The sequence below is a fragment of the Gymnogyps californianus genome, chromosome 1, assembly GCF_018139145.2.
Source record: "Gymnogyps californianus isolate 813 chromosome 1, ASM1813914v2, whole genome shotgun sequence".
Lineage (NCBI taxonomy): Eukaryota > Metazoa > Chordata > Aves > Accipitriformes > Cathartidae > Gymnogyps > Gymnogyps californianus.
Window position 1 is genome coordinate 22,164,412 of NC_059471.1, and position 144,179 is coordinate 22,308,590.

At 40.4% G+C, this 144,179-nt stretch overlaps 2 protein-coding genes across 5 annotated transcripts; one reads left to right on the plus strand and one right to left on the minus strand.

Annotated features, from left to right (window-relative positions):
• The first annotated feature begins 1,251 nt into the window (after positions 1-1,251).
• On the plus strand, positions 1,252-77,387 carry WASF3 (WASP family member 3). Of its 4 annotated transcripts, none has more exons than XM_050897317.1 (11): positions 1,252-1,312; positions 25,168-25,260; positions 25,996-26,067; positions 48,827-48,969; positions 56,122-56,256; positions 59,617-59,770; positions 61,889-62,006; positions 68,120-68,295; positions 71,192-71,455; positions 73,096-73,466; positions 74,771-77,387. In XM_050897317.1, the coding sequence occupies exons 4-11, from the start codon at positions 48,837-48,839 to the stop codon at positions 74,926-74,928; spliced, it is 1,509 nt and encodes a 502-aa protein (XP_050753274.1). In that variant the 5' UTR covers positions 1,252-1,312; positions 25,168-25,260; positions 25,996-26,067; positions 48,827-48,836; the 3' UTR covers positions 74,929-77,387. The 4 variants fall into 4 exon arrangements, with proteins under 4 accessions (XP_050753274.1, XP_050753266.1, XP_050753290.1 ...); XM_050897309.1 differs by lacking the exon at positions 1,252-1,312 and adding an exon at positions 5,245-5,287; XM_050897333.1 differs by lacking the exons at positions 1,252-1,312; positions 68,120-68,295 and adding exons at positions 5,245-5,287; positions 70,161-70,327.
• A 35,915-nt stretch (positions 77,388-113,302) lies between these two features.
• Positions 113,303-114,705, minus strand: GPR12 (G protein-coupled receptor 12). The gene has a single exon (XM_050908825.1). The coding sequence runs from the start codon at positions 114,703-114,705 to the stop codon at positions 113,701-113,703; it is 1,005 nt and encodes a 334-aa protein (XP_050764782.1). The 3' UTR covers positions 113,303-113,700.
• Positions 114,706-144,179: the final 29,474 nt, after the last annotated feature.

Below are 144,179 nucleotides of genomic sequence, written 5' to 3' on the forward strand. Positions count from 1 at the left end.
GGGCAAAGGCCCCCGCCGCCCGCCAGCCCCCCGCCGCTGTCCCAGAAGCAAGCCCCGCTGACCCCGTCAGCGTTAGGGTGTCTGTCTGTAAAAATACGAATCTCTTTGGAGCCCGGATGACCAGAAGTTGGATTCAGTAGGAATTGGGTCGCAAGGGCAGGCAAAGGGCAAGGGTGGTGGTGGTGGATGCCCGTGGCAGTCAGGAATGAGGGCAGAGGCGCTGCGGGGGCCTCCTGCAGGCAGAAAAGGGGCCGTGGAAGTGGGTGGGTGGGTGGGTGAGAGTGCAGGCCCCATGAGCAACGTGGGGGACACAAGACGGCCCTCCTCGCTCTGAGGGACTGGGCACGGGTGTCCTGAAGCCAGGGCGCTGGGTGGGTAAGGGGCGGCCGGAGAGGTGTGAAAGGGCCACAGCAGCCCGCGCTTCGCCCCTGCGTGTGAGAGGAGAGCGCAGCCCTCAGGGAAGGGGGGATCCCTGCTCGGGAGCCGGCACCGGGGTCAGGCTGCTGACCCGCCTGTTGAGGAGCGGGGGTGAGGCCGGCCCCGCGGCGGGGCAGGGAGCAGGGCCGGTGTGGCGCCGGGGGAAGAGGCGGCTGCTCCTGAGGGGCACGTAGATCTTGGAGGGGGGGGAGACAGCCCCGCGGCGGCCAGGCGGCGGGAGCCCCAGGGCAGCCTCCACACCCCGCGGACTTCGGCGGCCGCACCGCGAGGCGGGAGCGAGGCCTGGGTTGGCGGGGGAGGGAGAGGCGGGGGCGGCCGCGCCGGTCAGCGGGAGGAAACTCCCCTCCCCCGCGCCCGGCCTCTTGCGAACCCCAGGTAGGGGCCGCTGATTGATAGCTCTCCCCGCCCTCCTGGCGTTGTCATTGGATGCTTCTGACGCCGATCAGCAATGTGCGCGGCGAAGCCCTGGCTCCCATTGGCGGGATTTGCCCCGCCCCTCTCGGCACGGGCCAAAAGGGAGGCGAGGGGGCGGGGCTTGAGGCTGGCGGGGCGGGGCGGCGGTGGGGGGCGCGGAGGCTTAGCCCGCGAAGGCGGTCGGCGGCGGCGCGGGATGGGACGGAGAGCGGCGCCAGGTGGGTGCGGGGCCGTGCTCCCGCCTCCCTCAGCCGCGGCGGAGGGCGGGCGGGCGGGCGGGCGGCGGCGCTCAGGGGGTCCGTTCCCCCCCACCCCCGGCAGCCCGGCGGGCGCCGGGAGGGGTGCTGAGGGGGAGCAGCCGCTTTTTAACGGTCTCTCGCCGCCCGCCCGCGGGGATAATCTCGCCGTTGCTCTGTGGGAGCCCCTTCAGCGCGACGGCGCCTTTCTCCTCACAGCCGCGGTGAGCGCAGCGACGGGTCTCCTGACTGTCCTCCGGCCCGGGCTGAGCTGCCCGTCCTGGGGCCCTCTCGCCTCAGCCGGGAGGAGAAGCTTTGTTTCTAGCCCTCCTGCCGGCCTCGGCCCCTCGCCAGTCCCTAGAGCCGCGGGGCGCGTTCCCCCTTTCCTCTTTCGGTCTCGGGTGGGGGTTGCGGAGCCCCCCCCCCCGCGTGGGGTCGGGGAGCAGGCCCCCGGACTTGCGGTTCTCGGGGCTGGGCGCCGTCTTCCCCGCAGCCCGGACCGGGGAAGACGGCGCCCAGCCCCGAGAACCGCAAGTCCGGGGGCCTGTTCCTCACTCGTGTTTCCCCCCCGAGTGGCCCCTGTACCAGCACGGCGGCGTGGCACCGGCAAGTCTTTTCTGATGTCCAGCGGTCTTCAAGTACTTAAAAATTGTTTTTAAGTCTTCGGCTTTGAAGGGCGCTGGGAGTCCTTGACAGCTCGGGAACTTTTAACCCCCCCCCCCCCCCCTTTTTTTTTTTGCTACTCGTGTTTTTTGCAGATTAATTGTTTTTTCCACTTAGTTCTTAAGTGAATGTGTTGCTGAGAAGGAGCTGGGAGTCTGAGTGAGTGCAGGCGTGTGAAGGCAGGGATTTATTGTAACTGCTGAATGTCTAATGCTAGCTGAAAAGCGGTTAAGAAATGCTTTATTTATTCTCTTCTCGTTTCTGATACAGTTCAGTAATCGTGGCAGATAACTAACGGGGGAAGGGCTGATAGTTTTAGGCTGAGCAACAATCTGTGAAGTGGGGCCAGTACTTGAGTGATGGGTTATTGGATGCAGTTGTGAGACTCCTTGATAGAAAATACTTCAAAGCACAAATGGTTTAGTTTCTGCGCTGTTTGTGCAGGAATAGGAAAAAGCTGTCTAGCTGTGGTTCTTTGTGCCTCTTTTGTAAACTACAGGGAATGAGGGGAAAGTATTCCTATTAGAAAAAGATGGGGGCAAATTATGAAAGCAGCCAGGAACTTCAAGAGACTTGAAATCTGAGGGTGAGAAGGAGGAGGTTGTTTTGCCTTGCCTATCATGCAAGACCGGCTTTTTTTTTTTCCTTCTTTTTAAAGCTTTACTTAGGGAATCAAAAAGTATTAAGTTTATAGGAGACAGACTGTTGTTTTGACTTTGCCTGATACAGTATTTTCCATAGTAGCTAATAGTGTGTGTGCTTTAAGAAAGGAATGAAGTAATGGAATAAGGTTGCAGTTCTTATTCTCCAGCATGCTCCCCCACACTACAGCGATCTGTAGCTCAGATGCTGGGTTGTGTGGCCTCTGACATATGGAGGTTGATGTGATACGGAATAATTACATAGACTAATACCCAAGTTGGAAACCTGTTAGATTAAAGTTACAAGTTACAATGCTTGCAAACTTAAAGATTCGAGATTAAACCCTGTATATGAGCCGTGGAACTGAGCTTTCTTAGATGTTATGTTCAGTTACAGCTTACTTTTGCCTTTAAGTTCTCATCAGAAGAAAATACACTAAGATGGAGGGACAGTTATCTGCCTACACTAAAATAAAGGCCCTAAGTCATTCTTACTCAGTAAGAATGCAGCTTTCAGTAAGTCCTGTAAGAAGGATGTTTTATCTGCAGCTTTTCAGTTGAGACCAGGACCAGACCATGTTCCCCTTGAGCAATGTGGAAGCTTGATTTATTTCCAGCTGAATTTTGGGGACGAGTTGTCCAAAGCAAACTTTTCTTATTGCTTGCTGGAGGGTTAGTTTTGTGTTTGTATTGCTAGCGGCAGTGTGAATGTAGTTATTAGGTGGTGAACACAGAGGTTGTGTTCTACATGAAATAATATATAATTGAGCCAGTCCTTTCTTCTGTTCCATGGCTATTTTCTTCAAATAAAGAAAAAATAGAAAACACTTTTTGATTAGATAGATACTGAAACAATAGTCTTGATTATACACAATAGTTACTGACATTGTATGGTCTTTGCTAATCTTCCTATTTGTCTATGGAAGTAATAAAAGATGACTTTATATGTCAGAAATAGAATAGCTTGTGCTTTAAAAAGGGGCTTTCATAGCAGGAATAAGTTATTGAGGCTTCACGTTTGATTTATATGGTACAACACATATGACATTTCATAGTTAATAGCAGCATAAACCTGCTTTGTTTTTCAGTATATGCCTTGTCTGTACAACATGCCTCAAAGGATTATGATTTTAGGAGTAGTAATATAAACTTCTTATAGACCAGCTGCTCTTTGGTGTGACTACTTTAGCTCAGGTTTATTTACTTTATTCTTCAGTGAGAAGGTACATGCCATGTATTTCTCTGAAACAATAACAGTGTCTGCAGGCAATGTTCCTGTATGGAGAAAAGAGGAAGAAAAGCCATCGAGTGACAGATGATAGGAATTATTTTGAAGTTTCTTATATACAGTGATTAGCATGACAGGACTTCTAAAAACCAAACCAAACTAGAGCAGATGCTTTGGTGAAGAATCCCAGAAGAGCTGATGGTAGCTGAGTGTTTAAGTCACTATGTTAGTGTCACCTGGACAGTGAATTAGCTTTCATGCCTTTGCAAGTCTTCCCGTTTTGATTAAACTTCCTGCATGGACAGTTACATCTTGGTGTAATTTGTAGTAATTGGAGTGGGAAAGAGCCTTGAGAGGACTGCATGGAGGACTCATGATGTAAAAAGATAAATACATACAGTTAAATCTTTGTTCTTTCAAGCCCTCCCATAGCACTGTCTTCCAGAGCTCTCTTGACTGCTTTTAGCGAGGAATGAGCAAGAAATGTTGCAGTTAATTGCAGTCTGCTCTTGCCGGCCTGTCTTTAGTTGGTGTGTACTTGATATGGTCTTGTAACTGAGCTTGAGTCTGATACAGGTTGTGTAATACAGCACTTTTTGGCCTTTTTACTTCAGTGGTGATGTATTGGTTTCTTCCTGATTCATGTGTGGCTCCAATTAAGATTTTTGGACTTCTTGTGGTCGTTACTGTGACTTCTTTTTATTTTATTTTTGCTTGCATAGGATATTGAGCTACAGGCTGTGTATCAGGTGAATTGCACTACTAGCATAAGTTACTGACCAGGCTATGTGTGTCTAGTGGGTTATAATACTAAGTTTTGCGAATTACCTCAATAGCAGAAAGATATTAATTTACAGTACTGATGGGGAGAAGTTGCTTTTATCAGGCTCATTTCTTAGTTCTCTAATCTTAAAGCCATTCAGTATATGAAGATCATTAATAGGATCAGATTACAAATACATGTCTTCCAGCGTTATATACAACTGTACGTTGCCTTCAGAAGCTTCCTTGTATAAGGAATACTACGGGTCACAGATTGTAACTGCTTATTCTCTTAAAAGAACAGATAGAGAAAGAGGTAGAGGGTGAGTATTAACTTCTCCATACGGAAGACTCACAGAATACCTGTAATGTAAGAAAATCAGTTACTCAACTAAGAATTAAATTGAGGCATCTTAGCCTTAGATCTGTAGCTGAACTGCTATAGCACTTACATTCTCTCCTGAGAACTTAGTCTGCCTTTAGTGGTAATGATGAAAATAACCTGAAGTTCCACCAGATTTATTTTTTCAACTTTAACCTGTGAGTGCTTTCCTTCACACTTACTGTTACTTACATCTGACTGTTCAGATGAGTTGTAAAAGCTGTTGAAATGTTGCACTGGGGTGTTTTTTTAACTCGAAAAGCACTGTTGTTTTTCACCCCTCTTTTGAAAACTCAGATAACTGAAATATTTTTAGCTGCTGATAGATGTCATTTCTTTTTCCTTTGCCAAAAGGGGAAGCAAAACATTTGGGAAGAAGTTAAGAAATTTGTGTGTAGAAACAGCTGGAGATCAAAGTCTTTGTGCTCATTTAGGCTGTAAACTAGGGGCTTATCTTGTTTGATTTCTTTATTTTTGGCAGGTGGGATAGCTGGAGAATTTTTGTTGAAGGCTTGTTCATATGGTAAGCATTTGTTGGATTTGCTTGTTTGTTTTTTTAAAAACAAGTCCAAATTTATTTGTGTTAGGGATTTATAGGTGTTCTGAATTTCAACACACTGCAAATTAGTTTTTCCTTTCACATACTGAAATACTCTGCCATTAAACTAATAGTGTTTTCTGGGTCTAGAATTTATCACTGTATGTGTTTGGGATTTTTTTTTTTTGGTGGACCTCTCCATTTAGCAGAATTTTACTTTTTTTTCAAGATTCTTGGAGCTCCTTCCTACCTGTTGGTTACAAATATCACCTCTTTTTTCTTATAGAGGTTTGGTAGCCAAATACAGTGATAGGGGACAATGTGTGTTTCTATTAAGCGTAGAACATCTTTATGCCAAATTTATTTAGTTTTTGAATATTCATTATACTCATGCCACTCAAAGGTATGCTTCAACACTGAATTAATAATCTTTTGTATTTTAAAATATATATTTTAGAAGCAGAAAAATTGAGCATTGTTCAGGTTGAACTTGATTGATGTTTGTGTTTGTTTTAAACACAGACATCAGTCTAAACCAAAAACAATAGAGGAAAATATTTCCCCATCATTTGTATACTATCAAACAGATTATACTTAATGTGGAGGTTTTCTTCTAAACATTCATAACTGCAAAGCTCCTTGCAAGAGTGTTTTGGTAAGAAGTACTGGAAAGAACTGACACAGACAATTGAGTGCTGAGTTAGAGAATTGGCTAAGCATTAGTGAACATAATAACATAACTAAAATAAGTGTCTTGGACATGGCTGGCATGCAGATATTTTTGCTTTAGTTTTTGAATTAATCTTGCATTCTGTAGATACTTAGGTTTTATAATAGTCTTCAGAATATGATGCAACCTTTAAAATGCTGGTAAGTGACATAGATAAAGTATGTATAGATATCAGTGGTAATTTGAATCTGCTCAGAGTTTGTATTTTACAGTCATCATAATTGATATAAATAGAAGTAGTCTATGCTAAGGCAGTTGTAACTTCCATTAATCTGTCAAAACCAGAATTTTTGGTTGACTTAAATGTATTTTTCTCCAGGACAAGAAAAAATGAGGTTTTCAAATGTTGTGCACAGAATTACAGCCTGGCATCTTTTCTCTCTAGTTCCATAAATCAAAACTCTTATTTCACTGTTTCTTTGGCACGAGGTTTTATTGCACTTCCCTGTTGTTGAAATCTGCCCACTACAGAAACTGCAGAATAATTTCTTGTGGTAAAACTCTATCAAGCATTGTTCATTTACACAGCAGTATGTACGGATAAATTCACATTGATGAAAAACATTTATCATTATTAATTTTGAGTGAGACAGACTTTTTGGAGGCTTATGCAGTGGTTAAGTTTCTTCCTGTGCTGGTGTAAAAGCATAGTTAAGGTTTGTTTGGCTGTTGTAACTATGCATTAAAGTGTTTTTGGGGTGTTTTTTTGGTACCTGAATATGCACTTGCTTTAGAGTTCTGTATATATTATGGTGATTCTCAAGTCCTCTGTCAGCCTTGTGTTTGCTGACAGAACTTCAAAATTGGGAAGGAAAGTTTAAATTATAAACAGTGAAAATACTGTTTAATGCATGATCTAAATGAAATTGATAAAAAAATTCTTCAACTTTCTAGAAATTACAATTTTTTGGACATTTGAAATTTTACATAAGCCTGTTATTTGATACTTTTAATTAGGTGAAGAATGCTGAAATACTTTGCTGTCATTCAGAATTTTCTAACTGTTTTCCATTGAGATTTTCTTGAAATTGGCTCCTTCAGCCTTTCTAAGGTAATGTTGTCATGTTTTCAGGTGCCTGGCTTGTCTATGAGCACATGTAACTTTTATGTATATTTAAGCTGTTTGCTGAACAGTTAAACATTAAAACAGGATGCTGTTCGGGCTGGCGCTGTGCTAGTAAGGTGTAGAGGCTACTGCATCTTGTTGAGTTGAAGTGCTCTGGTTGGATGGCCACGCTCAAAGGCTGCTGCATGTATTTTCCTGTTGGGTTACCTGAGTGAAAGCCCTAATTTTTTAGGGGCATGTCTCTTAATACTGAACACTTACTGTCTTACTGTTAATATGTTAGATTCCTCATTCAAGAAACACTTGTATCTCCTTGTTAGGAATTGGGATGATGTTATATTTTTCTTGTAATTCTTGTGTCTTTCTGTAATTTGCTACTTCTCGTATTTGTCTGTGTTCTTCTTTAGTGTCTTGTCCTCTCAGTTACTGGGTAATTAGTTGTAGTTACTCAGCATACAGTAATATTCTGGACTAAATTAGGGTGCTTTCTTCATGATTTACGAAGCCTGTTTGATGGTCTTAATGTGTTGGTAGATTATGAAGGCAGAGGTTGTTGATGGAATGAAATATACCAGCAGTTTTGGGCTCCACAATATAAGAAGGATACAAAAATACTAGAGTGTTTCCAAAGGAGGGCAACAAAGATGGTGAAAGGACTAGAGGGCATGACTTATGAGGAGCAGCTGAAGATACTAGGTTTGTTCAGCTTGGAGAAGAGGGTACTGAGGGGTGACCTCATCACTGTCTACAGCTTCCTCATGAGGGGGAGTTGAAAGGGAGGTGCTGATCTTGTCTCTCTGGTGTCTAGTGATGGGGCACGAGGGATTGACTTAGAGCTGCATCAGGGGAAGTTCAGATTGGCTATTAGGAAAAAGTTCTTCACTGAGAGTGGTGGTGAAGCACTGGAACAAGCTGCCCAGGGAAGTGGTCATGGCCCCAAGCCAGTCAGGGTTCAAGAAGTGTTTGGACAATGCGCTTAGGTATCTGATTTAACTTTTAGGCTGCCCTGTGTGGAGTCAGGAGTTGGACTTGATGATCCTCATGGGTCCCTTCCAACTCAGGATATTCTATGATAACATGAAAGGTATAATGTAATAGTATTTTAGAGGCCTTAGAGGACTTGAGTTTCACCAACTGTTTAGAAGATAGCATATGCAAAAATATTTCCTTTTATTGTTTATATATTCATAGAAACTAAAAGTGAACAAAGCACCTCATCAGTGAAGACTGAAAAGCGTGTATAATCTCAGGAAAAAAATGTTTTATTCAAGTCTAGTTGCCAGGGCAAAGAGAACATAATGTTAAGGCTGTGTGTAAAGGACAGTGAGTATAAGTTGGGAATTACTGGAGCTCTGCCATGTTTATAGGTGGAGAACGTTATATAAAATGTGACCATCAGGACTTCCTTCCATGTACTGGTTAACCAGTTATCTGCTTGTCACTTGCTGCAGAGTGAGATACCATTGACAGGGCTGTTAGTAGGGGCTGGGTTTCAGTTTGAATCTGGGGGTGAAATTTGTTCCAGTGCTGATGACTGTAATGGCCAGCTGAGTTTGAGTATTCCCTTATTTGAGGCTTTATAGTTAATGTATGCAGTCATAGCTGATGTATGCAGCTGTTGCCCACTCCTTCCTCTCCAGTAGCTTTTTCTTGTGGCCTAGTACTGCTGTTCTTGTTACAGTGCCTTCCTTTGAAGGTTAGAAAGGGCTACCTTGTCTTTTCTGTTTTGTGCTTCTGATGTCCTGTAAGGTAAGGACAGTGGTGTTTGGGTCATTGTTGTACACCTGAACCGAGAGGCCGGTTAGAGCAAGTGAGCAGTATATAACCCTTGGATCCATAATTCGCTTCATGAAAAAAGGTTGGCAAAGGTGTAAACAGATTCTCTTCTGCATTCCTGTGACTTGGAGAATTAAATGGCATTGGGACACATACTTCCGTCATAGCCAGAGACCTTAGTTCTTCAGCTGATGGATCCCAGGTTTCTTGTGCATCTTCATAGTGGCAACCACTTTGCTTGTAACAAGTAATAGTGGGAGAGCTTGTGTATGTAATGAGTGACAGGCGCAATATAACAAGACATGTTAACAGTATTCCAGCAAATGTTGGAATTGAGTTCTTGATGTTTGTTTTGAAACCCCATAGTGGAAAAGGTCAGTATTCCATGATGCCAAGGAAAACCATTCATCTGCTGTGGACTTGGTTTTGTCCTAACAGAGCAACAGGCAGCTGTGGGACTAGTGTGCTACAAGACAAGGCCTGGGAAGCTTGTTTTATTTTGAAACTTCAAACAGCCTTTGGAAACACTTCTTTGAGAAGTTTTTCAGCCTCATTACATGTGAAAGAAGAAATGAAGTTTGAACTTCTGAATTAGAAGAGGGGCTTTATTGAAAATGTGGCTTTTTAGTTCTTTCTTCTACAGCAGTTAGAGTGTGCTGCTGCGTTTTCTATAGAATGTTGAAATTCTCTGGAACTCATATCAGCACAAGTTTATTGTAGAGTTATTTTCTGGGAAAGTACTGTTTTTCTTTTTAAAGCTTGGCTGCTGCTTTGAATGCTTAAACAGCTTGAAAATGCAAACATGGAGGAGATAACACATCACTTCAAATGAAAGCCTACGTTTGATTTTATGCTGAATTTGAAGACACTCTCATACATATATTACTGGTTTTTTGCACACAGTTTGAATGTTGAAGTTTCTTCTAACCTCTGCCTGCCAACTCAGGAGCTGGAGTGGGGCTGCAGTTAACTCTAAGTCGTATTTAAAGAGGATGTCTTGGTACAGTTATGCAAGTGGTTTGGTTACAGTTTCAGGTTATCTAACTGTGTAGTACGAGAAGGGTATTTGCCAGGCTATGCTAGACAAGCAGATGTGCAAGCCACGTGCTTTCTATCCACCCTTCTTTTTGCAGAAAGAACCAGGAACTAGCGTTTCAGCAGCTTCATTTTTTTTTTTCTAGATGGAGGGCATCCTGTCTCCTTCAACTCAGTCAGCTTGCTTCTCTTGACGCTCTCCATTCTTCAAATCCTACAGGTCTTGTACATCTCCACTGTATCAATCACTTTATAGCAAGTAAAGAGTTGTAGAGCTTGTACATGGCAAGCGTGAAATACCTGAATGTTGAAGTGACGAGGTACAAATGCCTTCAAGAGGAGTGTCTGAGAATGCACTGAGGTATAGTCTTCCAGCCTTCAAATGAAATATAGCTATTATAACATTTGCCTCTGTCATCACACACTGCTCATACTCTTGTAGACTATCTTGAAATTTGAAGCATCCTTTGTTTCAGGGTGGGTAATTCTACACAAGTGCGTAGAATAGATTAGGAGCAACACCTAGTTACAGCTCAAGCTAGTAATGCTGTAAAGACAGACCTTCATGTCTAGTTGCTGAATTTCTGTGCTGGATTTGCACTGCTAATGACAGGAAAAGCTTCCGTGTTGGTGGACTAATAAGCAGTTGGGTTTTTAACCTTAAGGATTTTTATTAGCCTGAAATAGCTACATCTGAAATACTACTGTAAGATCATTGGGATTCTGACCTTATTTTTCTAAAATATTTGCTATCCTACTGGAGAAGGTACATGCTTTGCAATAATGTTGTTCTGGTTGCCATACTAACAATTCTGAGGGCCTCTAAGCTTGCATGGATCTGCAGCTTGCTGTTGTGTAGATTATATTCTTCTTTGTCACTGAGCTGGCTGAAGTGTTGTCTGACTAGTTGGCTTGATGTTGGAGCAGGTTTAGCAGCCTTCAGGAATTTCTGTTTCTTGGAGAGTGATGGCAAGGTTCTGTTCAGTGGGATTTATAAGTCTATTTGCAAAAACTGCTGGGAAGTGGCAAGTAAAACTCCACGATTGGGGAAAATTCCAGAACTTCTGTTGTCTTGGATGCTTCAAGTCAACTAAATATTTTATGTTACTTAGTAAATTGGTCCAGTTACTATTTCTGTGAGTTACTAATTAATGAAGGATGAAGTCAAATATTGTAGCAGATAGAACCCTTGTCTTAAAATTGTGGTTTTCTGAAATGTACAGAAATAAGTCTTATGCAGTATATAGTCCAATTTGCATGTTTCTATTACCTGTTCTGTTTCTTAATCTGAAACTATTGAGGCAGCAGTGAAATAACCACCTTTATTGGGCAGGTAGTATTTTTGCTGCCTGTGACAACAGCAGCTGAAACCTCAAATCCATCTCCTTCTCTCCCTGTCCTATGTTTTAAGATGAAGCAGTTCATGTTCTGTGTGTGCTACTTCCTCATTTGAATTTTCTGTTCTACTTCCTCCTGCTGCAGACTTTTCCTATGCGTTTCTTCTGAAGTCGTCTTTTACTTCCCTTTCAAACTCTCTCTTTTATATCCTAATATTCCCCGTAAGAAAGAAATGCATTGTGATGAACTTCTGCTTTGTGTCATTTCTGGTAAAACCCACAGATGCCTTTTTTTTTTTGAGTGAAATGCTTGGAGATGTAAAAAAACCAAACCACAACAAAAACCTTCCCACTGCCACATTCATCCCCAAAGAAACTTAAAATGGAGGGAAGTAGATGCAAGACATGAAATGTAAACCCCTGCCAAATGTAAACCCTTCTTCCCTCAACTGAGTGAACTGCCTACTATCAGATTTCTTTAAGCCACAGAATGTTATTTTTGGCAGGAACATCAGAAAGAGTATTCTTTCTTTTAAACAGTTGTTGTTTGGAAAACAAGCATATGTCTGGCATCATCATGGATTTCTAAAAGAGGAAAAAGTGATTTTATTTTCAAAACATGTAGTAAAACTGTATTTTCAGCAGAATCAAATGTTAAAATGCTTTTGGAAGCTTAAATTTAATGGTGTGTCCTTACAGTTGGTTGTCAAGGTTGAAACAACAAGCATGATTAGCCCTTAAGCTGCTAAATGCTAATCATAGATTGGCAAGAGTTTTCTGCAGCCAAGTTACCGGGCTCCAGAGAAACACAGACAGGCAGCCTGTAGGATTTCTTTGAAGTTTTTCGAAGCTAAACTTAAATGTTGAGGTTCAGATATAAATAAATAAGGCTTCATTTTATGCTTATGGTAACTGTGATGTTAACTGTAAGATTATAAATATGTAGTTTGAGTATCCCCACTCTTGTTCATCTTGGTAGAATTATGGCTGTTAATGCCTTTGAATATGAAGCATTAGAAAATACATTGAAGTGAGTTTTGTGAACCTAAGGGATGACAGTCTAAACAGTGAACAGCTTTGATTTGTTGGTCAAAGATAACTTTCTTTATGCCTCATTACAGAACAATAAATACAGCATGGAACAGTCCCAGTTACCCAAAGAGGTTCGTCTAGGTTTATTCAATTACAGGGATAGGCTAAGAATGGTGAAAAATCATGTGCTTTAGCACTGAGTGGGAAACATTAGGGGGACTTAACTGTGAGGGTAGGAAGTATGGGTGTTGAATCTAGAGGAATAAAACTAGTGAATTTAATTGAGGGTTACTGAAAGTTATTATATTCTCTTTAAGATGTTCAACCTGATATTTTAGAACTAAAATATATGGAGGAAAGCTTGAAACAAAAGCTTGTCTGAAATACAAAGCTTGAAGGACAAGTGTTCTTTTGTCGGAAGTGTATTTCTGAGTCTTCTAAATCCACTTTGGACAAAATACTAAAATAAATGTAACTGTAGGAAAGATAAGACTGTAGATATAATTAAATTCCACTGTGGGTTAGTTAATTTGCATAATATTAGTAGTGTACTATAAAATATGCCTTCTATGCTTTTTTTGCTCATTTCTGCAGGTGTGTAATGAGGTGTTGATCCTCTTTTCTGGTTCAAAGCATGCAGGACTTACTGATTTAAATCAAATTCTTATTGAGTGTTAAGAATAAGCTTGGCCAAAGTGGGAAGCCTGAGTATTACATTTTTCTGTAGACTTGAAACAACTTCTGGTGAGTCTGAATAGAAAAGAACGTGACCTATGGAACAGCTGGCCCATAAGGATGCAGTAGCTGCAGGTACCCTGTCCTCCCCTTCCACCTTAAACAAAGAATGTTAGTTGTGAACTGTTTATGTAAGATTGGGATTTACAGCAGTTTTATCCAGGAACAGATACTGATACGCTAAAGGCTTAGGAGAAGGTAAAGTTCTCTTCCTTATTAATGTGTAGTCTCTGCCAGATAGATTCTTGGTAGCCAAGAAGAGGCTTTCTAAATCTCTCAACTGATCTAGTAATAGTTTTCACCTACTCTTTATTTATTTTTTACCTTTTGTTCCTAATGCACAGATACATTGCTTCAGAGCTGATTGTGCTTGGGGATGAAAATTATTTACTGTTGATAGTATAATATCACTTCCAGCCATTAAATCAGTGTTCCTCTGTTATGCAGAAAGAGATGGCAAAGAATGTAAATTGCAAAGGGGCATGAAATCGGAACACATGCCTCTTGTGTGTTCTCATGTGCTTTTGTTTGAATTCTGGCTAATCCCTTTTATTTTGCTTTTTATTTCTTCAGAAGTGCATCTGGTACAAGATTTAATGTTAAACTTTTTTCTTATAAGTCTATTTACTATTTAATAAAAAACTAGAATGTAGTAGAGAAATATTTATCATCTGTATTGTAACTGTACAAGAACTTGGAAAGTTTAGTCTTAGTTTAGGCCTAGTTAGTTGTATCTTAGTTTACTGGACTTGGCTTAAAAAAAGTGCCATAATCCCTCTAGAGGGAAAGGAGGGTTGTGCTAGGGAGGAGAGGTCTTGTATTTGTGGGACTAGGTATTGTGTGGCTTCCCATTGCTGGTGCAGTATCACTCTGTGTAATAGTCTGTTTGGGTTTAAATTTCCCAAGAACAAGTCCTAATTCTTCTTCAGGCAAGTTAATTTTTCAAAGAGCAAGAAGCTGGTACGGGAAGAGAGTGTTCTGCTGATACCTGAAGTCCCATTAACCTGTTGCCCAAATTTTATGCAATATTGTGGTGGTACTTGTTATTACTCAAATGATGTTGTCCATTACTAGTTGTTAATTACTTGAATAAAAGCAGAAAAAGAGTGACTGACTTGAAGTGATCAGATGCAGAGAGTCTGATGGAGAAGGGTTTTTGAGATTAAAATTCCACTTAATTGTACAATCCAAAGTAATGTGTTTTTTGCACAAAATCAGTGAGTTATTTGCCTGAACAATCCAGCAAAACGTTACCAGTGGAGGATTGGTGCTGGTGTGTGGTTGGACTTTTTATTCTACTTTTTGTTTTGCTTTGTTTAGGGGAGGACATTGCTATTTTCACAGGAGTAAGATTATATCTAGAAACCTGTCTTGATCCAAGTTGTAAAATCTTAAGCCCCAGTCTTTCAGTGGGCCACATGAGGGCAAAGATCATTGTGTGGATACCAGTTATTGTTACTGTGACTTTTTATTGGGAGAATACCCTCTCGCAGTGACTGCCTACTTGGTCCTGATGGTTGATTATTTGTTTATTTTTTTAAGCACTTGAACATGGGCTTGTCCTAATAATAGCTTAAGTTGTCTACTTTAAAGTTGCAAGAGTCCCTTTTAAAGTAGTAGTTCTGGTGCAGAACATTTAGTTATTTACATGTTAACCTGATAATAGGCTACTCCTAAATAAAAGCCTTTCTCAAGGACAGGGCATCTCTACTATTGTCATGCTTGAAAATGAGGTAGGTGGAAGGTTTTGTTCCCTTTGGTTTTCTTCTGTGTATGCCAGCAGCATGGCTAAATCTCACTTTCTGGTAGTCTTGACTTCAAAAAAAAAAAAAAAAAAAAAAAAGACATCAAGGATATAGTTAGTTGACTGGTGAAACTTAGGCATATTTAAATGCCAGTTTTACGTTTCCATTGGTGTGAATGTCCCAAACACATAAGGATAACAAAGTTAAAACTTACTGAGTATCTGCAGTTCTGAGATCTGAGCTTGGATCTTCCATGTGTGTCAAAAGAGGAGAGAAAATCATTAATGAAACCTGGTTTGAAATGTTTTGATTTTTCTAAAGTAGACCTGCATGGAGGGAGTAAAACTGGTGAGACAGGAAGTGTGTTGCCAGTAGTTTATGGAAATGCCACCTTATGCTGCTAGTTAATGGAATATACCATTATTTCTGCAGCCAGTAAGTTCTGAAAACATAGGATCTTAAAAGTGTTAATAGGGGCAATAACCTCTTTAAAAAAAAAAAGTGTGATTCCCATGGTAATCTGCAACAAGAGTTGCTAAAATAAGAAAGCCAGTATGCATCTGTACTGTGCTGAAAGAAAAATTGTATTATGTGGGATCAGGTGATACTTTTAAGTGGTTCCTCATAAAGGAGGCTTTGAACCACCCCCCCCAACAACAACAACAATAAAAACCCCAAAACAAACGAGGTTCCATGCCTTCTTGGATGATCTGTTTTAGTTTGTTGTACTTGATGCAGAATTTGCCAGGAATTTTGTAACCTGTAATAACATGAGTGGTCAGCTCAGATGATTGTGGTGCTTATACCACCTCACTACATATTGGTCATAGAGGTCACCTATGAAGAGCTACATGAGCATTTCAAACCAAGGTCACTTATGGTAGTAGAGAGATAAGGCATCAAATTCTCAATCTGATGTGGCTTTACTTGCTAGCTTCCACACACCTGCAGTGCATGTGCTTGTGTTCTTTGAGCAAAAGCTTAACACACTGAATATCAGTAGTTCTCAAACTTTTAATTGAACCTCCCTTTTTGGTAATAGTTTGTTCCTCTACTGCTTTTTTGCCGGCACCAAGCAGCTGTTAAATGAAGAGGGAAAGAGGAAGCAATGTGTCACGGCTGTGTGGCTCTGGCCTTGTCCTCTGGGAAGTGGAGCTGAAGCCCCAAAGTGGTGTGCGGTTTCTGCTTTCCTGCATGGAGGTGGGAAGAGGTGGATTTGAAGCTGTGCCAGATTCCCTGCTGTCCCTTCTCTCTTTCTTCCCATCCCAGAGCAGAGTGGTCAGTAATAACCAAAATATCTGGTTGCTTCCATTCCCGAGCGTAAGCCACACATTACTTTGGAGCTGTCAGCTGCTGCCTGGGCAGGCATGGTATTGCCTTGGGATGTGGCATGCTTCCTTTCCTGTGATATGTTCTGTGCCTCCACTCCTGTCTACATAGTGTTAAAGAGAATAGCTTTTGCTCTTCAAATGGGAAAAAAAAAAAAACCAAACCAACAAAAAACCCCGACTACCATGGATTTCTTGGCAGCCCATGCCTTTCAGCAACCAGTTGCCACTGTTTCAAAACATTTAAGATCTGGGTTTTTTTTTCCACAGTCAAGATATTTTGCATCTTACATGATGTAAATCTGTATTTAATTCTTTGAAATAATCTACATTATATGTAGTTTTCAAAATCTTCAATAAAGGAAGGCAAAGGGAGCAGGACTTGAAAATGTATTTGAAATGGGTATTTTATGGTTGTTGGAAGACTGAGGAAGGGACACAGGCAAGAAACTGAGAGAGAATAGGATGACATACCTGCAATCACAGTTGGTGAATTATGGTATAATTATCACCAATCAATTATGAAGTATTAAGAGAGATCTGGGATGTATGTATATACATACAGCATTGTATGTATTAAGAAATTTAGGTTTTTTTAGACTTGGTTATCAGATCAAGATTTTTTCATTGTTTCAAAACCTCTTCATGGAAATTACTTTTGTAAGATGCTGCATTTGTGGCAGCTAGCTGCCTCCCCCCCCCCCCCCCCCCCAATAGAAAATACTAAATATGGATGTGAAAATGATACTGAAGTAATCTGAAGAATAGGATTTATTGAATTTGTGAGAATATTTAGTGGGAACAGGCAAATCTGATCTCTTGAGTTAGTATCAACTGCTTGGTGTTGAGTCTGATGGTAAAGCATAACCTGGATGGGTTATGCGATTAGGATAATGAAGTTCGTACTTTTCCTTACCCATATTAGACAGTGTGAAGTAAAAGTAGTTTTAAAATTCCCCTTTATGAAAGCAGGTCTTAATTAGAACTGTAAAAAATCTCATGGTAACAGCAGGCATGATGGCTTTAAGCCACTTCAACCTTCTTTTCGAAACAAAAAGTGGACTTTATTTCACATACTTCTGGATTTCTGTGATTTGTTTGATCTTCCTAAACTGCTAAGCTCCTCTACATTGAACGAGATTTGAGGTCACAAATCCATGCAAAACTGCTTTAGTTTAACTGGCTTATAAATAAAAGTGTTAGTAACACAAAAAAGACCCAAAAGAAACAAACAAAACCGCCTGTCTCATCTGGCCCTTTAAAACCAGGAGGGGGGGAGGGGGGAGGATGACCCTTGAGAAATTGGGATAAACTTGAACCATGTAGTTAATACTAGAGTATGCTAATCTCTTTCAAGAATAGCTCTCCAGCTGGAGTGTAAAATGGAATAATTAAATACATAATTTTCACCTGTTAAGTGCTTTCATTTCTCTCCCTCCCTTCTCACCCTCCTTATTTCTTTACAATGTAATGTCCTCAACTGAACCTCATAGGTCAACTGTAAGGAGTCACTAACTGTTTAATTCCGTTGAGTTTTAATTTTATAAATGGTGGCTCTTTAGTGATTAATCTGTGTGATACCTATGTCTGTCTAAATTTAAATGCTTTTTGAGACTTTCAAATTGGGGAAACCCCACACTTTTCACAAATATTTTCCAGTCTGTGTCCCACTGAACCTTTATAAAAGTTTTGTGTAGAGAGATATGTATCTATAGACATGAAAGGCTTTATAAATAGTGAGAACTAAACCGCAATAGTATATATATCTACATGCATACCTAAGTATGTACATGAGAGAACTGTTTATTAGAATAGAATATTTCAGTTGCAAGGGACCTACAATGATCATTTAGTCCAACTGCATGACTACTTCAGGGCTGACCAGAAGTTAAAGCATGTTATTAAAGGCAAAGTCCAAATGCCTCTTAAATACTGACAGGCTTGGGGCATTGACCACCTCTCTAGGAAGCCTGTTCCAGTGTCTGACCACCCTCTTGGTAAAGAAATGCTTCCTAATGTCCAGTCCGAACCTTCCCTGACACAGCTTTGAACCATTCCCATGTGTCCTAACACTGGGTACCAGGGAGAAGAGATCAGCACCTCCCCCTCCACTTCCCCTCCTCAGGAAGCTGTAGAGAGCAATGAGGTCGCCCCTCAGCCTCCTTTTCTCCAAACTAGACAAGCCCAAAGTCCTTAGCTGCTCCTCATAGGACATGCCTTCCAGCCCTTTCACCAGCTTTGTTGCCCTCCTCTGGACGCATTCGAGTACCTTAATAGTCTTTTTAAATTGAGGGGTCCAGAACTGCACACAGTATTCAAGGTAGCGGCCGCACCAGCACTGAATACAGCGGGATAATCACCTCTTTTAACTGGCTGGTTATACTGTGTTTGATGCACCCCGGGATGCGGTTTGCCCTCTTGGCTGGCAGGGCATGCTGCTGACTCATATTGAGCCTGCTGTCGACCAGCACCCCCAGATCCCTTTCTGCAGGGCTGCTCTCCAGCCACTCCTCTCCCTATTTATACTTGTGCCTGGCATTACTCTGTCCTAGGTGCAGAATCCGGCATTTGGACTTGTTACATTTCATCCCATTAGTTATAGCCCAATGCTCCAATCTATCTAGATCCCTCTGCAAGGCCTCCTGTCCATCAAGAGAGTCAACAGCACCTCCCAGCTTGGTATCATCAGCAAACTTGCTAATGGTGCCTTCAACTCCTGCATCCAGGTTGTTGCAAAATACATTGATTGAACAGAACTAGCCCTAGAATTGCACCCTGAGGAACACTGCTGGTGACTGGTCCCCAGCCAGATGTAGCTCCATTCACTACAACCCTTTGAGCCCTGCTCTTCAGCCAGTTCTTCACCCAGCGCACTGTGAAGCCGCTCATCCCACAGCTGGACAAATTGTCCAGAAGGATGCTGTGAGGGTCAGTATCAAAAGCCTTACTAAAATCCAGAAAAACTACATCCATCACCTTCCCTTCATCCACTAGATGGGTGACCTTATCCTAGAAGGATATCAAATCAGTTAAACAGGACTTTCCTTTTGTGAACCCATGTTGACTGTGCCTGATGAGTGCATTATTCTTTAAATGCCCTTCAATAGTACCCAGTGTAATCTTCTCCTTAATTTTTCCAGGAACTGAGGTTAGACTAACAGGTCTGTAGTTTCCTGGGTCTTTCCTCATACTCTTTTTATAAATTGGAATAACATTGGCTAGCTCCCAGTCATCGGGGACCTCCCCAAACTCCCAAGACCTTTGGTAGTTGATAGAGAGGGGTCCCGCCATAACATCCACTAGCTCCTTCAGAACTCTGGGATGAATCCCATCAGGCCCCATGGACTTGTGAACAGCTTATACAGCTAGTTGCTTACAATTTCGGTGTCCACAAATAGAAAGTCACTGTTCCCACACTCATGGTCCTTTGACTCAGGGGACTGGGCAGCCCAAGGTCTATCAGTATTATTAAAGACTGAGGAAAAAAAAAGCATTGAATGCCTCCACTTTTTCTTCATCCCTATTAGTCAGATCAGCATCTTCAACAAGTATTGGTCCAATGTTTTCTTTAGACCTCTTGCTATTAATGTACTTAAAAAAGCCTTTTAAGGGATCATAGAGCATTTTACAAAGGAAGCAAGCTTCATATCTCAGATGGATTTTTGAGCAAAGAATGTGGCCTCTGAGGAGAACATAATTACAGGGAAGGTGAGATTTTTTCATGAGCGCAGGTCTATACCACAAAGCATGGTTCTGTCTGCTAGGGTGAAGGATGTGCCTCCTATTCTCCAAGCGTTGAATCTGAATGCTCTTCTGTTCTTCCATTTCTCTTTCACTTCCAAGCTGTAGGGGAATTAGCCATAGTGATGCGAGTGGTTACTTTCAGCTAGATCCAGAAATAAAAATAAGTCTTGCCCCTGGATGGGGGGTGTGCTAGGGAGAGCAGCTGCTTTCCTGATCCAGCCTGTGACCATCTGCATAATTCTGATTCCATGGAATTGAAGCTGGCTGTCAGCTATGGCAGTGCTGAGTAAGATACCATTAAGGTATGACCTTGCTGCTGCCTCCTTCCCTGTTGCACTTCTTTATAGATGTGATATTTTTGCCCTTTTAAAAAATTACATCAGTACTGTTTAATTTGCCTTTTTTTATTAGGCATTCTGAAGCCTACTAAATTTCATTTATCAATCTTAGTTGGGTGTCTCATTTTAGTGGTATATATGTGTACATGGGATGTTTTTGACTAACACTTTTCAGTGGGGTTCTGTGTCCTGTGCTGATTCGTGCTTCTCTTATTCTGCCACTTCTCTCTAATGTTACGAAACAGTAGGGTACAAACTGCATGGCCCTCTACTACTTATGGAGAAGTTTGAGCTAAATAAAAACTTAAATTTTGTTCAGGACAGGGTGAAGTCCGCTATTTGCTTTGAATGTTGACTGTTAGCTATCTGACCATATTTTTATATTGCTCATGTTACCATATCCACTTTTTTAGTGAAGCATTTAACTTGAAAGCCTGTACCTCTGTCTTTCCCATCATCTAGCCTTGGACTAATCCCTTTAACGAGCCCACAGGTTTTCTCTCTGTCTGGGGTACTAATTTATACAAAGCATCTGTCTAGATGTTCGTGCTTTGTAGCAGTATCTGCTAACCACAAGAAATGAGGTTGAATGCTCCAGAAAGTAGAATTTAAGGGACCTTTTTATTTTAAGAAGCATGTTTTTTAAAATCTTATTAGCTGACAAACTATGCTGTATAATACCGCCCCGTCTGGGTGGGCAACAACTGAAATTACAGAGGTTCTGTCTGCTGAGGAAGGTCCGTTTTTAGTATTGTTACTCAAGTGGATCTCCACTTTGATGTAAAGCCAGCAGCATTTGTTTATGTAAAGCATTAGGGAGACATCTCTGGGTACTGGGAGTGGAGCTAGGCAGGAGCTCTTTGCCTTTCTGTGAAGATCTATGCACCAAACTTCTGGAGAAGAGCGTGGGGCTATATTGGGAGAAGGAGCAGGCTGACAGTACAGAAGACTTGTACCGTGAGATTGGGATTGTTACCTGTGAAGATTTATGGATGGTAAATGCTGCCAGCAAACCTTTTCAAGTGTTTGCAAACATTTTAATATTGACATCCCAGCTGAACTTTGTTACTTCTCAGAGATATTAGGCTTATTTCTTTGTCAGTGATGGGACAATCTTTTCTTTTTAGATGGAAGATGAGAGAATGAAAGAGCTACTCCCTGTCTGTTGTGGTTGGTACTAGTCATTTGTGGTATAGCCTTATCTTTACACTTGGCTTCACTTGCAGTAAAGAATCAGTGCTGACGATTAAGGAAGAGAGCGTTGTCCTGGGCAAGCCTCTTACCGTTGAGGTACCAAAGAGGTGAGGTGTGTGGGGGCTGGTCAAGGCTAGCATGCTTCTTATCAGCCAAGAACGTCTGACTAACCAGTGTTGTTACTGGCTGGCTCATAGGCTTGATGGGCTGTCTTTTGTAGATCGCAAAATCTCTGAAGATCACTTGTTTAACCTCAGATAAATTCCACAAGATGTTTAGGATTTTGCCAGCCTCCAGTTTAGATAGGTCTTCTCTGTCCAATACTGAAGGACTGGTATATCAGTCAAGCAGTGAATGTTCGTACCATAATCCAGTGAGTGAAAATGAGTAAAAGAGATACCAGGTACTTCACAACAGGTTGGATATTTTTACTTTGCTATCTGCCTGTGCTTTAAAGGAAAACTCCAAGAGCTTGAACTTGTTTGGAAGGAATTGGTGGCAGAGGACACACTGGGTGCTGTGATCAAGTCTGACCATCAAAGTGGTTCTTCGAAAGATCTGGAGTAGGAAATTGTCCCTTGAGGGCTTGGCAGAGGGCAGATTGCTCTCCACACTCCAAGGACAGTGTGTGTCCTAAGTAAGTCTGCATTTCTGGATGTCTGTGGAGGCTCAGAGTTTGGGCTAGACAACAGCAATTGAATCTTAAATTAAAGACCACTTGGAAAACATGAACTGCTGTGTCTTCCTTTATGCTGCTCCTGTTACGTGCACAAGTTTAAGACTGGGATCTGGATCAAGCCTAGTTTAAAGATAAGAAACTTTCTAGTTGTCTTGATCAGTCTCATGAAAGCTGCTTAGGATGGGCCACCGAGAGGCCCCTGGGTTCTAAGTAATTGATTGTATGACTCTTACAGAAAAGCCCCTCGTCCCACTGTAGAAGTACTTCAGACCAAGTGAGACCTAACCACTAATTGATGTGTGGTTCTGCTTTTTGAAGACTCCAGAAACTGGGTTTTCCACATGTCTGCTGTAGAGTTACAGTAGTTTCCAAGATTTTACTTTCATGCTTTTAAGATTGAATACACACAGGAAGTTTAACAAGGCAAATCAGTATTGAAGGTTTAAACCACTTCCTTTTTTGTGTGTATGCATTGATAAAACACTTGCTTTGTAATTCAAACTATAGTAGTAAGCTTTGGATCTCCACATATGAAACCATGTTTTAAACCCGCCCCCCCCCCCCCCCCCCCGAAAGCAGACTTTAAAATAAAATCCTTTTTTCACCATTTTGATGATGACCTACCATTTGGATACTTTTAATCCTCAATCTGTATAAAAGTTATGTCTTGCATTAAATCCTTTGTGGTTTTTTTTCCCCTTGTGGATTTCTGAAGTAATCCTCTGTGTGCTATATAGCTTGTTCTTCAAATTGCTTGCATACAATCGCCTCATTTGTAGGAGTCCTGTTTAGAAAGTTTTAAAACATTGATTTTAAACAAAATTCAGCTGGATATACATTTCTAACCGGAAGTCAGCATTATACATTCTGCATTTCAAACCCTATCCTGTTGAAACTGTTCGGTACTTTCTGTAATTTAGTCAGTGAATATGAGTCAGATGGGGCACTTGGCAGGGGAGTCAGTGATGTACTTGGTAATGAGTAAGAATCTTTTTATAATGGCTTTCATTGGGATTTCTTTCCTCTTGAAGATTTTATGGGAAAGAAGGAATCCATGCAAAAGGGAGTGTGTATATTCACAGTTATGCCAGTAGATAGATATTGCTGGACTGTTAATGGTGTACTGAAATGTATTTTCTTTTCTGTATCTGATGTTGCATGCATCTGTAGTATTTTTTTCATCTTAACTATGTTTCTTAAATTTAGAACATGTAGTGAGAGAGTCCAGCATTTCTTCTCTGACTTATCATGGGTCTTTTTTTAATATTTTACTTTAAAAAAAAAAAGTCAGGAATATCTGATTAAAAAAGATATAAAACTGCTTGGCATTGGCCATGACTTGATGTCTTTAACCATGTAAGGATTTATATTAACCCCTGGAATATATGTCAGGATAGTTGATCTCATTTCACTGAAAACTCTGCAAGAGTCTCATCCTCACTGTTCATGCAGTAACTATCGGCTTCCTTCCCATCCCTGTATAGGTCACACATATTGCTGACCTGAGTGGAGAGTTCTTTCATCACAGGATGGATTCAGTGATCCTGTTTATGTAGTGCAGCACTACAGACGTCTTGACGTAACTGATGGAAGCGATGAACTGCAGTGCATGGACAGGAACAAGTAGCTAATGTGGGGAACTGAGAACCTCATAAGGTGCCTTTGCTGCCGAGGCTAATGTAATGTGTAAATGTATCCTCAGCCACCCTGATAGTACTAGAGGGTTTGAGTTCTATATAAAGTTCCAGTCACCTTGTGCTAGGCTAGTGCTCTACGACACCTATTCTGTAGTGTTTTTAAATCTAGTGCTAATTGCTCTAAAGCAGATTTACTGTTTCTTGAACCACAGGTATACTTGAATAAATCACTGTTGGTTCAGATCACTTAGGTTAATAGGATCCTGTCTGACATAATTTTAGTCAGGATTGTGAAGCTGTATTTGGAAGGCACCTTCTTCCCGATATAGTACACATCCTGGTTGTAAGATAGGGAGACCTCTGAATGTGAATGAACTGTATGTACCTGAGCCTTTTACAATGTGTGACTTCGGAATGGTTCCTTCTGTAAGCACATAAACACTTAAGTGAGGACCAAGGCCTTGGCCAAACTGGTAGATCTTGGTATCAAGCTAACTAGAGGGCAATATTATGTTTGGAATAGGTGGCCACTGCACGAACGCTTACTGGAATTGAGGTGAGGGCACCATGATGTTAAAGCTCTAATATTTTGAGGGAGGATGAAAGAAACTTAGAGTGGTGACAGAGAACAAAAGGTGTTGTCTAGGACACTGATGTCTTGCCTTTGAGAAATCTGTGTGTGGTGACTTGCTCTTCTAGATGCTTTGACTTTGTTATAAATCCTGTTTTATAAATGTGTCCTTGAAATAGAGGGTTTTTTCTCTCTCTTGTAAATTTTTATTGTCTAAAATGTCTAATCAAGTTCCATCAAGGAATGTATAGCAGCAGCCTTTAAAAATATGGCTGTAATATTAGTCTCTTATGATCAAATGATCTAGTTTAGAGATCATCTTTGTACAGTTCTTGCAGAAAGGGCAGCTGTGTCTTAACCACAAAAACTTATTTTATAAAAATTAAGTGTATGACTAAATGTTCATCTGTAAGTCAGCATATTCTCTTGATGCTATGATCTGTAACATTTTCATGGAAACATCTCAATACTTAATTTTTGTAAGAGATTCTCAGTGCTTTTTTTTAGTGTGTTTGTTTTGTTTTAGTGAGTTTGTGTTTAGTAATATTTAACTTACTGTGAAGTATCTCAGAGGGACTCAAACCTTGTGTTTTATTATGCTTTACTATAGGCCATTATCTTACATTTTTCCATCCCCACAATCTTTAAGTGCGTAAGTGTTACCTTCTCTGCAGATATTTCCAATTAAAAAAAAATGGACATTGATTATAAAATAACACAAGCTATTTTTACCTTGAAAAAATTTGAGCTGTGACATGAAATAATGTTTAGCTCCAAACAGTTAAAAGTGTGTCTAGATTCTACCCATGCATGTTTCAGTAAGTTTTTTTTAACCTATCCGTGAACCTGATTTTTTAATGCATATCTTTAATTATTATATTACTGAAAAGCTAAGTTGAAATTTGTCTTTGTTTGCAGATAAAGCCACTTGAGTGTGCTCGCAAGTTACAGAACAGCTGTCTTCTCAAACGTCTAAACAGAAAGGATATTCTCTACTCCCTTTCTTAAATGGTAAGTTGTTCAAGGGAGCTCTTACTGAAAGTACCTTGTCACTTTACATTTGTGTGAATCTGTTACAAATAGCTTTGAAAACTGTGGTAAGTCCTTAAAGTGAAGACCAATGATGAAGTTTGGAAACTGTCCAGAAGGTTTTGAGTTAGCATTGGGAAGGAGGTTTATCTTTTTGTGATGTTGAAGATATGCTGTATTAGGCCCTGAAACAAATTTCAAAAGCACTGCTAGCCCAGGAGACTAGTATCATTTAAACACTAATCTTGTTGTGTAGAAAACAGAAATAAATTTACTTTATTCATGGATGTTCATGAGATACTGGATTTATAAATTTGCACGTGTTAATTACTTTTACCCTGTATAGTCTGTACTTTGCTGATGTGTCGTCTTAGAGATTTGAACTAAATCTGCTGAGGTTAAATGTTTGACTGTTTGCCTCAAAGTGCAACGGATAATAAAAGATCTATATTTATTGATATTAAACTAGCTTTGGGGGGAAAATCCTCCCACCCCCCAGTCTGTCTCAGCTGCAACACGCACACCACAGACTTTTAGATGAGGAATATCTGTTGTGTTGGTGGAAGAGTATGAAAACAGCTGTGTTGCTCTTCCTTCACTGTGTGACCTAAGATGTGGGCCACACTGGGTGGTGCTAATGAAGGACTACTGCTAAAGTGCAGACAATTTTGTTAGAATCTAAGTAAAGCTGAAAATTTTTTTTTTTTTTTTTTTTAGGGGATTGCAGCTTGTCTGCTTCTGCAGTGGGAAAGAGAAACCTTTTAAGCAGGGGAAGAAGCTGGAGAGCAGGTTTGTTGTTCCTCCTTCTGAGAGGATGAGGAGATTAAAAGTAGTATTAGCTGCTCATAGGAGAGACGGTGTTCTTCCTGCATTGCATACCACAGTGCTGCCTTCGGCAGAAACTGCAGCTAGCCTTGCTTCAAGGCCTCTGAAATAAGCAAAATATGCAGCAGTGCTTTAGGATACTGTTGACTTTGCCTATGTCCTAAAGCTGACCCTGGCTATAACCCTGGCTATGATCCTTTGGCACACTTTGTTGCCTCAGCTGAAATTCACGTATGCTTATTTTAATTTTGAGTTCTGATTATATGCTTGATGATATTCAAGACCCTTATCAGTATATATGTTGTGAAAGAGATTGCACCTTAAATGAGGAAAAACTCAAAGAACGGAGTTCTGGAAAACTCTGCTGTGTATGCATGCATTCGCAATGTCAAGTAAGAAACTATTGTGAGGGATGAAGGGATGAGGAAGCAATATGGTGCACACAGAAATGTGAAAGATACAGCAACAGCCTTGGAAGGGGAAGGATGAAAGAAAACTCATTCTTTTCCCCTTCTGCCCCTCCTGCCATTCCTATTAAATGGTAAGGTAACTTGATACTTTCAGATATATACTGAAATTCTTTGGTAAGATCACTTGCTGTAAATTTCAAAGGCAGAGGACGTGTGTCAGGGAAAGTAAATAGTCTGCAAAAAATTTGGTAAGCCAAATGGACATATCAAAGGCTGAAAGCATGCTTCACTACTCGATTATTGGATTAGCATACTGCTTATTATTTAATGAAACAGTGAGATTTATTCCTATTAATATAGGTATTTACAGTGTCCTCAGGTGTCCTGTTGTCACACAGGTGTGTGCACACGTGAACGTGTATGCAAAGGTGTCTCCAGTAGCTAATCCATACCTATGGTCACTCCAGTAGCTGACTTTAAGACCTCTGATCTCTCCAGTATCTGGCCTCCGGACTTACGGTCTCTCTAGTAGCTGACTTTACAGACCTCTTCTCCTGCTCTTGGGATTAAAAAAGTCACTGCTGTCATACTTTAACTTCCAGTGGTTTGTTGTTTTTTTTTTTTTTTTAAATATTACAAGCTTAACAATTGTTACAGCCCTGTTATGTTTCACTTGCATTTCATGGAAACATCATTGCTTGCTTTTATTCATGGGAGGTTGTAGAGATTAGTTGTTACAGGAATAAGAACCTAGGTTTAGGAATATTTTACCTAGGTTGTATTTATTCATAAAACTTCAAAAATTATTTTGAGATATTTGCTGTTCATACTCAGTGTAGTATTATCAAATGTTTTCTACTTCCTTGTGCAGGTTAAGCACAACTTTCATGTAGAGTTTAATTGAACAGTATCTAGCGTTTAATAGTCTGGAGTTTAATGTAGTTGAAGGGTAAAGACAGAATGCTGAACATACTTGAAAATAATCAACCTTTGATTTTTAAAAAAATGCTAAAACCTAATTTTAGTAAACATAATAAATTCTAATTTTTGGTTAAACACTGATCATTCATCTATCACAAACGTTCTAATAGGACATGCAATTTGGAAACTCTACCTGGTCAATAAAATGACAAGGTTGTATTTAAAATAATGATTGATTTCTACAGATATGTAATATTTTTCTTTTTAAATTTCTGCTTCAAAGAATTTCACTTACAATTCATAATTAAAAATTTAAATGGCTTAATTCGCCTGTTTTGCATGCATAGTAAGGCATTTTCATTTTAAATCAAGTCACTCATTTTGTCACTTCGATTATAATTGTGCCTTGTCTTTTCTTGCTTCTCTGGATTTCCTAGTGTGTTTTGCTAATATAAATGCCTCCAAAACTTGTCAAGTTGCTCAAAGTAAAATACAACTATTAGATGTTTGTGAAAGCTGCCGATTCCTTAACATGCCATCCTGTGTTAAGTAGCATGCGCTGGCTTTTCTGAACTTCCATTGTAATCTTACAACACTACACTACAAAAGTGTTTCCCACAAAGAAAGTTAGTGAGTGTGTAGTCAGGAAGGAAATACCAAATGCAGGGCTTGAAAAAGGACCCTGATGCTTACCAACCCCAAATGTCAATTCACTAGACCAGCTGAAGAACTCCTTTAGAATTGCTTGTATGTGATGACAAGAAATACGTGTTTATAGTTAGTTTGGCCTATAAAAATGTTGCATATTCAGTTATATGTTTTGAAGAAAGATGTTAAAATTATGTTTGTGATTGCTGTGTGGATAAGACTGTTCCAGTCTTCAGAAATACTTTTATTGTGAAAGCAACTTAGATATTTTTAATCAGGGTTAAACCAGATTTATTCACAAAGACTTTTGCCTGTACTATCTGGCTCTTCAGTCACATAACCTGTATCCCTTGTGGCTGGCAAATTATAGAATTATTTAGTAACTTAAATTCTTGATTTAAAACAAATTATTTAGAAAAGCTTCCTCTGAATTTTCTTCAGAAGACTACAGTTTGCATTTTCCCTGAAGGAAAGAAGCTTTTCAGAATAGGAGAGAGTGAGTGCGAAAGGTAGGTTGGGCAGGAGAGAGAAGTAGTCTTCTGGAGAATGACAGAAGGTTTTTGGACTACTCGGCCAGCCAAAAGCTGAAGGTCACTAATTACCTAGCGGTGGATGGGGGGAGAAGGAGGACAATGTTTCCCAAATGGTCTCGTAGGGCAAAAAAAAAGCCTAGGAGAGAGAAAGTATCCCAGAATCCTTGCATTACAAATGGTAAAGCCAAAATGAGGTGGAACTGGTTTGGGGAGAGACTGACTTAAAACATGATAGAGAAGTCTGATCACAGATTCTGATCTTAATTAAGCGGTGCATGCATTTTCCATGAGCTTTTCTTGGTTTCTGTCTGATTTTGATATTAGAAGAGGCTGCATATTTGGGCCCAACTCCTGCCTGTCTTGGGTTAAACTCTATTCAGTGTGCATTTATTTATGTTTTGGACTTCACTGCATGGAGTTGAGGGACTTTGTATTTTTAAATTGCAGCCTGGCAAAATGGGTTTGATGTTAATACACAAGGAGGAGTAATTTGGTAAAACTGGCATCTGTGCATTGAGAGCCGTAGCATGCCCATCATGTTTTCCAAGATAGTGATATGAACGCATACAGAAATATTCTTCATTACCACTGTCTGAGACTGGGAAATTCAGTGCTACTTCAATACTGCAAATAAATGCAGTCGTTGGCCTCTTCTCTGAACTTTTTCTGTGATTGGCATCACAGTAACTTCCCTTCTGAATTATGCAGCTAGTGCGTAGGGATCTGCTTGAAGATGAGGTTTAAATCTTGGTTGCCTGTGCAATGATTAACTAAATCAGTTTCTAAATTTAACTGCTGTAGTTAAATTGCTTCTTGAACTGTGTGTAGATTAGTCTCTAATGGCTTGATTTTTTTTCCATACATGCAGCTTGTAGTCTCTGTAGATTACACTGACTATTTTAAAGTGTAGTTAAGAGCAATGTAAGTATTGATGGGTTTGTTACATAATTTGGTGGGGTGTGTGGAAGATCCGTGTAATCACAGATAACTTTAAATGACAGTCTTTGAGAATCGGAGTCAACGCGTTTGTACCTAGCATTACCCTAGCAGTCCACAAAACCTCTGGTTTCCAATGCAGTTGCACAAGTTTTGCTCAGTTTGATGTGAATCTTGAATTGCCACAGGTAGGGTGCCAAGAACCATAGTATTGCCTCCTGGAGTCTCATCACAGAGATGGCAATAGCAGTTGTCTTTTTGCTCAGCAGCCAGCTGGTTACAGCCGTAGTCAAGAAATCTATTCCTCTTCGATTGTGGAATCTCATCAGCTCAATGGGTTTTAAACTAATAATTGCATTTCACAGGAGAACGTTTTATCACCAGGATAACAGCAACAGCAGTGCTGGGGTGGAGGCAAGTTTATAGTAAGTTCACTTCAGAATTCTGTATCTTTCTTTGTTTCTGTTGTTTAAAGAAAAACAAGAACATCCTGGACATCAACTTTCTAGGATTTAATTTTTTTTCCATTGTTTTCATTTCAACATGTTTAGCTTCAAAATCTACTTACTGGTGTTAAGAATGAACATCTACTTCTAGGAAACTTTTTTGTTCAAAACAATTTAATGATAGATCAGTATTGAAAGTATTTTGGTCCAATATGCAAAACATTTTGAAGCAAACTCATGGCAAACATTGTGGAACTGGAGTGGGGAAAATAATGAATTTTTTTTCGAAACAGGCGTTGAAATTAATTTCAAACTGCTTTCTTTAAGTTCACAAGAGACTGCAGTGATCATCAGGATCTAGATGTTTGCCCTTTCCTCTTTAACTTCAGGAATAAAATTAAAGCGTGTTTTGTCAATGCTTATTGTAGTCATATACCTTTTCTTGTAAATAAAACATTAACTTGTAAAGCTTCCTCATGTTTTATGTGCAGTTTGTATATTTACAGGATTAAACAGACTGCCCTTAAACTCTGTTCATCTGGTTGCAGCTACATAGCTTCTTTATGTAGCTGGCTCAGCTATGCATTAAAGCAGTTTAAAAATAGGTATTAATGGCTCCTTGTACTTTAAAGAAAAAAAAAAAAATGGCACTGAGAATGTTTGCAGACAGCTGCCTGATCTGTAGCCTGCCAGCATTTAGTTAGCTAGGTACATTTTCCCCATGATTTGGGGAGAAGCTGCATTTAGTCTTGAGGGGTTGTGGAAAGAGTTGATATGTTATGGGGCCTGTCTGAGGAGTTTTCATATTCAAATAAGAACATAGTATTTGAATAAGATATTTTTCCCTGACAGTGGGAGAGGAGTTTGGGACGTGTGGGGAGTGGATAGGAAAGAGGGAGGAGCAACTACCCTGTTCCATTCTTTTAGTTACTGGACTCTTTTTTGAGGGTAAGAAAGAGTCTTTAGAATCTTTACTAGGACTAGTAAACAGTCCTAATTAAAAAAAAAAAAAAAAAAAAAGAGTTAAGAATGAGGTTTTGTAACAAATAGGCCTTGTAGGCAAACATTGGAATGTAAAACTGCGGAGGGGAAAGGGTAGTTGGAAGCATTAGTTTATACCTCCTTAGTTACCAATGCCTCCAACCAGTTGGACCAGCTGGCAACTTCTGACGTAGTAGTGAGACGTGACATTGCCAGAAGTGAGGTGTGCAAAGCAGAGTCCAAGCTAGTAAACTCTCTCTGGTAGAGGAAAGCAGCTGTAGGATGCATGAAGGACACAACAGCCTTCCTTGCTGTATTGGCAACTGGAGTAGAGAGTATGCAAAAAGCAGTGGTGCTAGAAGTGAAGGAGAAGAGAAAGCACTGTCAGTAGGGCTCCTATAAAGGAGGAAAGGGTTGGACTATGGCTCTAAAATGTGGGCAGGGCATCTTATCATCAGTATAAAACTCAATATAAAAAACTGAGTATAAAACTGAGTGGCTTCTCTTCAGGTGTTTGGCTACTGAATTTTGATAGATGGGTGTTTCTCTCTAAAATTATGAAATATGAATGTGATCTGTTCAACATGCAATCTGTTCGTATACTATTTTATGACATTTATGGTTAAAGTAATGGGAAACAAGTAAATAAATACTCTGTTCTCTATGAATTGTAAGAATTAAGACTTTTTAGATCCAAAACATATGGAGAATAGGTTCCTTTGATTTTTATTTTTTTTTTAAATAGTTTGTCCTTGATTCCATCTTACTCTCTTGGAAAAGAAAAAAGGGACCTTCACAATTTACCAGGAGCTAAGAGTAACTGCTTTTCTTGAGATGTGATGGTACCTTTCATCAGATTGATGACTTGTTGTTCCTGAGAAGAGGATACCAATTTTTTGCTGAGTTTCTATCCACCCTTTCAGAGTACTGTATATTATTAAAAAATTATCCTTTAATACTTCATGCTTTTAAAATTAATTTGGTCTTAAATATTTATGGGTATATGCTGTTTTTTCTTTTTGTAAACAATCCACAGAAATCAATGTATACCAAGTTAGCATTCACCAAAAGCATCTTTTTATGAAAAAGACGGAAATGATGCAGAGTTAAACTACTTATGTGGCTAACAAGGTAAACAGAATTTGTAATGCATACATGAGATGTTATGTAATACAGTCCTTGGGATATGACATAGCTCTGTGAGCCTGAGGAATAAATATATAAGAAATGTTTATTTTCTTCTATTCAATACGATTTTTGACCTTCTCAGAGTTTGCTGGGACTCCTACATGATTTGGGGAAATGTGGCAGCAGAGGGTGACAGAAAATTGCAACAGCTCTGAGCTCTTTAGTGTCATACATCTGTATTCTTACCAATAAAATGGACTAGGACTAGAGGGCATGACTTATGAGGAGCAGCTGAAGATACTAGGTTTGTTCAGCTTGGAGAAGAGGGTACTGAGGGGTGACCTCATCACTGTCTACAGCTTCCTCATGAGGGGGAGCGGAAAGGGAGGTGCTGATCTTGTCTCTCTGGTGTCTAGTGATGGGGCACGAGGGATTGACTTAGAGCTGCATCAGGGGAAGTTCAGATTGGCTATTAGGAAAAAGTTCTTCACTGAGAGTGGTGGTGAAGCACTGGAACAAGCTGCCCAGGGAAGTGGTCATGGCCCCAAGCCAGTCAGGGTTCAAGAAGTGTTTGGACAATGCGCTTAGGTATCTGATTTAACTTTTAGGCTGCCCTGTGTGGAGTCAGGAGTTGGACTTGATGATCCTCATGGGTCCCTTCCAACTCAGGATATTCTATGATTCTATGACTAGACTTAAATCCTCTTTCTATGACAATATTGATGCCATTTCTTGTAGAAAGCAGTTACTAATATTTCAGGTCTAGTTACCACATTTTAGGTAGTCACTTCTGCTTAGCTTGCTATTCACCTACACAACTAAACGCTCTAATTGGTCTTTTGAATGCCTCTGTCCTGTTTCAGTGTGAAATCGGAAGTTAGCTTGAATTGCTGGTTTGGGTTTTTTTTGCTTTGTGCTGAAGCAGATTGTGCTCTCACTATCACTTGTGTTGTCTCAGCTATAAGGGCAGTAATTCCATAAACTGCTTTGACTTCTTTCCTCTAGATTAAGTTTCTGCTCACTTCCAATCTGATTCCAGCCCTGGAAGCAGCTCAGCCAGGAGCAACAGCTGTGTAGCAGAAAAGTTGAAACAGGGAATGGGGAAAGGAATCCATTTAATTAAATCAAGGAGTGGTTGGCTTACAGCTGTCTTAAAAAGCACAACTTTAAGTGGAGTGGATCCTAAAGCAATAACTGGGTTTTGCTTCTGAGAAGGAAACATAACTCATCTTGTGGTTGAAGCATTTGTTGCTAAGTATTGGTGTGATCTAGGTCCAATTTCCGATCCTTCTACAGGCCTTGTGTACTGGCCAGCATCATCAAGTAGCATTGTGCCTCTCAACTTTATAGCTGAGATGCTGCTTCTTGCCTTGCTCAAGTTTGGAGAGTAAATTTAATGTCTAGGTGTACAGATATTGTAGTAACACAGATACTGTAGTAACACAGGTATTATGTAACCTTACTGTAATAGGCTTTCTGATGCTACTTTGCAGTTGGAACCTTCCTAGGTTTAGGCAGTCCGTTCCTCCTTCAGTGGGTTTTAGTTGGCTGTATTGCCAGGAATTTGGTATGTGGTTGACTGCCAGCTAGTGAGGAAGATGAGATCCTTCCCCAAGTGTTGGGTGGCTGAGGGCATTATAGGGAAGGAGAGGATAGATGAAGCTCTGACTCTTGTGCATAGAGTGTCTTTATTCCCTCCTTTCCCATGGAGCCTTCATTCGTAAATATTGGAGGGAGCCATAATTAAAAAATACTGTGTGACAGGTTTTCAGCCTTAGGATGACTGGTTTTTTTTCAACCAGTATTTGCCTCTTTTTTTCCACCTTGTCCTCATAAAATTAAAATAAAACCGTTCTTTTTCAACCTTTATGTAGTGAATTAAAACATGCCAAGACAACAGGCATTTTAGGGTGCATTATGCTATCAGTTTGGTTTGGATCCAGGAGTATATTTATGATGCAGATTCCCCAGTTGTGGAGTATATGAACTCTCCTCCTTTCCGATGAGTCTAAAAACAAAAGGTGCTCTCTAGGAGCATACCTGATGGTGTTCAGCATCTAATGGGCCATGAGACCAGGCGAGAGCTAGTTTGGAACAAATATCCCTGCTTCCCTACCAAAAAAATGTATATAAGATGGACACACGATCATCAGCACCAATTATTCTGCTCTGCAGGTCTCTCTGCTCCTATTGTACCACACAACGTGCTAATGCAGTCTTTAACCTTAGTTACCTTTTTCATAATTCCTTCTGAAGTCTTTGAACATCCCCAGACGTCCACAAGTGGAAAACCTCTGATGGATGGTACTGTTCTCTTTCTTGTGGACTCCATGTATTCTGTTCAGTTCCGATTTTGTTATACTATGTGATACTATTACACTATTTTCCCTCCCAACTCACCTACACTTGGCATTCATCCACACTTGGCATTGACTAAAAGAGGAGAATTATAGAGATAGCTGTAAATCAAGATGATACTTCCAAATGTTCAATGTTAGGTTCTGAAACTTCGTAGACTCTTAAAAAGCTACATTTATATTTTCAAGACATATATACATATATGTCTTCAGGAAAGACAGAAAGACTTGTGTTTACAAAAGGTTCCACAAAGGATATTTAAATGCACTGATTTGAAATGCCGGAAGAAAGCAGACTTTAAAAATTATTTAGGATTATCATTGGTAACCTCTGTATCCCCAGTAATCTTAGCTAAGATTTGATGATTTTAGCTGGGAAAAAAGTTACTTAAGCCTCTTTTTAGTGATTGATTATGCATGGTAAGAATGCTTTTTTTTTTTTTTTTTCTTGAAGCTGGTTTCTGAAGCACTTCTAGCCTGCCAGCTCCATGGAGATCTGTTGATACAATGCCAGATTTCATGGAACACAACTTTTCAGCCTTCAAGTCTTGAAAGGGGATTTTTAGAGAAGACTAACTGCTGTATTTGGTCTGAGACTCACTATGGTTTTATAGTAGCTTATTTGTCTCATAATGGGAGTTACTGTATGTGTAACGAGGAAATCTAATGCTGCAAATAAGGTTTTGTAAGCCAACATTACTGTATCAAAACATGTTACTTTTATTAATGCCTCACATTGATTTTAGGCTTTATTTAACACCCCCCCCCCCAACCCCCACCCCCGCCAAAAGAAAACCTGAGACAAGGATTATACATTGAATTATTAGGAAGTTAATGGTGGGCAGAACTTTGACATCTGAATTTGGGATGCTAGTAAAAGGGAGGATCTGTCACAAAAGAGCCAGAAACACCAAGGGAAAGTAATATTTTATATTTGGGCAGATGTAGCTGCTTTCAGTCTTGATGTGCTTCATATATTAATAACATATTAGACGTATCAAGTGTATTCAGTTTTATTTTTTTTTACTGCAGTTCTATTTCTCCTGGTATTCTGTTCCTGGTGAAAGGTATAAAGGGATATCTGTCCATCTAACTTAGTTTTTAAAAATATCCTCAGCATCAATAAGGCTAGGAAAAGGAGTATGATCCATTTTGATTTCTGCTGGACCTTGTGTTACTTGCTTGTGATTCAGTTGTCGGGGTATATGGAGCTCCTGTACTTCTGATAACTGGATGTTCTGCTGTGCCATCTGTAACTATTACTATTTTATTTTATGAACTGGAAAACTACAAATTGCTAATTTCTTGTGCATCAAACATGAATGGTTTCTGTGATTAACTTGGAGACGTTAACCATGTGGAAGTGAGAGGGGAAGATTACCTGGTAGAGAGAAATCGCATCATTAGTGCTCAAGTTACCGTACACAGGCGGATAACATGTAGGAAAGATATGAAAATCATCCCCACCCTGGGAAAACCTCGTATCAGAGCTCAGCCCTCCTTAGGCACCAGAGCGAAATAACCACACACACAAAGCTGCAGGATACCTGGCTGCATTAGTGCTGGGCCTTAAAAAGGCTGCTAGTGCTTTGTGGTGGTTTTTTGGGTGGTGGGTTGTTGGGGGGGGGGGTTGTGGTTTTTTTTGTGTTTTTTTGCTACTGTCTTGAGTATTGCACTCTATCACTTATAGTATCTTCCTTGATTTATTTTTATGATCCAGTCCTCGATTGCATGGCACTTTGTGATAATGCTGTAGTACGGTAGCCGCCAGAAGATGGACTTCATGGGAACAGATGGCATGCTTGGCTCATGATGAAAATAGATGGGAATTTTTATGTCGATTCACTTAGACTCAGCTGTTGGATCCAAACACAAAATATTTTGTTCAGTTTTTCCTTAAAATGCACCCAAAATAAATCTGTTTTTTTTTCCCCCACATAGACTAGCTGCCATTTCCAGGTTTCTGATATGTAGGGAAAGTGAAATGTTGGTAGTAGTGTCATAATCAGGAGAATTAGGGAAATCCTGAGTTTCCTGCTGAAATTCCATGGCGTGGGTGGGTGGGAAGCTCCACCTTGAGGAACTGTAGGGATGTTGATTTGTTTTATATTAATTTAAATCTTCATGGGCTGTCTGTGTGTTTCCTGACACATGCCAGGAAATTTCTGCTGCTGTCTCCAAGAACCTGGTTGTTCAGGTGGACATTGAAGTTGCTTGACTACAAGGTATTTTAAGGATCATGATACACTGTGGTAGCCTGATAAAGCATCATTGCAGTTGTTTCCCAGTGGGAAGGTCTCTCCTGCCTGGTGAGAACTGGGAGTGGAGAAGGCACATTAGGAGTTGGCGCAGGCAAAGATTAATGCTGAATTGTCATGGTACAAAGTGTTTTTTCTTTTGCCATTTGACCCATGTTACTGCTGTCTTTCATCATTGCAGAGTGTCATATTTATAATAAATGTGTATATATCTGTGTGTGTATGTGTATATATCAAATATATATGTACATAAGCTGTGTACTTGTGTATATATGCATATATGATTTTTTGGAGGTTTTTTTGGTATGGAAAAGAACTATAAGAAAACTTAACACTTCCCTATGACATTTTAGTTTTTGGATTAACTGAACTATGAGAAAACTTAACACTTTCCTGTGACATTTTAGATCAACTGCTGTGGGGAAAAGAGTTTAAGAACAGATTTTTTTTTTTTCCTGAAAAATGCTGTTCTGAAAGGATTTTAATGGTAAATGTTAGATAAGGGAAATAGGGAACACTGTGTATTGCCATAAAATGGGTATTATTGGACATGAAGTGGATCCTTCATCCCTTTTGTACTTTTCCCTCCAATTTAGGGTTAATTGGAGTTCGGAGAAACAAATTATTGAATTTGCTTCTGGTTTAGCTTGAGGTCATTTGAGGATCTGAATGGCATGTTCTCAGTACAGATGGGCTCCTGAGGCCTTACCAGGCGGCCTTTGTCAAATGGGCTGTGACCCAGACGGTTATTTCGAGCACTTTAAATCCAGTAAGGCTCCGTTAAATGGGATCAATGTCAGTCAGCAAGGCCTAGCTGCAACTTAAGTTTTCTTTAAATAATCAAGGCATTTGCTTCTGGTAACACTTACTGTTTGTGAAGGAGGAAGGCTGAGACAAATGCGTTCTAAATGGTCTCCAAGAGCTATTTGTGCATTATTGTAGTCTAAATGTTAAGAAAAGGCTTGTTTATAGTTGCAGACTTTTATTATTCTGTTACAAGTTGTTCCAGCATCAAATTGTCTAAAGTAGCATAAAATATCATACAGTAATGATTCTTGTGTTACAGAATTATTCCATTTCTGTAATATAGATAAAATGTGACTTTCCATAACTCAAACTAAACTATTAGAAGAATGTGTATTAGATATCCAAAACAGATTTAAAGTAAGCACTCTAAGATGTATAAGGCCATCATTCAAGAGACCATATTGAAAGAATCACACTTAAAATATTGTCTCAGTAGTTTATAGTAAACTGGGAAATTAAAAGCCACTCTGTGCCCTCTTAATTGTCACATGGCTGAAAAAGGAATTTGTGTTTGTAATGATGCTTTTTGGACTGTAGTCCAAAAAGATCCTGGAATAGGCAGGTGGTGAACAAGAAAGAAACTTCCTTCAGGTGGGAAATGTCCTGGTATGGTTGATTGTTAGTTAAGTAATAGTATTTATTAAATAGCAGTTCTCTTGGTTTTGTCATTTTTTAATTTTATTGCCCTGTAGTATTACTATGCTAGAAAAATTAAGAGGTACTAAAAAGGTGGGAATCACTCGTGTTGGAAGTGCACAGCAAGATGTTTAAACCATTATTTACTTCAAGGCTAGATTCATCTTAGCTATTTCATGGGTATACCTCTGGTTGTTGAAAGAGTGGCCTGTAGACATTTTCTCAGATATATGGGCGGCTCAGTTTGACTATGGAGAGTGAGAACTGTGTGGCTCTGTCTACACAACCAATTCTGCGCTCAAATCTGGTAAGATCCAGGCCTGATGACATCTGGAAACATTTTGACCTGCTAGTGGAGGGCTGTTCCTGACCCAGTTAGCTTGGTGTTATAACTAGCGCTCTGCTGCTTTGTGATTTTGCTCATTTTGACCTCATCCAGTTTATGCTCCTCACTGAATGTTTGCATTTAGGTCCTAAAGGTTAAAACAAAATGAGATTTTACAGGATGCCACTTTTCCAATCAGTGTTTCAGTACTTCTAAATTTTCATACCTGTAATCATTGGTTATTCAAAGTAGAAAGAGCTGAATAATTCAGCAGCTGTATGGTTCGCACATGTCAAGACGATACAAAAGGGAGGATGATCAATCTAAGTCTTTTTTCTTGTGCTGTAGGACAAAGCACTGCTTCCTCCTCTTTAACTCTGTGCTGAGTTCCTTCTCCTTGTTCTGGCTGAGTGCTTCTTTTCAAGATATGGTATTTTTAAAGGGTAAATGTTATTTGAGGTAGACTGTATACTGTAGTAAGATATTTATCTTTTTATTTCTTTCTTTCAACTCTGCTTAAAAAACAAAAAGCTACCACTATTTCTGTATATGCACAAGGAAAATATTTTTGAGTTGCTGTGCAAAACTGTTCAAATAGAATTTAAACAAGCTCCAGCAAATGCATAGTGTGTTTCTTTTCAGTAAAGATAAACAAATAAAACTAAAGGGAAACAAATGGTGACTCAGTTCAGTTCGGTTTGCTTGAATAGGAGAAGGGACGATAATAAATTCTTGGAGTATAATACAGATTTCAAGAAAGGTCATATGAAAGAAAAATGTGTTTTCATTGCAGCATAAGTACTTCCTTATTGAAACAAGTCCATTCTTAAGATAGCAAAAACTAAACAAATGCTCTTATGTGACTTGAAAAGACATTTTTCCTTTCTTGTGTACATGCATAACATTTGCACTATATTTGGTGTTAGCTTAGTAGTATTAGGTTGAAATAGTAAAATTGATAGTGGCAGTAAGGTTTTTGTTGGTTTTTTTACTGTATAAATGCAGTGGAACAGATGTTCAGAACAGTATGGAATATTCCTTCTTCCCCATCCCACCATCCTTTTCACACCGAGCCATCTGGAAGGATGAGCAGCCATCACGCTAAGAACAAGATTAACATGTCTGCATCTTTTGTTGATACTTTAAACTGGTCACTGTTCATTCAGCGGAAAGCAACAATGCGAGTTGTCATTGTGTGTGTGGTTACATTATCCATGTGGATATGGAAAGAAGACAGAAGAGAAAATGTGATTTATATAGAACGATTAATAAATTTAATGGTGGTCAGTCTGGACTTGGACCCACACAGGCACGAATCAAATTTTTTTCCCATTAAGCATGCTATATTGATGTCACTAGCCACCTTTTACCCTTAAGCACAGTGTCAGGTAATATCGTTCTGTTAAACCAGATTTAAATTTACTTATTTGGGTAAAAGCTTCTGTATGCATTTTTCTAGAGTTTTTCAGTCCATGCTATTCATGTACTTTTTTACCCTGACTTTTTTTACAGCAACAAGTATACCACATGTGGATGTCTTCCAGTTTAATCAGTTGAATTTCTTTAGTACCCTTTAGCCTTATTTGAGAGAAAGCATGATTGGTGTTTTGGCTTAATGAACAAAATTTTCGTTAGAGAAAGGACAGCTTATGATCTAGAAACAAGAGACTCTAGTCACGTGTGAAGGTGTCCTGGATCATCTGTATTCTAATACAGGATGAGTAGGAAAGGGTGGGTGGATCCGATGCTGGCAGAGTGATTGGCTTTAGTACAGCAAGCTATTGTATTGTGCAATCTGTGAACCTATATTAGATTTCAGTTAAGCAAGTCTGTTCTTAAATAGATATCTTAGTAACATTAAGTGTACCAAGGAAGATTAAAATGTGTTAGTGGAGGAGAAGTCTTATTTAAAAGCTTAACAAATAGCTTCAGTGGGACGACAGTGTTTTCCTTCCATTGTTCTGTATTTCTTTCAATGAAAAGAATTTTAAGGAATGGGCATCTGACATCAATGGGAATCTGACATTAGATTCAAGAAGGCTACTTGACAATGAGATGCTTAAAGCCTGAAACTACTACTACTGTGGTGTGGTAAGCTATTCTAAGCGAGAAGGTGAATTAGAAGAAACTGACACAACCAGACAAAGATCTCAGCTTTCAGAGGAAAGATAAGCATGAGAAAAAGAAGAGAGGTTAAAACTAGCTGAGGGATATTCACAGATGTTCTGGGGAAAGTTTATCCTGTGAAGAAATGGAGGCATGAAATTAAGTAAATATTAGTGTTTTAAAAAAAAAAAAAAAGTACTTCAACATAAAAAATATAGTGTGTATATGTCATCCTTTATTTTTATAAAAATCATAAGGCATCTTTAGAAAGTATAAAGATTTAAGTGACAGAGGGGTAGAAAAAAATCCAAACTTATTTACTGGCAAAGTCTTTTGCATATTGGGGAGTGTGACAAAATGCTGTGAATATAAATTGCAAAATCCATTAATTCGGATGATGAGAACTTAATACAGGAAAAAATTATATTCAATAGATATGTTTTAGTTGGGCCTGAAAAGAACTATAGTTGTATACCCAGAAATGGAGATAAAACAATGCAGTAACCTCAGTTAGGCTACTGATTGTACACTTGTTTCATTAGCAGAGAGCAAGAAATATCTTTATTTCTTCCTTTAACAATGGTGAAGCCATTTAATTGGATGGCATGTATATGATCCTTTATTTTGGAGCAGAAGATGAAACTTTATCATAATCTGTCTGTATTTCATAATGATAAGATCTTTATTTCCTTAGAAACTGCTGGGGAAAAATATTGTGATGGAGAAAAGTTAGCGTTGGGATTGTAGTTTTGGAATTTTTAATTTCTATTGGGAAGAAAAAAATTAAAGCAAGAACTTTAAAGCGGTCCCTCAGTCTTGTTCATTGAGGCACGCTTATTAGGCAGTGAACTGTAAACACAAGTACTTAAGCGGAAGTTGATGAGACCTTTGACACTATTACAGCATGGCAGATGCACAAGTATCTTCTTGAACCACAGTCAACAGGTAATGCAAAGATGGGGTTGTAGAACAAAGGCAAAAAAAAAAAAAATCATCCAGCAAGCTTTAGAAAAAATAAGGCAGATTTCTGACTTGTCTTCACAGTTGTTGATAGTATTTTAAAACCTCTTTTAGATTACAGTCTACACTTTCCTGGAAAGAATGGCTACTTAATTTCAGGTTAAATCATTCTCAGGACTATTTTTTCCTGCATTAGTGAATGCCATCTTGTGTATGCTTGTTTAGAGTTAATGTTAGTGTGAAATTCTGATGAGAACTCAATTTAAGGTAATTGTAAATGTAAATGTTCAGTGCTGTGGAGATCCATTTACTTTTTTTTCTCCCAACTTTTTAATTAGAGGAAATTGCTGAATTAATAGTTCACCTTTTAATGGTTCTGCAAACTTTTTGTGTTGCAAGCCCACAGTGTTAGCAGAGGTAACTACCGACTCAAAATTTTTGTTCTGCTTCTTATGGAGTTTTTGGAGATGTGGAGAGTTGGCTAGGGAGACATAGGTCCATAAAATATATTTAGGTTGTAAATAAACAAAACCAAACACCATCCCCTCCCCATTGTCCTTTCTCTTGTCATTGCTTAATGTCTTGATTTCCTTCATAATATCACTGGACCATAAAATCTGCCCTGAAGAGCTCAGCACAGAACAAAACCCAGCCAAATAAAAAAAAAGAAAATGACCCTCCAAGTTGGTGAACCTTCAGAAATAGCTCATTGCAACAGACATTAAAATAAGAGCTCTATTAAAGAAACAAAATTGCTTTAGGGATTTCTGTGCCCATTTCATCATCACTAATACTTAGGTTGGTATGACGTGAGAGGAAGATCAGAAGTGGTGGTCTGATGCTAAGAAGAAAAAACCTGTTTTCATTCCAGCTTTGACTGTCATGCCTTTCATGTAGCTCTGACAATCAGGAGGAAGATCTGTGGAAATGACGTTGATAGAATTGGCTATATATTAAATTTTAGCTATTCTTTTGAGGTGGATGTTTTCTAGGCATTTCACTTTACATGTATGGTCTGGGTGAAAGATGTGGTTTGCTGTGGATAAGAAAAAAATTGTTCTTGTTTTTTAGTTATCCTTAAAGAACAGAATTCTATTAGACTTTGTGCATATTTCTAACAAATGTCTGCCCTTGCTTCAGCAAACTCAGTATCAAAATCAAAAGAGTTGCATTAAAAATTAGGGGAAACGTGAAAAAACTGTATATTAATAAATACACTGTCCCTTAGATTGGGATAGCTCTAACAGAACTAAAGTACTTCGTGCTTAAAGCATAATTGTGATGTTTAGTAAAACTTTATTTTGTTTTGATATTTGTTCCATAGTAACGTGGCTGAGAGGAATTGCGTACTTGATAGAACTAGAATAACTAGAAGGTGCTATTAAAAATCAGTCTTGTTTAGATGCTTTTTGATAAATATCAAATAATTCTGGGGCATTGGAGCAGTGTTACACAGTAACCGATGGCTAAATATTTTATATTCTTTTGCAGTATACAATATGTTGATTCAAACTGGTTAGAATGAAGCCAGTTTGAAAAAAAAAAAACCCAACTTTAAAAAGTACAGATGAATGACATTAGACGAATCATGAACTTAAAATAATGATTTCCAGATTATATGCTAGTTCCAGTTTATTTGTTTTTAACTTGTCATTACTGATGAAGAAGTAAATGACATTCACAGATGACAAGTAGGAAAGGTTCACAAACATCGGGTTCCCAGTCATTTAGGACAAGGAAAAAACAGAACGGGACGTTCATTAAAGGCATGTGTATTCCTTTCCTTCCCTTGAGATAAGAGGATAGCAGTGTCTGCTATCCATGTAGCCCTTTCTTTGTGTCTTGTAGTGAAGGATGAGGGGCCTTTGGAGGACAGGAAGATCTGTGATGATAGTGACTCCGTGGAAAAAAATGGGGGATGGAGAGCATCTCCAAACCTAGTGTTTGGGGTCTTTCATCTTCCTATTTAGCACATACATAAATTTTGAAGGTGAGGCATTGCAGACTATCTAGAATTACCAAATTGGGTGCCATTCAGAGGTGGAAATTTAGCTTGTTGAATTGAGTGCTAGGACATTAGGTATGGGAAAATTTAACTGTCTGCAAACATTTGAAATGTTGAAATGCCCTAGGCATAGAGACAGTGTGATTAGGAGGTAGTGTAACTTGATTGCGGGGCTAGAGGTGAGGAAACCGGCAGTATTTCTCTGGATTTGATGAAGTGAAATTCGGTTCTAGATTCAGACACCTAAATGTAGGTAGGTGCATAGCAGAGCTTACACATGAGGTATTTGAGCTCACCATATCATTCTTGTATCTATCTATCAATAGATGTGGTGATTTAATTGCTCTCTAGGCTTCTGCTGAGCTCTCAAGAGGGACACAGACACTGAGCTCATACATATGTAGTCATACAAATTTAGGTGCTTAATTTTGAATGGAATCCCATCTGGTGCATCACTTATGACAAGCTGTGTATTCAATCCAGCTCTTGTTTTTCTTCTCCATAGAAGGAGAATTATGGTAGTTTCTCTCTTTTTATAGAGGTCTGTGAGATTCATCAATGAAAAGTTGTAAATCTCCCTGAAAATAATAGAATGTATTCAGGGAGAATTTAGGATGGATGTATGGAAAGCTCTTTTTCATGGTAAAAGTGTTCAGCTTTGTTATTTTACTAGAGGATATAAGAAGAAACCTCTTAAGAGTTTAAAAAAAGGATTGAACAATGTCTTTGAGAAAATGTAATAGGGAACATTCACAAGTAGAGGGGCTGTATAATGAATTGGTATTCGTTTCTTGGTATTAGTGAATATATAAAGAACTTATAATATTAAAGAACCGTGAAATTCAGCTACATATTTTTAGCTCTAGTGTAAATTACAGTGCCTTTATGGGGATGTGAAAGGGCAAAAAGCAGATTTGGGGAACAGCTGGTGCTTTGAGTTTTTGCCAGTTGCTCAAATACTTGAAAACTCAGCCTGTCTCTTATAATAGCCATGCTCCACTGTTGTTTGGAAAGATTGTACATTGTGTTTGTCGTCTTTCATGTTTGTTACTGTACATCTGCTTTCTACTTGATTTTTTAAAAATCTGACTTGCCAAGGCAACGTCAAACTTCTTACATGCAGTGTAACAGCTGTTGTCCAGAGGAAGGTGGTCCGAGCTGACTCCTGCAACTGCAGGTGAAGTGTGGAAAGAAATGCAAAAATTCTGCGATTATCTCTTTCTGTACCCTGCTTGCCTCTACAGCAATAACTACTGGGATAAGTGCCTTCTAATTTTAAAACAAAAGGCAGTTATGCAAGTTGTTAGGAGGGGGACAAAAAAGAAAAAGGGAGGTGAGAATACTGAGGGAGCACGCCTAATGTGAATTTTTAATGGGCTGATCTAAGTTAATGCAAGCTTCTGATGTCCTGTCCTTTCAGAATGTGCATGGAAATCGAGTTAGGTTAGCTGTGCAGTTGCTGATGCCTGAAGGGTTTGGAGGGCAGTCTCTTTGTGCTCCAGTCAGAGTTCAGTCCAGCCAGATGTTGCGTCCGATCCACGTCCAATGAGGCATGCATGGATTTAGTGAGATGTTAAGCGACATCGCACCCTCTTAGTTTTCTTCTTCTCCTTTTGACTCCTGCTCCCATTTTTCTGGTCTGATGCTAATGTCTCATACATTTCTAGTGCAGCCAGTTATATATATGCAATATAGCATCTTTCTAGGTCCTTCATCTCTTGTGCCAGATGCAGCTGGTGGTTTAAAGCCAGCTGTGTCGGGCATAGGTGGCTCCACACAGGGAGCAGAGTTGGACCTATTTATCCTAGCTGTAAGTCTATGGCTGTATTGCGTACTTAGTTGGGGTAAAATAGGTAAGAAAATGATTAACTATAATTGGTCCCAATCTTCTGAACTGATACAATTTTTGAAAATAATAACAACTTATTTGCCTTGTATTTTCCATTTATTTGGGGATGAAAGGGAAGAGAAGTTATTTAACTCTGTGTTGTAAAATTGAGTATGACTTACCAAATGCCAGTGTGTTTAATACAGTGACAGAATATCACAATCAATATCTCATCTAGTAATAAACTGGGGTTGAAGTGTGACTTGAAACAGGTGGAAGACGAATGTGGTAGGCAGTGGAACTGCCATTGCCAACTCTTTTTTTTCTGCACCTGGCAACATACTACCCCCCAGCCTGGTTGAGCCTGATGGAACCCCTGTAATTCAGAGGCTTATTTTGTCTTGGTTTCTTGTTTAACCTCCTGTTAAATATATTTTGAAAAAATTTTAGCCTTCTCATGAATTTTCTTTAAGACCGATTACGTTCGTCTAACCGTTGAGTTGTGTCTGGTGAAGAAAAGGGTGGTAGTGCTTTAGTGGCAAGGACACATAGTAATAAGAGCTTTTTTACTTACTAACAGGTTAGTAGCTGAGTAAGTCTGTAAGTGTTTGATTGGGGTAGTTGAAGGTTTTAAATTAGAAGAAACTTATAATTGCAATTGCAGGCTTTTTTTTTTTTTCTTCCCTGTGATCAGGAGCAGTTAATGCATTGCTTAATCTGTTGCATATATTTACTCATCAGTGTTCAGTTTACCTTTTGGAATTGAACTTCACACTGAAATGAGATGGGTACATAATTTAAATCACGCATTCAAAAATGAAAGTTGTATTTTCCCCCACCCTCAGCACTGCTGTGTGTTTTAGCCTGCTCTTTAGAGAAATGGGATGTCTTAGGTTGGTCTGTCTCTCCCCTGCTAGCTCTTGAATGCATTGGACCATTTCATAAAGAATTGATGAGAAAATGAAAAACTCAAACTGCAGTTGTATGTTTTCTTCAAATTAGCTTTTATAGGTGAGGAAGAGCATGATGTGGACAAGGGACTTAAATTAGTGCTTCTGGTGAAAGACATTTTGTGATTATACTCAGTGTAGTAGGTGTTCCGAGAGGTAGCAGGCGATTAACGGGGCAGCATGCAGCCAGCTTCCGACTAGACCCAGCGCGTTACGTGGGGTGGTGGGGAAAAGTTGGGTAAACTGCAGAAGGTAAGAGGGAGGCCAGCTCTGAGAATGCTAGACAGAAAGCCATGGGAAACCATGGCTTTATTCTGCTGGTCTTCTGGTCTGTTCATGTAAGAATTCAAGTAAGATGGGTTAAAAAAATGAAATTGAGAGTATGAACACGTGTAGCAAAACATTCCCAGTAATTCTCTTAAAGCAAACAAACCCCAAACCCAGTAGAATGGTTGCCTTGTTCACCAGAGTGTTTTACTGGTGAATTGCACATAAAAATTAGTTCCGAGGAAAGACAATTTTATGAGATGTCTAATCACCCACCAATATTTCAGGAATTCTGTTGTCATAGTTGTAGGGAGTCTTTATGCCTTCAGTTTGTACGACAGTGTTGTTAATGTTAGAGAAAAACAAAAATTGTAGCTTGTGTGTTGGAGTAATACTAAGATTTGGAATTGGCTGCTTTAGCACTGATGTATGCTCCTATTAATTTACTTCTTCCTAATTATGTTTATGAACATTTTACTGCACAGTGAAACAATTCCTCGTAACGACTTTTATTTCATAGTTGCAATGCACTAGCCTTTTGCAGTGTGATGTTGCTAGATGTTGCTCTTCAATAATTGTGAATTTCCAGTTTTTACCTATTTTTGATCAACTGCAGAAAACTGACTGCATTGGATATTAAGTAATATTTTAAAATGCATCTGTTTGTAGAGGAATATGAAAACAGAACAGAAACAAGCAGCTTTTTGGTCTAATATAAAATAAAAATTGTTCCTCTCTTACCTCTGATGTATTGCTTAAAATTTAGCAAACTCAGCTGGCCTTAAATTCTGACATATTCTAATAAACTGTCTCATATTAAGAAAGATGTAAAATATAATTCAAGACTACTGCTTAGAAGTCATGAGCCTGTTTCTTCCTGGCCTGTTCTGAAATAAGCTTACAGTTAAATAATTTGCTTTTTGCTAATTGCTTAAGTTGTTAATTTTTTAGAAATGTTCCTGAGAAGAAAATATTTTAAACCTTTGGGGGGGAAGTCATTATAAAAATTACTATGCAACATTTGAAAAGCAAAAAGATCTTTTTAATTTACTAATGTGATTTTAATTAGAGAAATTGAAAGGTTACTTTAATTGCTTTAGTGCAATAAAAAAGAAATTTTCAGTTAAGTCTTTTCCAAATGAACTTATGTCCTTGGTAACACTGTAACTTCTCATTCCAGAAAATTTCGGTGCCACATGGTCTTTAAACAGAATATTATTCATAAGTAATGCATGGACATTGAATTGTCAGTGTTAAAAAAAGCTAATCAAATTGACTTACAATTGTGTTAATGCCATTTTAAAGAAAACTGCTTAAGAACTTTTTATATTATATGCTTTTGTTTCCTTTTTGGGGGAATTCTGTCCCACTTGGGCATCCTTGCTCCCAAAGTTGCCCTCTGCAGGACAGTGTTTTCTATGCCGTTGTACCCCTTTTGTGACGCTTTGAGATCTCTTTTTTGTATTTGTTTTCCCCATCCTAGTTTCTTTTATTTTTCCAAGAAAACCAGTTCTGACAACCTTTGTTTTCTCAGATAAATGTCTTCCCACATGTGGCACATTCCCAAAATCTGTTCGATATGTGCTCTTACCTCATTCAGATTGTCATTTGGCACCACCCGTGGAAAACCATCTTCTTCCTCACATTGCAGCTTCTTCCTTATTCTCACCCAGCCTATTTCTGTGAGGCCCTTGCCCTTATCTGTCAGATGAGTCTATCATTTTGACTGAAAACGGTCAGAGCGAGGGTAGGTCAGTGTCTGATGTAGTCAGGGGGCTGTAATGCAGGGACAGTCTGTCGGCCCGCTTGCCAAGGCAGCAAGCCAGCTTGCTCCAGACAGCGATCTTTCCTGCCACTCCTGTGGGGACTGCCAGTTTTTTATAAATGCAAATGTGCACTGAAGTCCAGTGATTCTGGTACTGTAGCACAAGTCTGTGTATTCAGTAAATCTTACACCAAATCCAAGGCAAAAAGTGTACATTATCTACATGGACTGTATCCTCTGTGCTTATCTGCAGTGCTCTTGTCATGGTCTGGCTTGAGTGCATGACTCCAGTGCCTTGGTAGGAATTGTATCTTATGGCAGGAAGGCTGAAGCAAGTGCTTTAAAAGAAGAAAGGTGAAGTATATTTTGTAGAAAAAACTGAATTTGTGCTACACAGATTCATAGCTCTTAATTTCATTTTTGTAAATATAATACATGTTTTTCTGTAAATTCCAGGTTGTGAGCCATGCCTTTGGTGAAAAGGAACATTGAACCGCGGCATCTCTGCCGAGGCGCTCTGCCAGAGGGAATTACTAGTGAACTGGAATGTGTAACGAATAGTACCCTGGCTGCCATCATACGCCAACTAAGCAGCTTAAGTAAGTATCTGTAACTTCCTGCAAGTATTTGATGAAAAAATGAATAAATGAAAAGCTTTAAGATGGCTTGTTTTAAATAGCAAAATTATGATACAGGACAGTGCCACTTATGTAATAATATAATGCTACTGCATTGCTTTTATGCTCTTCTGTATTTTGAAGTTTATACAAGAAGAGCCTTTCTAAGATTTACAAGCGTAAAAAAAACAAAACAAAAAAACCCACACAAAAACAAAACTAAAACAAAAAACCAACCAACCAAAAAACTATGGCATAGAAAAACAGGAATTTTTCTGAAGTGAGAGACATTTGTGCAAGAAACAAGACTAGCACTTGAGTTATTCTTGGCTTTCAGTTGTACAAGATGAAGCCAGCACACTCTTCTGCCTCTTGGCATCAAATAACTGAAATTTAAGTTTGTCTTAATATGCTAATATTTCTTAAGCCTTTTCTTTATATGTGTATGTGATCAATTCATATGAATGAAATTAAGCATACATCAAAAGAATGGCATTCGCTGCATGACACTGGCAAGCTAGTGTCAGTTCCATACCGAGTAGCCCACACAGTACACTTGTCAGTTGACACCACAACTAGCAATTCTAGAAGCATGTCTGGAGTGCTTGCAAGAAGAATATTTCTTAATGAATGAGAAAAGAGATTTCTTCAGAGAGTGTTTAACAATCAGCAGCTGTTGTTTGCGCTGGTAACTCCAGTCCTAGAAAAGAAATTATCGCTTCATCAGTTTCTTCACTTTGTAAATGGAAATGGTTTAAGAATTTAAGAAAGTCTGTATGAAGTTTAGACTACAGGTCCCCCTAAGTCCGGTGTTCAATTCGTGACTGGGTCCCCCTAAGTCCGGTGTTCAATTCGTGACTGGGTCCCCCTAAGTCCGGTGTTCAATTCGTGACTGGGTCCCCCTAAGTCCGGTGTTCAATTCGTGATGATAAGAAATAGCCTATGCTTAGGGAAAGAGTACAAGAAACACAGCATGTTCCCCTTTCCAGTAGTTAGTGATTTAGGGATTTTCTGAGCTGGAGATCCATCTGAATCCTCCTATGTAATGAGCATTTGTAAACCTATCATTTGTGGAATTGCTTAGATGTGTTCAAATAGGGATTGCACTTTTTTCTTGCCCAGTGACCTGTGGCAGAATGTCCCACAATAGAAGTTGATCTATTTCTTTCTTTTGATACCTTCTGGTTCTTGAGTTATGAAAAATAATGAAAGGTGATTTAATCTTGTGTATTTCTGTAATCATCTGTGATTTTATTAAGTCTTTATCGTGTTCTCCTAGTGATATCTTTTCCAGGCTGGAATGTCCTGATCTGTTAGTACTCTTTTTGGATAGAAACCATTTTGTATTTCTGATCATTGTTATTTCCGCTTAGGGTATGTAAGTTAGAGTATGTTGGGGTTTTTTTTTAAGGTGGAGTGTTGAGGACTTCAGATCATAATCAAAACAGACTACTTCTGTTTTATCATTAGTTCCCTAAGAATTTATAAAACTTTGATTGCTGCTTAACATTGAGTTGATGTTTTCAGAGAAGTTTCCAAGTGATTCTCTGTTCTTTCTTGAGCAGTAGCTGCTGATTTAGTGTCTAATGTTATTTATAGTTGTGTTTGTATTGTCATTGAGTTTCATTTACTGTTTTATCAGGCAGTTGCTCAGTATTGACATCCTTAAGTTTCAGAAAATTGAGAAGAATGGCTAATGTCCTAATTACATTCAAGGATATGTGATAAGACCTCACTTTGGTATTGTACAACAATTGTCGAAGTGTGGATAATACACTTCTCACCTGTCTGACTTGCTAGGAATGTCTAGCTTTCATTTCTCCAGATTTGGTCTTGGGGCTAATCTGCCTGTTAAATTGCGTATTCAGATCCTCTTATGATTGTTGCTGAGGAACTGGCTACTTACGCAATCCTTATCCTGCAGTTTTCCCTTAGCGGACTTCTCGGGTCATCAGAAGTCTCTGTAGACAGCCCTAAAGTACTTTATTAGTGTCACGTTAAAGATCTATGCAAATAAATGATGTGTCCTTTGTTTTAACAGATGAATACATGGTATTTAATGAGTGAAGTCTACCACCAGGCTCGTCCACAGTCTAAAATCTGTCATGTTTGCAGAGGGTTTTTTCTGCAGACAGCGTTTGTTTTGCCTGTGTTTCAAGCCAACTGGGAGCAAGGAAATGATCATAGAACAATGCTATGCTGAAGCTAATGTAGTATGTCCTGCTGACAGCATCAGACCTTGTTGGTGTTCCCACAGCTTGAAGCGTAGAGAGAGCAAGTACAGGTCTATCTTGCAGTCACACTTTTTTAATGTTGCACTGCAAGTTCAGTGTGGATTTCAAAAATTGGCAGATCTGTGCTGTTGCGTACAAATTTGGCTTGCTTCTGCCTCTGCTCTTTTCAGGAGACATGAACATGTTCCTATCCAAAGGGAATGTGCTTTCAGTGGAGCTTTTTTCTATTATGTCTTCAGATTTGCGTTTGTTTGCAGCCAGCTGGCTTGGAGCACAGGCAGAGTGAGCAGCGTTCTGTATGAAACTGCGCACTTTTATATAAGGCAAAAGCTTGACTAGGAGATTCACCTCCACTTGGGAGGAGAGAATCTGCTGGGGGGAGAACTGGGAGCATTTGCAGCCCATATCTTTAAGTACCACGATGCTTTACCTAGTAAACACAGTCATGGAACAAAGGTTTTGAAGAAAGCTTCCACAAAATACTCCCTTACTTTTGGCAGTGGAGTTTGGTCTGATGGCTGCAGGATTCTAGCCGGTGAAAAGAGCTGCTCTCTGCAACAGGATCTGTTGCACCATGGTTTTGTTCCTGACTTTTGCATATGTGTATATATGGGGAAGAAATAATAAATTACATCTGATTGTTGTTGAAGACTAAATATTAAAAAGTGTATATGTACTCCTTTATTGAGCTTTTCTTAATTAGATTTCAGTCTGTTCATTAACATACTCATGGTGTTTCAGGTTGCATTACCACTTCTTAACTTCTTTCCTTTCTGTGAGGCTTTAAATATTTTGTATTTTTGTATCTTTAGCTTCTCCATTCATTCAGATATTACCTGTCGGGCTGAAATCTTATTTCTACATGGGTATAAACCATCTGTACATGGGTACAGAGCTACTTTCTTTGACCCATATGCAAGTGATACCAAATGGTTTTTGCTGTACAACATAAAAAGGAGGAAGTGTGATCTGTGGGGACTTGGAAGACTTTGTCTTTCACACAGAGAGCAACATCCACCAACTTGCCTCCTAGTATTTTCTTGGGTAGGTTGGCCATTGGCTCAGGGTTTCACTAGTTTGCATGCAGGCCTGAGCACACTGCATCCAGCTTTGTGTGACTCTGCTCTTTACCACTGCTAAATCGGGTTGAGTTGGGAAGTTACCTTTTTTTGGCATTAAGTATCGTGCTGGAGGTACTATGAGGAGGCAGATAAGAATCAAGACCTGGTCAGTAACAGCCTACCACTTTTGCTTACTTAAAAAAAAGGTGGGGGGAAGCATGATTCTAATGCTAATTAATCCTGTTACAAATGGGTGGGTGGAATCACTGTCTTCTGCTCCATGTTGTGATAAAGTGGTCATGTCCTGAGGGAATTCCAATTTACAAAATGCCAGCTAGTTCTGCGGGACTTTTCAGTCCTTACTTAGGACCCTGAGGAGAGCCTTAGTGCAGCGCTGGCTCCCTTTCGGGCAGCCCTAGTGTCATCTTTCTTCCAGTGTCTTGTAGAACTGACACCTGAATGCTGGGTGATGACATTGCTCTGCCTTTTCTCTTCGATAATGCATGTTCATGGTGTGAAAAATTGTAACCCTTTTAATGCACTGTAAATCTTTCTATTAGCTTGAATATGTTCTTCCATGTACTTGTGCTGTACTTTTTAGACTCAAATATGCGAAAGGAAACTAGCCGAAGTAATAAGCACTGAGTTTCCGGTCTTAAGACAAGCCAGCACCATTGTTGAATTCTTCTTCTGTTACAGCACTGAGCATTTTGACAGCAGACAAAAGATACCATTGGGGCAACATACTCAATGTGTTAATGCATGCCTTTTTATCCAGTATGTGAAAATCAATTGTAATTAATTCAGGTGATGTCTAGTCTCTGCTAGAGATGTTATAAACTGATGTGGTAAGATGATGTTTCATGTAATTACTGTAGAACTGAGGTAGAGGTATTATTTCAATTATTTGTGAAATACTGATCTCCAGAAATGTCTCACAATGCTTGGGAACTTATTTTGTGAGTAATCAAATATACAGCTCTGTGAAGATGACCTGTGGAAGTGCTAGAAAGACGCACTTCTGTTAATTGACATTAAAACCTATTGAGAGCGGGGATTTGGTGAGGCAGCATCATGACTAAATTTCCCCTCATATACTTCTGTGGTTGGAGGGAGCCTTAGAAGGAAAGATTGTGTAGTTCCTTTTGTGTTTTTTTTAATTAGTATTTAGATTGCCTGTATGTTGGGAAGCACCTCATGTTTTTAAATTACTGTCTTATAGTACCCAAATCAGCTCTGAAGTTGAAAGATACATGCTTGTAACTTCAGCTAGTTTTTTCTGCTTCTTTCTGTATTGTTAAAAATCTAATTAAAAAGATGGTAATGTAGAAAACACTAGAGAAGTATTACTTTATTTCTAAAGCTTACTGCATCATGTTAATCAGAATAGCATGTTCCAATATTGCTTTACCATGTCACTGTTTTTACTGACAGGAGATTGACAACCTGTCTTTCACTTGTTTTAGAGTAGCAAGTGTTTAAAAAAAAGAAAAAAATAGAATTCAATATTAAAAGAAGTATGTTCCCACAAATCAACTTTATGACTTATTTTGCCTCCTGAAAGATAACTGACAAGCACCTGTCTGCTTGACTTCTCTAGGGGTGATGTGTTTAATCCTAGAATGCAGCAGTCCTCCCTCAGCAGGCTGATTTCAATATATTAACATAAACTAACATCCATTAAAATTTATTGATGTTTTCAGCTCTGAATACTGGTGGCTGAAGAATGTAATACCTGCTTTATTTAGCTGAAGAGCTGAAAAGCTTATTTGTTCCATAGCTTGGAATAACCTGTTCATTTGCAGCAACTAAATCAAATGGGGATTATAATTGAAGCTCAGCTAGCTGCTGGGAAGCACTTTTAGTGTGAAGGTAGTTGAACATTGGCACAGGTTGCCCGGAGAAGTTGTAGAGCCTCCATCCTTGGAAGTATTCAAAACCCAACTGGACACAGTCCTGGGCAACCTGCTGTGTCTGACCGTGCTTTGAGCAGGGAGTTGGACTAGATGATTTTCAACCTCAACTATTCTGTGGTTGCGTGACTTCTGTTTTGGAGGGGGAGGAGATTAGGAGTAGGTAGGCAGCACACCTTGCCTATCCACCTTCCACATATGTACAAAGCAGAGCTTGGATACACCAAAATATCTAACGTTTTGGGTTAGTTATTGACCGATCTTATGTTTAGTGAAGTAATCCATGACTGGTAAGGTCTTCCGCTCAAAGTAAAGCAATCAAATTAATTTTTTATTTTTCATTTGTAATTCATGAACACTGCTTTCAGATATTGTTTTAGCGGTGGTGTTATTCTCTCCCCTCCAAGTAAATGATCCAAGAAAGGGGTAGATCCTGTTGACTTCCTAAGTGTGGCTATTTTTTACTTCAAATTATGGTCTCCAGATGTTCACAGGATGGGATCTTGACTGAAGTCTTCATTACATCTGTACTTTTCTTTGTAAAATATTAAGGTTGGTTATAGGACCCAACTTAAAATGTCAACAATTGCTGTTCTTTTGGAAGTCACTGTCATTTAGGTGGCTAATACATATTCTATATTGTTCCAACTATAAGACAAAGTTTCACTTTCCCCCTCCCCTCCATTTCTGCTCTTCAGACTCATCTTGATAGAGGTCATAACGAGGTGAGTTTAATCCAGAAGTAGGGTTTTAAAATTTATTTTTGTTTAAAAAGCGTGGTTAAATGCATGGGGCAGGATTTTGCTTTTTGCACGGAGAACTGATGGAGTGTGGATGTCTTGAGAGGGGTGTTGGCTGCAGAAATTGTGGAGGGGGAGATCTTTTAAATGAAGCAGCAGTTTCTGCATAGGAGGGACTGAGACACAAGTAGGTGGGGTACTGTCGGTTGAGTGAGCGGGAGCAATGAATTTGGGTGGAATCTGAAATTTGTAGGGGAAGTTCTGGGGCAGGAGAAGTGTTAAATTGGGGATTCTGATCTGGAGTGGTTGAGAGGTTCGGACTGGGGCAGAAGGAGAGTCAAACTGTGGATGAGGATGCCTAGTACTTTGGGAGGTCTAGGAAAGGGAATGGGCATGCACAAGGATCTGTAGACCAAGAGGGGATTGGGTTCATCATGTGGCGCTCCCGTCCACTCTAGACCTTTTAGGGTAGAGCCTGAGGCTGCAGATCTGAACTGGACGACCCACTCTCATAGTGACTGAGGAAAATACGGCAGCTGAAAGGGAGGCTGGAAAGGTTGTAGACTCCTCTTTAGTGCTATATCAAGTCCAGACTGGCCATGGGTAAATGTGGTCGGTGCTGTCTTAGTGTCTCAAATGACTCCAGTGACAGCAACACGTATACAGTGAGCATTTGTAGAGGTAAGTGGGCTGCCTTGCATGAGGATTCTGGTTTTTATTTGTTTCACTTCACCTTCATTTTGGTGTTGGCTTGTGCTCATGCTTATAATTAAATCTTAATGACTATGGATTGCAAGATTTTAGATTTCAAAATTTACTTCAGAAGCTTTTGTGGACAGCAGTAACTTTGGTGGGCCTTTATTTTCATCAGAGGCAGGTTTTAATGATCAGTTATGTGTCAGTTGGTAGTAGTTCGGCTACATAAGGATTAAAATTTGAAAGTCTCCCTGTTTTTTAAGTAGAAGGCTAACCAGGATGTCTAGGAGAACAGACTTCAGGCAGTATTTATGGTATATTTTGAGATTTTTGTACAAATCTGTTACCCAGACTTTTACTGAATGACAAACTGTACTCTTATAATCCTACAGCTACTGTGTTTTATTATAACTTCACGATATTGAAGCCATTTGTCTTGTGTTTTGTAAGCCTTTAGCAAAGGGATTTCCCTGTCTGTTTTCTTACACAGGCAAACATGCTGAAGACATATTTGGTGAATTGTTTAATGAGGCCAACAGCTTCTACATCAGAGCAAATTCCCTTCAAGACAGAATTGATCGCCTTGCTATCAAAGTTACCCAGCTGGATTCAACAGTAGAAGAGGGTAGGTAATTGCATGAAAGCATTGAGCCAGAGGTGATGTTAAGACTACAGTATTTAATTACACAACAATCTCTGTCTTTTCAAAGTAATCCTGAACCGACATTTCGTCTTTTTTCAGTAAGGCAAGCTGGGAAAAATCATGTTAGCAGAGCGAGAAAAAATATTCTCGAGTCATGTAACTGTCTTCATTTTTGACTTGGTGTTACTTCAAGAAGCCCCTGTAGTAATGGAGCCATTAAGCTGCCTTTTTCACAGGGAAAACTTTTAGTTTGTGAGTGTAATAAATCAGAAGTGAATAAATCTAGACCGTACTGGAAATAAGTCAGAATACTGGAAAAAGTTTGAGACAGTAGATCTATTTAGGGTAGGGTGGTCACAAACTATATTAGTAGTGTCTGTTCTGCAGTCATTTAAGATCTTATAATACTCTTTACCTAAAAGAGGCACTGTGTGTTTGCATCAACTAGGTGAAATTCTCTAGGGGGTTCTAGTCACTAGAAACATTATTTCCTTTAAAATGCTGTTACATCTTCACTTGCTTACGTGTTTGGTCATTCACTTCATAAATACACAGTAAAACTGAAGGATTTAAGTAACATCATTACATTGTTCGAAAGCACTTATTTGGGTAAGTAAAACATGTTTCTCTGTCTAGCTCTAAAAGCTGTAATGTGCATGTTTGCTTCCATGTTCAGTTACAGGTCTGAGCCAGCCACTGCATGTATTCCCTGTTTAGATGATTCCTGACATTTAGTAAAATGTAAAAGCTTGTTACATCAGGACAATAGTGTAATATTTACTCAGTAGTAGTTAATGCTACTTGTGATATATTTAATAGTACTATTTATATGGTTTACATATGATATTTAATATTTATATTTGTATAGTTTATATATTATATTTAATACTACTGTTCATGCCAATATTAAATGTTACTGTCGATACTTAATAGTGTAATATTTAGCCTTCTATTTTTAGCTTGTTACTGTCTGAAAATTATTACATGGCTGATTTTTTTTCTGGTTTTGGAACATGTTAACTGGTAGAGTATCACAGTTGATACTAACACCTTTCTTTTGCTGTCTTAGAGGTCAAGAGCTATATGGTAACATAAACTAAGCTATTACGGGGTCACTCTTCAGCTTAGGTTTTGAGGCATGTTGTGGTGGTAATATGAGCAAACTAGATGATATTTATACGCTCTACTTACTCTGTGCTGAGGTGGATGATGTCAGTCTTCATGGGTTTCAAGTCCAACATTTTTGGAAATGCAGTCCTCATCAGAGGTTGTTTTTGCTTTTGTTTCTTTTTTTAATGTCTCATTTGTATTATGCAATACTTCCTGGCTAGTTTCCAGAGTTTGGAGAGTAATTAAAAGCAGCCTATTGGAAGGGGAAACTAGTGTATGGACTGAGAATGTAATCAGTTTTTATTTTAAATTTACAGCATTTATTACTCTTGCATTGCTAATCGTCTTTCATATTAATAAGCTATATATACAAACTGCTGTCACTTTAGTGTCAGTAGGAAATTTTATTAGCTATCTCGCTGTAGAAGTTCAAGTCTTTATAATAATTCATTGTACTGTCACTAATACTAAATATATTTCTGGGTAGCTTAGGCATTTAAGTAAAATGTCAATTGCTAGGTTGATTTAAAAAACCCCTTTAGATTTAATTGCATCAGTGATTTCTTGCATTCTTAGGTATAACTAATATATAGAGTATATATAAAAATACTTTATATAACTAATACTGAAGTTGAAAAAACATTTTAAAATAATTGAGGTTAAGTTTTCAAAAGTATATAAATAACTTACACTAAAAAGCCCCAGAAAAATGGGATTTGTGCTCTTTTGAATGTCATCCTTCAAACAAGATTGTAACAATTCAGATTTATACATCTGAAAAAACTGCCTGAAATACCTTACTGGTTTACTTATAGGCAGGTTTAAATAGAAAGTAGTTTCTCAAAAATGATGTTTTGATACTCCAGATGACGTGGATGGGGGAACGACAATTTGGAATGAAATATTCTGTTTCTAATTTTTTGCTATTTAAAAACTTACGGAAGAATCTAAGTGGTCTTGGAGTGAGAGGCAAGACCTCAGCACAGATAACAAAAATAGTTGGGTAGAGAAGTGTGAGTGGGATTTGGTTTCCATCATGACAAAGGATAACAGTGTACCTTACAGGGTCTGTATCAAACTTCACGCCTTTCTGGTTTTGCAGGTCATCAGTATATTACATTTTTGCCCAGTACTGTTCAGTTACCATGTGAAATTCTCACAGTTTGTTCTTGAGACTTGATAAATTAGATGGGCAAAAAATATTAGACAAAATGTCTATGGGAATAAAAACAAGCCAGTGCATTTTGTTTGCACTGCTCCTACAGCTTACGCTGTTATAAAACAGTTGGATCAATTCAAGAAATGGTTAGTGTCATTGTAGACAAGCCAGTGAAGACTTCAACGCTCTGTTCAACTGCAGTCAAAAACCTGTATTTCAGGTTGCCTAAGAATGGAAGATAATGTGGAGGGGTTACTGCCACTTTTAAACGGTGATTGGCATTATCTGGATCTTTTTAGCAATGGTCACTCCATCTCAGGAAAATTTATATTAAGAATGAAAGAAAGTCGTGCTAAAAGTGACAGGAACAATTAAAAGCAACTTAAATCTTTCGTTTGAAAAGAAAGAATGAAAAGGCTAGTATTGTTTCCCCCAGAATTATGTATGTGAAAAGATAAAATGGAAGTATGTTACTGGACTGTATAAAGAAGGTATGTATTTCTCCCTATAGAGAGATGAGGAAAACTTAAGATCAAGGAACGTTATGGAATTATATGGAAAGATTTTGGAGTTGAAAGATGGCTAAAGATGCAGAACTCTCTCTCACAGGAGGTTGTGGAGGCCATAATTTAATTAAACTTAGAATGGGGTTGAATGTGTATGGATACCACATGTAATTATAAAACATGCTGTGTCAGAGGAACACCAGACCTTGTGTTTCAGGCTTGAAGCCAGTCTTTCCGCTATTAGAAGTCCAGGTTAAACCTCATAAAAAGGGGGGATCATTGGCCATCTGCATGTGACAGGATTCTTGTATCATCTTCCAAGATGCAGTCCATGGTCCCATTATTTTAAGTGAGGTTCTGGACCAAGTGGGACTTAAATATGATTTATTGTGGTAATTCTTATGTGCCTTTGTGCTTAAATATAATGATTATCCACTAAAGAAAAATCTTTCAGTTTTCCTTCTGTATTTTGCTGGAAGTATTTTAAATAGGTAGTGTAAAATGGACTTTGTTTATCCACTTATGTTAATTGCAGACCTGTGATAAAGGTATTTTTGTTTCTAACAGTATCGTTACAGGATATCAACATGAAAAAAGCCTTCAAGAGCTCAACAATTCAAGATCAGCAGGTAGTTTCAAAGAACAGCATTCCTAACCCGGTGGCTGATATTTATAATCAGAGTGACAAACCACCACCTCTGAATATTCTTTCACCTTATAGGTACGGCAATATTAATTGTTTATGTTCTTGTACTTTGCTCTTTATCTTCTAGTTGTGTGCAGAGAGTAATTACAGCAGAAGGGAAAAGCTGTATTCGTTATTGAGATTTGTTTTTTCAGGGACTTTCCTGTTCATGGAAACAAAAATTGCTATTACCACATTTAAAATCATAAGTTGTACCGGACAAAAATCATCATATTTCAGCATAAGTGTTACATGGCAGCACAGGATCAGAGAACAAGGGCCACTGATTATGTAAAAAGTGAAAAGAAAATTAATAATATACTAAACTGCTTTCTTTGGTTCATTTATCCAGAAAGCTGGATTTGTTGCTTTTGCGTTCCCTCTGTTCTCCCTCTTCCCTCCAACATATACATATGTGTGCACACACCCAATCTTTACCTTTTCCTGGTTGCTTACTGGTGAATAAAAGAGCAGCAAGCAGGACTTTGTTTCCTGTTTCCTTTTCCTGTTTCCTTTAAGTTTATTGTTGTTCATGAAATGAGTATAATTTGTCTGTCTGAAGGGTTGTGGACAACATGTTTTTACTGTGTCCTTCAACTTTTGAGAGATACTAGATTGTGAGGTATTTGTGTAAAGCAGGCACTTAATCTGCAGTAAATTATTTGAAATTTCTTTAGGAATGACATAGCAGAGCATTTGCAGTGTATTTCATTTTTAAGAGCTTTTACTTGGAAGGTAAAATTGTTAGATTTATAGCTGAAGGACGTGTTTTTTGCTGCTGCTACAGACAACGATGGTGTTTGTTTATAGGCATCCAGTTAGTAAGAGTTGTTATCGATCAGCTCTTCTGCACAGCTGTGTTCTAATATGTATCTGGGTGACAGTGTCAGTCACCTTCATTGTTATTCCTGTTTTATTAGGGATACTTTAGTGAAACTTACTTAAATTATATTTCTTGCTGTCTTTTACATCTGCTGAATTTAAATTATTTGTATTTGCCTTGGACAAAGCTTAAATGAACTTCAGATTGTAGTCTGACCAAAGCTGGAGGGGTGGAAGAGTGGCCCCAGTACCCCCTTCAGTAAGTTAGACGTTTGTAGCGAGGAGATCTAGCACACAAAAAGTAAGGGGTTTATGGCCGTATGACCAGACAGTATACAAGATCTGCTTTCTGTACCCTGCTCCAGTGGTTGTAAGGTTTCCGTGTGCTGGATCTGCATCGCTCTTGATCTTGCTGGTAGAAATTAGTACTGAGCTGCCATCAAAATTTGCCGAGGAAGAAAAGAGGACCCACAGCCAAAAGGGACTCTGAAAGGACACCAGTTTAGCAAGCTAGACTGGGAGCACCATCATATTCTGTTTGGACCATGCCAGCTGCCCTGCCATGTTGACTCCCCCTACACCCATTGCTTTCCAGGAGTTTAGGATATTAGAAGATTCCCTATTTCCAGGCCATGGGGTCAAACTAGGATTTGATAGCATACCTTTTTTGTGGCTTCTTAGTCTGGGTGTCCCTGGCTCCTGCTGCCAGTTGGAGCTGGCAAGCCCAGATCAGCTGTCTCAAATCCTCCTAGAATAGTCTGGTAGGATTCAACCTTCCAGTTGCCACCCCTTTCCTAGCCCTTCCCCTAGTTAGAAGAGTCCCACTGAGAATAGCGACTGTCTTGTGCTTCCTGTCATAAGGGCAAAGGTACTCAGACCTACCTTGTTCCTAAATTCAGGTCTTAAGACCCATCTGGATTGAGCAAATACTCCTTTTCCAGTTCTTTTGAGACAGCTGAATTCCTTTCTTACGCTCCTCTGTCCCCTACACATCCTGTCCTGGCGCTGATCTTCTTGCAGCACCAGTGAATTTCACTCTGGTGCGCTGGCTGATGCAGGCGCCTAGTCAGCTCCTGCTGAGCTCTGATGAGGCATAGCCTGGGAGCATGCCTCCCAAAAGGCTGTGGATTCTACCCCTTTCCCCTGAAATTCTTGGTATGAGTCAAGCCAATTGTAAGCTGTAACTACGAAGAGTGGCATTTAATGCACTTGGCATGCTGTCATCCTATAATGCAAAAAAGATGAAGCTTGGATGGTTGTCAAAGATCAGTTTTGTTGGTTTGAAAAATACTAGTTCATATTTTCTTAGCTTTTCTTCTACTGTATTTCCAGGGATGATAAGAAAGATGGATTGAAGTTCTATACTGACCCTTCCTATTTTTTTGATCTTTGGAAAGAAAAAATGTTACAAGATACTGAAGATAAGCGAAAAGAAAAGAGGAGACAAAAGGTAAAAGCAGAAACATAATAGCAAATGTATGTATTACGATTTTGTGTATGGTTGTCCAGGCATAAAAATTGCTAGGTCATACTTAGTTTGTGTGCATGGAAAGACTATTCCTCTTTATACGTGGCTGTAGATTCAGTTGGTTCAGTTTTTATAGCTCATACTGTCTATTTTAAGAATTTGGCAAGTTGAATTTTAGGAGCACTGTAGTTATCTTCCAAGATAGTTTCTTTAATCCCTTGCCAGTATCTGCTTATTAGTACTCAGCAAAATGGCCCTGTTGTGCTTTGGAAAAAGACACTGTGATTTTGGGGGAAAAGAGAAAAAAAAAAAAAAGGAATTTGAATTATGGTTTCCTTTATTTTCATAGTTCTTTATCCAGCAGTATCAACTCCTGTAGCAAAACATGAGCTTATCCAGAAATAAATACTTTGTTGGGTTTTTAATTCCTTAGTAGTAAGGAATTAAACTTTTCTACACCTGTTACAAGTTAGTAAGATGATAATACACAGCAAAATTATTCTGTGGTTCAGCAACAGGAGAAGATCAATTTTAGGTGTAATATTCTTTGTTTCCTCTAAGTTTGAAACCAACAAAAAAAGGCTTTTTCATAGAAAAGTGTTTTCAGTCCTTCTGGAATATCTTCAGCAGGTTGATCCAAGATGTGTATTCTGATGCAATCAAGATTTTCTTAATGGATTTTAGTTTTGAATGAAGAAATTAGTTGCTACTCCTGCAGCTTCTTTGTGGTCAATTTTTTTACCAAATCTGAGGGCTTTAAGATTTTTGAAGATAATTCTGAAAAAAAAGTGAGGAAGGAAAGTTTGAAGCAATGACTGCCTATCTTATCTGGCAGAAGGTGCCCTTTTAGATAGGTTCAGTGAGAGATAAGGGATTTAAAATAAAGGGAATCCAAGCAAGATGCACAGACTGCTCAGAGGAAATAGAAGGAAGCTACTTATTTTTCAGTACACATACACACATACATACGCATAGACGTGTGTACGTACACATACGCATAGACGTGTGTACGTACACATACGCATATATGTCATATATAGTAGCTTACCTATACATGTGTATATATAAGCACATATATCAGCATATATATAAATGTATTATACACATGTGTATACACATAATGTCTAATATGTTAATATACATGCTAATGTATATTTGTGTATATAAATCATGTGTATAATACGTGTGTATATATATGCTAATATATATGGTATCTGCTTAGAAATCAAATTGTAGGGCATGACTGGGAAGATTTACTATTCTATTTTTATAAAATTCTATTATTTCTTTGTTCCTGTTGCTAGAGAAAACTTTCTGAATACAACATTTTTAAACAGAACATGAAGACTTGGTTTAACTAAAACATTTTGTGAATTCATGATTTTAAAAGTTCTGGAAGAAGCAAATCAGGTCTTCCTGTTAGGAGTGTGAGTCAAAAATGTTTTCTGTTTTGTCAAGTATCTCAGTATTGAAATATTAAATAGAGTTGAAAAAGCTGAGTAAACATTTTCAGTAGAAGTTACTGTCTAAAGCAAAGTATTGGAAAATATTCACTTGGTTATTTGTATAATTGTATACAAATGTATATGCAAGGTTATAATCCCACTATATTCTCAGTATGGTAAGTCACAGAGCTGATTAAAAGACTGGAAATAATTTTTTTTTTTTTTAAATTTCATTCAGTATTCTTTATGAAGAATATATAGGGATAATTGCACCCTTTGGGGTTTTTTTTTCCTCCTGCCTTTTTGCCTTCAAATTTAGATCTTTTCACTAGAGAGAGGGATAAAAAGAAACTATCAACTGCTATTTTTTTCATTCTGATTTAATATTAAAAAGGAAAAAATACAAAAGCTTTTTAAAAAAATTTATAACAATATTGCATGAAAACTTTTTGATAGCTTTAGAGAGATTTTTACAAAACCACTTTATTTATGAACTTGCTTTTAGACTATATTTTAGGCAACACATCTCACTTATTTCCATCCATGGTATATTTTTTGTAGAGTTTAATTGTCTTATTACAATCTACAAACCAAATGTAATATGCTTAATTCCAATCATGTAGGATTATAGCCATACATTACAGAAATATCCCTTGATAAATTCTACCTAAAGTGCTGTTTGATTTGATTAAATATATAACAAGACCAACTAAGAAGAAACCATCATAGATTTGAGTTTGCATGGATAGGCATCACTTTGTGACAGGAAGAAATCTGGTTTTTAGCTTTCCAGAAGCTGGTGTGCAAATGAGCTTTTTATCATCTGGAACCTTTAGAGAGCTGGGGGGGTTGAGTGAGATGTCTCACAGGCACTCTTCATTCCACAGGTTGCTTAACAAACTGTCATTTTCTTTTGTTCTTGTCCTTACGAAAGCGGTGACCAGGAGTGAATCCAGAGCGTCTATTTTGTGGTTGAAGTTGTATTTTGAATCTAAGTGAGAATTTCTTGCGCAATTTGTACTCTACAGAAGCACAAAATACGCAAGTTGTTGAGAAACTGTGCAGGTGAAATAGATGTGTATTGTTTAGCAAATTATAAACTACACATCCAAATGCAGTCCTACTCAGCTGACCAAATATAGCTGGTTTTTAGCCCAATTTTTCAGCTGGTCAGTGAAGCCTGAGAGTACTCCTTGCACCAGAGAATCAGTTTTCCAATATTATTTTGGTAATTTACCTTAAATGCTTGAGCTGGTGCAGCAGAAGGTTTGTGAGGAGTTTTGTTTTCCTGTCTTCAAATATCATACTTATTTATTGTTTCTATATTCAGTTTAACTGAAGAAATCTAACACGGGCTTTCTCTGATTTGGCTCTTTCAGGTGAACTTTTTCTCTAAAGAAAACTGTAATTTTAATTCTTTAAGTTTAAAATCTGTGGTGTAGTCTCTGGTTTTTTTACTGTCAAACTCTCAGTAGATCAGTGCCTAAGAGTTCAATGAAGTTAGTTTTGGCTTGTGCATATATCAGTAATATTCTGAATTGAATGACCATAGTAGACCAGTTGTTAACTGTTGGTTAACCAAAGGAAAGTTGTTCTACTTTGCATTTTATTGTTCCTCATTTTTTCTGAGGAATGATTAGTTATTTAAATAAGTAGAAATCTTTAAATTTGGAGGGCTTGTATTTCAAAAATCATTCTTGATGGCTTGTGATTGATAGAATCTTGTAAATTTGTGAAGTCAGGAAAATAGGCTCACGCTTCCAGTTTTTTTGAAAGTATTGCAAATACTTGCTGAAGCTAGTTTCTGTTATTAGCTCTAATTCTTTATTAAGATGCTTGAAATCTCATTTGCTAACTCTTGATGCAAATATCAAACTTAACCCTGTTTGAGGGCTCTAATATGTTTGTTGTGTTTGCTGAAATCACTTCCTGCCAACAGCTGAATGACGTACCTGTTTTCTGGCTTAACCTGCGGCATCCACTTGTCTGCCACAGCTTCTGTTACACTTGGTTAAAGGAAGTAACTCTTCTTAATGTTGCTTAACTTTCCTAAGAAATAGTTCTAATTGTAGTTATTTTGAAAGGCTTCAGCTCCCCTAGAACTCTGTTGTCATTGCCCTAGGTACTAAAACTAGAGTTGTCACCATTGTTTGTCAAGATAATGAAAGTATTACTGGAACAACTTAAAACTACTCTAATAGAGGTATATGTAGTTAGAGGTATATATAGTTTTGTCAGCTGCTAGTATTTGGCCTGCCCCACTGTTTTGGAAGAAATTAAATGTTTTAGAGATGTATTTATGTAATATTTAATCCAAAAATCAATACCAGTAGAGTTTAGTACTGTTTGAGTAAAAAGGGTTCCAGCATATTTATTCATTAGCACGCTTACAGATGCTGGTCTGGAACAACCTATCCAACTGAAATCTGATGCAATAAAAACAAACTAAGCTTTGTGTTTAATTTATGTTGTTTATTTATACATGCATATGTATTTACCTTTTTCATAAAAACCATAGTGATCTCTTTTAAACCAAACTTTTAAATAGGTGATTATATGTAAGCAGTCATGTAAGCACTCCTGATTGTACAGGAATTGCATCAAAATGATCGTCTTCCGAGCAGCATCATACATCGGTCAAAAGATGGATATTTACTTTATCTAGAGACTTGCAAGAAATACGTAGTTGTCACCCTTAGAGGATGGAGCTACTATTCTGTGAGAAAACTAAAGCGTATTTTCAGTTAACCAAAAGGCTTACTTGTACTTTCCTCTCAAATCGAGCATGGTTTATTAACAAAATCTTAATAAATGAACCAGGATAAAAGAAATTAAAAAAAAATAAATTTTGCAGCAATCAAATGAAAAAGACAGATGTAAAGGCTTTAACAAGCATATATTCAACCATGGCGATTAGCAAAACTTTATATATTTAAAATAAAGCATGACTGAATCTGTCTCCCTTCTCCTTTAATTCGCATATTGGGGAAATTTTGATGTGAAGAAGTGGTATTAAAGGAGAAAGTAAAGCCTTGCATAACAGGGATAAAAAAGGGTGTGAGTCTAAAAAGTTTGGGGAGGAAAAAGATTTTATAAGAAGTAATTAAGAACCAAGGTGATTATCTTTACTTAACATGAATCAGATCAAAAGTCTACTCACTGCAGGGGCCAGGAATGAGCAGGTGGTGTTGGAACATTTGGATGTTGAACTTCAAAAATACTTTTCTGTGTCATTCTTAATGTTAGCAGATGCGGATCAGCAGGTCTCATATGGATATGCATGAACAAGCAAGAGATCCAAAACAAGGGCAAGCAAGCCATTTGATAGATTTTTGTTAGTTGTATAATGCCAAATACATTATTTCAGCATTATTTACTCAGTGCTGTTTGACAGTTGGAGTAAAATACCTATGTTCATCTGTGATGTACTTTTTTTCTTTTTCTTTTTGGTGAGACTGGCTTTCCAATTATTATGCCTTCCTTTGAAGGTAGACATTCCACAACAAAACGCTTGCATGTCAGCATTTTACCAAACTCTTCCCTAAATACAATTGAATATGACTACATTCTCAGAATATCAATATAATTCTTTCCTGAGAAACTATTTTTCTAGCAGCCAAAAGCCTAATACTGACTTATTAATAGATAAAACATGTTTAACCTATTTATGAATTAGTATTCCAAGATGTGGGCTCTAGAGCTGATTTAAAAAAAAAAAATCCAATGCCCTCATAAATGTTGAGAAAAGGAGTAGCACATAAATACCCTTCTCAGTCTGGATTGAGCAAACTTGTTTGTTTTTCTACTGAAGCACCAATATGTTTTTTATATTCATACTGAATAGTGAGAAGTAGGTGAGGACAACATTTCAGAGGTGTGAAAGCATTGAGTCCCACTATTAGGAGATCTCACTGATAGATAAACACTGACATTGAGCCTGAAATTATATAGAAAGATATAAAAAACTAAACAGACTGATTTGTCATGAAGTTATCAAGCTGTAATATATTACTGGCCTGAATATTACTGACACATTGCAGAGAGGATTACTGTCATTCATTTTTGTATAAGATAATGGGAAACAATGATGAGGGAAAATCTAGGAGGAATTTTGGTAGTTAATCAGATCTAAGAAGGGAGAGGAAGTTAAACAAAATCATTTCACATAGACTATGAAATTGGAAAGTGTTTCTAATTTTTCCATACTTCCCCAAGGCCTCAGGTGATTGTGACCCTAACAAATAACCAAAATAACCCTGAGCATATTTAATGTATTATCATAAGATTGATTTGCAGAAGGAAATTACAAGTACTTCAGGACAGTCTAAATAAATGACACACGATGTCAGAAGACGTTAAACTGTCTGACTTTTAAAATCAGTCACATTTCTGTATTGGGAAAAACAGTAGGTCGGTATCACACTAGCATGTGCATCCTACAGAAGAAGGGCAAAGCAGCAGTCTTACTACTAATGAGGTTCATAGCATAAGGAGATACTCTCATTTTCAGTGCAGTGAAATTTTATGAAGACTTGGCTTCATCTGTAAATCTGGTCTTATTTTCATGCATTCTAACTGCATTTTAACCAGCTTTTTTCCTTTCCTTTTTTTCTCTCTTTGCATGCTTTCTTTCTTTTGTTTGAACATTAGGAGCAAAAGCGTATAGATGGCACCACCCGTGAGGTGAAAAAGGTTAGAAAAGCCAGGAACAGACGCCAGGAGTGGAATATGATGGCGTATGACAAAGAGCTTAGACCTGACAACAGGTTGTCTCAAAGTGTGTACCATGGAGCATCTTCCGAGGGATCACTGTCCCCAGATACTAGGTCTGTTTACAGCAAAGCTGTTTGTTATACCACCATTGTATGTTCAGAAATACTGAGTAGAATTAGATGTTTTTACAGGTTGGGAATAATTAGAATAGACAAAACATACAATGCATGTTTTAAAGTTGTTCTCAAATTATTTTAAAGCATAAATAACATAACAAATTCTGTAACAATTTTTTTCTTCCTCAGCTTCAGATGAGCATTTTGTTGTCATAATGTTATGCACTGTAGTGAAATAAGTGTTTGCTGCATGCTTCATGTTTGATCTTGAGTAGTTGTAGTTACAAAAGCATTTCAGTCTGTCTCTACTAGATAATGGCAGTGCCTCTTCCTTCGTGTCTAGTTTGTCGTATATTATGCTGCTGATAGCTTAATAAATATTTTTCTGTGATCTACTCAGTTGAGCATACTTTTGCTTCTAACAGAATGCTTTAATGGGTGAATAGTTCAGCTTTATTGATGTTATATTTGTCTAAAAAGCAAGCTACAAAACCAGATGCAACATTATTGCTTGAAATAGCAGAAATCTCTGCTTGGAGACACACAGCAGAATTCATCTTCGTTGACTGAGATTCCCTTTGAGCTCAGTGGGAGTTACCTTCTCCTGGTGTGCACAGAAGTCTGAGTTTTTTCACTAAGCTGGTCTCACTAGAGGACTTTCCCACTTATTTTCTCTCCTCTGTCTGTTGTAGTTAATTGCTAGCAGTAATGTTAGGAATAAATAGAATCTACTGGAAAAAGTGCGTGACAATTGAGTGTTTAAATTGTTGCATGGCTAGGTTGAGGAAGCAGCCACCACTGCAAAAGTGTGGACTGATAACTTTGGTCCGCTGTCCAGTGGAGATTAACTTAAAAAAAAAAAAGAAAATCTGCTCAGAACTTGGTATATGTAATGTTTTGGTCTTTGTGAAGAGTAATCATCTTGTAATTGAAACAAAAAATTTAAAGAAAATTGCTACTGCTGTTTCAATAATATATTCAGACCCCCTCTCTCTGTCTGAAATCCTTTAATCACCAATATTTTTTTTTTTTTTTTACAGTTTCTAATGCAAAACATTGTCTCCTGTTTGTCAGTCTGTAATGTTTCATTAAGACTATGCTTTCCATAGGTTGATCTGGTAAAATGACATTGATGTGCAGCTATCAAGTGCAAGATGTGCATTTTTTTCATCATGAGTTCTGTGTTTCACACATTTTGAGTCTTTTTCCAGCCATAACACCTTGCTTCCAGGATTCCCAAGTTTAAATAATTGTATTGCAGTGATTTGTTTTTATCTCCCAGCAATGTCAACATGTATTTGACTGTTTGCAGATATCCATAATATTTGCAGTCTGTGTGATTTTTTTAAGCAGAAACTGTAGGATGCATCATTATGTTGGATATAGATGTTGTGGTATGACAGATATCTTGTACTTACATAAGCCTTTCAAATTTTATGATGTATGGAGAACTTTAAATTTCAGTGAATCAAATATCAGTGACTGAATCCTGAACTCTGTTTTACATGCATGAAGGGTTAATTTTGTGAGTGGTAGTGAGGTGGAGAGAAGGTTTTCTATTTTTTTTATCTTGAGGTAGTCTTAGCTGTAGGAACTAAGCTATAAAAAATCCCATACATATAGAAATAAGTACTGGTTTCAGAGACATTTTTATACTGACAGCTACTGCACGAGCAGTGTTTTATAAATAAGGTCCCAAAGAAGTGTATTTGGCTATATTGTGATTCTTTTTTAGTGCTAAAGTAAAAAAAAAAGCTCATGTTTCTTCTCGTTTGCTAATTGTAAGACACATTAAACGTTGACATCCAAGTGTCCAGACTGTGGCAATTTACAATGTATTTGTTATACTTATTGTACTTTAGAGAGAGAAACACAAGCTGAATCCAAACAGAAACCAGCAAATTAATGTGAGAAAAGTAAGAACAAGAAAAGAAGAGTGGGAGAGAAGGAAAATGGGCATTGAGTTCATGAGTGACGCAAAGAAAATGGAACAGGCAGGAAGCATGAAAGAGGACAAAATGCCCAAAGGGTTTGTCATTTTGTTTTACTCAAAGCCCTGGCTTTTTGTTGCTTACCTTGCTTCCAGTCTTACAGATAAGTGCATCAGTTTACTGTGTTCACTAAAAGCCAGCTTGCACGATTGTTTGTTACTAAAACAACTATTTGCAGTAATGGGATGAAGAGATCCTTTTGCTCCCTCTCTTGGGCTGATTTGACAGAGCATCCTAGACTTTGTATCTTTATGAACTCTCTGCTCAACTAATATTTACGTTTCCCAGTTTCTCTAAGCCTGTCCAGCAAAATTAATTGTGCAAACAAAATAAAAAGGATTTTCTAACTTTTGAAACTGGTTTTCTCTGCTTTGGTAAAATGTATTCTTCTGCATAATTATGAGTGCTTGCAATATTGCTTTCCTTTTTCTGCTGCCATTGTTAACTTAAGGCAGGCCTGATAAGTTTTATCATTTCAAACAATGGACTGTCAAAATCATTGACAAAAACAATATGCCTCCTTATGGCTACTAAAGAACTCTAAAATCTGGAGAAAGCTCTAAATTTTTTTTGCCTTTCTAAAAGTCTGCATTATAGGAGGACATTCTACATGCAGCTAGTATGCTGAAATATTGAAAACATTCAGTTTTAGTCCTTTTATGCTGACTTGTCAGACTAATTTATTTTCAAGTCGTGTTAAGCTGAACCGTGATTTTTTTGTTGCATTTGTTCTTGTGCTTTCTGTGGACTTACAAGGGAATGGTGCTTGATAATCGGGGAGTCCTGTTGCAAGAAAAATAATTCTGATTGCATTCTTTTTAGCTTTTCTTGTGAGGTATTTAGATAATACCCTGTTACGCTCACATAATCTGTTCTTCTGCATCCATTTACTTTAATTTTAGGTCCCATGCATCTGATGTTACAGATTATTCTTATCCTGCTACTCCGAATCATTCCCTCCATCAGCAGATAGCAATGCCTTCATATGGAACAGGAGATGGTCCACAGTACATGGCAGCATCCCAAAGCCATGAGCATGAATACAGACCACCTTCCACCACTGTACGACATGCTACTTTAAACAGACCTCAGCAACCACCTCCACCTCCACCCCAGCCTTCAGATGGCCAACATAGCTCAGTACCTGTGGTACCAGCAGAATATGGGTAAAACTCCTGATTTATTCCAGTGGATTCTTGACAAAACTAGAGGGATGCATGTTTTTCATAACCATCATAACATGTAATGCATACACACAAAAAGACCCCAAATACATTAGTTATCTCCCTGGGGAGGATAGAGAAAAATGGGTATAATTTCTGTGTATGAACTGAATTTAAGTGAAGAAATAGTGAAAGCAGAAATAATGAACTGTGTGTTGAATGTGGTGAAATCAATATGCTTGTAAAATATTAAGGGTTCCTAATATAATATGAAAAAGGGGATAATTTTCCTTTGAAGTGGAAAATAGTTACAGTGTAATTTGAATAATATTTTAAACTTCAGGAAATGTGCAGAAAAAGTATTGGTGAATGTGATCAACGTGGCAGTCTGTGTTGCATCCCTGAAATGACTTTTTAAAGGAGCTTATGACAGAATTGGAAGGGATCTCCTTAGACACAGAATCAAGTTCCCTGCTGCCAGACACCTCCATAATTCAAGATACGAATTTATCAAACTCCTATGTAGATATTTTGCCTGAATGCATTCTGAAGGAAGGCTTGCTCCAGAATACTGGCTCTCCAATAGCAAGAAAACATCTGTTTTCTAACCAGTCTGTGCCTGTTTGTTCTCTTGCTTAAATAGCTTAAACTTTCAAGTTGTAACCCCAGGAAAGTTGTAATCATTCTTGCCTGTGTTGTTTTAAACTAAGCAAGCCAAGGTTTTTCAGCCTCGCTTGATGCCTCCTGGGATAGCATTTGCCCAATTCATGACTGTATCATGCTGTAGATGACTCAGTTATGCTATGATTGACTGCTTCAACTTGCATTTTCTCTGTTATTTCCAGTTTATAACAGAAATACTTGTGCTTAGTCCCCAGGTACATGACCATTGTCAGCGTATCACAGTTGTGATACATTGACATGTATCACTGAATGTCATCAGTAACTTTCCTTCAACTCCTGTCTCCTATATCTAGTTCTTTACCTACTTCATAACTCTTATATTAATTCCCATTTTTTCCGCTTAAGAATTCTTTTAATGACATTTTAACAAAGAAATTAGCTCTTCCCTGTTCCTCCTCTTTAAAGTATCAATCAGATGTATCAATTTAATTAAATAATATTTAAATTGATAAACTTGACTAAAGAAGCACATGAGATGCATGATATACCTTTGGGTAAATCTTTCCATTCATACTTTCCGTTGTCCTCCATGCCTATGTCTTTTCTTATCTCTCAATATTTGTTCTAACACTTGGTCTTCTATGAAGTGATACGCATAGTCTACAGTTTTCTTGGTCCCTTCTTCATCATAGGCATTGCACTTAATATTCTCACAGAGGAGTTGTTTAGTAACAAATACAGCTTTATACTTAACTAGGCAGGAGTATTAAGATAAAAATCTCTCTTTGTGGAGTGCTGAAAGGACACTGCCTCTAACTTCGTCATCTGCCTTAAATCTCAATGTATTATCAGTATTTGACAATTCATATGTTTATAATCACTTGCATATTTAACGCACCAGTTTAAATTCCTTTTGATTTTTGTTTTAGCTGAGGTTGGATGAGAGCAGTTTTAAGGGGTGATGATTCTCTAAATCCTGACTTTCAATGCATTAAATGTTTTTGTTCTGTTTTATATAGGATGCTTCCAGCTCAGATGGTGGATTATTACAATCCTACAGGTCCTCCCCCTCCTCCTCCTCCCCCTATGATTCCTTCAGCACAAACTGCATTTGTTAGTCCCCTTCAGCTTCCTGTACCACCTTCCCATTCTGGACTGGTGACTGGCTCTACATATGCAGCTACTCATCCTCCTCCTTCTAGTGGGCTTGTTGTCACTGCTCCTCCTCCTCCCGGCCCACCTCCTCCCCCTCCAGGCCCTCCTGCTACAGGGTCATCCCTCTCTTCCTCCCCAATGCATGCTCCTCCAGCTACAGAGGCAAAACGTCATGAACCTGCGCAGCCGCCAATAAGTGATGCACGGAGCGATCTTCTTGCTGCCATTCGAATGGGTAAGTGGACACTGAGTGTTAGATATTTCTTTTTTTCAATGAAAGCACTGTGTTTTCCAGTGATCTGAGTTCATGCTTCTGTTCCCAGCTGGGCAGAATGTCATTGAGAGACTAGTTAACCATAGGTACCACGCACCTGTTCTAACATTTGTCAACCCTGACTTTGGGTCTTATTCTAATGCCTAAAGATGTACAGCTTTGTCAGACATGTTCTAGTGGTTGTGTGGACATAATCAAATGAAAACAGTACTTATGTTCATTACATAAAGTAGCCAGTAGATATACATGGATTTTTGCTTCTGTTCAAAAGAACTAAGTTATCCAACACCAGGCTTCAGCCCACTGATTTTTAACCAGTGACTAATGGCTGTTCCTGACTTTGCTTACAATATGGAGCTGTAGGTGTAATGCTATTTCCAAATACAATTACGAAAACTTTCATCTTCAGATCAAAAGGACCCCTACAGTCTTGAATGTTTAGTTTTAACATATTGTTGGCAGTTTTAGAAGTCTAGAAGTACTCAGTCTCTGAGAATGGATTCCAATCTGCCTTTTTTGCCTTTCTCTCTTCCTTGCTCAGGGAGGCTATCTAACTCAGTGGGGTTTTTTGTTTTCCTTCTTCCTGAATATGTTGTTGTGTCGTGGTTTAACCCCAGCCAGCAACTCACCCTTGCCCTTCCCAGTGGGATGGGGAGGAGGATTGGGGAAAAAAAAGTAAGACTCGTGGGTTGAGATAAGAGCAGTTTAATAACTAAACTAAAATAAAATGTAATACTAACTAATAATAATAATATAATAGTAATAATAATTGTAATGAAAAGGAATATAACAAAAAAAAGAGAAATAAACCCAAGAAAAGACAAGGGATGCACAATACAATTGCTCACCACCCGCTGACCGATGCCTGAGCAGCAATCTGCCCCTCCCAGCCAACTCCCCCCTGTTTATATACTGAGTATGACGTTCTGTGGTGTGGAATACCCCTTTGGCTAGTTTGGGTCAGCTGTCCTGACCATGCTCCCTCCCAGCTTCTTGCACACCTGCTTGCTGGCAGAGCATGGGAAACTGAAAAGTCCTTAACTTAGGGTAAGTGCTACTGAGCAACAACTAGAACATCAGAGTGTTATCAACATCATTCTCACACTAAATCCAAAACACAGCACTGTACCAGCTACTAAGAAGAAAATTAACTCTATCCCAGCCAAACTCAGGATGTGTTAGAATACAAAAAACTCGCCAATAACAATATGAATTTTAAAATCTCTTGTGCAGAAAACTTTGTCTGAGAGTAATTGTCTCTACAGGAATTCAGCTGAAAAAGGTGCAGGAGCAACGTGAGCAAGAAGCAAAGCGAGAGCCTGTTGGAAATGATGTGGCAACCATCCTTTCAAGACGCATTGCCGTGGAATACAGTGATTCTGATGATGATTCAGAGTTTGATGAGAACGATTGGTCAGATTGAACCTGGTCCAAGCCCAGTGGCAAGTTCATTAAATACTTGGCTGCAGTGATTGCTTTCTTAGCAAGATGTAAGGCAGGATGTTGACATGTATTAAGGCTAGTGATCGAAGTACTAAAATTGAATTGGTATTATTCAGAATGCTGTAGCTTAGCAACTCTGGTAATAATGATGTGATTATGCTTATGCAGATCAGAAACTTGTCTTACTTTCAGTATTTACAGCATAATACTTAAGTGCCACTAAATGTAGCAAATCATGTGCTGCGTGCAAAATACGCTGCAGTTGTTGCACTGTTACAGAACCAGCATTTTATTTTACTTTCCTGATCTTGAAGGGATAAAATACATTTTTTTGACTTTACATCTTAATCTTTTAATTATGTAAGCAACTTAGGTACTTGTGAATTGGTCTGGTTGTTAGTCTTTGAGGGCAGTTAACTATATGACTGGGTGAAGTGCTGTGTTCCATAAATATGACTTTTAGCTTTTTTATTAGCTACTAATTATGCCCACCTTAGTCTATTTTTAATCACTTCTTGGCTTAGGTTTTTTTGCATACAGAATTGATTTGATATAATCTTTTTATCTTAAAAATGTAGCAGATGATGAAATGTATGCTTTGAAGTATGAATCCACATGATCCAAAATTAACATTTTGTGAGCAGACTGGATAAGTTTGTAACAGCACCAGCTCTAGGTTGCTGGCTGCTTGTTGGGTAGAGTGCTGGGGGGTCTCAGGTAGGTAGCGGATGCAAGTCAACGTTACGAATGAAAGTTAAAATACGTGTAGAGCTTTTCAGTTTTACGATACAGATCAACTAGATGCAAAGACTTCAGGATAGACCTGATTGAAGCCATAGGATTATTGCAGTATAGAAGTGTTACTCTTATTACTAAAGATTGGAACAGTCCAGATCTAGCAATCAGATACATTTCACAAGTATTAAACTTGGTCTTTATGCCTGTAGGTATAAATGTTTGTAAATAAGTTTTGTTGTTGTTTATTTGTACATGTGTAGTCATGACAGATCGTTTTCCGTTTCCTGTAGCACGTTTACTCAAAACTACTATTACTTTGAATGTATTTCTTTCCACATACACCCATTGATAAAACATTGGCAATTAAAGCAGTTTTAATGGCTATTTAGGTACTATGCCATATATATACACTTATTTGCTCCTTCCCTAGGAACAATTGCTGCCATGCAGTCTGCTTTGGCTGTCTCTGTTTTCTTTAAAAATAATTCCTTTTTTTTCACGGTACAGTATTAAAATGTTTTTTTTGTTTTTGTTTTTTCTTTCTTCTGGACCAAGAGTCAGGCTGCTGCTTTGCCTAATGAGGCTTTTAAAAATGTATTCATAGCAGAGGAAGAGTTCTTTCCTTACCAGATTACAGTTTTAATCTTTGTAACTGAAGTCTGTGTAATTCCAGGTCTAACATTTGGTAAACCTCCTTTGTTCTGTGAGGCCCTGTCTGTTCTTAAAAAAAAAAAAAAGGATGTAAAATAAAAAGAGAAATGGAAGATAATAATCTAACCTGTGTTTACACAATTAAGAGTTTTAGTCCTGAGAATGTAACGGTCTAACACGATGTTTGCATGCAAACTGCTGGCTACTGCATTGCTGTTTAATCTGCGTATGATTTTTTCAGTCTGTGGTGGCTGTCTTTATGGTGGGGTGGTAACATGCTGCCTCAATGTTGGTGTTAAAATTTATGACATAAAGTACGACCAATCTCTGCATAGTGGTGAGCAACTACAGCTCTTGGTAATTGGTGGCAGCTGAAAGTACTCGTCTCGGTTTCAGTTGGAGGTGGTTTTGTCTTTGCCTTAAAATGCAGAGCTGAAGTCTGCTTTATTTTGTGTCCTGGAGTCTGAGGTCTGTGTGTCCACCACAGAGGACAGAATTTAGGCCATAGCCTGATGGTGGTTTTTATCACTGTATGAGAGATGGTTTGTTCTGATCATCATGGTGTGCTTGCACAGTGGCTTGCAAAATGATTCTTTGGACGTGTAGGCTAAAAGTGCAACTGGGACTGCAGGGTTACATCGCTGTATAGGTGGGGAGAGTAGTCTCAGTATGCTTTTAATACATGCTGAAATGAAATATCTCAGCAGAAAATTCTTTCCAATCTACTGAAATTTGATATGACAGAAGATATATTTTATGAGCACAGAAGTTGGGTGTGTCTGAAATTTTGTAATTTGTGTTAATTTTAAATAATAAGCATTAAACAAGCAATCAGTTGTGACCAGTTAAGATAGCGTAGATTTTTCAGTCATAGCAGCCAGCCTGTTTTTCTGAACCTGCAATGTTGTCATTTTCCTTTCGGTATTTTATTAATAAAATGTGAATTGAATTTAGTAATGTAAACTAACATTATTCTAGGCTGTTTTTATCAGTTTTATCATACTTTGGGTTGTGAATAAGTAAGAAATATGAATAAAATCTCACTTTTGAGCCTGTCTTTCTTTCCTTAGATTAGTAAGATTTTGCTATTAATCTTCATCCCTTATTGATAAATAACGGAAATGAAAATGTAAGGCTTCCAAATGCTATCTGTGATCCCAGGAACCATGATTTTACTGGGATGGAGGCTGGAGTCTACAAAACCAGACTCTTTAAGGTACTGCTGCTCCTCCTAACATGCATACTTCTTTGTTCTTTTGCAACCTTGATTCAAGCTCCAAGTTGAAGTTCTTGGCTGGTGTAAACAGGTATTAATTTCCCTACAGGTAGCTTTAATTTTTTTTCAGTGAAATGCATTAAACAGCAGCTTTGCTTCCAGAAAGAACAGGGCAGAATGTATGAGTTGTATTAGCAAGTCCCCTTCCCCACTTTTTTGAGTAAGAAAGAGTCTTTGTAGGTTAATGACACCAAGCACAATATTTTAAGATGCCAACCCATGTCTGCCTACTAGAAAAATATTTTTAATTTAATCTTTTAATTGTAATCAGGTTAAAACCTGGTACGGTAACAGGAGAGGCTTTTCATCATACTGGGAAGAACTTGCATAAAACAATTGTGTGATGTAGTAGCCTAGTTGTAAATTAAACAGATTTGTTTATGCATCTTAGACGTGGTTGTTTCCTGGGAAAATAAATTAATCTTTACTCTGTTCAACTGAAAATTCCAGTCCCTCTGGCGCTCGGTTCTTATTTCACTGAAAATTTGCCTCTTTGATTTGAACTTAATTCAGGTAATTTAGAGCAAAGGCACCAATTCTACATAGAAACTGAATATACAAGCTTGCAATTTTGGTTCAAAGGCTGTCTTAGTAAAGCATGTATAACTGCTCGTTTATCAGTTGGGGTTGGAGTTAGGACTGACGAGCACTCAGCATACTGCCTCTACAGCTTTCATGGTTGTCTTTTGAATGTTAAAAAATATTTCCATGTGACTAAACTGACATCAGTTGGATTTTTGGGTATTTCAGATTTCTCTGTACTAAGATGAACTGCATGAAGAAGAAAAAAAATCTTTATTGTAAGAGAGGTGCATGCGGTTCAGAACAAGCTCAAAATTGAGCTCGTTTGTGGTATGCAGATGGAGTTGGGAGGAGGGGAAATGACTCCTTGGGAAATTGGTTCTTGTGATGTATTTTGCAGGTATGTTATCTCTCATGTGCCAGGCATTGTTTTAATAATGAAGAGGTGTTCCCTTCCACTTGAAACAACACACCTAAGGATATGGCAAATGTGTAATTTCTAAAAATGTTTAAAATCTCACTGTAAACTGAACTGAGTATAAACCTGATGATAACGAAAATTTCATTAGAATCTTGTGGCTGGAAGCTGAAGTTGCACAAATTCAGTCTTGAGCTGAGGTACTATTTCCTAGCAGTGGAGTAAAATAGATATTAGAACAGCTTATCCAAAGATGGCTTTGACAGTGATTTTTTTTTTTTTTTTTTTTTTTAAGGTGACGTTACACTTTTTTCGTCCTGAAAAACCAAATAAACAGCAATCCAACCTGCTGCTGCAGTCTGCTTTGCGGAAAGGTTCTTGCCCTGTGGGGGCAGCCAGCCTGAATTGTTAATTCTGAGTCTTGAGTTTGAGGCGTTCCTGATATGAGTACATACATACAGACACACACACAAGTCCAAGGATTTTCAGCATCTTGAGGCAGCTCTGTATTCAGGTACTTAAGCATTGTCAGTGTGCTCAGTGATATACGGGGAATGAAAGTAAATTATGATCCCTGCTAGAATCCCTCAGGCCCCGGTGTCTGCCACAGAATAGTCAGGAGTGACTTGAGCTTGTCACTGAACACCCTTCCCAATTCCCTTGGACTTTAAAGGAAGTGGAACTCTGGAAGGACTGTGGGTTTCCACTTGACCATCATGCACGAAAGAGGCGAAGAAAAAGAATGAGAACGCTGAAAAAAATGTCCTTTAAAACAGGGAGAAGGAATTTCATATTTTGCTTTCTCTACTAATAGGTAGAGACAAAGAGTGGTTTTTCGTGTGCTATCAAGTATCTGTAGGTTTGTCTGGAGAAATGTGTTCTCATCTGTGGGTGACACAGGTGTGTGCTCCTGCGTGTGGAAAGCAGTCTCATACGTTTGTGCTGGACTGGGCTTTTTTTTAGCTACATAAGAAAACAAGTAGCCCCTAAGAGATTCTTAGCTAAATATAGTAGTCTCTTTGGAGATTAGTTCTTACTGCTGCAGATAAATAGAGAAGTTCTTATCTGATTAGCCAGAGCAGGGAGGAGTACTGCACTTTTCTCTTGGTGAGGGGTCACATGCAGAGTGCTTTGGAGATTAGAGCTGAGGGCAACTGTTCCCGAGATGTCTCAACAGCTTGTCTTAGATGCGTTCCCTTTCCGAGTCACTCAGCATTTTCAATTGCTCACATGCTGTAATACCACATGAAAACTCTCTGCCCCGTTCAGCAATCACTGACATTGCCAATGCAGTGTAGGGTAAAGGAAGGAAGGTTAACGGATAGTCCCTTATCAGTTGCCTTTCTCAGACTTGCTGAATGGCCTGCGCCCATTGCTTGTCACCCTTCACAAACTGGATGCAGTCACCAGCCGTTGTAGAAATGCCTTTGCTCTCCTGAAGTCAACAGCCCAGTGCTGATTGTCACCTGCAGCCTGTCCCTCTGCATCCTTCTCTCTTGAGTCTCTTCCTTCTGGTTTTTAATGGTTTGCATGTTACCAGCCAAGGACCTTCCCATTCCCGGCTTCAGCAGGACCTACAGTTTGGTTGGTTGGACGTGGTTTCTTTCCCTTGAATAGATTCTTGTTCTGTGACTGTGCTGGTAGCAGTGGATGTTACAAGGGGTGCAGCTTCCGAGTACAGGGCCTTTCTCTCCCACCGAGGAGGATGATGGTAGTAGCAGGATCGTTTATCATAGGCTTAGCTTGGTGACGAAATGTGAATCTTTCTGAAGTTACTGCTCATTCCAACCGTGTGAGGCCTCACCTTAACTTCGCTTGGGACACTCTTTCAGATTTGTTTGTATTTATTTTCTCTGGTCTGTGTTTTTGGTGTTTTCAGCTACACCTGGATTGGTTTGTTTTTCTGTTCTGTTTGGGTTTTCTTCCAAATTTAGCATACTTCCTAAAACACTTGTTTTCTTAGGGTGCCTTCATGCAGCTGGCTAAACTGCTTCTGATTGCCATTATATTGTAAATATTATTTCTGTATTTGAGGAAGAAGGATTTGTGTGTGTGTGTGTGTTTCATATTCTCAGAATGACAACCAAAATAACACTTTCTAGACTGTCTGTAAAAGTTTCCCCAGAAATTTATTTCTGTGTGATTTCTGTTTATGGCACGTTTTGCTCTAACAAAGATTTAGAAGTTTTGCTTACAGCAGTTAGTGAGCTTTTTGGATTGCTGTGAAGAACTCTTGTATGGGTTCATCAAAATATTTAATCTGACTGTGACAGGAGAACATTAAGGTATGTAATGTGTGCAGCGCTATGTGGAATGTGTATATTGTAATACTGACATACACGTGGATCTTGATTATTTATATGTCAATGGTTTCTAGGGGCATTTGGAGTTTACTTTAAAATATATGAATCCTGCTGGCTGGTTGCTTCTCCCAGTAACCACTCACTGATTTGCCATAACTGTTGAAAACCACCATTGTGACATTTCACAAATCTTTTAAGAAAGATAAGCAAGATAGCTGCCTTGTATCCAACTGACTTCCATCAGACACATTCTTACATGAAAAAAACTGATTATCTCATTTTTGTTCATCCTCTGTATTCTCTTCAAAACCCTCACTGACTGTCAAGTCACCCTTTACTTTTTAAATTAAGAGCCATCTTCATTCTTTAAGTTGACATGGTCTATCTAGGAAACTGAATTTTGGCCTACCACATGCTTTAAGTAAAGGACACTCCATCCCTTTCTTGTGGTGCCCCTCCTGACCTATATTCCTTGCTATGTTTCTAGAATTTATATGAATTATTTATATGGCATGATAGACTTACTTCATGCTTTGCCAAAAGAGATAATAAATCCTCACTTTAGGGATTTTCAAACCTAGTTAAAATATACCAAATTGTGAGGCAGCTGCTAACAACTAGAATTATTTGAGATAAGAGACATGGGAGTTGTCTAGCTGTAACATTGCTTCTTACTTACTGTGTTACCAGAGAAAAAGCATTTAAGTACAGGATGCCTCACTTAAATGGGGAGAATAACATCACAGATCTGTGGCATTCTTCTCTCTCTTAAATGGGAGGTAGGACAATAGAGATTTTTAGGACAGAGATGGAGAAGAAGAGAAAGGCCAGGATTTTTCATGGGGTAAACGATAGGAGAAGCTGTTTCAGTGAATAATTGATGATACTTCTCTTTGTATTTGTTTTATTTTATCTCCATACAGAAACACCCTCTGAATGGTGAGGCTAAGTTTTAACCTTCTCCCTGAAGATCACCTTCCCTATTTTATTCTCTTCACCTTATCAGCTGCAGTATGTAATGACCTTTCTCTTTGATTCAGCCATCTGCCTGCTTCAGCTTTTATTTCCTTCACTGATCAGATGAGACATGAGAGTACAAAAGGCACTGGCAGTGCTGCTGGCCTCGATACCTGATTAGGATAAATAGACTTAAGTTGACATTTAAATAGTAAATAGGTCTTTTTTAAAATTCATGAGTACAAGAATTATTAAAGGAGTCTAGTGAACTGGGAATGTTTTCTGCTCAGAAAGCTAAACACGAATATTCAGGGTGGTAGGATATTTAAGGAATATGTGGGTAAAGCATACTTCTGAAGTGCAGCTCTATTTTAAGGCTTGCAGGTGTGAGCTTTGCACAATGGCTGTAATTACCAGCCCGCTGCAGGTATTGCTTCTCTCTGGGTTTTGGGCAGCAACCATTTATTCTCACCCATCTGTTCGAATGCTAACAGGGATCCCAGTGCTGTAGAAAGGATGTAGAAAAATTTGTTGGCTCAGGAAGCGTATGTGGAATGAAATGGAGGGGTAGTGGGATGGAAAGAGCAAGGTTTCCCTCTGAGAACATCAGTGGTCTTGGCAGGACACAACTGAAGATATCGGAGGCACCATTAATTTGTTAGCACAGAAGTTAAAGAAAATAACATAGAACTTTAAAGTTCTAGGTCTTGAGATACATGGCATGGGGACCGTCTCACCTCATCAGACTTAATGCCTCAGTTTTTCCATTTGGTGCCCAAACTAGAGAGACGAAGGAAGGAGAGTCCCTGGTAGTGTTACTTTCCTTCCACTGGAATTGCCTTGAGATTTATGGATGACAAATCCTCTACTGGACATAGGCGACACTGCAGCCTAAACAGCCATGATGTCAACTAGTTGGTCAGACCGTGTCCATGTTACTCAGAAGTGGACCTCAAAGGGAGCGAGTCTGTAGACCAGGGAGCAGTGGGTGCTGGTCAGCACTAGCCAGGTCTCCGAAGTTCTGCTTCATGCGAACTAAATGCCTGCTGCTGCAGTGAGAGCAGGTCTCACGCTTAGCTGCGTCTGGGAGGAATCGAATTCATGCGCTGCTCCATGATGGGAATTAAAGCATGGCAAGTGGGAACGAGCAGTTTTGCTTCAAAAGTGCTTCTCATCCAAACTAAAATACTGGTATGGACAGTGCCTGAACAGTGGCTGTGATCTACGCGTGACTGCCAAACAGCTCCGTTTTCACGACTGTTCAGCCTTCCCCGCCACACTGAGTCACTCCAGTCCACTACTGTTGTCATCCTTCAACGTCAAGTATTGCTCAACTTGGAGAGGGGAACACCCGTATCTTTGTGCTGAACGTCTGGCAAAGTGTTGGCAGTTGCTGAAGCAGCATTGCTAATGAGGGAGTGTTTCTGAAAGCAGCGCGGTGTGGCACATCTCCTACGCAGCGTGTGTAGCAGCCTAAACAGGCGCCTTCTCTGGAGCTCATCCTAGCAAATGAGCCGAGTAGGATTAACTAGATAGTAAAAATCTATCGGCTGGCAATTACACCTTAGTATTTGATTAAAATACAAGGCCAGATAATGCAGGAAGCATGAAAATGTTTGAACGCATTTATTTATCAGTTAGGAATTCCCTGCCCAACTAGATGGTGTTTTACCCGAGAGGGGAGCTAGGCATTTGGCTCCTACAATGCTGCAGTGGTGGCAGGAGAGCTGCCGGAGGGCCCTGGCAGCTTTTTCCCTGCTCGAGCCTGCTTAATATCTGGGAAAACAATAAATTTGAGGTTCCTTCAATTCTTTGTGTGACCTTATTAAAACCTCAGCTTGATTGAGAAGGGACGTGCGAGGAGAGGGCTTCCTTTGGCAACGATGGACCCGTACTAGGCTTCTGTCTTCATCTCGTACCTGAAGCCTTAAAATCCTGTGACAGGAAAATGAGGTGCTGCTGCAAGATTCCTGTCCCCGGCAAACACAGCAGGTAAGGGGGACTGTCTTTCTGTAGAAAGATACTGACCTCCAGTGGACAAATGGGGCAATCATAACCGTTTATTCTAATTAAAATTTAGCTGTATGAGAACCCAGACAGGAGATGAGGAAGTTCAAGATACGGGGATGCATGCACTTCACTATTCCCCAAACTCTCAATGCTTTTATTTTTCTATACAACCACAGAGCAAATATTCCTTATGTACCTTGGTGAAATTTCAGTGTCTTTAAAATTGGTGATCGTCTTAATAAAACAATGTCTCTTCAACTTTATCCCTGAGGAATGCATTTTCTGTGGAGGCACTGCCCAGCAGAGACAAGCATTCTGAAATGAGAGACCCAGCTATTAAGACGTGATGTAATGTCTGATTTGATAGCTCCAGGAGGACAAAGACCCTGGGAACTGTCCTCTGGAGATCTTTCAACTGTTTGTTCCTCTCTCAGTAGCTGCGTGGTACTGCGGTAAAAGCGGGCGTACAGCAAAATGTCAGTGCACGTGCAGCTGTGCTGACTTCTGGAGGCTCAGATTCCCCCAGTCCTTGATGAAGTTGGAACAAGGCAGAGACGCTCTGAAATGTAAAACTGCCATGAAGCTAAAAGCACTGAAGCGATGAGGTATGGCAGCTGAGGAACTTACTGCACCTCTGCTGAGCTCCCGCCTGTAAATGTCCTCACAAGTCCTCTGAGCCTGCCCTAGTTGTGAGGTGATGTGACTTTGCACAAATGAAGAGGAGGCCTCCAGGGAAGCTGGGAGAGGGGGATGAATTGCAGCAGCTTAATGCTGGATGTTTTAAGTTCTTCATTCACAGAATCACAGAGGGGTTGAGGTGGGAAGGGAGCTCTGGAGGTCATCTGGTCCAACCCCCCTGCTCAAGCAGGGCCACCTAGGGCTGGTTGTCCAGGACCATGTCCAGACAGCTTTTGACTGTCTCCAAGGATGGAGACTCCACAACCTCTCTGGGCAACCTGGTCACTCTCACTGTGAAAACGTGTTTCCTGACGTTCAGAGGGAACCTCCCGTGTGTCAGTTTGTGCCCATTGCCTTCAGTTGTGTGCTTGAGCCCTAGGGATGCTGAGCATCTCTGCTCACTGACTGTGTTGCTGTAAACGCAATGCTTGAGTTAAAAACGGTGTAAGTCCCTCTTTCTACAGGTGAGACTCTGTATGACTGGCAATGGAAGTGCTGTTCTGCTTCTCAGTTACGCAGGAATAAAAATCACTAAATAAAAAAAAAGTTAGTTGTACAGACTGCGTTTGCACAGCAGGTTTCCTCATCGGACTTCTGATGGCTGTAGCTGAGCCTAAGATGAAACTAGAAAACCTTGGTTGTTCCTCTGCAGCTGGCTTGGGAGATGTGCTTTGAGTTTCTCCATGCTGAGAGGTTTTCTAATGCCCATCAGCAGCCTAATGAGAAATAATCAGAGGGTCTTGTTGGGTTTGATGAGGCTATTTTTCAAGGAGGAGGAGAGAGTTTTGTGGCTGCCTTTTAGAAAAGGACTGGAGGGACAGAGTGAGGTTTTGGCAGACCTAAGTTTTTTTCCCCTTCCTTTTGTGAGCAAGCACAGGTTTGGATGGGGAGGTAATTGGGAACCCGTCTCCTGGCCAAGAAGGGAAGTCTGTTCAGCAGCAAGAGCTAATGCTGTTTCCTTAGACTCCAGTACCCCTTTGTGTGGTGGAAATGAGTCTTAGCAGAAAGCCTTTCCTCTGCTCTTTCATAGTATCACCGGGTAATTCAGGCAGGAGGGGGCTTCAGGAGGTCTCTGGTCCAACGTCCTGCTCGTAGCAGGGTCAGCTCTGAGGTCAGATCAAGCTGCTCGGGGATTGATGCGGTCCCTGGTGCCTCTGGTAAGATTCCACACACACCCCCCCCCCCCCCAGAGTGTAAGATGGGTTGACTCTGGCTGGACGCCAGGTGCCCACCAAAGCCGCTCTATCACTCCTCAGCTGGACAGGGGAGAGAAAATATAACGAAAGGCTCACGGGTCGAGATAAGGACAGGGAGAGATCATTCACCAATTACTGTCACGGGCAAAGGAGACTTGACTTGGGGAAATCAGTTTATTACCAATCAAATCAGAGTAGGAAAATGAGAAATAAAAACTAAATCTTAAAACACCTTCCCCCCACCCCTCCCTTCTTACCGGGCTTAACTTTACTCCTGATTTTCTCTACCTCCTTCCCCTGCAGCGGTGCAGAGGGACGGGGAATGGAGGTTGCAGTCAGTTCATCACACGTTGTTTCTGCCGCTCCTTCCTCCTCAGGGGGAGGACTCCTCACACTCTTCCCCTGCTCCAGCGTGGGGTCCCTCCCATGGGAGACAGTCCTCCACAAACTTCTCCAACGTGAGTCCTTCCCACGGGCTACAGTTCTTCACGAACTGCTCCAGCGTGGGTCCCATCCACAGGGTGCAGTCGTTCAGGAACAGACTGCTCCAGCGTGGGTCCCACGTGGGGTCACAAGTCCTGCCAGCAAACCTGGTCCAGCGTGGGCTCCTCCTCTCTCCATGGGTCCACAGGTCCTGCCAGGAGCCTGCTCCAGCACGGGCTTCCCATGGCATCCACCTGCTCCGGCGTGGGGTCCTCCACGGGCTGCAGGTGGATATCTGCTCCACCGTGGACCTCCATGGGCTGCAGGGGGACAGCCTGCCTCACCATGGTCTTCACCACGGGCTGCAGGGGAATCTCTGCTCTGGTGTCTGGAGCACCTCCTCCCCCTCCTTCTTCACTGACCTTGGTGTCTGCAGAGTTGTTCCTCTCACATATTCTTACTCCTCTCTTCTGGCTGCAGGTTGTTGCACAGTTTTTTTCCCTCCTTCTTAAATATGTTATCCCAGAGGCGCTACCACCGTCACTGATGGGCTCAGCCTTGGCCAGCAGCAGGTCCGTCTTGGAACTGGCTGGCATTGGCTCTGTCAGACACAGGGGAAGCTTCTAGCAGCTTCTCGCAGAAGCCACCCCTGTAGCCTCACCGCTACCAAAACCTTGCCACACAAACCCAATAGAGCGTGACAAGGATCTTCAAGATGGGGCTAAGCTTTCCCCTCCCAAAGTGCAATGACTGATGATGCAGGTCCCAGCACTGCCTCCACCATCGCTCTGAAGAGGAGAAAGCAAATGTTTCCCGGTCATTAAGGGAAGAGCACGTAGGAAACATCCTCGCTGCGGTACAGTGAGAGCTGTTGGCAACGCCGACCTTCCCTGCTATCCAGGCGTGCTGTCAGGGGAGAAGCCAGCTGGGGTGTTGTGTGGAAGACCTTAGCGCATTTATGCTGCTGCTTCTCTTTCTCTCTTCCGGAACTTCTCCAGATATTTGAAGGATTTGAATAGCTGGTAGATGGGAGACATCAGAGTCTTCCCCTGTCCTCCCCTGGTGAAAAGAAAGGGGATAATTCTTCCCCTGGGACAATGATGGTGAGTGATGCTTTTTGCAGCATTGCTGTGTATGCTACTCCTCCTCTCATAAGAAATCCATCCCAAATTTTCCTTAGGATGTTTGATGATGTGTTTGTAGATGCAGGTGTTAATGCACGAAGGCCTAACCAGATTTCATTAGGTGCGTTATTGTCTGGAACTTGCCAATAAATCAGCCTGCTGGTATGAGAGTAGATCAACGCTTGAACGACAACTAATCTATATTGTGAAATATATTATAGAATCTTTAATTTACATAGAGATGAAGCCTGCTTACAGGGAGTGGAAATCAATAGTGGCTTTTATATCATCCTCTGGGCAGAATATTAAATCTGAAACTCCATAATATCTAAACTGCATCAAGAGATTACAAGCCAATAGTACTAAGAGCATAAAAAGGATCATTTTTTCCTTTCTTAATAAACTTCATATATCTGCAGTTTCCAGATGGGGTTTTTGTTCTTTCAGAACAAGAGATGTGTTGCAGGCGTTGTCATTTTATTAGGGTTTGAGGTTATGGCCAGAAGCTTGCGGTGCCAGGTGGTGTATAAACACAGAAAGAAAAGCTGATCCCTGCAGTCTAACCTGAATTTGAGGGGTAGTTGGTGGGCAGCTACATTACTTGAACAGGAGCCTTGGCTCTTTCTTAATTCAAAGCCCACCCATGAGCAGAGAGATTTGCCATAGACCAGACTGTACTCAATTTAATGCTGTAATGATATCAAGCAGGGAGTGGATTCAGATTAAACCCAGCCATCTCCGCACCGACCATGTTGCCAGTGCGTTCCTACAGCGTACGGTGTGATTCCCAGTCCAGCTCGCTTCTGGTCTGGGTCTGCCCACAGGGTAACCACAGCATCCATCTGCACCGTGTCTTAGAAAGGCATTGCTGCCGCTTGATTTTGTTGTTCTTTCCTTTGAGCTGACAGGAGCCGTGTAACAATCTGCTTCAGCCATTCAGAGCTTCAGGCTCTGTTTTTCTACAATTTGCTTTGATCTTGAATAGATGGGAAAGGTGACAATGGAAGAAAACATTTCCATCAGAACAATGTCTCTTTCCAAAGGCTCGTCACAACATGAAATACAATTAAAATTGACTGAATGCCCACCGTTGGTACATAAAATCTTACGCTGTGCAGTTTATGGTGATTCACAGTAGCAGAGCACGGTGAACACGATGCACTGGAGTATTGATGCTCCCTGGCTGGGTCTCTGCAGCTTCTGTAAGTCCAAGTTGCGGTGCTATTTCTCCTCCCTACCCCGGTGCTTTCTCTTCTTCTCTATGATGAATACAGTCATTAGTCCAAGATTAACTTTATTCAGACTCTTTACATCATTTTTTCCTCCTCTGGTTTCAGTCAGCTTTGCACAACCGAGTTAGGTCTGTCTTAAATCTGCTGTACTTTAACTTACGAAGATGCAAGAAGAACCAGCAGGTGCGAGAGGACTGAAGTAGGGGGAGGAGGGTGACAAAACTGTGGGAGTAGGAGGAGAATAGGTGCATGATATGATGGGAGTAGGATTGGTTGCCCAAGAAGGGATGGGGAACAGCTAGGCAAGGGGGCTACAGCTGGGAATGGAGGGGCCTGGGGAGTTCGAAAGGATGGAGCTGGGATTGCTGGTACCAAAAGCAGAGAAACCTGGTACCAACAGTCAACTAAAGGACAAGCCGCAAGCGGGGCAAGCATGGTTTGGAGAAGGTAGGCAAAGGAAAAGTGTGTGAGGGAAATGGGCAGGGGTGTCCGTGCCTCCTAGGCAAATTATTGCCGTGCCTTGGAGTGGAACCCCAGAGCCCTTCTACTGCTAGGAAAGGTCTTGGGAACCAGAGGCAAAGCCCGTTTCTCCATGTCTTACTTGAATTGAAGATGGCTACGGGTTGCCGCATGTTCTCCACTAGCTTACGTTGTAAAGAACATCAAGAGTCCAGCTGGGCTTGCCCTTGGGATGGTAGTGCTGGGCGCGTGATGAAATTTTGGAAGGCTTTTCAGGCGGGCTGTTTTAATAGCTTGAAAAATTACCTTTTTCAGAGTACATCTAATGGTTTCCAAGTGAATTACTCAAAACTGTGACTTTTCTAGACTAAGGTTTTCTCAGAATTTCTTGGAGAATAGAAATCAAAGTGTTGAGCCAACTCGGTTAATAACCTTCTGTAATGCAGCCTTTGTGTGTACAGCAGATACATGTATAGACAGGCTATTTCTGCTGTAAAACTGTGTCTCTACTGCAGCATTTAAAGCCTATATCTACTTTGCATTCCTTATTTCTCATGCTGTCATGGGGAAGTCATTTGATTTCTTTCGTTGTGCCCTATCTAGGCAAGTAAAATATGGAAGAAAGCTTTAGATACTGCAAATTCCATTAAACAGATTGATGTTTTCTAGAAAAGCAAGCAGATTCCGATACTACTTTTTTTTTTAAAGATGCAGCCCATTTAATTAGTTATTTCAATGAATTATTTCTTTCAAGGCAACTTACTTCATTTTATCCACAGATAATTCTATTGAAGTGCCTAGAGTCTGCAAATTGTACAATTATCGTATCGTCCTATCTCTGTAGATCTCTAGCCAAAACAAATTCCAGGGCTGACATTTTAATTTGTATTTGCATTTCAGCTCTGCCAGATGACTGCAGTTTCTTGAAGTGAACTAGACCAAAAAAACCCTCATGTGAACGGGTGGCAAAAAATACAGCAGACAGGCTTCTCTTCATCATTCTGTTCCTAAATTACCTTCGCAACAATGAATCTCTTTTAGGATTTGATGTGTACATGCTTTGCTGTGTTTTCATTCACTTCTGGTGAAGATCCGCCGCTTGCTCCGATGAGAGGCTGCCCTGTGCTGGGCACCGGGTGCACACGCGTACACGCCTACCACAAAGGGTGTATTTGTCACATCCATAGCGATGTACTGATTCTTCCTGGCCCACTAGGAATTTTAATAATTCAGGATCAGTTTAAGAGTGGACCTGAAGAAAACTTGTGTGCATCAAAAGTTGGAAATTTCACTTGTAACGACCGAAGGTTGGAAGTTTCAGCCATGGACGCATGGCTTAAGAATAGGCATGGACGAAAGTGAAGTCAAGAGCAATCTGAAATGGTACAACATAATCTGTACTATTACAGCAAAGATCTGAAAAGCTCTCAGCATTCAGCATCCACTGAGAAGGTAGCTGTTCCTGAAAAACCTGATTTACTTCATACATTATGGAAGTGCTTGTGGTCATCTTCATCTGAGCACCTAACAGTTGCTGTATTATTAACTCACTGGTAAGGGGCGTAGCATTGCAAAGCTATCTGGTCTCTGAAAGCAGATGATTTGTTATGATATTGGTGACGCAAATAGGCAACAAAGCCAAAAAAGTGACTCGGCACTGGATCCGGTACGAGTTATTGCTCTGGGTAGCAGCGCTGGCAAAGCCTGACGACGAAGGAGCGTGGAAACTGGACCGCTGCCTCACTGCTGCGCCATTCAAAGAGGAGGTGGGGATTCAAGAACTATGTTCTCTGTCAAGTGGTATTTCAGGCACACACGTAACTACGAACAAAGGGTGTAGATGGCACAACTGCTGTAAATCTCTTATCACTCTATCTTGGAGAGGGGTTCAGGGCTTTGGTTTGTTCTCTGTGTGCCACCTAGTGATGCTTTCTGTGTCTGCACTGACCTTTGACAGCCCAGGCCTACCGCATGTTCGGCATTTTTCCTTTTTTGTTAATCTTTAACCGTCCTGCAGACTTTCCAGGTGTTCCTTCGGCTGTTGGCTCTGGCTGTGCCACAGCTGCCGCTGCCAAGCCCTTCAGCGTGACTCTTCCTGCTGCTCGCTTCAGGTAGAAGATGTTCAACAACACCCGAGAATTGCCTGTGAAATGCAAATTACTCTGCCAGGCAGGAGAGCGAAAACAAAGCAAATGAGGGTGTCTTCTAATTAAATGTAATGACAAGGAGGCCAAAAAGCATCCCCTGCTAATTCCTGAACTACTTTGCCAGGAGGCAGAGAGGAAGTAGAAACAAGGGAGAAGAGAATACCTGCCAGAATGGGGAAAAGAAAAGAAAACCAGGACAAAAAGGGAGGTGGCACCGCAGCCTGTCCTGCCCAGCCCCCCTGGGCTTTGGTAAGGGCACCTCTGCCCCACCGCTCACTGCCTCGCAGCATCTTCAGGGTCCTTCAGCCCCTGGTGCTCGGCTTCGCGAGAGAGAGGGTTACACAAACAGGATCTGCCTCTTATCGGTAGGCAAATCTTTTAGATGAGATGATAGCGCTGTTACTAGCTGCTCTGGTTTTAATCTTTTCCTAATACTTGCAGGAATATGCATGCGCCTAAGATAATATTAGTAATGTAGTTTCTGTAATTCCTTTTTATTGGTGCTATAGAGCTGAGGAAAAGCCCTACTGTCCTGGGAGCTGTGCTCATAAAGACAAATCTTCTTCCTTCAGTTTATTTCAGTTTCTTTGTCTTTCAACTGAGACTATGCTCTGGTGCATCCTAAGATCGGCTGCTTGGCAGGGTGAATTAGCTCATGCAAGATTTCATGCTGTACCAGAGGTAGGTGGCAGGTACACTGCACCCGGCTAGTGTGTATGCGGCTCTGCTGGGCATATGTAAGCTATGCTTAATTTTGTTGCATAGACACCGCTTGTGGAAACACCAATACTAAGCAGGCTCCCCCAGGAACTCCGCCTTAGCTGCTCCACCTCCTGTCGGGGAGTAGAGTGGTGATGAATGGGCTTCACCTTATGGATGGATGTAAATGTGTGTGCGCGCTACTATTTCTGGTACATCTGGATCTTCACATTTTCTCTGTTGTTAGTCTCCATTGTGGAATACGCTCCACACGGACGGGACTCTCCACACACCTTCATTTCCACAAGTATTCAGGGAGTGATGTGAGCACCGCCCCCCCCCCCCCCCCCAAGCCTCACTTTCTGTATCTTCCCAGGAACTTCCCTCCTACCCAAAGCAAAAGAGGTTTGGTGGTCAGTGAAGTAACCAGGGTCAGAGCGCCCAGGTTTCAATGGCAGGGAGGGGTATTTTTTACCGTTTTGTGTGTAGGGTTTTTCCTTTTCTACATGAAAAGTTAGGAGAGAATGTTTTTCTTTTAAGGTGAAACTTGGCACAGTTTATAACCCACATTCTCCTTAGGACAAGCCTCCCCCTCATCCCCAGGCTGAGCGATGAACCTCGCCGGCAGCCTCACCCCCCTCCAAGGGCAAGCTGCCGAGAGTGTGGTGTAGGGCAACTTCTGTTGTGTTTCAGGGTGGGCTAACGTGTCGCTCAGGAGTTAGTACTCAGGGTTTCCAGTGACCGACTGCAAATGAACAGGGGAAATGCTTTTCTCCCAGTCTGATGGAGACGGAAGCTGCCAGGTGAGCAGGTTTTGGCTGGGCAGGATGGTGGTGGGCCTGTTGTAATCAGTCCTGGCGGCTTACATGGAGATTTCTATCAGATATTTTTGAGTGTGAAAGTTTTTTAAAAATGCATGTAATATAAGTCAGGAACAATTTCTTGGTGCAGATTCAAGGCTTTCAATGAAACTTTTCAACAGGACAAAAGCCTAAAATCAGATACAAAAGCAGTTTGAACGGGACTCCTAGCAAGTGGTTTATACAACTGTCTGGGACAGTGACAAATGAGCTCTTACGTCACTTAGGCGGTTTGATCCATTGTCAAGCTAGAGCAGGGAACAGGAATTTCTATAAACCGTGGATGTGTAGTATTTTATTATTGCAGCAAAATTATATTATATTTAGAGTGATAATGCCAGAGATAATGTGGAAAATAGTATTAAGGAATATATATTAGTTAAGCAAAACACCAGCTGCCATAGAAAATTTTCATTTCATAAACATTAGTACTTGATCGGTAATGCTGGCAGTGGCAGGATTTTTTTCCTCCTTTTTTTCCCCCCTGTGACTTCAGTGTTTGTGAGTATGTCATGTTGGTAGTCCTGGAGACTAGAAGACTCACTCCATCCAGGAACTGTGCAAGCTTCTCCTTGTGCCTCAGTCCTAGGGAGGACAGGACGTCTTTAAGTTACTTATGTGCTCTCAGTTCTTTTCCAGTCTGTGAATAAAAGAGCCAAACGTCAGAGCAATTACGGGTCAGTCACCACCAACCAGACTGATACCCCCAAATTATTTCAAGTAGAAAATAAATCATGGTGAACTGATAATTGTGATGATTGAACTTTGTATTTTTTTTATCTGTATTAAGCACAGGTTATCTACGATTCTAAGGTGAGGACCTGGGTACGTTGTGCCAGGTACCCTGCAGGCACAAAGTCCTGCCTTAACTCTTTCAGATGATCTGGCCCTGAGGACTTGCAATATGCCAACAACTTGGGCGGGAGCTGGGTGACTGTGAGCCATTTGGTTTCACAAACGACACGCTTTTAATGGTATTGGGAGAGTCTTCCCACTCAGAATCCAAATGCTAATGGTGCCTCATGCCATAACTCTGATCTTTCTGCTGTTCTGGTCTATCTGTTGAGGAGACCGACACACAAGTTTTAACTTTTAAATACTATTTCTGCCTCTGATATGACATAAACCCATTGTGGGCCAATGAAGACCTTGGTCTAACTTTAATTAATTTTATTTCCAAAGCTCATGCCCCAAGGCAGATCTTTCTGTAATGTTTAAAATTTTAAAATGTTTGTGTTACCTTTTGCGTGCACCAAATGTTATGAATAATGGGGGAAATAATACTTAAAATTATGAAGAGCATCATGTAAAAAGTGAGAAAAATGGCTAAGGGTCCATCCTTTCTCTGCCCTCCCCCAAGATGTAGGCACCGAAGTTGTTTGTTACTAAGGCAGCTGATACCAAGAGGTAGAGGATGAGGATCCAGTACATAACCTGTGGAGGCTGTGCCCACAGCTCTGCTGTTACCATGGTCATTAATTCCTATCATTTAATACCAGAAATGGCCACTAGATCATCAAGCCAGACCACCAATATTTTATAGGCTCTTCTAATTTTACAGCCATTTATTCCTCTACTAAGTCCAGTAGTTTGTGCTTGGCTCAAAGCACCATACCCTTGTAGGGGTGGCGTAGAAACTCGCTGGGTATTGGCACGCCATAAAATCTGGCATGCTGTGTCAAGCTGCATCATTTAAATTTGTCTGCCTTGTCCTCATATCGACTCCGAGCTACAGGCTCCTTCAGGAAATTAGTGCTAAGGATGTCCAGACGGCAGGCGCCCACGGGTGCCGAGGAAGCTCGAGGCCGTTGTCAGTACGTGAAGATGTTCTCTAACATCTTTGTGAAGTCACGGCAATCAAGGGAGTTTCCCAGTGACTAGAAAAAAGCAATTTTTATGCCCATCATCTTCAAAAAGGGCAACAACATGGGGAGCTACAGGCTCGCTCCCTGGGAAAGTTTTGAACCAAGTCCTGTGTAAGCCGTTTCCAGGCACACAAAGGACCAGGAGGTGATCGGGAACCACCAGCACAGCTTTGGCAAGGTCACAGCGACCTCCGTGGTGGAAAAACTGGCTGTGTGGGCAAGGGAGAGCAGCGAAGCTGTTTACCTTGACTTTAGCAAGGCTTTCAACGCTCTTTCCCCATGGGATACTGGTGGCCAGACTGGGAAGCGGGAATGGATGGGTGGACTTGTAGTGTGGGTGGAAAAAGTGGAAGGACTATGAGGCTCAAAGGGTCATTGATTTGAAGTCCAGCTGGTAGCTAAGGACAAGAGCTATTCTTCAGAGGCTGACACTGCGGCCAATACTGCCTAACAAACATTGTCATCAGTAACCTGAATGACAGGACAGGATCCATGTAAGCTCACAAATGACACCAAATTGGGAGGAGGAATGAGCAAGCTGGAGGGCAGGGCTGCTGTTCACAGGGGTGTTGGTAAACTGGAGGAATGGACTGACAGAAACCTCATCAAGTTCACCAAAGATAAATGCAAATTCTTACACCTGGGATGGAATAAATCCACACATCAGTCCAGGCTGGAAAGGTCCTGGTGGGCAGCAAGTTGAATGTGAGGCTCCAGTGGCATTAGCAAGAGCTCAGCCAGCAGCAACTATTCTCCTTGACTTAGCAGGTCTGAAAATGCACCTGGAGTACTGCATTAAGTACTGCCTCCAATCCAAATTATTTTGTGATGCTGTAAGCAGTGTTTTTTGAGGTTGACGCTTGGACATAGTTTGATCTCTGCCTACTTGTTATGAACTACCGCTCTGCCAAGGTCTAAGCCTTCCAGACCACGGAATGGGTCTCTGACTCAAGATTACTAGGGCACTGTGGGACAGCTTGGATCAAACTTTGCAAGAAAAACCCCCAAACAAAACAAAAAACCCCTCTTGTTTTATACCTCAGTCTGGCTTTCATGGACTGATGGGTAAGATGGTTGGACACCCACACGTGTGTCTCATTCTCCATGAGGACCACAGGATAATTCAGGTTGGAAGGGACCTCAGGAGGTCTCTAGTCCAACCTCTGTCTCAAAGCAGGGTCAGACCAGGTTGCTCAGGGCTTTAGCCAGTGGAGTCTTGAAAACCTCGAAGAGAGACTGCACAACCTCTCTGGCCAACCTGTGCCACTGCTTGACTGTCCTGATGGGGAAACAGTTTCTCCTTATACCCAGTCTCAAACTCACTTGTTTTGCTTATGCCTGTTGTCTCTCATCCTCTCATCATGCACCACCGTGAAGACCCTGGATCCGTCGTCTTGATAACCTCCCCATAGGCACTGTTAGGTCCCCGTGAAGCCGTCTGTTCTCCAGGCTGAACGAGCCAAGCTCCCCCAGTGTCAACAGGCTGTTGTGGAACCACCTATGACTTACCTGTACCGTTGCCTTCCCACAGGGGTGTGTGTTTACAAAACAAACCCCTTAGCATCAAAATGCAGCACGAGGTGATGTTGATTTGTTGAGCAGTCTGATCGGAGTTATCTTGATGACAATTTGGGTATTATAAAGCCTTTGTAGGATAAAGCATAGGTGTCTATACATTTTACATAAATGTCAAAGCTTCCCATCAGTTCCTCTCTATTCATCTCATCTGCTAAATTTGATTTTATACGCTGGTAAGATGTTGTCTTGGGCTACTGGTACCTCCAGGACTGTGCCCTCCTCTCACCACCTGTCTGCCCTCCCTCCAGCTCAAAGCTCAGGCATCAAGATTAAAACCCTTTCCTCCAGGCTGGTCCAAGCTGGGTCCCCCTCAGCTGCCCTGCTGGCTTCCCAGCTTCTTGTCTCACAGTCACCTCAAATGTCATCTCCATACCTCACCAGCTACCCAGACCCCTGTTTCTCCTGATGGTGAACCAGATGATGGAAAGCAGAGGTTTCTGCATTGCTTCCTGAATTCTTTTACAATGTTCACCCTAGAGAGGACGAGCTCTCACATGATACACACACCAGCTCATTGCCCCATTTATTTCTGAAACACCATATCCTACCCGTGACGCTGTGCACACGAAATACAGTCCTGCTCTTCTACTTACACATGTGCTCTGGTTTTACCATCAGCAACAAACCCATAATCTCTCCTGGGCAGGATTTTGTTTCTAGCTCTGGTTCTCGTAGTCAGCTGCTGCAACCCAGGGGCAATCACAGTGCTTTACACAGCTGCTAGGTGGTTTTTAGCTGGAATTTTAAGGATTGTTTTTGACTCAGAAAGCTGCAAATGGCCTGTGACCTTTCTGCAGGAAATAGTACCTCTGCTGCAGTTGAACCAATGGATGGTCGTTGCAAAATACCTCTTGGGCTCTGTCTTCACCAGGAAAAAATGAAGCCATTCTTCATCTGCATGAGCCAGCATCTGGTAAAACCATATTGGAGATGAGGCTTTTTGTAACTTTTAATGGGTCATGTAAACCTGAGACCTTTAACTTCATCCACTACCAGAAACTCCCAGTTGCTGCATCTCCCCTTGGATTTTCACTGGTTCAGACCGGAGATGTGTCTACAGTGCACAAGGGGAGGTGGCGCACAGTGCCCAAAGCTTCACAGAAGCTGTGAAGTATCCATACCTTTCCCCTACCCCATTACTGGAAGCTTTTCAAGATACTGGCTCTTTTTTATACTGCTCTTAGCTTCTGCATCCCCAGAAGGCTGATGCCAGCCTGTTTTACACTGTAAGCCTCACAATACAGTAATTTTATGTTAAGCTTTACAACTGCTATGTGGTGCTGTGCTCTTCCAGATGATATAAGCTACTGACATGGAGACATACAGGTAATGTGATGGAACCTAGCTTTTTGCAGGAGTGGAAATTGTTCAAAACTTTTAAGTAGATGTTAAATTCACTGTAATAATTTCTTTTAGGCATTAATCCCACAAATGCACAGTGACAGAGAGCATTAGTCTTGTCATCTGCCACATTCTCACAGCAAACAGTTAGAGAAGCAAGAGGGAAGAGCAGCAGATACTTGTATTTGCTGTGTGCTTGATATGACCTCTTTCTGCTCACATTGCCATCTGCTGTGAAGCACTTCCCATGTGTTTGCCAAGGCTTCTGTATCTTTGAAAACAATACTGCTACTTTATCACAAATGGCCTGAATTATTCTACATATGGCCCTACCTTTCCATGTATACTGCTATCTTTACAGGTACCTAGCTGCTGTTCAGGATTTTTGCTGCTGATTTCCACTGTGGGGGTCAGAGCCCTGCTGACTTTTTTGTCTCAGAACAGCTTTCCAAAAGGAAGCGCTCTCTACAGTGATATAATATCATGCAAGCTATTCACAGGGGAAACTTCACCTATGGCTGCAACGCAGCTGTGTCTGATGTTAAATATGGAATCCACTGATATTTTGACACATGGGAAAGACCTGTGCTTGGGGAAGTCCTTTATCACATGATTAAGCTGTCATTTAAATGGTGTAAAAAATAACTTCTAAGCAGAGGAAAAAGCAACAGTCTTTTTGCAAATGACTGCTGAAGGTGAGATGATTGAAAGGGACGCAGAGCAGCATTTTGTTCTGTTTGAACTTGACTAAAACAAAGCGCTGCATCATTTTGGGAAGCAGCGGAAATGATGGAGATTCCGCTGCTTAGATCTCTGGAGAGAGACGTGTGCATTTAATGAGTGCTCATTAAAACAGCCTCTAATAGAACCAAGTAGAAGCAGAAAAACGCTAAAGAGAATAGGGGAAACTACTGGGCTCTGATGAATGCTTTATTTCATCTCTGAAGAAGAATACAACATTCCTTGGTAAGACAAATTAAGTGTAAATGCGAAGAAAACATTGAATTGATACGAGCTGGAAACCAAAAAGCTGCTGTGGGTCTGCTGTGTACATACACCTACCAGCAGAGCCTAGCTGCACATTCATGGGACAAGCCTGGCTTATGACACATACCCATCTAGCCTGGTGACTCTTCTTCCCTCTAGGAGATGTACCATGGATGTCAGCAGCAAACATACTTTGGACCGGTAAATGTCTATTCCTGCACCTGCTCACAACTCGGTATCACAAGGGAAGGAAAATCAGCCTCCCTGACCAGTGCCTGTTGCTGTCTGCCCCTCACACCCCAGTCTTCCCAAGCCCCAGGGATGCGGTGACCACGGCAGCAGCAACCAGCTCCTCGGGAACGCTCTCTTGGCCTCCCCTTCTGCTAGCAGAAACAGCCAATTTTAGCAAATGCTTTGCGGGCTGCAGAGGTAGGTTGCTGTCGCCATCTGAGGAGGGCTGGTGCTGCTCCTGGGAAGTGGGCAGCTTGTGAGAGCGGTCCCAGAGCTGCCATGCAGCTGCTGAAATTGAGCCAGCCTGAACTACCCTGTGATGGCAGACAGGGGTTTGCAGATCTAAGACCAGACACCTCTATTGGCAAGGCTGACTGTGTTTCTGTAAAGGCTGTGCACAAGTTGTGGCTGGACAGAAGGCAAACAAACACTGTCCAGAAAGAGCATGATGAATGAAATGGACCAAGCATTAAGGAGTCATGACGTTTTTCTGTGACTTCTTCCTAGAAGCGGGGAAAAAACCAAACCAAAACCAACCTCAGCACAGAGAACTCCAGGGACCCTAAACCAGTCTGTTTAATTAAAAAACACCACCACCACCAAAACCCAGATCTGCTTTATTAGTTCTCGCAGAAAGCTGTCTGAAGGGATTGGGAATCCAGCATTGACAATAAATCCTGCAGTCCATTTCAACAAGAAGCTAGGCTGCAGAAGGAGCCAAAGCATCAAGGGAGAGATGAGCTGCTGCTGCGTGGCCCTGCCTCAGCGTAGCATATGCTACCTTGCCAGGCCGTGAACTCAACTGTACCTGCAGAGTCCTAGCACGAAGGGAGAGCCTGCAGGCTGTGCAGGGACCAGCCCCTCCTCTCCAGCAGTCCCCCGCCTCTTGGTGAGTCGCAGTGGAGTGGAAGCTTGCCCTTGCTTCTCTCTCAAGAGCAGTGGGTCTATCTAATCTGCTTGGATGACAGGAAGGAAATATTTTTCTGTTGGGTTAAACTGGCAAATGGCAAATGCTTCCTTCTCCTGCCTGATGCCCTCGGAGGTGCACGGTTTGGCTCATCGTAATTTCCATGGATGTCCTTGCACTGCACTGCCAGTGACACCGAGAAAGGCCAGCTCTTGGAAAAAGCTAAATGGGAACTGGAGGCTGCAGCAATGGATGGCATGTAAGAGAGAAGGGGGGAACATGAAGGCTTGCTCAACACCAGCCCCCTCTTTGTCACCCTCTTGTGAAGGTGAGAGTAAGAATATCCAGGGGAGCGAGGGGAATCCTTAGGTTAGTTTGAGATTTTGGAATCCTGTTGCTCCCAATTAGACCCGCCTAATGTCTGAAACTGGAGTTGTAAGGGCTCCCTCCCACCTTAGCTTGCCACACCCTCTGCATTCCCTTTGTAAGCTGAATGATTTGGAGTGTGATGATCCTTGTTCTGGAAATCATAAAAGGATGGTTTTGAGCTTGACAGCTCAAAATGAGGATGATGGCAAACTCGATGCATCTTAAAAATGTATTTATATAGGCTCTCTGTCAAGCATGATTTAAACCCCACACATCATGATAAAAAATGAAAATGAAACCAGCTCTGCTAGGGCACTGCTGGGAAGACAGTCTCCTGGTACATTAAAATACCTTTTGTTGTCAGATAAAGAATGCCCTGTATTGAAAGGCCACCATCTTTACAATTAGCACAAAATAAGGGGATGAAACACTTTGGCAGATATGAAAGAACAAAATCCCAATAAAATCCGTAAGGAGAAGATGCTCAAGAGCTGATTTGCATACAGTAACCAAGTGTTAGTTGTAACATGCTGTACAGCACTGGGTTTGCTCAGCTCGCATCCAAGTCAGAGGAATGCAAAGAGTAACAACCCCAGGGAGCATTTCTGTTATGAGGATGACATTTTAATAAAAAAAAAACTTAAGAAAAAAAAATTAGGTTTGAGCTGCTAGCTTTAAATGCAACTCTAGAGAAAAAAAAAATTTAGATCCATATTATCTTAGATCATTTCAAACTTGAAAAGGTACATATGAATTGGAGTTTTTTTTAAAAGCCTGAGTACCTGCAAATGGAATTGTCTTTGTCATACATGCCAGATTGATGATCTTTCCTATACAGTTTTCAGTGATGAACGTAAAATATACATTAACTGCATGGGCCTCACACTTTGCATAGACATCAGAGATTCATGCTATAGGACGGTGGTGAGGTTGCAGACACTCTTTGATATCCTGCTATACGTAAGACGATTCATAAGAATTTAGTAAGACGGTAAGATACGCTGCACTGTGTCCAAACACCCACCTAATACAGCAGCTCATCTCTGACATGACCTACAGACACTTAAAGAGAAGAATGTAAGAACAGGCATGTGCACCTGGAACACACAGCGAAGCCTCCTTGAACCAAAGAATAACACTGGACTACACTCTTAATTTCCACCTGTGGGCCTCATATAAAGAAACTTCCTTTTGCTTACTATAGCATGGAAATTATTTGATGTCCTGACAGCTTTCAATTATTTCATCCTTGTAAATACACTGACCATTTATTATTGGCCACAGAAGTTTTCTGTTGCATATCCATTATTAAAAATTCTGCTGTTACCCTCTGCTTAGTTCCAGACTTAGCTGACATATCTGGTATCCAACCATAGTGCACAAAGCGCTATACATTTGGCAGGGATCACAAAGTAGTTTTTACTGGGTGGTCTAAGCACTGCCAACGGCTGAAGTTCCCAGTTAATCCAAAACACTGTTTTAGTAACAGTGCTGTTTCCTGAGCTTGTGATACTGCTGGACTGCTTTGTAAGCAGGACGTTATCTGCACTAAACAAAAACGCAGCCAGGATACCTACCACTTCTGTAACGCCATTAATACTTCCACCATTTTCATAGGAATTCCTTTACAATTCTGGATGAGTACCACTAAATTTTGGCAGGTTTTTACTATTCTATTTATTGATTTGGTCAGCCATTTTGCCCTCTTAATGATATTTCCATCTGAGACTGCTAGGAAGCTGTTAGGCTGATGCTGACGCTGTCAGGTGTGGAAGGGGCACCAACACAGCAATGCTAAGATGCTTGAACCATCCGTCCGTGCTGTTCCCGGCTCGTTCCTGGTCCTCCTGACTGCAGAAGCAGGTTAAACACGCATCGTGTGGTCACAACAGGTTCAGTTTATTGTCCTACTTCAGATCTCCAAAAAGCCCTGGCCACATGATTTCAATATTGGCTTCTCTGTTAGGTGAAACATTTATTTCCCCTCCCTCTCTATTTTTTTTTCCCATTAATTTTTATTCATTTTCCAGTTGAGTAGATTGGATGGCTGATAGTTCCTAAGGGTCTATACTGTGTAATTGCAGTTCATGTTTAGTTAAGCAAAAACTATTTATCAAATACATCACCATTGTGCTGTAGTCTTTTTGGCTGTAGTTTAACTGCAGAGAGACAAACTGGGACTCTACCCCTGCACCACGATACCAATTTCTTCTTCTCTAGATAAAGTAGCTGGCGCCTGAATGTCTGATGTGAGAGGTGGAGAGGACAGTTGTGTCTGGTAGAAATAAACATCACTAAGATTTCCTCCAGTACACACCTGAGCTGCAGGACTATAGTCCTGCATAGTATAAAGGAAGCAGCCTCACTCTCCATTACTTACCTGGACATCTGTTCGTCACTGGGCAATTTCTTTCACAAGTCATATTTTCACTGGCTACGGTACACAATAGTCAGTTTTACAGTTAGAGATGTAGCTCATTCCATCAATTTATATGCCTGGAAAATAAGTTGGGTATTCAAGAAAACCATTCAGAAGAATTAAAATATACATTTTTAAAAAAATTTAATTTGGAAAGTGAGACAGTCCACCATTTTCTTTTAGCCTGTCTGTAACAGTCAAATTGGAAAACCAGACCTCTAATCATGCATCTGATTTTGCAGTTACTTAATTGGAGGATCAGGACCAAACTTCTAAAAATAAAAAAACCCTAGGTTAACATAATTTCTTTCAACTCTTACCTCTCCCAGTTAATGATCACTAACTCAAATATTAAGTATTTACATCCATTTAGCAAGACCCAGTGCAGACCCTCTTGTACATCTGTATTGAATTTTGTTCCCCAAAACTGAGCATATACAGTGATAATAAATGGCAGTGTGTCAGAAGAGAAGTGCAGTAGAGATAAATTAACTTGGATAAGCAAGGTAGACTTGGAAGGGCACCCTGGCTTTCATTTACAACTCTACATTCAAAAATTCCTGTCAGCTCTTCTTTCAGACTTTTTGTACAAAACTGTAGTGCCTGGTATTTCCTTCTGCAGTGTTAGTGGATGCAGGGGATCTACAGAAGTTCAACTGAAGTTTGCACAATTGAATTTAATCCCCCAAGTTTAGTTAGTGTCATCTGCCATCTCTTTGCACTGGAACATATTTAGTTTTATATTTTTAGAAAGAATATTGTTTTGTTATTTGAAATAGAATACGAAATTCAATGAAACGAAACAGACAACTATTCTTTTTTTAGAAAGGAAAATTTATTTATGGTTACATATACCACATATAAAATTAACATTTAGCTGAAACATGTAATTGTTTCAATCATTTATGACTAAACACTTACAATGTTGACTACAAAACTGTACAGTTTATATTTAGTAACCGATTCTTACAGCATAGTGCAATTGTAACATTTTATAAACAAAATAATTTGTGCCTTTTTTTTTTTAAATAAAGTGCATTAAATGACTATCTTGTATACAACAAGAAGCTCTGTAGTTGCAGTCCAAAGCTTTAATCTTAAGGGAAACTGAGGCAAAGATGTTTCACTTCCTTTTAAAATTACTTCATATATTGGCAAGCCATGGTTCAAACTTCAACCACAGTTAAATGAAAAAAACCCTAAATTAGTATAAGAAATAACCACAGGCCTTTATGTACTAAACCAGTAATTCGTTCTGATATGAAAAGCACAACATGCAGAATTTAAATTACTGGTTTAAAGCCATTTGGCTCCTAATGAGATGTGTAGCGTGAGAACTACCCCCATGCAGCTGCTTTTGCAAAAGCTTCCAGAATTCAGCATGGAACCACACTGCAGTCAGTAGTATCGGGAGTTTACACGAATCATACAATGTTTCCTAGGAAAAGTTCTCTCTCAGAATTTAATGAGATGAGCATGGTAAACAACAGGTTATTTTTAATTGCATTTGCCAATAAAAAAAAGAGGGGTCTAGTTAATAAGTCTAGAAAATTACAGGTGGTTCTACTAGCCCAGGGTATTCCAAATTTCATGGCCTGAAGTTAAATACAGAGTTTTACAGCTTTATTTCAGAGGCACAGTTATAACATTTTATCCTATGAAATTTCTTTTTATTTGTAAACACATTTACAATCAACTTTTGTAGGTTTTGGCTGTGACAGCAAAGCTGAGACCAAACAAAGGATGACACAACTGTAGATTTTAGCCCCAAAGAGTAAAAAGATGTCGACATACAAAATGGATAGAGGTCTAATGTGGTTCTTTCTAGAAATAATGATAAAAATAAGAATGCCCATTTCCTTTGGTGGGCTCTGGCTGAGGCCCAACAGAAAAGTCCATATTCTTCTTCTCCTCCATACACACATGGGACTGCTATCAGCTTCAACAGAAATATATTTGAGCACAGGCAAGTAACCCTAGAGATTGCCTGGGTATTTTGCTGTATATGTAATCTAGGCAATTTACCTGCCTCTTCAGCTGCAATACCCATTCCACACTTTTGGCATAAATCACACATACTGTTTCCACATTTTGGAAAATGACATTTTCCTCCTATACATTTTAACCTGTGGGACCAGCCTGAGTTCAGAAGCAGACTACTGTACATTCAGCTGCTCTGCTCTGGGACAGCTGCTGTGTAAAAAGCTGCATGCTGGAGCATGCTAACTCCCAGCAATGAGTTACTCTCCTCTGCCTAGACTAAGGGAAGTCTCTGCTTACACTGAAAGGGAAATACAAAAGAAAGGAGCTGAAAGTTGGCTAGAATGTGATTAAAGGAGGCTCACTATTTTCTATCATGTCTTCAGAAAGCTCTCTGCTGACAGCAGAGCTCCCTTCCAAACCCAGCATGCTTTGACCCTGCTATCAACACTGCAGAAAAGCCTCACCTCCGTGCTATTTTCTCATGAGCCCTCTGGGGCAGAGGCACCACAAGGTGGACTGAGTGTTGCTCATATATTGAGGGAGTACATTATCAGAGGGCAACCAAAGAGCAGCAAAACAAAAATCCATGGATGCGGCACAACTCCCTGAGCTCCATGGGGACACAACAGTACATCCTTTTCAGGATGTCGGTATCTCAGTTTTCAAAGGGCCAGGTCATGCTGCTTTCATTTGCATACTATAAAATATCTCTTCCCTGAAAGCAGTGGAAGCTGAATTCCTGATTATTTTGATGGGTTTCATCTTAGCAAATACTGAAGTAAGAGGCAGATTCTATGGGGACCAAAAGTAATCAATGCATCACCAGCTCCATACCTTGGCCCTACATCTTATAGGTCCTAGTCCCTTTTCCTAGAATGACCCTGAAGCCTATGTGTATTTTGTGTGCCCTTTAAAAAGAAATGTATAAGATTTTTTAGATACTGTAATATTCCCTAGGTTAGCATCAGCCAGTGCAAAATGTGCACCTGTGTCATATCACTATGCAGACTGCTGTTTAGACTCATGATCTGTACAGTCCTGTTACCAAAGCACCTACAAAAGACAGAGAGAAAGAACAGGGAACAGTGTGCGCAGGAACATATAACTGCTATATAGGCTCATGTTAGTGATAAATATCCTTCTTGTATTCTGTCCCATATGTTGCCATATAACACATTCCTGTAACCCCAAAGCTGGCAGTGGGATTTGTCCAAATTAAAGACATGAGAATTCACCTCCCTTCCAAAACCTCTGGATTGTCTTTGTTTGTTGAAATATCGATTACTTACCACTGAACCTTTCAGTGTTTGCAGCATTCATACAAGTTTGGCAATGTTTTTTCTTTAGTCATATAGAACTGCCTCAGCAAAGAGGTTACACTTTGACCATTACAACACTGAAGGTATAAAGCATGATATCTAGCATATCATACATATAAAAAGCAAATTAAATAATCATAATTATTATATATATATTAAAGTATGTAATTATGCTATTTAAGTATGATAGCTCATAATACTTAATTTAATGGCATATCAAAATACTCTAAGAAACTGTTTCTCCACTCAGCATGTAATATAACTAGTACTTAAGTTCTTTAAGTTAAAGCTGGACATAGGTATTTCCTTTTAAGAATTAGTTTATACTTTTTAAAAAAATAAATCTATTTTGTTGGCATCTATTCCTTAAAAGTGGAAGGCCCCTCCATTTTCTAAGGTAAATCCTTGCAGGATGCAGCCTTCAGCATGTGCAGTTAGTATTGGCTTGCTTTTTCCTTGAGAAACTGGGACTAGGCCTGTGCTCAGACATCATGGTAGATCATATGGTTGGGATCAAACGGTTTGAGGAAAAAAAGAGTATCACCAGTGAAAAGAAAATGGTAGCAGCTCACTTGCTTCCCCCCTCCCCGTGCAGGTGAATCAGATAAGTTTCCAGTGTAAGGCAAATGCTCACTAGTTGTTCAATGAAAAAGTGCTGCTGATATATTTGAAAGGGTTATAACAAACTATTAAAATCTTTGTAAATAAGCTTTTACCAAAGAATGCAGCACTGTACTTATGAGAGGCAGGTTCTTAGAATCACAGAATCATAGAATCATTTAGGTTGGAAAAGACCTTTAAGATCATCGAGTCCAACTGTAAACCAACATTTGTCTTGAAACAAAAAGGACTGTGCCAGACATCTTACTACGGGTTGGGGGGAGGAAAAAAAAAACCACCCCGTAATCCTATGACCAGCAGCTGAATTACTCTACACTAGTAATTTAATGAAGCCCCTAAATGTGCAGTGAACGTCCATAAGTACTCTATGCTTTTTAGAAAGGTCTGTTTTACTTAGAGATATCAGATAAATAAATCAGTTCTCTAGTTCTGGGACATAAAAGTCTTCCCCCCACCTGGGAGCGGGCAACCCAAAATCCAGTTAAATATCTAGCATGTCAGCAAGTTTGTAAAAATTGCCTTGCCATATGTAGCATGCAAAACAAAAGGTTTGGGAAGGTGAGGACAATTTCCCTAAAAGTCAATTCAAGGAGTTTGGGATGGCAAGTTTAACTGACCTTTGTTTTAAAATGAGTTTTACTCTCTCAACCCATTTGCAAAGAACCTCCACTGGAAAAATCTCTCCTTATCCTTTCAATGGCACTGAATTACTTTGCCTCACAGCAGTGATGCACTAGTTAACTGCAATATGGTTTCATCTAACCTACATTCAGGTTTGGTTTCTTCCTTCTCTTCTAGAAGAAGTTTGTATAACACAGTGAAATATGCAACTGTTTCTTCTTCTTGTCTGACTTACAAGATCACAATAATTTTGTGAATAAACTGCAGCATGGACTTTTTTATTTTTTTAGTGCAAAGACATGTTGTTTTCGAAGAAACAGTTACTGCAAAGTTACAGACTCAGCTGCTCCTCAGAAGAAACAGATACATAATGACTTACGGTAAAATAATCTGCTGTTGGTTCTACTTCCATATTTTCAATATTTTTCCACAAAAAACCTCTTCTGATTTCAAGTGGAGCCACATAAGACTGTGCTAACAAGACAAGTAATAATCTGAATAAAACATATGAGATCACATTTCAAGGAAGGAGGACCTCACTTCTGATCATATTTCCTCCTCTCTGTTCTCTGGACACCATTCAACAGGAACAGCAGTACTGCCAGCCTCAAGGACACGGGACTGCTGCACTACACCCCAGGACAACGGCAGCCCCATGGCTCCCCTCAGGTGCTCCGTGTACATCGGGTAATGTTCAAAATGGACAGTCCAAAATAACCTTCTCACAGGGGATGCATTTATTCAAGCATCCTTCCTATCCAAGCTCAAGCACCGAGTACCTGGCTGATTCACCAAGCCATAAAGACTTCCATCCTCTCATCTTTCATCATTCACCTAATATGAAAGCAGATATCCTTGCAGTTCATCCAGATTTCTGATCCATTAAAAGGAATTGCAAATTCTTGGTCTGAAGAAGCCAGCAGCACCCAGTTTTATGGGGTAATTTCCTTTTGTACCAAAAAAGTATTTCCAGATATGAGACCTTTCAAGTTTACTGGGAGTCCCATCATTCTTGTACTGACAGATGGGGGAGATACTCATGCCTAATTTATCTTTCCTGTACTATTGCTTATTCATGACATACAAATCACATCCCTTCCTTTTAGTCCCCTCTCTACAAGTAGAGATTGAGAGATCTTGGTTTTTCTCCACTGCACATCTCTGGACTACCACTAAGCCAAACTAAATGTGGCACTGAAAGAGAGGGTAAACCACCACTTTATATAATGGCATTCAAAAACCAGAAAAAAATAATCAGGAAATTGAAATATTATTTAAAATTGTGTTTTCCCATTATAGTAATGCACTGCTATCTGCACTGGCCTTTTTTTTGGTTAAGCACCAAATTTCACATGCTTTTGAGTAGCCCTGCTGCCTAATACCAATCAAGTTACAGGGCTTCTTTCTAACATGCAATACACTAAGTGTGCAATATGCTAAGCATGTGAAAATTTTGTTTTTCTAGGTTTACCACTGAAGTTATCAAACTGTTTTCATAAAGTGGCTTCCTGTCATATTATTAAAAAGAAGTTGTCTAGTTGCAAACAACAATTCTGACTGCAAATAGCTATTTGTTCCTTTTGATAAATATGTAAAGAAGGACAGATTATTTACTGCATTTAATGTATGTACTGCAGCAACCTCTTGTTCTAGAATCGGCTGCTCCAAAAGGCAGCCAAGTAAAACCTTAAAATGATTCTCAGACCTTCTCCCAAAGAGATGTGATGAGTCTACGTGCAGATATTTAACATGATCCTTAATTACTTCTTTCATAGATCTAGCCGCATTCTTGATCCCCCTCAAAAAGTACACCACCACGTTACCTTTTCCTCAATAGTTGGCCAGTAGCACTTCAAAATATTCTTGAGTTCTTACAACACAGGATCCGTATCCAGTGAGAGTCTATCTGATATTGTCTTCTTGCAGCAGTACGATTTAAAGAAATGCTGCTCACCTTTTTCTGGCGCTATTCCTATACACCTAGGACTTGACCTGTCTGCAGCTGGTGTGCAGGTATACTGTTCTTATTCCCACTCACAACAGAGCTGTTACATCAAATTGTTTTGCACTGGCAACCATGCTAGTTCTCCTATTTTTGCTATGAAGCTTTTACACTGGCTTGGGGGTATTCAGGATTTTCTAGAAAGTTGCCAGTTGGCTTCTGTTACAAGGACTAAGAACCATTCGGTATCTAGATAAAGTGACAGAATAGCTGGTGGTTTTTTAAATAGTGACCACTCTGTCCAATTCTTATTTTTCTTTCTTTATTGTACATACAAAAACCAGACCATGCATACTTTCTCTCCGTAAAAGTCAGGGCCAACGTTTTGAAAATATGGTTCTGAATGTTACAGAACCACAAATTTTTTTTTTTTTTTTAAGTAATGAGTGTGTAGTTATGTGTCAGGGGCTTGATTTGTAGCGATGTTATTTTATCCCAACTTCCAGTCACACTGCAGGTCGCTCATCACTTTTGAGAAATGAATCCACAAGTATCTTATTTTTAAAAGCTAAACAATCCCTAAGAAAATGAGGCAACAGAAAAATAACTCTTTGGGGACAGGACGGCTGCTGGTCTAAGCCAAAGTTCACTGCTGTCCACGGAGGGGTTTCAGTGACTGAAACCCCTTGATGCCTCAAGGCTGGCCCCTGAACATGAAGAATGGACACAGCAGCTTATGCCGCTGAGTGTCCATGGTAGGAAGATACAGCAACAATAGCAGGCCTTTCAGCTTGCTTCCAAATACCCTGGGTATTGGTAGGGGTCTTCTTCAATGACAACCATAATCTTGTTCATTTAAAAGCCAAGCTGTCTTCAGAATGGGCTAGCACCATTTATCATATCCATCTTGATGGGCATGACAAATTTGGGTATTCTCAGTTTTTGTTTGGTGAAGAGTATTCTCAGTATTAAGTTACAATCAGAAATCCTGAACGCAATGAATTTATCCACAGAATGCTGTACAACTAAATGCCAAACAATGAAAAGAATAAAAATCCCCACTGCAGTACATAATTCTCTCTTGCAAACAGCACAAATTCAGGATCCAAGAACTAAGGTAAAAGGTTATTGCTGAGTAATTCTATTCAGAAACTCAATAATTGTAATACCAACCAACCAGAAAGAATGTCCCACATCAGTCCAATAGCAACTGCCTAACAAAGGAAGACTTCTGCTTACTTAAAGTCCTTATGCAAGTTACTATTTTTTGTCTAAAGAATATATTGCTTCCTCTCTATTGCTCTGAGTTTACTCAGCAGTTTAGAGTACCCGCAACATGGAGGATTTTATTGCTCTTGTGCTAAAAACATATTTCCCCTTATTGCTGAAATCTTACTGTTAGGAAAAATGGTTAAAAAAACCCAACAATTAAAAAAACCCTCTCCCAAGCTTTGAGGATAAAAAAAAAAAAACCCAAAAAACTGAGTACAGTAAATTTTGCCCATCAAGATACAACCTGTTACTAACTTTGGGTCAAGCATGTTAATAAACAAAAACGAACTTCAATTCTTTAAATTACGCACTAAGAAAAAAGTCTTTTGTCATTATGATAGAGATATGAAAGATACTTCACTGTACATAGAATGGTGAATCTAACACCCTTGGTCTTATGCATGGGTGTTGTTTGATGGGACAACAAAATGACAGAATTCTGAAAGCTGGCTATATTTCTGCTAGTTTCAGAGGGATCTTGGATGGATACTGGCACCTCACCATACAGAGCCGGGGCCTACACTGTAACTCTGAGGTGATAGCACAGAATTGCTTAATTCTGCAGGGTCTGAAAAGTGGCTGTCTGTCAAGCATTTCTTTTGTGCAAGTGAGGTAGGCAGCTTTGTACCCACAGCTCTGCCCCTACTCCCAAGAGTTCGTTCACAGGCGTGTTATGTAGCATCTATCCACTACCGCAAACCATGTTAAAGTTTGGTCTGACAGCTGCGGGCAAACCTATGTCACTAACTTCCAGAAGGGTTTTTCTGGCCTATGCGGCATAGTCTCAATTTAAGAACATATTTCTGGAAGAGACAACATCCTCACTGGAGGTCACAGCAGTAGCTTGGGAGGCATAATCATGTTTCTCATCTGTTTATGGTGAAAGGTAACCATGCGCTGCTACTCAAACGAGGGCAAATCACATCCCTATGAGCTAGCTTTATGAGACTTCTATAATTAATCCTTCTTTCCTCCGTTTGACTCACACTGCTCCTCAGGAGAGGAGCTTCCAATTACAAATCTCTCTGTTCTGGCACAAGGAAAAGGTCGGCTCCCCTGGTACTCTGGAGAGCCTCTGCAGATTTGAGCAGCCTGTGGAGCGAGGAAGATGACAAGGACACTAGGTGAACCAGCGTGAGAAGAGGGGATGACATTATCTCCCTCTGTGCTGTTTTTTTCTGGCTTCCCTACCACCCAGGTGTTGTGGAGAGAAAAATGCTAGTGCCTGTGAGGTTATCCAAGAGGATGAGAACAGGTCTGCATAAGCATAACAACAGTTGCCCTCAGGAGTGAATTTCGGTTACCGTTGTAGCCGCTCATCTTCATCACACTTTTTAGCAATTTGATACAGAAGAACAAATGGGGGGAAAAAAGGGGGGGGGGGGGTAAACTTTGCATGACCTTAACTTATTTTTTGCTTTAAAAAGTGCCATTCTACATTATTCAGCTCATGACTTTTACTGCCACTTATTCCCAATACTTTGCATACTTGCAAAACTGCACGCATACATGGCATGGATATTTATGAAGTGATTATTTCTTATACAAAAATTCATAACAAAATGCAATGACTAGAGTTTCATTAGCATTCAGGAGCAGATAAAGAACACCAATATCCTACACTGAGCAGGGGCCATAGTCTAACTGTGCTGAGCATCTGTAAATCGCAGTGAAGCCAAGGGAGCTGCAAGTTCACAGCTCTACCAGACCATGCCATGCAATTATTAAACTAATCACATTACAAAGTAAGAGCCAAATATCATCAAGGTTGAACCAAGTAAATAATGGAATTTGAACCCAGCATTGCAACTAAAATTAATTATTGCTCATAAAAATCTCTACAGAGCCTTGTTTACAGACAACTCATTCACATTTGAGATTCAGCTTTGTGTATAGCATACGATTCTTTATGTCACAGCAACTTTGCCACAAAAAGCTACAATCATCCAAACGTCCATGTGAAAAGGACAGATTCCATTTGGAAAAATCCAGACCAGCAACACAGTTGTCTCTACTATCTATACTATACAGGTATATTTTTTCATTGAACTGTTAATATTGCTATTTTTACACTTGAGTTTGTTGGGTTTTTTAAAACTGTAATGGAAGATACTGAAGCAACAATACAGTATGCTGACTTTGACATTCAAGGGAATATAACCTCCTACTGATGCCAGGGCATTAACACATTGAGCTCCCATCAACACTAATGGAAGTGGTACTATAAACTCCCATGCACTGACATTAGGGTACACCTTAAGTTTCACGAAGACATCTGCCAGGAAGATTTTCTCTCTGACAATCAAGTCCAAATTAGAAAACAATGTTTTATTTCTAGTGCATTCTAATGTGGCTTCAGTAAAAGGTTAGAAGCGGTCTGAAATTTAACCATTCATGAGAGGAAGCTCTGCTTTTTAGACCAGAACTATCATCCTATAATGAAGTGAACTGACATACGTACAGTGCAAAGAATCACAATCTGTAATGGATGAAACTGCCAGAAAAGGAGAAAATATTGTTTCATGTTGCAGTTCTGGTTGCATACAATTATGAACTAGATATGCTCTGAGAATTCATAAACTTCAGTATTTGAAATTATATAGCAGAACAATGAAAGCAAGTGGTAATAGTTTTGACTTGATAACAAACTTAAGGGGAACCATTTCACGTAGATGCTAAATACTTGTTGCAAGCAATTTGTAGGTTATTTTATTAGATATTTTCTTATACACCTCTGAAGAGAAACTTGTCTGAGAAACTTAGTGTTGCATCTATTACAAACGCATAGCCAAAAGAGGCCATGTTGTTTCATCAATTTTGAAGATCTCCCCTGAATTCCTTTTAAAATTAATAGCATAATGAGCTCTGATGTCCCATATTTAAGTGAAAACATATGGCTGACTTTTGAAAAGGAAGGCAAAGCATATCCTCTGTTTTAACATCCAGCCAGAACCCAGGAGAAAACAGGTAACCCTTTAAAACAATTATCAAGCTAATTCATGCTGAGATGTAAAATAAAAAGCTATACAAGTACTTCCTTACTTAGAGCAAATTTGTTGCACTGAGATTATTATAATCAATACCATATAAATCAGTACAATTGGCCATTATTTTGAAGAGTATTCTGATGATATACAAATAGGGGTAACAGGACTTGGGTTTTTTTTCCTTTTTTTTTTTTTCCTGTTTTAAAAAGAATTAAAGAGGGAAAAAAATATCCTGACAACAGACTGTAACATGCAGTATGACTAAACTGAATCACATCAAAAATTTCAAAGGAGGTATGCTGTTTCAATCTAATTTTAATTAGCAAACTTAATGTAAAATCATGGCAAACATGGCAAAGTCTGGGTGACATAACAAAAAGACCCTGAGCAACATCATACATCTGTAAGAACACTGATTATTTTGATTTCGGAAATCTCCCTTAAACCACTCGATTCATTTTGGTCACTGGGGTTTTCTGCATACAAGAAGGTCAATGCATCCTGTGGTTTTTATATGAACCCATCACACACCATTTAATGAACGCATCTAAACCAAAGACAGCATCGCAAGAATGTCTGGGAAGTAACATGTTAAGGAGCGTCCTCCTAGCTGCCAATCAGACATCACTGGGTGATCTTGCTCTCTGAGACAGGTTAGAAGGAATACAGCCACAACAGATGAGCCAAAGTGCTTTCTGTATCTCCTGGTTTCTAAAAGCATATATTACAGGATTGATGATGGAATTGTAGGTAGCTGGCAGGAGGGTGGCATAGGTGTATATAGAAGGATAGGTGTAATCTGCTATTAAAGAATAGAGCGTAAAAGGCATCCAGCAAGCAGCAAAAGTCCCCAAAATAATGGCCAAAGTAGACACTCCTTTTCGGGTGGTCACATAGTGGGAAGTGGCCAGGAAATGGTGTTGCAAGGCAATCTGATGGGCATGGCGCATCACGATTTTACAGATTTGAATGTAGAGCTGCAGCATGAGGGCAAACATAAGCAAGAAAGAGACCGAAAGGACAGCTGCATTATTTTTAGTGAGTGGTCTGATAACACTGCAGGTGGATTCATCTCTCAGGCAGTTCCAGCCCATTACAGGCAGCAGTCCAATACAGATAGATGCTCCCCAGAGCAATATAAGCATGACATAGGTAAAAGTGACAGTCCTCTCTGAATTGTAAGTCAAAGCGTAATACAGGGAGAGGTAACGATCAACAGTAATAGCCAGCAAGCTGCCGACAGATGCTGAGAAAGAGGCAACAATCAGTCCAATCGTAACCAGTTTCGTAGCTTCTGATTGCAGAAGGTATGCAAAAACGAAATTGATGATCAATCCAATGCCCGCTAAGAGATCTGCCAGCGCCAGGCTGCCTATCAGGAGGAACATGGGGGCACGAAGACTGGGATTATGGAAAATGATAAGAACCACAATGGCATTTTCGCAGGAGATAAGGGTCCCTGAAGTACACAAGACAATGTCCCAGGGGTTTACCAAAAGCTCGGGCTCTGGGTCTACGACAGGAACCAGGGAGGAGCCTGCAGCTGAGGCATTCTCGGTAGAGCTGGCTTCTACATGATCCTGAGGCAGCCAGCTCAAATTAACCTTCAGATCTTCATTCATTTTAACCCCTGTCTTCTTCAACGGAAAGACATTTTTTTTAATGTTCACACACAGCACTGAATACAGCACCCCCAGAGCATGCAACACCCTAGACGGCAACACCAATCTAATGTGCAGGCAGGCACTTGTTACATAAATATGACAATAAAAAAAAAAAAAAAAGCAGAGGGGGAAAAAAATATTTAAAACTGCCCGAGGTTATCTGCCAGGGGACCGACACACAGAGGCTGAGTGATCCTAGCGGTAATTCCCTTCACCTGCATAAGGAAGAAGGCACAGGCACGGGAGGGAGCCCATAAAACAGTTAAACCCCCCCACCCCCACCCCCCCGACCAAGCGCTGCAATTTGGGGTGGGGGCCGGCTGCGGGGCGATGTAAACCCCGTTATTCAGCAGCCAAGATTTCAAAGTGGGATTATTTTTGGTCACGGAGGGAGCGGCCAGGATGGGGAGGAGAGGGGGATATCCTTCACCGACCCCCTGTGAGGAAACCCCGCCCGGGCTCGGGGGGGGGGGGGGGGGGGGGGGGGGGGGGGGGGGGGGGCGGGGGGCGATATCCCCTGAGAACTTACAAACTTGACGCGGACACCACCACACACCCCACGCAACCCCGGCGGCGGTCACCTGGGCTTTCCCCCGGCGGGTCGGAGGAAGGAAGGAAGGAGGAGGAGGAGGAGGAGGAGGAGGAGAAGAAGGAACAGAGGGTCGCCGTGGTCCCTTCTAAGGCGGCAGCGGGACCGGCCGCCCTCACGGCGCGGCGCGCGGCCGAGGGCGCAGCGCAGGTGCGCGCGCGCGCGCGCGCAGGGTGTGTGTGTGGCGGGGGGGGGGCGGCCTCGCCTCGTGCGCGCGCGCCTGCGCAGGTGCCTGCCGCCGCGCGCGCGCGCGCGCGGGAGGGCGGGGAGGGGGGGGGAAGAGGGGCGGGGAGGAGCGGGGGGGGGGGGCGCGCGCCCCCCCCGCTCCTCCCCGCCCCTCTTCCCCCCCCCTCCCCGCCCTCCCGCGCGCGCGCGCCCCTGAGGTACCGCCGCGACCGCCCTGAGGCGATCCTGCCCCTCGCCCCACTGAGGTGGCTTTCCGCGGGGTGGGCGAAGGAGGGGATGGACCGTCGGCGGGTTTGAGGTGCTGAAGGGGGTGATAGAGGGGTTTGGGGAGGGTTCCGGGCAGAGTGGGTGCTGGTGATAAAAGAGTGAATTACAGCGCTCAGTTCAGCCGTGCGTTCCTGGCTCTAATTTGTGGCAGCTGTTGCTGGGTGTTAACAGCAGCTGTGCACCTCGGTGAGGAGGAGGTCTCTGGGGGGGTCGTCGCAGAGTAAAAGCCTTGGAATAAAGTGATGCTGTGCCCAGCAAGCCCCCTGGTCTTACAGTGGTCAGCTGGCCTTTCATTCGCAGCAGAGCCTCCTAAAAATCAGTTAAGTCAAAATTATCCGTACTATGAGGGTGGTTGAGTGCTGGCGTGGGTTGCCCAGAGGGGTTGGGGGGTCTCCATCCCTGGAGATACTCAAAACCTGATGACATAGTCTTCAGTGACCTACTCTAACTGACCCTACTTTGATCAGCAGGGTTGGACCAGACCGTCTCCAGAGGCATCTTAATACCTGAACCATTGTGTGGTGTATAACCATATGAAAATGAAAATATAGTATAAAAGATTTAAAGGAGCGATGCACAGTATCAGGTCTAGAGCAGGTAGCACCTGACAGCGTGCAGAGAGCCTGCTGGGGAAGCCTGGGTATGGGGTTGCCTGCCATCTTCAGAGGGTGACATCAGGGACGCATGGCCAGATTTGCAAAGCTGTTACATATTGGATAGTGCAGGCAGGCCAGTGGGACTTCTAGTGAGTTAGAAACTGAACTTGCATAGAAACCACTGGGTCAGAGGAACCACACCAAACAGCTTTAGACACCAGAAGTAGATGTTTGTGAGCAGAAGATAGTTTCCCAAGGTCCACTATATTGTCAGTGGAGAGAAGCGTGTCCTCCAGGACATGCCAGAGTAGTGGGATGAGTTGGTCTTTAGAAGAGCCTGGGCGATTTTAGGGAAACGTGCTTTGTCCTCATTTACACGACTATATACCTAAAGCACTTTGGAAAATCTGGCCCTGGGGGATGACTGGAATCTGGAGGGAAGTTTTCCTTCTCCCTTGTTGAGTAATGCGCTCAGCAAGCACCCGTGGTGCCATCTTTCATTCAGTTCTGCCTCAGCCATTGTGCTAAGCCTTGTGAAACTGTGCTGGATGATTCAAGATGATTCATTCATATTTCTGGTGACTGTCCTGCTTTATAATAATGATTAAAAATGGATATCACCTTGCTGCTGATCGCTGTATTCCTGATTTATCCACTGATTTCTTATGTGACGGTGTAACAAATACTTTCGTATGATCTAGACTGAGTATGTTTGGTGTGTTTCAGCATATCACTCTTACATTTAGAACAGTTGCATTAAAAAATGCAAAAGCTTTTCTTCATCCTGTTTAAACATTTGTATCACAAATGGGGAAGACCAGCACTTCAATTAAATATTTTAATTTAGGACTTTGGAGAGCTGTGTTTATTCACTTAGTTAATTTGTGAATGATTTCCGTTCCAATTACAACACATTATAAACAAGCTAATGTTTGTATCCTGTATTGCCAGTTTGTCACTATTAGTGAGATGGCGGACTGTCTTGGTCATTAGGGCAGATGGCATTGGCATGGATTTCACCCTGTAGCACTACAGAACAGTTGTAATTTAGAGGAAAATCTCTTTTTAGGCGTTGTGAAGATTAACAGATGCAAAAATTAGTGATGGGTCATGGTTAAAGAGCTCTTGTATCACTGTCTCACTGCTGATTTCTGTCTCTCTCTCGTTAGCATGCTGATACAGATGATGTTTGCTGACCCTCAAGCTAGCACAGAACAGCCTAGTGCTGCTGGAACAGGAAGCAGAGGTCGGGCTGTGCTGGCTTTGGACCCGAGCTAGGGTCACTGTCTGACGCTGTGACTGCCATGGTGATGCACAAAGATACTCTGGCCTGTCTCAGGTAACACAATATGACTTGGCATAATATTGGCATATCCTGAGGCATCAGCTGTGAAGGCTAGTGCTGTTATCTATCTCAGGGCATAGTTTGGAAGTTACTCACTCTTCAGGCAGTCTGTGGCCTGCCGTGTCCAGGACACCTGGATGAGTTCAGGCACGTGCACTTCTTCCCTTCAGGTAGCTGTGACTGGCAATACGTGGGAACTGCTCGTCCGGGGCCATGCCCCAGCCATGTCCTGAGTGGCAAGTCTGCTTCCAGGACCCTGTGTGCCACGGATGGGAAGCATGTTCATACAGCCTAGAGATGAAAAACATCACTTGGTCCAGTGACTTCCTGGTCTGAACAGTAGGAGCATCAGGCTTTGGGATGCATCATGATTTACCCAGTGAGTAAGTATAGAGCTGTCCATAGAAACCAAAGAGCCCAATTCAAAGAGGAAAAAATGATCCTTAAGAAACACATTGACATATTCTTCACCTGGGACCTTACCAGCTAGCCAGCCTTCCTTCAGAAAATCCAACAGGGCCCCATGCCTCTCTCATTCCTTCCTAAGCACCCTCTCTTTTTAATCCCTTTTTATAGGCTTCTAGGCTTTAATCCATATAACCAAAACCACCCTGAAGAAGCACCTAGTCAAGTGACAGTTCTCAGTACACTCTTGGAGTGTAATAACCTGGAGTTATTTTTCCTTTGGATTTTTCCCCATACGTAGTCTCATAATAACTTAAAATATTAAGAAAGTTCATATTCTAGTAACAGCTCTTGCAGATATTAATGGTTAGCTGTGTAAAGGAAGTGTGAAGAACCCGAATATATGACAGCAGGCTGTGTGCGTTTTAGAAATGGCTTTTGTTAGAATTTTCCTTCAGGAGATTTAAAATCTTCTTTAAATATCCACAGTGGTATTAAATATGAATTTTAAATTTCAGAAAAATATTAAAAACTTTGAAAGATGAACTTATTAAGCGTAAGATTTGTTGAAAAACAAATATCCAGTAAAGCAGCAAAGTAACATATAGATAGAATTCTATATGCAAATGTATATAGAGTTATTATAATATTTTTTTCTGTCACACTGAGACAGTTATACGCAGTGCTAAAGTAGTTACAGCCCAGTTACCTTGTTCCTGAACTTTTCTCTGTAGTTTCTCTATTGCTGAGCATTAAATATTTTAGATAGCAATAAAAATATGGGTAAGTTTTACTTTCAAATGTGCATCCATCGTCTCTATGAATGCTCTCTGCCTAGCTTGGGCCTGCCTTTAATTACTTCAAGGATTCTCTCCTGCAAAGTGAGAAGTGACTTGAGGTTCTGTAAATGTGTTTGTCACTTCTTTTTATTTCCTTCGTCTTTGCCAATATTTTTTTTATTTTGACAGGGAGCTAGCTTCACATGGATTTAATCTTCAGTGTTACGTGGGTGTCATTTAGACGCTCAGACCATGTAATGAGGCAAACTCTGCCCATGCACAAAATTGTGCAGTTATTACTGACCTTTCAGAATCTTTGAACTGGAATACCCTGGGCACTGCACAGCCCATTTTACCTTTTTTTTTTTTTTCTTTCTTCTTTTCCTCCCATTGGTGAACCAAGTGTTGAAGTCTTCACTCAATTTTTCTGAATTGCTAGGCAAGCTGAAAGCAATTAGGAGCGTAACTAAAGTAAGGGTTATGTAGAGAGTGCTTTGGGTTTATTCCCTTATCCCAAATCAGTCCTTTGTCCATTTCTGAAGGAAAGAAAGAAAATGGAGAGTAAAAGAATACTTGCCAATCTATATCAGTTTAATAGAAAATAAGTCTTGTCACAAAGACATGATGTTATTACAATGGGAAGATATATTCTGTTCCTCCACAAATGCAACAGATTTTTGAAAGGCACTTGTCTTATCATATGTCATTATAACACAAGTGCCAATTTTCATTAAAATACTTGTGAAGGGGATTAATACCTGTTTTGCTACAACCTCTTAAAACACTAGCTTCCAACAGAGCCTGTGCCAGATTTGCAGTTATTCAATAACCCACAGGACTGCTGGCAAAGAATGGGGATGTTACAAAGATGGATGTAATGGTAAATTAAGAGCAAGGCAGGGCACTGAGAAGGGAGGCTTTTGGTCACACAGCTTGTTCAGACAACTTGTTTTTTAATACATGCAGCTAAATGCATAATTGTATTTCTAAGAAGAAATGGTGTAGTCATACCTACATCATGGGGGACTGCGTACTGGAAAGCATTGACTGTGCACAGGAAGTAGTTGGTTGTATATGAGTTCCCTGTGCAGAGCTGTAAGAAAGAGGGCTGCTGTGATGTAAGGAGAATCATGAACAGAAACAGGGAGGTAATATTACTTCTGGACAGGGGACTGATGAGATCAATATTTGAAAGCTGGATACAGTTCCGGCCGGCATGTTTTAAAAAGGTACTGAGAAACGAGAGAGAATGCAGGAAAGAGTCACAGAAATTATATTGAAGACCTGAGAAAATGTCTCATAGTGAAGGATTTATAGAAGTTACCCTGTTCAGTTAGTCTAAAAGAAAATCAAGAGATGACTGGATTACAGTGTACTTTCACCAGGGTTTCGCATGGCTCTTGAATCTAACGGAAAAGGATGTAATATCTGGAAGCTGAAGTTAGAGAAGTTCAGATTCAAAATTAAGATCAAACATTTAATAGCAAGATAATTAAGCACTGGAACAACAAATCCAGGGCAAGTAATGGTTCCATTTCCTCTTAATACCTTTTTGGAAGATGCCTTTATCAAATAAGAGTTCCACACGGGCACAAGCCAGAATAAAAACCTTACCCAAAAGTAGTAGCAATTGAATTTTTTCCTTGTTACAGGTTATTATAGCAAGGAAAATTTTCTTATAACTTACAGTTTGTTCTCTTCAGGTAACAGAACATGATACTCTAATGGTCTTAGATGTTTGAAAACAACCCCTTTTCCCTTGGGTGCCAAATGCTCTCAGTAGCCAAGGCTGCTCTGAGGAGTTGTCCTCTGCCAGTGGGCTCCTTTCTTTCCTGTCTGATAAATGGCTCAGTATTCAGGGTCTTCAAAATTGTCTGTCTTGGGGACATGTTTCCCTGCATATATATCTCATGCTTTTTTTGGTAGCTGCTGTCTCTCTTTCCTGCCTCCTTTAACAAAACATACTGATGTTCTTTTACTTCTGCATATGTACTTTAAATAACTTTTTTCTCTTCTTTTTTTTGGATGATTTATCATGGCTGGACTATTCTGGAACTGAGGACAGTGCACTTTGTTTCTACTTTTGTGCAGCTTTTGGCTATTTTAGATTACATCTACAAAAAGTGCTTTCATGCCAGTCTTCATTTACTAATTGGGGATAAAGCATGAGATGAATGTGAGAGGCACTGAGATTCTTTAGGCCACCACAAAGTACTTGAAGTTCTTCAAAAGACCACAGAGGATATAGGCGGTGCGCTCACTTCTCATGGTTCTTAGAACAGAAAACAAGACAAGCGTAATAAAAATACTAAAAGGTGTATGTTATCCTGGGAAAAGTTTGTACTACAGACCATTATATTGACTATGCCTAAGTGGAAAGGCTGGCTTGCAGCTACATTTGGTTGTTCTGTTTGCTGGCAAAGTAATATCCCACAGTTGAAAATGATTCAAGGCACATTGATAATTCTAGTTATTTTAAATGAGATAATGGGCATCATGGCTCTTATAAGCATGGGGAATATTTCTGAGAACACTTCTGGAAAGTGTGTTCGGTTATAATGGATGAGACGACCAACTTCTCTGACTATATTGCTGCGACATATAGATGATGATTTAAATGTTCATGCTTGCACCTTGGTGGAAATTGTGGTAACAATGCTTAAAGATATGTTATCACATTTGAATGTAGGAACTGGCAACTGTTGTAGGCAATGCTGTCATGGTGTCTTAACAAACTGTACAATCCCTATGATGATCAGGCTGCAAAAGAAAGAAATGGGAGCTACACACATTTATGATCTGAGCATGATACCCCTGAAACTGTTTGTAAACTCACAAATGTAATTAAAAAAATTATCCAAGTGAAATGTATTGCAGTGCATGACATGGGAAACGTTAGCTGTGTGAGGAGGTTGGATGGAGAGGTTGTCCAACAAGATGCACTCCTCATGCAGAAACATTAGCTTTATTGTCTGATGACTGCTTTGTATTACATGTGATGTTCAGTGAAAGGGCTTTCACTGTGAGCTTGGTTGGTGGCAGAATCCATTGAATGGAAGAGTTTGACTTCCTCTTTTGTATCAAAGAGGAAAGTATCTTAGAAATTCTTCATGAATCCAACATGTCTTTCACAGAATTATCACTTGTATGAAAGTGATGCTCCACTTTAATCCATGTAATCAAATGAAAGTTAGAATTTATTCTGGGACAAATCCACTGGAAAGAAAAAGTTTGCAGTTGCACTCTGAGATACACTCTGAATGACAGCACCTTTCTGAATTGCTTGTTTGCTAATACCAGTGTCGGAGATCTGGGGACTCCAAGTGAGTAATAACGCAAGTACAATTTAGGACAGGTCAGACAGAAGCTTTATTAACTATGATCATAGTTAATATGTGGGGAAGTGGGGAGTTGGAAACAGTCACTGTTAGCTTTTACTTGAAAGGAATGTTCTTTTAGTTAGGATAAACTTCTTAGCCAGACCTCTCAAATCTTAAATATTAATAATTTTACAACCATACCAGCAAGGCATGCCATATATGACCATGTTTGTAGAGCAGCAGCAGCAGAACTGCTTTTAAGTTTTCTGTCAAGACATCACAATGAAGACAAGTTAAAATTTGTGCTTTATTTCACTCAGTTATCTTGAAAAGAAGGAAATATATATATATGTGTATGTATTTGTTAGGGACTGCATGAGTGAAGGAAAGAATTCTGGACGGGAGCAGAAGCTTTTCAGTCCACTTCATTAAAAGGGAGCACATTTAGTAATGATATAAAACTGCTGTAGATTGCTAGTCTCCCCTCCTTACTTAGAATCATAGAATGGTTTGGGTTGGAAGGGACCTTAAAGATCATCTAGTTCCAACCCAGTCAAGTTCCAGCTTGACTTTCCCAGTTACTTCCTGTCTTGGTCACTGGTCACCGTCCTACCTATTTTTCAGAGATTATTCTCCAACTCAGACCTGTTTTTCTCCTTGCACTCAGACTCAATCTGTGCCCTTTGATTATGATACTGCCTTTCTTGACCACCTGCATGGTGATAACTCTTGCCTAGTCTCTCATCACTGAAGCATGATTCTATCCAAGCTCAACAAATGGAGCCTTCTCCAGCTGGTATCCATCCAGAATGCTGCTTGCAGAGGTCACTTGCCTAGAGCAGTGCTTTGACCAATTTAATACTCTTAACAACCCTCCACTGACTCTTGCCTCTCAAACTTCAAATATGAGAGGCTCATTTTCTCTTCCAAAACCCTTCAGGAAACGTTACATTTAGTGTTGAGAAGTGTTCATCACCTCTGATGACCTTCTGGAGCCAGTCTCCGCTACCTATTGATTACATATAGTCTCTCCTGTGCTCTTTTTGGCACTTGGCAGACACCTCCCATAAAACGTCTATGCCACCACCTCATTATCCCCTTTCAAATGACTTGTTAATGCTGTTGACTGATTTATTCAAATGTAAGAATTACTAGATGCAGTCTTACAGAGGTCAGGCTTGTTGATCCAAAGATACCTCTTGGTCCTAAATGCTATGAATCTCAAAGATTTCTGAGTTTTATTTGATGTTTGTGCTGTGAGTGCTGTTTTTTTCCATACCTGCCATGTAAGTAGCTGGATATACTTGTTATGTTTTACTTGGGTGTATCACGCTTCCAAAAGTGTTCTTATTTTCTATAAAACAGAGATATTTAATGAGCCTTTTCTGTATTTTTCATATAATTAATGTGACATCTAATGAAATAGCCTCTTCAGAATCCTCCTGCTCCTCTGACTGCTTTTACTACCTAACTGTCTAGGCAGCACCTTCACATTTGGCTAGTACAGAGCAAATTAATACACAGACAAAACTATTATTGATGGTGCTGCACATTAGACAGCAGAGTGTAATCCCAGTGACAAATAATCAAACATCATCCCATGGGCTTTTAACTTTTCGATTACTTCCAGAATTCCCTTTCAAAGGCAAAGGTGTGGTAACAAGGAGAAGCTGTGTTTCCTATTGACTGATCTTATGTTCATTTCCACTCTTCTGTTAAACAAAAAGTAATAGAATAAAGTTACTAATGTACTTTTCATTGATGCTCTGACCATAACTGCATCCTGTTTGAATCCCTAACTTAATTTCCCTTTTAAAATACTACATATGAAATTTTCTTTTGTCTTGTTTGCCTGTTCATAACTGGTGTTTCTTCTGTGCTGTTGTCTTTGTTCTCAACAGTCTATGAAAGGAGAGAACCATGATCAAACGACAGTAGTTTATCAAGTTACCGTTTGTTAGCTGAGATGCAGTAACTGCTCATATCCCTGTTCTTAGACCCAGTTGACAAGTTATGTGACTTAATTTAGCTTACAATAAAAAAAAATTAAATGGCATCATCTTGCATTTTCCATGGTCCAAGACTGATTGCATGGGCAACTCCACAGACATTTGGTGAATTGTTCATGGTAATAATTTGTCAGAGAATCTAAAAGGTTAGAAACCCAGAAATCAGTCGCAGAATCAGATTGGCTAGAAGGGCCCTTTGGAGGTCTCTAGACCAAACCCCGGCTCAAAGCAGGTCCAGTTATACAGCCTGGTCACCCAGGCTCATGTCCAGTTTGAATATCTGCAGAGAGGAGATTCCACTGGCTCTCTGGGCAACAAATGTATGAACTGGAATTTCACTGAAGTTAAATATTGAAAAAACGTAATAAAAATCAATTAAGAATTTGTAATGGGTAATATTACTGCCTCCCTGGGGCCCGGGTTAAAGATGTGAAGAGAAAGCTTGCTACCCTCTACAGCCCTCAGATTATTATCCGTTATTGTTTTTTCTGGTAGGTAGTGATGAAGTTGCAACAAGAAGTCCGAGGGCAATCAAGAGAGACTTCAGGCCCTTGGGTTAGGGGATCAGGAGCACAAGTAGTGTTCTTCTCTATCCTTCCAGTTGCAGGGAATGATGAGGGAAGAAACAGGAAGAGCCAGCAGATCAATACCTGGCTTTGAGCCTGGTGTAACCAGCAGAACTTTGGGTATTTTGATAATGGGTCGGTTTACATGACACCAGGCCTGCTGGCAACAGACGGGCTACACCTGTCCCAAAGAGGGAAAAGGATCTTTGCACAGCAGTTAGCAGGGCTCATTGAAAGAGCTTTAAACCAGATTTGAAGGGGGAAAGGGATAAAACCAGGCTCACTAGAGCTAAGCCTGCCAGCAGCACACCAATGTTTGAGGGACGGTGTGCTAGCGAGGTCCTTTGGTCTGCCGTCTCAGTGGAGGCAGGCGATGGAGATCCATGTGGCAGCAAAGACACAAGGCTTATTGATGTGTTAGAAACTACGGAAGCACCTGAGAATGGTCACATAGGAATTAGGGCTTCTCCCTCCAAAAAGGTGGCAGGATCAGTAGCCCAACTGAAGTGCATCTGCACCAATGCACGCAGCATGGGCAACAAACAGGAGGAGCTGGAAGCCACTGTGCAGCAGGAAAACTATGACATAGTTGCCATCATGGAAACATGGTGGGATGACTCGCACAACTGGAGTGCTGCAATGGATGGCTCTAAACTCTTCAGAAGGGATAGGCAAGGAAGGAGAGGCGGTGGGGTAGCCCTGTATGTTAGGAAGTGTTTTTGATTGTCTGGAGCTTAATGATGGTGACGATGGGGTTGCGTGTTTATGGGTAAGAATCAGAAGAAAGGCCAACAAGGCAGATATCATGGTGGGAATCTGTTATAGACCGCCCAACCAGGATGAAGAGGCAGATGAAATATTCTATAAGCAGCTGGGAGAAGTCTCACAATCGCTAGCCCTTGTTCTCATGGGGAACTTCAGCTTACCAGATGTCTGCTGGAAATACAGTACAGCAGAGAGGAAACAGTCTGGGAGGTTCCTGGAGCATGTGGAAGATAACTTCCTGACACAGCTGGTGAGCGAGCCAACTGGGGAAGGCGCCCTGCTGGACCTGTTGTTCGCGAACAGAGAAGAACTTGTGGGTGATGTGATGGTTGGAGGCTGTCTTGGGCACAACAATCATGAAATGATGAGAGTTTTTGATTCTTGGAGAAGTAAAGAGGGGGGTCAGCAGAACTGCTACCTTGGACTTCTGGAGGGCAGACTTTGGCCTGTTTAGGAGACTGGTTGACAGAGTCCCTCGGGAGGCAGTCCTGAAGGGCAAAGGAGTCCAGGAAGGCTGGACATTCTTCAAGAAGGAAATCCTAAAGGCGCAGGAGCAGGCCGTCCCCATGTGCCAAAAGACAAGCCGGTGGGGAAGACGACCAGCCTGGCTGAACAGAGAGCTTTGGCTGGAACTCAGGGGAAAAAAAAAGGACAGTTTATGACCTTTGGAAGAAGGGGCAGGCAACTCAGGAGGACTACAAAGATGTTGTGAGGTTATGCAGGGAGGAAACTAGAAGGGCCAAAGCCCAACTAGAACTTAATCTGGCAACTGCCATAAAAGACAATAAAAAATGTTTCTATAAATACATTAGCAACAAAAGGAGGGCTAAGGAGAATCTCCATCCTTTATTGGATGCAGGCGGAAACATAGTGACAAAGGATGAAGAAAAGGCTGAGGTACTCAATGCCTTCTTTGCCTCAGTCTTTAATAGCAAGACCAGTTATTCTCTGAGTACCCAGCCCCCTGAGCTGGAAGACAGGGACAGGGAGCAGAATGAAGCCCCCATAATCCAAGGGGAAAAGGTTAGCGACCTGCTACCCCACTTAGACACACACAAGTCTATGGGGCCGGATGGGATCCACCCCACGGTACTGAGGGAGCTGGCAGAAGTGCTCACCAAGCCACTTTCCATCATTTATCAGCAGTCACGGCTAACTGGGGAGGTCCCAGTTGACTGGAGGTTAGCAAATGTGACGCCCATCCACAAGTAGGGCCGGAAGGAGGATCTGGGGAACTACAGGCCTGTCAGTCTGACCTTGGTGCCAGGGAAGGTTATGGAGCAGATCATCCTGAGGGCCATCACGTGGGCACATACAGGACAACCAGGTGATCAGGCCCAGTCAGCATGGGTTTATGAAAGGCAAGTCCTGCTTGACTAACCTGATCTCCTTCTATGACAAGGTGACCCGCTTAGTGGATGAGGGAAAGGCTGTGGATGTTGTCTACCTAGACTTTAGTAAAGGCTTTGACACCGTTTCCCACAGCATTCTTGAGATGGGTGTACTCTTTCCTGGGTAAAAAAACTGGCTGAATGGCTGAGCCCAAAGAGTTGTGGTGGAGTTAAATCCAGTTGGTGGCCGGTCACAAGGGGTGTTCCCCAGGGCTCAGTATTGGGCCCAGTTCTGTTTAGTATCTTTATCAATGATCTGGATGAGGGGATCGAGTGCACCCTCAGTAAGTTTGCAGACAACACCAAGCTGGGCAGGAATGTTGATCTGCTTGAGGGTAGGAAGGCTCTGCAGAGGGATCTGGACAGGCTGGACCGGTGGGCCGAGGCGAATTGTATGAGGTTCAACAAGGCTAAGTGCCAGGTCCTGCACTTGGGTCACAACAACCCCATGCAATGCTACAGGCTTGGGGAAGAGTGGCTGGAAAGCTGCCTGGTGGAAAAGGACCTGGGGCTGTTGGCTGACAGCTGGCTGAATATGAGCCAGCAGTGTGCCCAGGTGGCCAAGAAGGCCAATAGCATCCTGGCTTGTATCAGAAACAGTGTGGCCAGCAGGACTAGGGAAGTGATCGCCCCCCTGTACTCGGCACTGGTGAGGCCGCACCTCGAATGCTGTGTTCAGTTTTGGGCCCCTCACTACAAGAAAGACATTGAGGTGCTGGAGCGTGTCCAAAGAAGGGCAACAAAGCTGGTGAAGGGTCTGGAGAACAAGTCCTATGAGGAGTGGCTGAGGGAACTGGGGTTGTTTAGCCTGGAGAAAAGGAGGCTGAGGGGAGACCTTATCACTCTCTGGAACTACCTGAAAGGAGGTTGTAGCGAGTTGGTTGTCGGTCTCTTCTCCCAAGTAAAAAGCGATAGGACAAGACGAAATGGCCTCAAGTTGCACCAGGGGAGGTTTAGATTGGATATTAGGAAAAATTTCTTCACCAAAAGGGTTATCAAGCATTGGAACATGCTGCCCAGGGAAGTGGTTGAGTCACCCTCCCTGGAGGTATTTAAAAGAGGTGTAGATGTGGCACCTAGGGACATGGTTTAGTGGTGGACTTGGCAGTGTTAGGTTAATGGTTGGAGTCAATGATCTTAAAGGTCTTTTCCAACCTAAATGATTCTATGATTCTACATTGCTTTTTAGCATGGTAAAGAAGTAAATGTTGCTAGGGTTTTTTTGTGCTTGAAAATATTCTTTGTTATTGTTCCAAGTGGTAAAAAAATGTAAGACACTGCTGTCATGGTTTAACCCCAGCCAGCAACTAAGCACCACACAGCCACTCGCTCACTCCCCCCACCCAGTGGGATGAGAGAATCGAAAAAGAAAATAAAACTCGTGGGTTGAGATAAAGACAGTTTAATTACTTTTTGGGGTTGAGAAGGAAATAATTTGGGTTTTTTTAGAATCATGGAAAAGTCTTCACAGTAGTACCTTTAGCACAGGCCTAAGAATGCAATGATTAGGGATGTAAAATTTTATCTGCCTAGTTACATATTTTTATGTGTTAAATATGATTGAAATTTTAATTTACACAAGGAAATGATTGGATATATTACTTGACATTAATTTTTTTTTCATGTCTCTGGGAGCAAAACAGTTACAGGCACATTTGTTAACAGTCATATGATTTGATTTTGGTTTACATGCTAATTTCTGCCCTCCTCTTTTAGACCTTAACTTTGGCCTTCCTGCAGTATCAAAACATCCACTGATGTTTGCTGAAGAACGGCATACCCATGGAATACACTGCTGGGCTCAAGTATTTCAGAATAGTTATAATGTTAGTCATATTGATAATGATTAACTTATGCTGAATTTCCATGTGATTGCGGCAATACTGAAATTTTAAAGAGCTAGGTTTGTTGATGCATTTCCTTTTGGGATGCCCATCTCAAATACTAATAAACAATTTATTCAAAAATTTTCTAATTTACAGACAAATATTCATCAAATTAGTGGACTTGGCATTTAAACTCTATGAGCTGCAGAGGTCTCTAGAGCAATTTCTGTTTCAGGAGGAGCAAGAAAATGATTTTTAATATCTGTAGGGCTAACTATAGCCTATGATGAATTATAAACTAGATCACAGGCTTCTAATATTTTACTATCTGGACAGTGACCCAGAACAACCTCTTCCTGTGGCCATAAAAGTGATTAATTTTCATGGCTCATTCATCCATAGAAATATTTTCCGCTAAGATGACCAGTCTCTGTAATGAGAGTGATTTTGAATTACAGATTTCTGAAGTTCACAGAGAACATATCTATTCACAAATCAATTATTTATAACCAGTGTCAGTTCTTACCATGGCATTTATGTGCACACATGCTAATTATATACTCACTCATATTTTTGGTTCAGTGATCATGCTTATAATCTGATTTTTTTTATACTAGCAACAGTTCTCATTTAAATTTTAAAATGCTTTAAATTGGTGATTTTAAATTATGTATATTAGGGTCAAAATTAAAGCTTGAAAATTACATGCTTATTAGCATGTGTTATCTAAAAATTAGTGCATGGTCATAACTTGGGGGAGTTGTTATAATGCTGGCGTTTCCCTAAATGTCAAATGCTTTATACATCTGACATTTAGAAACTGTGAAGGAAAGAGGTATGGTAAAATATGCGACCATAGAGCTGATAATTGAAAGCTGGCCTTAAAAAGTCAGGTCTACAGGGCCTGTAGTAGCACTCTGTTCATAGATGCAGGAGGTGTGTGATTAAGTATCTGAACCTGTGAACATTTATAAGAGCAATCATTATTCACAGCAGTCAGATGAATAAAAAATAGCACTAGAAAGAAGGATTCAGGATCAGGAGGAAAAGGGTGATGAGCAGAGCTGGTGGTTCATCATGATTTCATTTACACGACTATAAATCTATAACCGCTCAATGTCACTTCTACATATTTGGGTTCAATGTCTGCCTGGTATTTAATTATCCCACAGTTCCGGTAGGGAACTTGGGGCTGATACAGCGACAGTGTAAACAGCGGAACTGTACAGCTGCTGTACACACGTACAACTGTACATGCTGTAACTGAGAACACTGGGCTGCCTTGGCTTACCCTAATGGAACAGTAAATACATGCCCAGTAAATATAGCCAGTGTTTCTATTACAATAAAGCATAGACAGAGCTCTTGGATAGTGTGTATTTAGAGTCCTTCAGAGATCTCTGTCCCTTGCCTTTAAGAGGAATGAATATTCAAGGAATTCCTGAGATGAAACAGTTGTGAGAATGATGCTTGATTATGATGATGGTTCTATCCTTCAGTCTGATGGTTTGCGGTGTAATTTTATCCGCTTATTCTGTTAAAAATTGCTCACTGGGGAAATCACAACCACTAAAAGCATTTGGGGATTTCAAGCCTGGTAGAATGATTTTTCTCTCATTTTTCTCTCTCTGGCAGGGGTGGAAATATAGCACTCCTTCCCAGGGTTGAGAGGGAAGGGGGGTGGAACAAAAGCCATCAGAAGTGGTTCTCCTGGGAGCATTCCCTGGGGAAAACACCACTTCTGAATCTAGAGTAATGCTGTTCCACTGCCTTTGTGTAAAATTAGTCCATACTGATAGCTTAACACACTGTAACAAACTCATTCACAGCACTGAAGAATCTAGCCTTGCTTTTTGTATCTTTGTCACTTCGTTTAGCTCTGTTTTTAACAATCTTGCTACAAAGGCTCCTATAACCTGTTAGGTTTCAGCTGATCCCAGGAGAACTGCTATACGTGCCAATAACCACCCCTGAAATGGCCTGAACAGAAGCTATAATAATCCTCTGTCCTCATTGATGGATGCAATGACCGATACATTTCTTCTTTCCATCTTTTCCTTTCTAAACCTCTGTGGCAGAGCGACAGTTTATAGCACATGAAACAGGACAGAAGATAGCTAAGTGGACAGATGAAGAAGTACAATGCTGACCAACTGCAACATGAGAAGTTTCTGAATTCCTGTATGGTGGCTATTGTACGAAAAAGGTAAATGTACCTTTGCTGATGTCCTTGCAACTGTAATGTTCCTGTAGCAGAAATGCTCCAAGCCATGAACTGTAGGCATTCTAGCTTAGTATTTCTTCTGCTCAGATGTTTTTGGGTAATTCTATGGATATTCATTGTCAGCTTGAGACCAGCCTGTTTTTCCATTATTACCTTGTGTGCTAAGCAGAACAAGTGGTGACTATAGAAGCTGGGAAAGCTCTGAGCTGCAGACACGGGTTAGATCTGTATCCATCCTGAGCGGTGAATCCAGTGGCAGGACCTTGAAGTTGTTATTGCTGCTGCTTGTTTTGTCTGAAGTCTTTTGGTATCAGAGAAGCTTTGGGGGAAATTTGGGATAAAATAGGTTGAGCAGAATTAGCTTCTCTTGATGTAGGCCAAGCCAGTTCTTAGTGACATACTGATGCAACGTTGATCTACAACGGGTTTCAAAAATGGTTAGGCTGTTTTTTTGTTTAAAACAGGTTGTTATCTGTTTACTGAGTACACACAAGACAGAGAGTTCTGGATCCACCATCTGGCAAACATGAGGCATGTATGCTGGTCTGAAAGGCACCCCAATTATGACTGTAATTAGCTGCTTGAAATGCGTGCTTCGAAATGTGACAAGTGTAGTAAGTGAGACGAGAAGATATAGTAAGTGCATTATTAAGCAAAGCAGTGAGTTAGAGACCACATAGTCATCCCTGATAGTAGGTGGCTGATAATGAATAGGAAAATGTATGGTATGATGTAAAGAAGCAATAAATACATACACAATAGGAGCGGGAATGTGCAGTTGTTGGACTCAGGCTGCTGGACGGTTCCACCTCTCTGTCTGCATTTTGATTCCTAACTTGCCATGCTTTCTGAGTATTCCTTAAGTGATGAATCTGGTCTTAAGTTTAGTCTTTGTTTCAGGATTAATTTGGATCTGTGGCTAGTGAAAGAGGAAAATTCTGCACCACTTAGTAGCTAGGCAAGAGTTGGTAAGAGCCCTATTTATGAGAAAAAGAGATCTAACAACCAGTAACTGACCCAGTATATTTTCATCTATGTCTGGAATGTGTTTCCTTGATTTTTATTTTTCCGGTGTTTTTGTTTGGCTAGTTTTTTGCTAAGTACATCCTCCTGGATATGTATATGAAAGAACAGGAACAAAATATAAATCATTGGTACTCTTGATATAAACGGTTAAAACATATTTGCATCCATTTTCAGGAAACAAATGTTGCCCACTAAAGAGAAACCTCCAAGGACGCACCCACTGACTTGTACTATTTATGAGATATATATTATTTATTTCACCTAAATATTTTTGTATGGCTTCCCATCTTGTAAAAACAAGTGTAAGAGATTGTATGGCCAGTGTATTGACAAGCTGCCTGGAACTACTCATCTAAACCATAGGAACTCTCTGCTATTCCTTTTTTTTTGCTCTGTAGCTGCTGTGGTGTAGTTGTGTGTCGATTCCACAGGCTGGCTTCTTTGGGCTTTTTTTTCAGTGCTTTGACATTTCATTGCCTGTGCAGTATGTAAACTATGGTTACCAGAGTTAAGCAATGTTTGGAATATATTTATTTTAAAGCATTTCTGTTCCTTTTTAAATTAGTAGATATATGAGCGGGCTAATTAGAAGTGAATCAATCTGAATTGATTTCAGAATGAGTACAAATATTGAAAAACAGCCAGGTTTATAAAAGAGAAGAAAAGAAAAGAATTTACCTCATAGATTTCTCAGCTGTACTACAGCATACAGAAACAAGCCCAGCAGAAATCAGAACTTTATCTGAAATTCATGATTGATTGCCTTGGATATTGTCAAACTGTTGCAAAAGTGAAATAAATAAAGTCACTCACCATGTTAAACCCAAAACACTTTGGCTGCGACTTGGTTTCCAAAACGTGGAATACATTTAATACTAGTTTGAATAGACTTATGGTTTGGCCACCCCATTTCTGTCTGTTCTAAAAACCTGTTTTCATTTAGCTGTACAAGACAGACCAAAATTCTGCACTAGCTTTACACTCCAAACGACTCCACTGAAATCAGCGATAGCAGTTGATTTTGAATACAATCCACAGTATCACACTTCATTTCTTCTGGAAAAAAAATACTATGTAAAAACTACAGTGTAACTAGCCAAACTGATGGGAATTTTATAAGATGACTGTAAGACACTTAAAACCCAACTGTGCTCTTGTGGCTTCATTCTCTCCTTTCTCTTTGGATGCTAGCTCACTTTCTCCTGCCCTTGTGTTACCTGAAAGCTGCCACATATCATGCAGAAGCTCCAGGAAAGATTTGTGATCGGGGAATATTTTAAGGAAATAGAAGCCAAGTAAAGGAAAACAAGTAAAATTATGTTTAACAAATGAACCAGATGGCTCCTTAAATATGCGATATTAGTTGATTCGTACATTTTAGTCCAAAAATCCAGGCTGGTTTTTGACCTTACTTTTTCATTTTCTGTTCTAGTGGATTCAAAAGAAAATCCAGCTGCATGATCCATCAATATGTTTGATGACTTGCTGCATGCATTTTTGAAAACTTGTTTGTAGTATTCAACCTTGTCATTAGTTTTATCATTTTTGTATGTAATAATTTTCTCGTACATCATTGTACCTATCAAGCACTTTCAAACAAGCTACTTTGGTCTGCATCTGTAATAGCTGTGTTATAGAATTAGTGACAGATTAAACTCAATTCATAATTTCCTTATTGCATCAAATCCATTGAAGGACATTTTTATCTCCTAAAATGCTTATTTTAGTGTCTTGCCCACTATTTTATGTTACTCAGTAGTTAAGATGTGGCCTTGGCTTTTGAGAAATATAAGCTCAAAATCATGTTTTGCTGCCTACTTTCTTTGTAATCTAAGCGAGTCCCCCTGCGTGGGAGCAAAGTTAGTGTCTTGCATAAAGTTAGTGTCTTGCATTCTCCAGCCATCCAGTTTCTCTCTGTATCTAGTTTAGGGTTAGATAATCCCTGAGAGTAATTTCAGTTTACTTATTTTAGGAAGGACCGGTCACCCTTTGAAAGTACTTGCTTCTCTTTCTCTTCATGATGGAGGGAGCCCAAGTTACTGTTTTAGATAAAGTGACTTAAAGTCCAATGAGGTGAACCTCAGTCTTCAGTGTTTCAGCTTCTACTCTCTAAAGTGGACACAGCAGCATTACCATGCCTCAGGAAGCTGCCACAAGGATGTTAATGATTATGAGATATTAATGAATCATAGCAAAAGTTATATGAATATAAAGATTTATCTCATGGAAAAAGGAGAGCTTCTATCTCTGTCCAATTGAGATTTCCTTCTACTTTTGCATTTTACCAAAGATATGTTTGCTACAATCTGATATTAGAAAGATTTTACATATAGAATATGGGAAATATCCATTTTTACATATTGATATAGGAAAGATTTTTACAGGCTTATTTAAGAACCAAAATGTAATGGTATATATTTTACTGAGACTTCTAAAGAAAGGACAGGCCCTTAAACTGTGTTACTTCACCTTAAAAAAATATTCAGCAATCCATCTTACAGCCATCCCTGTGAACAGTCCCAGTAGGAGGGGCACAGCAAAGAGGATTTTGAGACTTGCTAAATACGGTATGTACGTTTTGTTCTTGACTGAGGACTTTCAAGGGCATCTGCGTTCTGGAGTGCCATTTCCAGCAGTAGGTGAATGTAGTAAAACACGGGCAGCTTGAATGGATCATGATGACCTCATGTCACCTTGCAGCAAAGACAGGAAGCTGCATAATCAAAAACTGTGTTAAGCTGGGGGGACGTACTTCAGAAAATGTTCCTAAGTTTATCTGATCTCTTTTTTGTTTTTTTTCTGGTAAGAGACTGCATGGAAGATGACTCAATCAAATGTCTCAGTATGAATCATCATAGCCAAGGAAAATAATGCATGAAGTGGCAAAACTGATGGTAACCTCACAAGTCTCTCTAATGGGCTGTGTTGCTGTTCCATATAACTTTCCCTTTGTGTATGTGGGAGTGGATCTGTGGTAAAAGCTGGGCTGTCTGAAGCTGGTTCTTCCTCAAAGTGAACAGTACAGGCTGTGTGTAGGGGGTGAATATTGGTGTAGTGTGCTTCACGGGTGATTGCACTCCTGCACATGGTATGGCATTCCCGGTGCTATGTCACTTAACGTTATGTCACTCTTTGCTCTTTTTGTCTTCTTACAGCTCAACAACCGATAAGTTTAGGATTAATGTGCAGCAGTAGCTCATGGAGCAGATATTTAAGGCCAGTGTTTCAATATCAGAATCCCATAGGCACAAATAAAACCCAATCTCTCCTTTAAGATTTACAGCTCTTTTTCTGATTAGCAAGAGCCAGACATTGTTTCCTGGAATGTCAGTATTGCTGCAGCTCAGTAATGGATGTGACAGTAATTAAAGAAAGCGGAGGAGACAAAAGCATTCCTGTTGTAACTTTAGCAAAGCTGCAGGCAAATATGGATTTGACCCCAGTGTTGCATTTTGGATACCTGCACAGAGTAATACTTTTATCTGTGCCAGTAGTTTGTAGAGCGGGTTACTTCTCTTTTGTGTACTCTCTTTTGTATCAGGCACCCATTGGCAATGTCAGAAGCATTTAGCTACTTTTTCCATGGAACAAGCTGTGTGACTCAGGGAAAACACATTTTATTTCATGTGCATTTTGTTAAGGAGCAATCTACTCTTTTGTCTTTACAATGAGAATGAAAGAAGTTCTGAAAAACTGAAGTTTAAGTTAGAGCCATTGTTCATAAGAAAAGTAATGGAAATCTGTGATACAAACAGGATGGAATGAATGAGAAAGAAAGTATTAAAAGGCTGTATGCCCTCACTAATCAGAAGGAAATGGTCTGTACTGCAATATTTCATGAAGAGAGCGTCCCGTTTATTTATAACTAGCTACAAAAAACTTTTTCCAAAAACCAGGACTTTGAGAGAGGGCCCTGACCCACCTAGCTTCTATTGTTCTGTGGCACTGACCTGGAGCTGTGAAGATGTAAACATAATTCAAAAAGTGCCAATAGCTCTGTGTGAAAAATGTAAACATGTATCACAACATTGCTGTAAGGGAAAATTCACCCAGTCCTTGGTGTCTGCAGGCACTTTGTTTCATCCCCTCTCTTTATTCTGTTTTGAGTAGCTCCCCTGTGAAGTGCTGCCCTAGAAATCAAACCCAGCAACCAATGAGTATTTTCTGTTTTTAAGGTTGTTGGGATTCAGTGCCTTGGATGGGCATGTACAAGATGGGGAGATCAAGCATAGCAGTCATGGTTATTTTCCTGATTATGCAGCTTTTGTAGGATACATTCTTGAGCTGGTAAGGGAGTAAGTAATTGGGATTTACTTGGCTGTGCCAACAGCCAATGCTGAGTGAAACATTTGGATGGACACAGGTTCTAGGAAGCTTCGATATTTTCCTCAATAGCCTTTTCCAGCCCCTGTCCAAACAGTCAGATTGCTTTAGAAATGAGGTCAAAGTTAAGAGAAATGGTTACTTCCTCCATAAATCAAAGACTTCCAGACACAGGGAAGGCAAAATTCCTTCCTGCAAATGTAACATGGAAGTACAAAAGAAAGAAAATACTAATGGCTTAAGCTTCTTTAGGTAAAAGGAGAAGGTTACAAATATTCTGCTTGCTTACTTGGCACCTTGGGCGTATGATGCACACTTGACTGGGAGCGATGGAGCAAAGGCAGGTGGTTCCCCAGTTACTTTATGTTGAGGTAATTACCTGTGTGGACATATTTAAATACATGTCTGTGTAGACATATCATTGTGTGTGGCACGTAAGGGACATTCTTCTACTCTCTAGAGAAGGAACCAAACCCTCCAGTCTTCCCACACAGTTTCCTTCCTGCCATATTCTGCGCACCCAAAGTGGGCACTGTCCCAGTCCAGCCCTGTGCAGCTGCGTGGGGTCCTGCTTGCAGCGAGCAGCTGGATGTGGGTTCAATGCTCTTTTCTCTGTAGAGAGATTACAGGGTTAAATATTTTGTTCACTTCAACATTACTGTAGTGTTTTTCAGATTGTCTTCTGGCTGGTGTCATTACTGGTTGTCACAGCATGCTTATTACAGCATTGCAGGGAGCTGTCACCACTACAGAGCAAAAGCAAGCCCGTCTGTTGTTACCTACCAAGAGGTCAGTGCTTTACTGATTAGTGCAGGAAAGATGTACTGCTGCGCAAATAAAACTGTTCAGCACTGTCTGTAATGGTAGAAATGGTTAATTGTGCCGTGAATAAAAATCCTGAATACATAAAAGGCTGGAGTAGCAGCCTTTGTTTCCTTTAGGTAAGTGAGTTCAGCTGATTCAGGTGAAAATTGTGCTGGGCCAGGGTCCTGTTATTATCACTCTACTGCTAACTTCGTTAATACCTCAGTGCTGGCAGATGTCATTTTGTGCTAGTTACTATACAAAGATGTAGCACAGAGCTTACCAGTGAAGACAGTGGAAGGCATAACAGATGGGGGGGGAACCCCAAAACAGATGAGCCAGCATCAGGTGGTGTGTGTGAGGAGGGATGAGATGACAGTGCAGCAGGCTTTCAGAAACCTGCTCATTAGTTGGGCACATGTAGCTGTATACTAGATATGCTCAGCTAGACTACATAACAGAGCTCAGTCTCAAGGAATTTAAGGCCATAGTGGCTTGGTGAGGGAGGACTTAAGAAATTAAGCTTTCAGGCAGATTTTACCCTGTGAATTCTTGAGATGTGTTAGGTTAGCAGGAGGCAGTGAAGGTAACCTCTGGTTTAGGTGATCAGGGAGGTTACCCTCATTCACTATTGGCCTCTTGAATCTTTTGTTATTTGATGACCCAGCTGGCAGCTTTCAGTCTTCTGTTTTAATGTTTAATTAATTCCATAGATATTTCATATGGAGATTCATTACATGGCTTGAATCTAAGTTGGAGTTCCTTTTTTTCAGTCCTTTTTTCCCCACAGTTAGTGCGTATGTGGCTTTTCCTACTAGTGGTGTGCTCTGGAGCAAAGTGTACCTATCTCTCCTTAACTAAAGAGCAGCCCACAAGACACAGTGTTATGTAGCAAAGGTAAAATGGGAAAAGTGAGGAGAACAAGGGAATTATGAAGAAAATACATTAGGATCCTCTTCCTATATCCAAGTCCTAAAATGAAGAAATGTTCCTCTTTTGTTCAGCCAACCAAGTGAAAATTCCTGAGAGGTAAGAAGCAAACAATTCCCACCATAAATGAACTGTTAATTATATTTGCAAATAACATTTTTAATTATGCTTGGCATATCTGAACCTCCTGCTGGTGGGAGCCCAGTGCAAGAGCCTGTAAACCAGAAACCAACCAGTTCAATGTTCATCGAGTGTTTATCGTCTATTGTTTCAGGTTACATTGGTAGTTTGTTTAGCCATCCTCTAACAATAAAAGAAAGAGGTGAGAATTTTGCTGATTCATACTTTTAAATGTACAGACTCAGGATGCAGTTCTTTACACGTTGCAGAATTACATAAAGAAGGCTGTTGGTGATGAGACTGCTGCCCCACTCAGAGGCAGCAGTAACAAAATGCAGGGGCAAAGTCTGCAGCCCCAAATGTTTGAAACCATGACTCACACATCTAAAACTCATGAGAACAGCCTGCATGATACAAGGTGGTTTTTTGTTTGTTTTATTTAATAATAAATTGGGGTTGTCTTATATGCCCTTTGTGTCTTTAAGCCATCAGGATTCACAGGAACACACAACCCACGTTTGTAACATTTGCTGGGGCTTCCACATATAGCACTGAAGCTGAAAGTCCTGAAATTATGTCTCTGGAGAAGTGTCTAAAAATCTCTAGTTATTTAAGTGTGTAACTATCACTATTTTCCATGGTAGATACATGTCCAAGAATTTTGAGCCCAAATAACCACTATTTTAACGGTGATGAACTGAGGCAGAGAAAGCAAGATCATCCTCCCCTTCCTTTTTCTTGTTGGCTATAGTTATGACGGTAAGCTGTATGATACAGAGAGGACTGTCTTCATCTGTATTGCACTGTGTATAATACAATGCCACCGGGATATAGATAATAAACAATGATAATGTACAAATTCAGATAACTAAGTAGCTGCCTCTGTTGCTTTGAGAATTTGAGATCTTCTTTTTAGCAGGGGAATAAGGCAGACATGTAAAAACTGAAGCTTTCTTTTTGAAAGGAAGCTTTGTACCTTATGTGTGAAAGATATTGTGGTTATTAAGACCCCAAGAGAAATTAAATTGTGCATGGCTCAATTTGAAGAATTGCTTCTTTAGACATCCAGCGCATCACTGCCAATTCCAGAGATTTTGTTGGTGTTAGGGGAAGGAAGGCAAACAAACAGAAAACTCCAACTTGTATTGTGAGAAACCCAGGAGCCAAAAAAAAAAAAAAAAAGAAAACAACCTAAATCTTAGAAATACAGAAGATCCGTGAGCTGCTATAGAAACAGCCTATTTAAAGTGATCACATTTTATAAATAATCCAGCAAATTCTGGAGTGTGCGTCTTTCCCCATCTATTGTCCCCATGGGGCTTCGCTTGGTTTAATCTCTGCTGTTATATGTAGCCAACTTGAGTAAGACAGCGCAGTGTTTCTGTTGAAACCCGTGTGACCTGCCAGCCAGCAAGGCCCAGGGATAGCATTTTTAAGAAAGCAGGACAGTTTAATTTGTGAAAGGCATGTCCAAATCACTTAAAACATTACAGTGAAAAAAATCCAACGCTTTCATGCAAACAGCTAAATAATAAATGCAAAATGCTGGTCCTTGAGCTGGATGTCATTCAGTGCAGATTTCTTGAACTCTCTCGTGCTGGTTACCAGGATAAATACAGATGTAACGCATGTTTCTGATTGTGTTTCTGTTTTTATTTGGATCTGTCTATTTTTTCCTCCCTGGGGGAGTTCTCCTCTGACTCAAACATTTTCATAATGCAAGCAAATGTCTGCAGTAGTTATTTTCTTGCTGAAACAATATATTTCCTTATTACTGAAAGCACTAAATAGATATATATGGTGCACAGGCTCTGAATATATGGGAACTGTAGCTAGGTAATACTGTAAGCTTTGAAATAAGCTGATTTGAAATACTGAGTAGCTGCAGAAAGCCTTTGGTGTAGAAAGAGTAGTAGCAGTAAAATAATTTTGAACTTTAGTCTTGAAGTTAATTCACAGTTTGTTCTCAGAGAAGATACTTCACTGAAATTTCTTTTCAGTGTGCTTCTAAATTTCCTATTTTACTGTACCAGTATTCAAGGAAAAAAGAAAAAAAAAAGAGGTTTGTTTCCCTCTCCGTCCCCAATATCTTTATGCTTTTATTGGGAATGAGCTGAGGGTCCTGTTTGACATGACAGCTTTTTCACTTGTGTTGAGTCAAAGCCCTCAGAACCACAATCACACCGCTATTATCTTCCAGTTTCTGTGAACCCTCGTTGTCCCCGCCGCACTGAGAAGCATCTGCGTAATTTTTGTCTCTACACCCGCCATCCTTCCCACCCCTCCCCAACCACTAAATCACAGCCAACATTACCTTCCCACTCCATGGGTGCTTCCCTAGGCCCTCTGCCAACCAGCGTCTGCCAGACCCACGTCTGCATACACACTGCCAGGCTGTCCTTCAGACAGGAGGGAAGTGGGAAATTATAGAAACAAGCTTCCAGCCATCCACAGGCTGTGTCTACACAGGGCCTGTCAAATCAACCAGCAGAATACTACAAGCCTAGGCAGGATGAAAGTGGAAAAGAAATGACCTCCTATCAGCTGATGTGCAGTAACTGTGTACGTACTCTTAGTCTGTGGCAAAAGCAAATCACAGAGTCACAAGTCTTTCCTTGCAGACATTTAACATCAGTGCAGACAGCCATTGCAGGGTAGCTGATACACAGCGACTTGTCACCCCACGGTTAACTTGTCTGCGTGCCTGAGGCTTCTCATTTTTGGCCGTGTTGCTAAGGTACATTCAAGGTTGCCAACGGCCAGGGTAGGAGAGTGATGTTTGTATCCGAAAACGTCCTGAAAACACAGTCTCTCAGAGAACTGCAGCTAGAAATCTGCCATATAAATTTACTGTTTTGATCCCCCATTAATGAGCTGCATGGGAACCATCTGTGGGGTATCTGTCCTGGTACAGGAAACTAGGGACAAGGTAGACAAGTGGGACGTAAGCCATTTCAGGGCAGGCTGTGCAAGGTATGCCCGACCTCTAGGAGGGAGCGGGAAAGAGGGAGCGATGAAGTACCACAGGCTCTGGGGCCATCCCTGCTCTTCAGCTCCCTTCATAGCTCAGTGCAAGAGGACTGCGGGAACAGCACCCTCGCTGAGAGGCATAGAGAATTTCTGGCAGTAAGTTTTGAGTGAGATGAGTGATATGTGGCTGCTGTGACACTGGTCTGTCTAGAGTCACCGGTCTGCGCTGAGCACAGCACACATGTGACTGTGTAACTTGCTGTGTCTTTTTTACTCTATGCACCACCAGTTTGGCCATGGATTAGTCTTTCCAATGGCAGGCAAAAACTTCCTTAGAAGCAACCAAATGACAAAATGCAAAAAAGTTTATAGCCCTTTTTGTGTCTAGACCATGGATGCACAAAACAATTGCTTGGGCAGTTGGCATGCCTCAGTGCCAAAATAGAAACTTAGAGCAGAAGAAGGGGAAACAGGTGTGGGCAGGGGGGAGTGGAGCCTCCTGTAAGTAGGACCTACTGTTACTAGAGAAGTTTCTATTCTGTATTGCTGATCTCTTTTTTGGGATTCAAATATTGAAGGAGGTCACTCATGGTTGTTCCCACCTTCAGCCCTCACTGTATTTCTATCCTTCAGCCAAAGATTTCAGTCCTCCAGGTTCTGCTGAAGGCTAAGAATGAAATGTATGGTGAGCAAGTGAGCCCTTGCAATGATTTTCTCAGTTTTCCTGATTTTTTGAATGCCCATGTCCTTCAATCTCAAACTCTGGTCTCCATCCCAGTTTTTGGAAATCTTTCACCTCAGATAAGTTATGAAACTTTCAGTCTCTGTACGAAGCTTGAAGGGGATTGATTTCTCTTTCCAGTTCCATTATATGGTGCTGAAGTCTTCTGTGACTACCTTGGCACTCAGAACAAAACAGTAGCTCGCTATAGTCAAGCATCTGAAGGCCTGATCTTTCCCTCTGGTAACAGAATATTGAAATTACATTAGAGATCCCAAAGAGCCCTAGTAAACCTGTTTTCAAGTCCTGCCAGAAGCATTAACTTGCTGCTCCATTTCTGAATCCAGCAGAGCAGACTGGTGCCTGCAGGCAACGTACCAGTGATATACTCTAGTTCAGAGTAGGAGTGTGCTTCAGGAGCAATTGTCCCCTTAACATGCTTTGATTCACATCAAAAAGTGGTCTTGGAGTACACAGATTGGATTCCCTTTGAACGTAACTAAACCAAAAGACACCCTCCAGGAGCACCCTGTGCACTGCTACTGCTAATGGGTTGCTTGTGGTGTGGTACCTAGGTGGTATGTAGGTGTTTCACTCGTCGAATCCATTCCTTTTGCTCCTCATTATGCCACATGTAGGCATCACTTTATCATCTGCACAGCCAGTAACAAACCTTCCTAGAGGTTTAGAATAGAATTTCTTTTCAAGTTACAACTGCGAAACCAGAGGTTTAGGGAAATACCTCAACTGACAAAGTCTTAACTGAGAGGTCTTATCCACGATTTTTAGTGCAAGTATCCCGTTCACTACCACCTCGGAGAGGAGGAAAGAAAAATAGCACTACTTTCTTGGTAGGAGCTTTGTCATTAGTACTTCTAAAGTACTAGTTTTTTCAGGCTTAAGTCTGCACTGAGAGGAAGATTAATCAGAATCTTATTGGTGCCTCTTCAGAGGCTTAATTAATAGATTCAGACCTCGTGATAAATGAATCTTTAGCATCAGGGATGGGGACAAACCCATGGAACAAATCAAGGAAATAAAGGATGTTCTTTAAACTATAGACTGGATAATCATCTACCTGAAGATATCCTGAAATCAGCTTACTGTTTTATAGACTCTATAAAGTTTACAGATTCACCTTGAAGCCGTATTATTCAGTCTTGCTAATTTTAGTTACGTTCCTAGCTCATACCTAACTTGCCAGTGAGCTAATTTGTTCTTTTCCCAGTGTCCCAATTAATTTTGCAGTCACCTGGACACTCTGCGGTTATTTCCAAAAGCTGGCAATAATGTTTGTTGCATTTCATCTTTCATCTTCTTATTTGTCTATATTGATACTATTTTGTCATTTTCTTGTCATGTAACTTACTTTTCTTTGATGTGCTTTGACATAATTTTGTGTTTTCCTGAAAGTATCAGGTGCTCCCCATGGATTCCAATTAATGTTGTTTTGAGGTTGAGTTTATGACATGACACAGCTGTTGTGACAATGCTGTCATCTTCAAGGGAAGGTAAATGAAGGTGGCTTCAGCTAAGCAAACATCTACAGCTGCTGTAGTCATGACTTAAAAGTCAGTCTTTGCTCAGTATGTACCACTAACACCAACTATTTCTTGTCCTGTGCTTAAGAAATGAGCATTATTTTGTGGTTACTGATAGCAAAATTGAAGAAGGGAGTGTTATGTACCAAGGCTGTTTTTTTAAGCGGGTGATCACCATACTCAAAGACAAGCTGAAATCAGCTTGGTGTTACATATAGACACAGTAATGTTTCCAGATCTGCCTTGAAGCCATTTTGCTGCAGTGCAGCTATTACTGGTCTAGAGTCTTAGTTCACACTGAAGCTCATCTGATGGTGTTTTATAAATGTATTCAGTTAGCTTTTGCAATGGTTAAGCTAGCAAAGCTCTTACAAACAGGCTCTGTTGGAAGCCCAGGAGTGGTCCCATGGAAACCTATCAGACAATTCACGAGTTTAAAGCTATTCACTCCTAAGTGCCTTTATGGAGCGAAGCCTGAAATCACTTTGGTAACTTCTATCGTTTATTATAAATGTAATCTGTCTTTAACTACTAGTGACTTACATACTTAGAAAATCTCCCTTTAAAAGTAATTTTAAGGGCAAAGGACTGTTTATTTCATTCATAGTGATCCCCTCAAAGATATCCCACTGCAATAAGTTTGGGAGAATAATTTCTTCTTCACCAGGAATCACTGGATAAAATTGTCCAGCTTATACATGCAGTGGTTACACAAGAGGTAATACAGGC

What these genes read in the sequence shown, in the direction of transcription:
- WASF3 (XM_050897317.1), top strand. Translation starts at nt 48,837, where the DNA reads ATGCCTTTGGTGAAAAGGAACATTGAACCGCGGCATCTCTGCCGAGGC. An exon ending in AAGAAAAGAGGAGACAAAAG is followed by an intron (nt 62,007 to 68,119) that starts GTAAAAGCAGAA and finishes TTTGAACATTAG; the next exon opens with GAGCAAAAGCGTATAGATGG. An exon ending in TCTTGCTGCCATTCGAATGG is followed by an intron (nt 73,467 to 74,770) that starts GTAAGTGGACAC and finishes TTGTCTCTACAG; the next exon opens with GAATTCAGCTGAAAAAGGTG.
- GPR12 (XM_050908825.1), bottom strand. Translation starts at nt 114,705, where the DNA reads ATGAATGAAGATCTGAAGGTTAATTTGAGCTGGCTGCCTCAGGATCAT.